Genomic DNA, 144,179 nt, shown 5'->3' on the forward strand with positions numbered 1-144,179 from the left:
GCTCTGAAAGACAAGGACATCCCATGTCAATTTTCACAGCCTTATGGTCCAAGTGGTATTGGCTTCAATAAACACAGAGGTGGACACGAGCACATCAGTTAGCTGGGGAAATCATGCATGGAATTACAAAGGAGAGATCATTCCCATAATGGGAAGTGTCAGTTCCAGTCAAATACAATAGCCAATATGCAAAGCTGCCCACCATTGTGATGAAGGATGCAAAACCAGCCGAGTTAGGAAGAAACTGGTTAACAGCGCAAGCTGCTTAGCGTGGAGGCAAAACGGTGTGACCAACAAGTACCCTCAGGTATTTAGTGAAACCAATTCAAAGATACAAGGCTAACGTGTAGGTTTGAGTGCAGTATGTTGCAGGGCTTGCAGTACACTATGCTCCAAGGGAAAAGTAAAGCGAGAGCTAAAAGACTCAAGTCCAAGTAGATTACTGCTAAGGTAGAACAGAGTAACTGGGTTAGTCCCATAGTGATTGTGGCAAAGTCAGATGGCAATAGAATATACATGGGAATAAATTAGATACTAGAATGTAATCCATCTGATAACATTGAGAAACGTGGAGGATCTGTTCGAAAGTTGTCAAGAGGCCAGATTTTGTCGGAAGTTAGATTTGACAAATGCTTATCTGCAACTTTGTTAAATAAGGATTCCAAGACATGTGTGACAATTAATACACACATGGATTTTATTAAATTTCACAGGCTGTCATTTGGTGTTTCTTCAATCTCTAGAATTTTTTGAAGGGTAAAGAACAAAATTTTTCAAGGAAATTAGGAGATATAGTTTGCTATTTAGATAACGTATCAATTCCAAAAAGGGCAGCACTATTATGACAGGCTGAAAAAGATGCTCCAATGTATTGGAAAGTATGGAGTTCAGGCAACAGCACACAAATGTGAAATGTTTCTGTCGCGTACTTAGGTTACAGGGTAGACAAAGATGGGTTACATCCTACCAAGAGTAAGACTCAAGCAATTAGAATGTGCCACACCCTCAGATTCCAAGCTCAAGATTTTTATTGGGTCTGGCGAATTATTATGGTAAATTCATAACAAATTTGGAAAATATATTGCATCCATTGAAAATCAACTCTTGAGATAAGGTGTTCAGAGGAATTGGACAAGGGAGCGTGACAAGACATTAAAGTTCGTGGCTTGGCCGCATAAAATTTGAGTATCACTATATGAAAAATTCTGCCTTACACTCTTCAGGACAGATTTGTAAGATTCCCAAATGGCAAATGTATAGTGGATAAAAAGAAGTTGATTTGTTCCACTTCAAAAGCAAATTTGAACACAAGATGAAACCCATGAAGGTGTGTATGGAAATTCTTACAAACAGATGCAGATTCAAATATAGCAAACGTTATCATTTATATGAAATATACAAGGGATAGGAGGTTAGAGGTCATTCCATCAAAGGCACATTTCTTGTGGAAACTGATAAAGGTGTGGTGAGAGCTGGGACTACAGGGGATCCCATCGTAGCACAAGCCTTTTGGACATATGTGGTGTCATCAGAACTGAACTCAACTGCACAAATTCCAAGTTTAATGAATATGGATTCAGACAGTAGCATTGCATCTAGTGACAAACTCCTATGGTTTCATTGAGCAATACATTAGTAAATAGACAAGCAATGTCAAACAAGCCTAAGTACATGGCATTGCTGTCAATATGCAAAGGGGGCAAAGCTAAAGGAATCTTTCACTTTGTAGAAGACTTGCACAGAACAGGTTCTGGCAACTCATTAACCATTTGACCATAGATAAGATAGATGCCAGATATTAAGGCTGCACATCCCAATAACTGATGGATCATATCATAGAATCCCTAGTGTAGAGGGAGGCCATTCGGCCCATCGGGTCTGCACTGACCACAATCCCACCAGCCCCCATCCCGTTAACCCCACATATTTACACTGCCAATCCGCCTGACACTAAGTGGCAATTTAACATGGACAATCAACCTGACCCCGCACATCTTTGGACTGTGGGAGAAAACTGGAGCACTCAGAGGAAACCCATGCAGACACAGAACATGCAAACTCCACATAGGCAGTGACCCAAGCTAGGAATTGAACCCAGGTCCCTGGTGCTGTGAGGCAGCAGTGCTGATCACTATGCCACCCGTGACAACCTCTTTGGCTGTTCGTAAAAGACAACTGTTGTCATACCCATCCAGACCATGCTTGCAAGACCCAGAATTGTGTTCAAATGGAGCAGCAGGTACTCCAACACAAGTTGTGCCTGAAACCAGTTCAGATCCAAGTCAGAGTCAGACAAATGTGTCTAATGAAGTGGAAAATTCAGTTGAAGGTCCAGGATAAAGTCAGTCTTCATTGCTGAAAACTTCTCCTCAGACACAGGCGGAGATCACATTTTGAAAGACTGGGTCAAGAAAGGCTATTTCCTCTTAGGAATATGAAACCAATCGTTGTTACATATGTAAATAAATGAAAAACACGAAATGCATAAGTTGCAGGGAATTTGAACATGGTGTAACTTCTCCAGAGGGAGGAAGGAGTGGAATGGCACACTGTGTGCATGTATATATGCAAACCAGAATAAACTCGTTCAGTTAGGTGCTTGAACTCTAATGCAGCTCACACCTCTTTGACATGCAACTGTATTACAATCATAGCTACTAAAGAGCAATTTGCAACTCACTTTCATGCTGAACGGAGGTGGACTTATCCATGCTCCTTGGTAAAGCATAAAATATTCATTACCACTCAGCAATTTTACTTTTGCCAAGTTCTACATGCAATGTCAGACGACATGTACAGATAGACCCACTACAATTGTTCTTCAATGCAGATGACAAGAGGTCAATTTTCAATTTTCAAGGAAAATTTGTCTGGAGCTCTGCACAGCAACATTCCAATGAGACAGGGGGGTTATGGTAGATTACAGGAACCATGGTGCATGAAAGCTGTGACGAATTTAGTCAAGAAGAAAAGAAAAGCCTACAAAAGGTTCAGGGAGCTAGGTAATGTTAGAAATCTAGAAGAGTATACGACGAGTAGGAAGGAACTTAAGAGGGAAATTAGAAGAGCAAGAAGGGGTCATGAGAAGGTCTTGGCAGACAGGATAAAGGAAAACCCCAAGGCATTCTACAAGTATGTTAAGAGCAAGAAGATAAGATGCGAAGGAGTAGGGCCTATCAAATGTGGGAAAGTCTGTATAGAACCGGTAGAAATAGCAGAGGTACTCAATGAATACTTTACTTCAGTATTCACAGTGGAAAAGGATCTTGGTAGTTGCAGTGCAGATTTGCAGTGGACTGAGAAGATTGAGCATGTGGACATTAGGAAAGAGGATGTGTTGGAGCTTTTGAAAAGCATCAAGTTAGAGAAATCGCTGGGACCGGATGGGATGTACCCCAGGTTACTGTGGGAGGCGAGGGAAGAGATTACTGAGCCTCTGGCAATGATCTTTGCGTCATTAATGGAGACGGGAGAGGTTCCGGAGGATTGCGGATGTGGTTCCGTTATTCAAGAAAGGGAGAAGAGATAGCCCGGGAAATTATAGACCAGCGAGTCTAACCTCAGTGGTTGCTAAGTTGATGGAGAAGATCCTGAGAGGCAGGATTTATGAACATCTGAAGAGGAATAGTATCAGAAATAGCCAGCACTGCTTTATCCAAGACAGATCATGCCTTACGAGCCTAATTGAATTTTTTGAAGATGTAACTAGACACAGACGAGGGAAGAGCAGTAGATGTAGTTTATATGGATTTCAGCAAGGCTTTTGATAAGGTGCCCCATGCAAGGCTTATTGAGAAAGTGAAGGGGCGTGAGATACAAGGGGACATTGCCTTGTGGATTCAGAATGGCTCGCCCACAGAAGGCAAAGAGTTGTTGTAGATGGGTCTTTTTCAGCATGGAGGTCGGTCACCAGTGGAGTGCCCCAGGGATCGGTCTGGGGCCCTTGCTCTTTGTGATTTTTATAAATGACCTGGATGAGGAAGTGGAAGGATGGGTTGGCAAGTTTGCTGATGACACACAGGTTGGTGGTGTTGTGGATAGTGTAGAGGGATGTCAGCAGTTGCAACGAGACATAGATAAGATGCAAGACTGGGCGGAGAAGTGGCAGATGGACTTCAACCCAGATAAGTGTGTGGTGGTTCATTCTGGCAGGTCGACTAGGATGAAAGAATATAATATTAAGGGCAAGACGCTTGGCAGTGTGGAAGATCAGAAGGATCTTGGGGTCCGGGTTCATACGATGCTCAAAGCAGCGTCGCAGGTAGAGGCTGTGGTTAAGGCATATGGAATACTGGCCTTCATCAATAGAGGAATTGAGTTTAGAAATCGGGAGATAATGCTGCAGCTGTATAGGACCCTGGTCAGACCCCACCTGGAGGACTGTGCCCAGTTCTGGTCGCCTCATTACAGAAAGGATGTGGAAGCCATAGAAAGGGTGCGGAAGCCATAGAAAGGGTGCGGAGGAGATTTACAAGGATGTTGCCTGGATTAGGTGGCATGCCTTATGAGGATAGGTTGAGAGAGCTAGGTCTTTTCTCCTGGAGAAGCGAAGGATGAGAGGTGACCTGATAGAGGTGTATAAGATGTTGAGAGGTATTGATAGAGTGGATTCTCAGAGGCTTTTACCCAGGGCTGAAGTGGTTGCCACAAGAGGTCACAGGTTTAGGGTGCTGGGGAGTAGGTACAGAGGAGATGTTAAGAGTAAGTTTTTCACTCAGAGGGTGGTGGGTGCGTGGAATCGGTTGCCGGTAGTGGTGGTGGAGGCAGATTCAATGGGGTCTTTTAAGAGACTTTTGGATAAGTTCATGGAAGTTAATAAGATAGGGTTATAGGCAAGCCTAGTAGGTAGGGACATATTCGGCGCAACTTGTGGGCCGAAGGGCCTGTTTGTGCTGTAGCTTTTCTATGTTCTATGTTCTATTACAAAGGAAGATGAAAGATCAACTAAGGGTGCATGACCAACACACAGTTAAAATATTTTCTCCCACATTTTGAATATATTTGCACAGACATTCCCTCCCTCTTTCTTACAAATCTAAATGGGCTAGCTGCCCTCAGTCTTTTACCTAACTAGTATTTTTTCCATGCAAACCCAACCTCGGGCAAGTTATTGCTAACAGGAAGCATAACTACTAAGCCAGATCTCCTGAACTGACATTCATAAATATACACCTCCAGTGAGGGGTTGTTGGAATGAGATCAGATGTGGGAACACTGGCCAATGTTTTTCTCCCTAAAGCAGGGATTCCAAAAAGAAAATGCGTAAAGTACATTCATGCTGCCTTAGCAGAGTTCAATTAACACAGCACAGTGGACCGCACTAGGGCCTTCTGATCTGTATGTCTAACGACAGAATGAAATTCTACCTCATTCACCTGCGCAAAAGATTAAAGCAACCCACAAACATTAACAAATGTTAATTGGTTCTAAAATTAGTATATTACGCAGCTAGTAATAAATCAAATCAAAATCAACTGTTCAAGTATAACCATGGTAAATGTTGTTACAAATCTGTTAGAGAAATTTTCTAATTAGATAAAATGAATAATCTTCAACATTTCCTTTTATAATTTAAACTGTAGTTTAAAGGCAAGTAAATTCAATCGCCAACTGCAAAATAGAAGCTGGTAATGCCTTGCACTGCTTACTAAAAGGCATCAAGAACATAATGAACTCAGTCAGCTGTCAGTGGTATAAAATACAATTTCATTTTTGTCCGGCGTTCAAGCACAAGCTCAAGGCTGTATCTAATCACGATTCAATTGCTATTTATAAACTGAAAGTTGACTATAGCATTATCTAACCCCAACTGGAATTTGGGTTTCAACCTTGTATATTTGTGGACATGGATCTACTTGTTCATTCCTTCGCCAGGGCTCTCCAAACTGTGGTTCATAAACTCCAATGGTGTCACAAGTTGAGGCGACAATGGATTCCGTGGAGCTCAATGCTAACAGCTGTAAGGTCCCTTTAAGTCCTCACTTTTAAAATGGAGGGCATGGCCAAACTGATGATAGTTGAGGCATGATTCCTGCTTCAAAAAAAAAAACCAGTGGAAGCCAGGCAAGTTAAAATACCCTGCAGTTTAAACAATTCACTCTCTCAAATCGCTCTGCACTTCACTTTCACGCACACCTGCCCACAACCACTTTCACAGCTGTACCCACCCCAACTCCCTCCCCGCCACCCAACCACTCACAGCTGTAACCTCCATCCCCTGCAACAAAAAAAAGGCTCACACCCAAGCCTCAAAATGGGTTCATAGTGGGAATCACTGCCTTGGCCTGTGAATACAGTCCTTCAATTTAGCTGAAAAGTAGTACGTCTTAAAGTGTCTTTCATGCCTCTCTGGTCAGCTCTTCATAACTTGATTTCAACAGCAGCAGCCATTACTCAGTCAGCACATTCAGGAAATAATTAGTCTCAGATGGGCAGACTGAACAGACATACCTCTGTCTGTCCATTTTTCCATTCCATTTTCACTGTGCATAGAAACAGCACACCCAGTTAGTATTACCTTTCATAGCCTATAGAGTTCTAAAACATTAAACACCATAATCACAAGCAATTCTTCACTTCCACCGGGTTCAATTCTGGCCTCGGGTCACTGTGTGTGGAGTTTGCACATTCGCCCCAGGTCTGCGTGGGTTTCCTCCGGGTGCTCCGGTTTCCTTCCACAGACCAGAGGTGCGCAGGTTAGGTTAATTGGTAAGGCTAAATTGACCCTAGTGTCAGGGAGATTAGCAGGGTAAATATGTGGGGTTACAGGAAGAGAGCCTGGGTGGGATTGTGGTTGGTGCAGATTCGATGGATTGAATGGCCTCCTTCTGTACTGTCGGGATTCTATGATTCACCAATTTTCCATTTTAATTGCATGCAATGGAGTAGTTGAACTGTAGCTGGTCATTTTGCAACAATGCAAGAGTTCATCAGCAAGAAAATAATGTTCTCCAGAACTCTTTCAGTTGCTGAAAATACAAGCTCACCTACAGCCAATTCTAATCTCCTGATCTTCACCACATTCAGCTTGCTGTGCATTTATTTTTGTTCTGTATTAAAACAAGAGACACCATTTGGCTCTTTCACACAAAGACTTATGATTCACCATACCTGTCACACTGTCTCGATGAGTCTTGGTCTTCACAACTTTATATGGGGTGTCGATCACACTTTGCATTAAAACATAAATGTGCCTACCATCTGTCCTGCACTTGTCAAACCGTTTTTACAATCTCAGATCTTTGGATTATAAAGCAATAACCTTGGGTTTTTAATGATGGTGAAATAGACTGATGATTCCTCCAGTTCCTGAATAACGAGCGTTACTCTTGAATTCAACTCTTTCGCTTTGGTAAGATAGAGTTAGGGGAACCTCCAGGACATGCTGGTTAGTGAAAGGTCCCATCAGAAACATGAAATTACTTTTTTCCCCCCCCCCATTTGGATGCAGAATTATTTAATGAACATTTTGGTTTTATAAATTTCCAAATGTATCTATTTTTAAAAGAACAAAGCAGACTAATGAATTTAGTGACATCTTAACAGCATTGTTTATAGAAAAGGGTACTGACCTCAAGATGTGTGCTTACATTAAAATGTTCTGTACAGTACTGGTAATTGTTACCAACTGTTTACAAGGAACACCATAACCTCAGAGCTTGCACCTTGTGCTTTCGTTATTCACTGGCAATTATTGATGTAACTGGCACTCTGCCATTATGGGTCAACAGCTTTGTCAACACACACCTTAGAGACTATGAAAATACTTGCAATAGCTAGACAACATCAATTATAAATACAATTTAGGAGGTAAGAGGGGGCAACTACATATAAACTAATTTCAAATATGGTTTAATTAATGGAGTCATATCACTACCATTTAACAAATGAGATGATTGCACCTCAAAGCAAGGATGTGACAATACTGTCGTTATTCTAATGTGTGGAACTAATTCCTGTTGCTGGTTTTAATCACAGAATAGCAAAACAGGGATCTTAGACTCTTGCCTCTCTCCTATAACTTAAAAATGCCAATCCTGTAAACCAGAAGGGAATAAAGAGCTCAACAAAAGTCAATACCTCAGAATAGCCTGAAATATAAACTTACGACATGTGGAAACTGTAATTACAACATACACAATTACAGTAGTGAGAAAAACGGAGAAGTTTTGCCGATAATGCATCAAGATGTTGGCTCAGGTGTCACGGTACACATCATACCATGGGCAACCACCCTTAACCTGAAATGTCGAGTGCTGATCCATTTCAACCTCCTTTAGAGGTCGCCACCATTAAAGATCCCAATCTTCAGCCAATTCGATTCACTCCACGCAACATCAATAAACTGCTAAGCACAATGGATACAGCAAACACCACAGTCCCCCGACAGCATCTCAACTGCAGTGAAAAATTGGTTTCAGAACTAACCCTGCCCCCAGACAAACTGCTCCAGTGCAACTACATCACCAGTAGCTACTTGATATTGTGACTGGTATATCCTGTCCACAAAAAGGAAATAGGCTAATCTGGATTACTGCCTCACCAGTCTACTTTCAATCAGCAAAAAGTGACAGAAGGTGCTATCAAGCAGTCCTTTTATCAATACTCAGTTTTCATTTTGCCAGCAACACTTGGCTCCAGACTTCATAGAAATCATTGAAACCCTACTGTCCAGGAGGCCATTCAGCCCATCGAGCCTGCACCAACAGCAATCGCACCCAGACCCTATCCCCGTAACCCCACATATTTACCCTGCTAATCCCTCTAACCTATGCATCTCAGGGACACTAAGGAACAATTTAGCATGGCCAATGCACCTAACCCACATATCTTCATTCAAGATTTGCTCCAAACATAGAGCTGAACTCAAGGCTCTTTCAAGCTTTCTTCTGATCAAATGTGGCATGAAGAACACCTAACAAAATTGAAATCAATGGGAATCTGTGGGGTTAGGAAAAGGGAGGAAATCTCTTCACTGGCCGGAGTAATACCCAACACAAGAAAGACGGTTGTGGTCGAAGGCCAATCCTCTCAGCCCCAGGATGCCATCCAAGAGATCTTCAGGGCAGTTCTCCAGTTCAAACCAGCATCAACTGCTTTAATAACCTCCCCTCAGTTCATACATGTCAGAAGTGGGGATGCTCATTGATCATCGTGTGGTGTTCAGTTCAGTTTGTAACTCATCAGATACTGAAGCAGTCCATATCCACATGCAGCAAGACCTGGACAACATTCAAGCTGGGGCTGATAAGTGGCAAACAACATTTGAGCCATAAGTACCAGACAGTGACAATCCCCAAGAGAGAATCAAACACCTCCCCTTAACATTCAGTTGCATTACCATTGCTGAATCCCCCATCATCAAGATCCTGGGTTTACCACTGATCAGACCATAAATACTGCGCCTCCAGGAGCAGGTCATGGGCTAAATATTTAAGTAACTCCTCTCCTCCTGACACTCCACCATCTACAAGCCGCAAGTCAGGAGTATAATGGGATGCTCTCCAATTTTCCAGCTGAGTGCAACTCTAGCACACAAGAAACTCAACACCATCCTGGATGAATAAACCACTCAATTGTCACTCCATCTATCTGCGGCCCACCTAGCAAAAGCAGCGCTTACCATCTACAGCAACTTGCCAAAATTCCATCAACGGCACTTTTCAAATCTACATCCAACACCTCGGAAAACAAGGGCTGCAGCTGCACAAGAACACCAACACCTGCAAGTTCCCCTCCAAGTCCTTCATTATTAGTGGTTCAACTTCTTGGAACTCTTCCTAATAGTACCATACCTGTTGTGTACCTTTATCATGTAGACCACAGCAATAGCTCATCATCTACTCAAGGGGAATTAATTATAGGCAATAAATGCTAGCCTTGCCCATGTCCCGTGAATAAACTCAAAATAATGGCACAGCTTGTTTCAGGAAAAACTATTCTGAATATGATCAGGAAGTCCAGGTTAATAAGGAGGAGGTGTTAGCAATTCTGGAAAGTGTGAAAATAGATAAGTCCCCTGGGCCGGATGGGATTTATCCCGGGATTCTCTGGGAGGCTAGGGAGGAGGTTGCAGAGCCTTTGGCTTTGATCTTTATGCCGTCATTGTCTACAGGAATAGTGCCAGAAGACTGGAGGATAGCAAATGTTGTCCCCTTGTTCAAGAAGGGGAGTAGAGACAACCCTGGTAATTATAGACCAGTGAACCTTACTTTTGTTGTGGGCAAAGATTTGGAAAGGATTATGAGAGATAGGATTTATAATCATCTAGAAAGGAATAATTTGATTAGGAATAATCAACACGGTTTTGTGAAGGGTAGGTCTTGCCTCACAAACCTTATTGAGTTCTTTGAGAAGGTGACCAAAGAGGTGGATGAGGGTTAAGCAGTTGATGTGGTGTATATGGATTTCAGTAAAGCGTTTGATAAGGTTCCCCACAGTAAGCTATTGCAGAAAATACGGACGCGTGGGATTGAGGGTGATTTAGCGGTTTGGATCAGGAATTGGCTAGCTGCAAGAAGACAGAGGGTGGTGGTTGATGGGAAATGTTCATCCTGGAGTTCAGTTACTAGTGGTGTACCGCAAGGATGTGTTTTGGGGCCACTGCTGTTTGTCATTTTTATAAATGACCTGGATGAGGGCGTAGAAGGATGGGTTAGTAAATTTGCAGATGACACTAAAGTTGGTGGAGTTGTGGACAGTGCAGAAGGTTGTTGCAGGTTATAGAGGGACATAGATAAGCTGCAGTGCAGGGCTGAGAGGTGGCAAATGGAGTTCAATGCGGAAAAGTGTGAGGTGATTCATTTTGGAAGGAGTAACAGGATTACAGAGTACTGGGCTAATGGTAAGATACTTGGTGGTGTGGATGAACAGAGAGATCTCGGTGTCCATGTGCATAGATCCCTGAAAGTTGGCACCCAGGTTGATAGGATTGTTAAGAAGGCGTACGGAGTGTTAGCTTTTATTGGTAGAGGGATTGAGTTTTGGAGCCAGGAGGTCATGTTGCAGCTGTACAAAACTCTGGTGCGGCTGCGCTTGGAGTATTGCGTACAGTTCTGGTTGCCGCATTATAGGAAGGATGTGGAAGCATTGGAAAGGGTGCAGAGGAGATTTACTAGGATGTAGCCTGGTATGGTGGGAAGGTCTTATGAGGAAAGGCTGAGGGACTGGAGGTTGTTCTCGTTAGAGAGAAGAAGGTTAAGAGGTGACTTAATAGAGGCACACAAGATGATCAGAGGATTAGATAGGGTGAATAGTGAGAGCCTTTTTCCTCGGATGGTGATGGCGAGCACGAGGGTACATAGCTTTAAATTGAGGGGTGATAGATATAGGACAGATGTCAGAGGTAGGTTCTTCACTCAGAGAGTAGTAAGGGCGTGGAATGCCCTGCCTGCAGCAGTAGTGGACTCACCAACATTAAGGGCATTTAAATGGTCATTGGATAAACATATGGATGATATTGGAAGTGTAGGTTAGATGGACTTTAGTTTGGTTTCACTGGTCGGCACAACGTTGAGGGCCGAAGGGCCTGTACTGCGCTGTTATGTTCTATGTCAAGACACTGAAATATCTGTGGGTTTTATTTATTCATCTTTGATGGGCAGAGTTGGAGTGATATTTGTATCTTGTTCATCTCAGTTTCTGCCAAACCTGTTCAAGTTCAACTGCCTGAAAACAGGAGGCCAGTGAGCAAACTACAAAACAAAAAAAAATGTTAACATGAAGAAACTTTACAATAGTCCAGCTTACAAACATTATTTTCGTATCTTCCAAGCAGGCATTCTTAGACCTGTAGCTACTTGTCTTTTTATTGGTTAATAAATCTTTTGGGCTGAGTATAGTCCAAACTCCAGTACAGTCAAGTGCTTACTCCATTACCTTCCAAAGTCAAATAAAAAAGGGCACCTGCAATAGCCAATACCATAATGTACTGTGTAGTTTTGTTTTTAAACTAACCCCACTGTTGTGAAAAATTGTGTAGATGCTGGACATGCAAAAGCATATAATAAGTGACAGTTTTCTATAGGATCTTATTAAGACAGTAAATCTGAGAATGTCTGACAATGGATTTTTAGAGGGATTGAGGCATTGAAGGTGTTTATATTCAGATGAGTAATAAGAGAAGAGAGTTAGCTCTGGCAGGATCTCCCCGATCATAAATGAGTCTTTGATACACCTTTTCACAATATCGACAATGGATCACTGATTACACTTCCTCTGCACGGAAGCGTCATCCAAATTCTCCTCAGCTGGCACTTTTTTCAGAATAAACTGAAATAAAAATTAAAGTCAACTTATCACAAAGTTTCTTTTTAAATTGCTAATCCAAAATAAAAGCATTTGGTATACATTTTATTACTCTTTCAAAATTAAAACCACAATGGTGAACTTTCACGGTTTGCTCTCCCAATGTCTTTGCAAATTTCTGTGTTTTGGTTTGCCAATCTTCCAAAAAAAGAGGAAATAAAATCAAAATGACATTATACTTGCCCATGACCCATACAGTGAAGGAAAAACCAGTTGCACACAAGTACTCAGATACAGTCCCAACTCTTCAAAAAGTAATCCCAAACCAAGAAATTAACTACAAATTGATAAAGAAACCGAAGTGAAACAAAAAAAAGGAAAATATGACTTTAGGAAACAAAAAACACCATGACATGAATGATTATGGTCCATCTAAGTCATTTACAACTTAGACATACTCAACTAATGAGCCTACTTACAGGGAATATACAAGTCAGGTGAAGGAGTCTAGAACCAATAGGCTCATGGAAAAGAATCCTGGAGAATTACAGAAGTTCCAATCCATGATGCATTTTGGCAACAGACACCAATATGCTGACACTGGGTTAGAATACAACATGCAAAACATGAATAGTTTGGAGTGATTAACATATTTTCAGAGTCCATGTTAGAGGTCACCTTACTAATGATTTGAAGATTTTTGTCCTTCCTTTATAGCTTAGGCATTCACAAGCCTTGATCCTTATCTTGGTTTTCCCCCAAGGAGTGTGTTACTGGCACGAGTCAAATTGGCCACGGGGATGAAACTCACTTCATTTGTTAATTCTGGAGTGCATCCAGTTAGGCTACACATTCTGACAGCTCCCACTTATCTTCAAAGGAAGTGAACACTATTGCATTCCAAGCAATTGTAACCCAAGTGAGCATTTAACGCCACAATTACAACAGCAACAAAAACCTACTCTACCAACCATCACCCTCTCCCAAGACAAAATAGAAGCTAAACAGTGCAGAGTTATAAATATAAAAGCAAAATGTTCAAACACTCTTAACATTTCAAACAATTTCCTCTCGCATCCTCTGACTGTTCCCTTATGACAAGCCACATCCATGTATCTATGATGAAATGCATATTTGATCTCATGTCAACAGCTGGATATATTAATTGGGCTTAAAGGATTAGTTGAATTTACCTAACTTTTTTCTGACCACAATATTTACCCCTTCTTTGCCTCCTCTCTGGACAACACCAACATCAATTCCATGCATGCTGGGCATACTTCCAGAAGCTTGCCAATATCTAACAGGTTTGCATGGTTGATTTTCTCTTTTTTGCCAATGAAGAACTGTCTCGCTCATGAGATCAACTAACTCAATATAGGTTATGGATTAAATAGTTTGTGCGCATTAATACCACACCTGCTGTGCGTTTAGTTAGCAGGTCACCCACAGAGTAATTGCCTTTTAAAACACAAATACAGTTCCAGCAATTTGAGCAATAAGTTCTCCAAATAAAGCAAGGAAGGGGAGAATCAAATCTGTGAAGATAAATAACACAAATAACAATATTCTGGGGGAAGCAAATAGTGTTGAAGTAGTTGCTATTTAATGACCTTGAAACTTAAGCCAACATTTTGCATCTGATGTTTAGGTTTCTCACTCGACCCACATTTGATAACAAGTGCATAACGCAATGCAACATTTGACCAAGTGTGGCATCAATGAGCCCAAATAAAATTGAAGCTAATGGGAATCTGGAAAATTTGCTTGGGGTCATACAGGAAAGAACGCCAATAATTCAGCCCCAGGACATCACTGCAGAGTTCCTCAAGATAGTCATGTTCTAGGTTCAACCATCTACAATTCCTCTGTCAATTAACTTCTTTTTATCATGATATCAGAAGGGGAGTACAATCAAGAAAGCAGGCCAGCATGCCAGGGCAAACATTAAGTATGCCTAAAAATAGGGTGCCAAATTGGTGAAACTGATAATAAGGACAATATGCATGCTAAACTTTGCAAGGAAAATGCTATAGATGGAACTAAGTGACCCATAACCAATCGATTAGATCACAGCCCTACAGTCCTGCCACATCCAGCTGTGAATAGTGGTATACAATTAAACAACTAACAGTCCACAAGCATTCCCATCCTCAATGATGGGGGAGCCCAGCACAGCAATGCAAAAGGCTGAAGTGCCAAGTGGCTGATCCATTTCTGTCTTCTCCTGAGATCACCAGCATCACAGATGGCAGTCTTCAAACAATTAATTTCAGCTGGTGTGATAAAGAGACAGCCGAAGACAACAGATGCCATTATGGATCCTGACAACACCCCAGCTGTAGTACCAAACACCTGAGCTCCAGAACTAGCTATGCCCCTAGCCAAGCTGTTCCAGTAAAACTGGAACACTGGCATCTACCCAATATTGGAAATTGCCTCACAGCATATAATCAAACATAGCACTAAAGAGCCCTAGCAAACTTGAAGTTGATGAGAATCAGACAGAAAACTGGGCTCTGGGTTGTGCCATATGTAGCATAGAGAAATATGGTTGTTGTTGTTGAATCATCTCAGTCCCAAGGCTTTGCTGCAGGAGTTCCTCAAGGTAGTGGCCCAGACCCAACATCTACGGCTACTTGAACGACCACCTTCCCTTCAGCACCAGATTGCATTGCTATGGGGGAGTTTTTCCAGCATTTTCTGTTTATATATTGGTTATATTCTCCCTTGTTGGAAATGGTCCTTGTGTGGCACAGATATTACTCGTCATGCATCAGGCCAGAGCTGAATGTTGTTCAGGTCTTGTCACCTGTGGGCACAGGTCGCTTTATTACATGAAGAGCAAGGTCAGAAATGGGACCTTTTGCTTTGATTGCAGTGTTGAGCACCATTCGTAACTCTTCATTCACAGTGCAAATCATCCTCCACCACCCCCACCCCCACAAAGTGAGGGAGGTGGATTATGATCAGGATCACACCGCCACTGCATTTCCTGCCAGAGATGACACTTGGTCTTTTTTTTGGATAATTGCACCCAACATTTTGAGGGCATCGAGCTCTTCTTTACAGCTAAAGAGTGAAATGTGGTGGATCTCCCCTTGATATTAAATGGCATTACCATTGCTGAATCCCCCACCATCAATATGCTGGGGGTACCATTGGCCTGGACCTTTGCTGGACCAATCTTATAAATATTGTGACTACAAGTCAGCAGCAAGAAATTCTGCAACTTGTAACTCACCTCCTGACTCCCCAAAGACTGTGCACTATCTACAAAGATCAGGTTTGGGATGGAATACTCTCCACTTGCCTGGATGAGTGCAGCTCCAAGAATGCTAAAAAAGAATGCTAACGAAGGGGCAGTATGGTGGCACAGTGGTTAGCACTGCTGTCTCAGTGCCAGGGACCCAGGTTCGATTCCCGGCTTAGATCACTGTCTGTGTGGAGCTTGCATGTTCTCCCAGTGTCTGCATTAGTTTCCTCCGGATGTTCTGGCTTCCTCCCACTGTCCAAAGGATGTGCAGGTTAGGTGCATTGGCCATGCTAAATTCTCCCTCAGTGTACCCGAACAGGCGCCGGAATGTGACAACTAGGGGATTTTCACAGTAACTTCATTACAGGGCAAATGTAAGCCTATCTGTGACTAATAAACAAACTTTACTTTAGAAGCTTGACCATTCAGGTTGAAGATTCTGCATGATCAATTCAGATAAACAAATGGCTAAGAACAGAAAAGAAGCACATCATGGTTTATGGTTGTTGTTTCATACCAGGGAATGGTGGATGAAAGTGTTCCTCACGGATCAGTGCTAGGACAACTGCTCTTTTGATATACATAACTGGCTTGGATATTGAATGGAGTAAAATTTCAAAATTTGCCAATGATATTAAATGTGTCTGTGAGGGTGATAGCAATTGACTACGACATGGGACAGATAGGTTAGCGGAACAGGCAGACAGTGTTTAAAGCAGAAGGCATGAGGTCATGCATTTTGTCTGAAGGCATAGGGAAAGACAATATTGACTTAATGACACTGTTGTAAAGAGTGAAGGGATAGAACTACCTGAGAGTTTGTGTGTATTGATCTTTGAAGCTGGCAAGATATATTGAAAGGGTGGGATTTTTAACTTCATAAATAGAGGCATTGAGTACAAAGCAGGGAAGTTATGCTCAACCTTTATAAAACTTTAGTTAGGTCACAATCAGGATGTTGCATTCAGTTCTGATCACCACACTTTAGGATGTGCAAGGTCCTCGAGAGGATGTAGAAGGGATTAACCAGAAGGTTCCAGGGATGGAAGATTTTAGCTACAAAAAATCATTTTCTTTCCATTGTTGCTAAGCTAGTTAAGGGTGGTATCAAATTGAAATAAAAGATGCACAATGCTGCAAAGACAGGTGATTGGGAAAATTAGAAACCATCAAAAGATAACTGAAAACAATTAGGGAGAAATTGGAATGAGTGTAAAGCAGCACAGAATGTACAAGCTCCTACTGTCTGTTCTTAAAAGTATAGAAAAACAAAGCAACTAAAGTAAATATTGGTCCTGAGGATGAGACTGTGGAATTAATTAGAAATAACAAAATGGTTGGGGTTTTGAACAAGTATTTTGTAACCATCTTCACAGAAGACGACACAAAGTATTCCAAGAATGGTAGAAAATCAAAAGGAAGCAAAAGAGTACCGGAAAACTAACAGGACTGAAGACTGAGAAGTCTACTGGCCCCAATATACTGCATCCTAGGATTTTAGAGAAAGTGACTGTAGAGATTGGAGATGTTGGTATCATCTGCCAATATTCTCGTGATTCTGGAAAGGTCCCAGTGCATTGGACATTTGCAAATTTAATGCCACTATTCAAGAATGGAGGGAGACAAGAAACCAGTTAGCCCAAGAGTCATCGAGAAAGTGTGGGTTCCATTAAGGGAGTAATAGAAAAATATATTTTTTAAAATTATAATACAGGTAGGGAAATTCAACACTGATGAAAGGGAATAAGCAAGGTGCATAAAGGGGAACCAGCAGGTGTAGCTAAGAGCTTATGGTGTTGGGGCAATAATATAAGCATGGATATGGAGGATTGGCTAACTCGCAGAACAGAGAACCGAATAAAAATGGGTCATTTTAAGGTTGGCAAACCGTAACTAGTCAATCAGTTCAGGGTTCTCAACTATTTACAGCCGATCTTAATGACTCAAATGAAGAGACAGACTGTTGTAGCCAATTTTTTTTGCAAAACAAAGATAGGTTTAAAAAAAAAGCAGGTTGTTAGGATAAAGAGAATCTGCAAAAGAGATTTAGATTGGTTAGGTGAGTGGGCAAAAAACTTTGCAGATGGAGTCTCATGTGAGAAAATGTGAGCTGGTCCATTTTGGCAGCCAGGAAGAATAGAAAAGCAGAATATTATTTAAATGGAGAGACACTGCAGAATGTCATGGTACAGAGGGAGCCCTTGTACATGAATCAAAAAAGTTAGCATGCTGGTACAACAAGTAACCTTTACTGCAGGGGGTTGGAGTCTAAGTATAGGACAGTCTCGCTACAATCATACAGGTCATTGGTGAGGTCACACAAGAGTATCATGTACAGTTTTGGTCTCCTTATTTAAAGGATTGATATACTTGCATTGGAAGCAATTCACAAACTTAGAAAACAGAAGCAGGAGTAGGGGGTCAAGCCTGCCCCACCATCCAACATGATCGTAGCTGATCCTCTATCTCAACACCAGACTCATGCTTTCCTCATATCCCTTGACACCCTTTCAGTCTAGAAATCTATTTCTTTCTTAAATTAATTCAGTGATTTGACCTTCACAGCCTTCTGTGGTACAGAATTCCAAAGGTTCACCACCCACCAAATGAAGACATTTCTCCTCATCTCAGTCCTAAATGGCCTGGCCCATATCCTGAAACTGTGACTCCTTGTTCTAGACCCTCCAGCCACAGAAACAAGATCCCTCAATCCAGCCTGTCTAACCCCGTCAGAATTTTCTATGTTCAATTAGAGTTTGAATCATTCTTCTGAACTCCAGTGAATACAAGCCCAGTTGACCCAACCTCTCCTCATACAATAAATCAGCCACCCCAGGAATCAGTCTGGTGAACCATTGCTGCATTTGCATTCCCTCTATGGCAAGTACATACTTTCATAGATAAGGAGAACAAAACTGCACACGACACTCCAGGTGTGGTCTTACTGAAGCCCTGTACAGCTGCAGCTAAAACATCCTTGCTCCTGTACTCAAGTCCTCTTGCAATGAAGGCCAACCATTTGCTTTATGAACTACTCATTATACCTGCATGCTTGCTTGCTTTGAGTGACTGCTGTACTGGGACACCCAGGGTACCTTTGTACGCCATCATCTTCCAATTTATCACAATTTAAATAATACTCTGCCATTTGGTTTCTCCATCTAAAGTGGATAACTTGACGTTTATCCACATTATACTGCATTTGACATATATTTGCCCAGCCACTCATTTCAGCTCACTAAATTGATTCCTGGGATGAAGGGGTGTCTTATGAGGAAAGGTTGAACCTATAGTTTAGAAAAATGAGGTAGGATCTTATTGAATCATAGAATATTCTGAAGGGGCTTGACAGGGTAGCTGCTGAGAGCATTTTTCCCTTCGTGAGGAATCAAGGACTTGGGGTATGGTTTAAAAAAGTTCTCATTTAAGATGGAAGAGGAGGAGGAATTTTTTCTCCGAGAGTCATTAATCTTTGAAATTCTCCACCCTGGAGACTTGGTCATTTAAAGTTGGGGTGGCAACAGTATTGTCCAGTAGTGAGTGGTCAATTGAACTAATTAGTGACCTCCCCCTTATGTAAATTTTGAATTTCAAAATGTTGATGATAGGATGGTTCCCCCCTCCTATTATCTTCATATAAGGTATCCTGCTGCTGTTTCTGACTGGAGGGTCTCCTACTGACCATCCACCATCATTAATGGAAGGTGAGACACTTCAACTGGCCTTATGGGAACAATCACAGATGAGTGACTGTCCCCCACATTGCGGGCTTCGGACTCCTATTTGAGCCTGACAGCAGGATCCTGAAACTCTTGGGGAAAAATCACTGCAGTAACAAAGCCAGGTAAAAAATGCATTTTGATCTCAAACTACTTGATTACTAGTTATAAAATAAATACTGCCATTTGTTCTGAACCCATCCAAAGTTTAATCCTAATTCAACAGCAGGGTAAAAAGCAATGTACCAAATATCATTTTTGGATCAGGTCCCTTTATGTTTCTCTGTGAATCGTGTTTCAAAATCGCGTCACGTATGTCATTGGATTGTCAAACAAAAAAAATTGTGCAATAATGTGGGAAAAAGAAAGGCATTCCAAATAAACATGCTCGGATCCAAGCATAAAATCCCAGTCATTGCAGAATTATGATGCAAAAACACTCCTAACCAAGTATAAAATCTCTCCCATCCCTCAACGTTTCTTACTTAGTCAGATTACATTCTCCACATTTTTAACTCAGTACAAATGCTCCCCTCGCTGGCAATGGATTCTATACAAACCTGGACCAATAAATTGGAGTATTAATCTTCAAAGTTTACCATTGTGCAGTTTGGAATCCTTAAGTAAAGTCTAATTTGTGAATATCATACTGCAAGAACTTGAGATTGGATTCAAATCAGTTTCTTGCTATTTAACATACATTCATGGAAACAAAATATATATTATGTGGCTCTGTTTTTCTTTAAACCTTTTCAAACATGCTTACCACAAAGAACAAACAGATAGCAATTACATTTTTTCAGTTTACCCATTCCTTGAGCTGAGAGAGATACAGCAACAAATACAAAGGGCTAATACTGCATAATACTTCAAGGAATCTGAAGGTGGTGCAGGGTGGTTGGGCAAAACAAGGTATGTGCAATGTCAATTTGCATTTACACAGTACCTCCCAAAGAATAAAACTTTCCAAACATTTCACAGAGAATCAGCTGACACATGGAAGGCAAAAGGTGAGGCAACCAAAAGGTATGGTTAAAAATAAATCACTTTGGAAAAGCTTCCATTGGGAAATAGCAACGTGAGGGAACTTGAGGGAATTCCAAGATGCAAGTACATGGTGGATTAGCCCACCACAACAAAAGCTGTAGTTACGGTGCAGAAAAGAGAAGATGGGCATTAAAGCATAATTAGAAGAGTATATAAATAGGATTGAGATAGACTGTGAAGACAAGTGGATCACGTATGGATTTGAGAAGATGAGGACAGAATACCAACATGACTCAACAATGAAGAGGTCATGAGAGCACGTGAAAAAAATAAGGACAGAACAGTTTTGATTATGGGATCTAGTTACTATTTTTAAAAAACATTTAAATTGAATACCTAATTTCAGTACTGATTTTAGAACACTAAAATACACCAGTTGGTTCATAAGCTGTCCCATTAATATTCCAAGATAACTTAATGGGTGGGTGGAACACAATAACCACCACTCATTGATTGTAAGTGCTTCCTGAAGCAAGGAATGCCTCTTCACATGGACTTGCTTAAGCTGGATATAATGCAGTTCAGTGCACTGGCCATGCTACATTCTCCATCAGTGTACCCACAGAACAGGGACTGCAATGGTTCAAGAAGGCAGCTCACCACCATCTTCTCAAGGGCAACTAGGGATGGGCAATAAACGCTGGCCAGCAGCAATGCCCATGTCCCACAAACATATTTAAAAAACCCCAACAGGCACCCGAGTGTGGCGACTGGGGATTTTCACAGCAATTTCATTGCAGCATTAATGTAAGCCTACCTGTGACAATATTAAATAAACTTTAATTTTAATTTGGAAATATCAGGAAAACAAGTTACTTTTCTGGAAAATATACCAAAGAATCTTATGCAAAACTAGTTTGACCAACATTAACCCAATTACAAGAACCAATGCTGTCCCTGAGGGAGAAAACAAAGTGGACTAATGGAGGGCATCAGGATATAAACACGTCCTGATCTCTATGTTGCAAAGTTTGGCACCTACTTGTGTGAAATGGTAACACACTTACAATCACTAACAATTCTACTGTTAAAAGACAACTATTTTATTTTCTAAACGAAAACAACACCGTAAATTCAATGATCAAAGGGGAATGGAAATAAATACACAAATTATATTTACATAACGATTTGTGCATTGTAAAGGGAGGACAAATTGATCCAGCATGGGGGACTTTGACAATAAATCAAATTTCCTAAATGCACTGCAAATTCAGAATAAAAAGCCCTACTTTTTCCCCTTCCTGATCATTGTGGTAGAACAGACCGGCTAAGCAAATGCCCATTCTTCAAATGTCAATAAGTTATTTGACCAGAAAAGCAATTACAGGCAAATCCCCAGAGTCCACAAGTAGGTACCAAGATACCTGCAAACCGTCCATCTGAGGCTGGGGAGAGGAGGCGGCAGCAGGTCACAGACGCTGCTCTGCCGCCACTGATATTGTTCTTTCTACATCCAGTGAAATTGAAGCAGCCCTGACTGAGATTAACTGGGATAAGACCATGAAACACATCGAGGATTGGGGCAAATCGGTTGAATCTTGTTTAAGAAAACAGTTTCGAAACTTCTAAAACAATTACCTCCCAAAAAAAGGAACAGAGGCCAGCAAATCATGTTTTATAATAATAGGTACTCTGAAGGCGACTCCTTTAAATTGGACAGCGCAAACTTTAATCGCCAGGCCATTTTCTCTGTATTTGCCAATACGACAGCACCAAGGAGATCAAATGATAACGCATCATTTCAAACGTCACTAGGATGAGAATCGCTTGGGCTGTCTGGCTCTTCCCCATTGCCACTCCACAAGAATTGTGACCTTTTGAGGTTTCATTGACCAAGATAACAACTGGGAAAATTCCGGTTATTTCAGAATCTAGAAAGGATTGAAATATTAAAAGACAAATATACCGTAGCTGCCAAGGTCACTGTCATTGCAAGTGAGATCTTAGAGAAAAAAAATGAGATTACAAACTCCTTGAAACAAATAGCAGGGAGATGCATTTTTCCTCACAAACATAAGTGACCGGCATCCAAAAGCTGAGTTTGGACAGGTCGCTAACAAAAAGTATTGGACGTAGGGAGATGTCTCGATTCCACACAGCACGATTTAAAATGCATGCAAAAATCAGTTGCAAGCTCCACGCCAGGCTGGGATTGAAATGGAAATTCAAGCAGCGCTCCGAATGCTTTATAGTAACCCCCCCCCTCCCTCCCCTTCTCAAACACAAGATTCCCACCCCACCTCAATATAATGCGATTCTCGCCACTTTCACAAGTCCAAGTCCTGATAATCCTGCCACCTTCCCCCCCTCCCCTCCTCTCCCCCAAAGAGCCATTGGAGCTGCCGGTCATTGTTACTCACTCAAAGCCGAAGAACAAGGCGCTGGTTCCCACGATGAGGAAGACGGTGAGATAAAAAACTCCTTTCTGCCGAGCCATCATGATCCTGCCATCGCAACAGAACGTGTTTCTCCCAGGCAGCTTCTGCCATTTCCGCGTTGGCTTTTTCTCGCTCTTCATCGCTTTGTATTCCTTTCGATAATTATTTACAAGGAAATGTGTGTGTATATTAAAACCTCATTGCGATCTATTCATGTATGTGCTTGAATGAGTCTCTGAGCTTGGTGACAGGGTGTAATGCAGCTGGTTCCTATCTCCCTCGCTGTGTCTTTGTCCCCCTCTCCAGTGCTGCCTGTGGCCGGGCTGCGAAGCTGGAGGAGACTCGGCGCTACCTCTCCTGGCTGCGCTGCTCCATCTCTCAGACTGAGCCACTCCCTTCCCAGCCCCACTTTGTCACACGGCCTGCTGCGCGTTCCCGCTCACCTGCTGGCTCCCGACGCTGCGAACGCGCGGGCGAGTGCGCGCACACGCACCTCACGCTGTTGGAAGCGAACCCATTCATTCACACCATCCGAGAGAGGTGGAATGGTCACCGTGAGGCAAGGGCAGAGGTGGGTGGGGGAATTCTTTCCAGGTATTCTTACTAGCCGGCGATCACTGCCACTGGGATGGCATTTTCACAGATGGTACTAGATTGTCATGTCTCTTTAATCCACTGTCCCTGCCCCCACCCCCTTTAGCCCATAATGGGCTGTGCAAAATAAAAATATCCTGTTTTATGCGCAAATGCTGCAACAACTTCAGGCAAAGATTGGTCTGTGATTAAACATGAAATCCAAAAGTTGCTATCCGAGAGGCATCAGGCAATTTATTATCTTCGTAAAAACAGAATCTTACTGCTTCATTATTCAGCTGCACTGAATGGGGTGAAGTTATGTTGGCGAGGTAGATTTTTGCTACAGAAAGTTAGAGCGCCAGTGACGCAAGGAGCCATTTAAAGTTTGCATATACTGTATTAATTAAGGCTAGATTAGCCGTCAGAGATTCTTTTAACGATATGCTCATTTTTACTGTCAATTAACCACACTGGCTTTGAAAATTAAATATTACTCGCGTGGAGGCTTATTTTTTTCAGTTTTTAATTGTTGGATGTTTTAAATGTGTGAAATCTATTTAAGTTACAATTTCCTCTTTTTTTTCGCAATCCTATCTTGCTTTCCCTCTCTGTTTCTTTTTTTGCATCTGATTTGCAATTTTATTCGCCCACTTAATTTACATTTCCTTCAGTCATGGAGCCATAGTTTTACAGTATGAAAGAAGCCATTTGGCCCATGTCCATCATGCACCTATTCTGAACCAGCCTCCCATCCATTGACACTGTCTACACTCCCGCTGCCTCAGAAAAGCAACTAGCATAATTAAGGACCCCATGCACCCCAGACATACTCTCTTCCACCTTCTTCCATTGGAAAAAAGATGCAAAAGTCTGAGATCATGTACCAACCAATTCAAAAATGGCTTCTTCCCTGCTGCCATCAGACTTTTGAATGGACCTACATCACATTAGGTTGGTCTTTCTCCACATCCTAGCTGTGACTGTAACACCACATTCTCCACTCATTTCCTTCTCTATGAATGGTATGCTTTGTCTGTATAATGCACAAGAAACAATAATTTTCACTGTATACCAATACATGTGATAATAAATCAAATTTTCCAGCAGTTGATCTGTAGCCTTGTATGTTATGGCATTTCAACTGCTCATCTAAATAATTATTAAATGTTGTGAAGGTTCTTGCCTCTGTCACCCTTTCAGGCAGTGAGTTCTAGAGTCCCACCAGCCTCTGGGTGTAAAAGTTTTTCCTCACATCTCCTATAAACCTCTTGCCCCTGAAGTTAACTCTATACTCCCTGGTTATTGACCCATCTGCTAAATCCTCACTATTTTTTTCCAATTTATTTTTTAATCCTTCAATCTGTCCATTTCATTTAATCAGTTACTTGCTTTGTTCACTCCAGTTTTCCTCACTGAGTTATTCAGCTTGCATTTACGTTAATTTGTGGTGCAAAAGATTGTTGAATTTAAGTAGACGAGGGAAAGTCTAATTAACAACAGCCCCAATTAGATTCACTGCTGTGGTAAATTATGGTCCAATATCTCAATGAAACACAATAATGAGTGGAAAATTTATATTTTTAAGAAACAGACTGTGGGACCTATTTTTATTTGCTATGCCTGCCATTACCAACACAGTAAAACATTCAAAATATGATAAATAACATTACCAACCTTTTAATTGATGTGGCAGGACCAATTTGAAAATGGTCTACTGTTGGGAGCCCAAAACAACTGCCTGTTTCAAACAGTTGGTCACATTTATAATACTACCCAGGGACCTGACTGACATTTAAGGATGAAAGTAGTTGGAGTATGTACCAAACATGCTCAGACCAGGTGCAATGGAGCTGAAGAAACCGAGCCAACATAAGTTTAAAGTTATGTTTGTGGGATCTGGAAAAGCAGGAATGCTCCATATGTAGGAGCATTTATCTGGTTGTCAATTAGATCAACCCAAGATTGGCCACCCTAATCCAGCAACACAATTCGCACCCCACAACCCATTGTCTTGATTTTAATGAAGCCCGTGGCTCAAAATTATTTTCAAATCTTCACTGCTGGGTTGGGCAAAACATTAACTCAGCTTTGTTTGCAATTTTCAATGCCAGGATCAACACACTTTCCAAAACTAATGAGGTTACAATTTTTTGAAACCTTGATGGAAAAAGCTTAGTGGCTGAGGTTGTAAGAATTGCAGAACACCACAGACTTGAATATAAGCCTACAATTCTCCAAGGACAAAGATCCAGATCTCTAGCATGCAATGCAAGAAAGGCAAATTATGAAATATTTTGTATCTCAGACCAGTTGCTTTCCTTGAAATGACATTTCCATAGCCACAACAGTTCGGGAATCATCAACCCAAGCAGCATTTGATTATCTCAGATTTTTATTCCTCAATGTGTTAATTAATATATCAGCTCTAGGAAAAAAAATCAAATCTGAATTCTATTTTAAGCCATATGGATTTTTAACATATATCGTCTAGCTGAATACTCAGTCCAATTTAAATAACTTGATCACATCTAAGTTACCCATTCATCTTCTTACCATTTTAAAGGTCATGATTATGTAAACAAAGAACAAAGAAAATTACAGCACAGGAACAGGCCCTTTGGCCCTCCAAGCCTGCACTGACCATGCTTCCCGACTTAACTAAAACCCCCTACCCTTCCAGGGACCATATCGCGCTATTCACATCCTGTTCATGTACTTGTCAAGACGCCCCTTAAAAGTCAGTACCATATCCACTTCCATTACCTCCCCTGGCAACGAGTTCCAGGCACCCACTACTCTGTGTGTAAAACATCTGCCTCGTACATCTCCTTTAAACCTTGCCCCTCGCACCTTAAACCTATGTCTCCTAGTAATTGACTCTTCCACCCTGGGAAAAAGCTTCTGACTATCCACTCTGTCCATGCCTCTCATAATCTCTATCAGGTCGCTCCTCAACCTCCGTCGCTCCAGTGAGAAAAAACCAAGTTTCTCCAACCTCTCCTCATAACTAATGCTCTCCATACCAGGTAACATCCTGGTAAATCTTTTTTGTACCTTCTCCAAAGCCTCCACATCCTTCTGGTAGTGTGGCGACCAGAATTGAACACTATATTCCAAACCTAACTAAGGTTCTATAAAGCTGCAACATGACTTGCCAATTTTTAAACTCAATACCTCGGCCAATGAAGGCAAGCATGCCGTATGCCTTCTTGACGACCTTCTCCACCTGCATTGCCACTTTCAGTGACTTGTGTACCTGTACACCCAGACTCCTTTGCCTATCAATACTCTTAAGGGTTCTGCCATTCACTGTATATTTCCTATCTGTATTAGACCTTCCAAAATGCATTACCTCATATGTTCTTTCAATGACAAAAACAAATTCAGTTGGTAGTCTAGTGTCATATGCAAATCATTAGTCGTCAGCACAAATTATAAGCAATGATTCCACACAGTGGTTATAATGTTCCTAACACTTTGCAAGGGTACAAAATACTGTTAAAGCAGTTTTAAAATAGAAAATTGGAGGATTGGGGGGAGCAACTGATTTCTTTCTCTGCTGGAACAAATATTTAATGTTCATTGCTATCCTCCCAAATCCCGCAAAGTAAATTTATATGACGAAAGGAGCAAATTAGCATGTTTGTCTACAAGAACATATGTTTCTCCAATTTCCATTTGCAAACAATTAGAAGCAGAAACCTTGAATAGAGCACAGGTCATTCTATTGTCCTCACATACTGTCTGTTTACAAACTCAAATGGACATTTGGGGACACTCTTATTTCTTATATTAGTATGTGTCCTTATTCTAGCTCCTTGCACAAGAATGTTGTACATAACAGAAGCCAGTCTACCAAGGTTTATGAGGATCATCTGGACTGTGTAAAATAAATACTCATCAGTCTAAATTAATATTATTTGTTTTAGAACATAAGAACATAAGAAATAGGAGCAGGAGTAGGCCATCTAGCCCCTCGAGCCTGCCCCGCCATTCAATAAGATCATGGCTGATCTGACGTGGATCAGTACCACTTACCCGCCTGATCCCCATAACCCTTAATTCCCTTACCGATCAGGAATCCATCCATCCGCGCTTTAAACATATTCAGCGAGGTAGCCTCCACCACCTCAGTGGGCAGAGAATTCCAGAGATTCACCACCCTCTGGGAGAAGAAGTTCCTCCTCAACTCTGTCTTAAACCGACCCCCCTTTATTTTGAGGCTGTGTCCTCTAGTTTTAACTTCCTTACTAAGTGGAAAGAATCTCTCCGCCTCCACCCTATCCAGCCCCCGCATTATCTTATAAGTCTCCATAAGATCCCCCCTCATCCTTCTAAACTCCAACGAGTACAAACCCAATCTCCTCAGCCTCTCCTCATAATCCAAACCCCTCATCTCCGGTATCAACCTGGTGAACCTTCTCTGCACTCCCTCCAATGCCAATATATCCTTCCTCAAAAAAGGGGACCAATACTGCACACAGTATTCCAGCTGCGGCCTCACCAATGCCCTGTACAGGTGCATCAAGACATCCCTGCTTTTATATTCTATCCCCTTCGCAATATAGGCCAACATCCCATTTGCCTTCTTGATCACCTGTTGTACCTGCAGACTGGGCTTTTGCGTCTCATGCACAAGGACCCCCAGGTCCCTTTGCACGGTAGCATGTTTTAATTTGTTTCCATTGAGATAGTAATCCCATTTGTTATTATTTCCTCCAAAGTGTATAACCTCGCATTTCTCAACGTTATACTCCATTTGCCATATCCTCGCCCACTCACTCAGCCTGTCCAAATCTCTCTGCAGATCTTCTCCGTCCTCCACACGATTCACTTTTCCACTTATCTTTGTGTCGTCTGCAAACTTCGTTACCCTACACTCCGTCCCCTCCTCCAGATCATCTATATAAATGGTAAATAGTTGCGGCCCGAGTACCGATCCCTGCGGCACGCCACTAGTTACCTTCCTCCAACCGGAAAAACACCCATTTATTCCGACTCTTTGCTTCCTGTCGGATAGCCAGTCCCCAATCCACTTTAACACACTACCCCCAACTCCGTGTGCCCTAATCTTCTTCAGTAGCCTTTTATGGGGCACCTTATCAAACGCCTTTTGGAAATCCAAAAACACCGCATCCACCGGTTCTCCTCCATCAACCGCCCTAGTCACATCTTCATAAAAATCCAACATGTTCGTCAAGCACGACTTTCCCCTCATGAATCCATGCTGCGTCTGATTGATCGAACCATTTCTATCCAGATGCCCTGCTATCTCCTCTTTAATAATGGATTCCAGCATTTTCCCTACTACAGACGTTAAGCTGACCGGCCTATAGTTACCCGCCTTTTGTCTCCTTCCTTTTTTAAACAGCGGCGTAACATTAGCCGTTTTCCAATCAACCGGCAAGTTGATTGGAAAATAATAAATTTATTTATTTATTAAAATTTCCCAAGTCATTGCTGAAGAAACCTCCTAAGAAATCCTCACCGTGCCAGGAACAGACAGTGGCATAGTGGTTAGCACTTCTGCCTCACAGTGCCAGGGACCCGGGCTCGATTCCCCGCTTGGGTCACATCTGTGTGGAGTTTGCACAATCTCCACATGTCTGCATGGGATTTCTTCTGGTTCTCGGTTTCTTCCCACAGTCCAAAGACATGCTGGTTAGGTACATTTGCTATTTTGAATTCTCCCTCAGTGTACCTGAACAGGTACCGGAGTGTGGCGACTAGGGGATTTTCACAGTAACTTCATTGCAGTGTTAATATAGTCTACTTGTGACAATAATAAAGAAACTTTAAAACTTAAACTCTGAATCCACTGTTATCACAACCACACCATCCTTTAGGCTTTGATAGTGTGCACAACCTATTTTTCCCCTTTCCTTCCTGACATCTTTTGTTTGCCATTCTTTAGGCGTTGCTGTGGATGTGAAAGAGACTCCAGGATGGTATGTTGCCTCCCTGGTGCCAGGGTCCAGGATATCTCTGAACGGACAGAAAGCATTCTGAAGGGAGAGGGTGAACAGCCAGAGGTCGTGGTACATATTGGTGCTAACGACATAGGCAGGAAGAGTGATGAGGTCCTGCAGCAGCAGTTTAGGGAGTTAGGTAGAAAGTTAAAAAGCAGGACTTCTAGGGTTGTAATCTCAGGATTACTCCCTGTGCCACGTGCTAGTGAGGCTAGGAATAGGCACGTGGCTAAACAGCTGGTGTAGGAGGGAGGGTTTCCGATATCTGGACCATTGGGGACTCCTCCGGGGCAGATGGGACCTGTACAAGAAGGACAGGTTGCATCTAAACTGGAGGGGCACAAATATTCTGGGCGGGAGGTTTGCTAGTGTCACACGGGAGGATTTAAACTAGTTTGGCAGGGGGGTGGGACCCAAAGCAAAGGTGAATTAGCTGAAGGGGAACGAGGGAGTAGGGCTGGTAAGACTCAGAGAAACAGCAGGCAGGGTGGGATTGCAAATCAGAGAGGGTCTGGTGGACTGAAGTGCATTTGTTTCAATGTGAGAAGTGTAACAGGTAAGGCAGATGAACTTAGAGCTTGGATTAGTACTAGAAACTATGATGTAGTTGCCATTACAGAGACTTGGTTAAGGGAAGAACAGGATTGGCAGCTTAACATTCCAGGATACAGATGTTACAGGCGTGATCGAGGGGAATGTAAAAGGGGTGGGGGAGTTGCACTACTGGTTAAGGAGAATATCACAGCTGTGCTGTTGGAGGACACCTCGGAGGGCTCATACAGCGAGGCAATATGGGTAGAGCTCAGGAATAGGAAAAGTGTAGTCACAATGTTGGGGGTTTACTTATAGGCCACCCAACTGCCAGCGGGAGATTGAGGAACAGATATATAGGCAGATTTTGGCAAGGTGTAAAAGTAACAGGGTTCTTGTGGTGGGAGATTTTAATTTCCCCTATATTGACTGGGACTCACTTGGTGCTAGGGGCATGGATGGGGCAGAGTTTGTAAGGAGCATCCAGGAGGGCTTCCTGAAACAGTATGTAGATAGTCCAACTAGGGAAGGGGCCATACTGGACCTGGTATTGGGGAATGAGCCGGCCAGGTGGTCGATGTTTCAGTAGGGGAGCAGCTCGTGAACAGTGACCACAATTCAGTAAGCTTTAAGGTACAGATGGATAAAGATAAGTGTAGTCCTCAAGTTAAGGTGCTAAATTGGGGGAAGGCTAATTACAACAATATAAGGCAGGAACTGAAGAATGTAGATTGGGGGCAGATGTTTGAGGGCAAATCAACATCTGGCATGTGAGAGGCTTTCAAGTGTAAATTGATAGGGATTCAGGATAGGCACATTCTTGTAAGGGTGAAGGATAAGTATGGCAAGTTTTGGGAACCTTGGATAACGAGATATATTGTGAGCCTAGTCAAAGAGAAAAAGGAAGCATTTGTCAAGCTAGGAGGCTGGGAACACACGAAGCAAGTGTGGAATACAAGGAAAGTAGAAAGAAACTTAAGCAAGGAGTAAGATCGAAAAGGGGTCATGAAAAAGCATTGGCCAGCAGGATTAAGGAAAATCCCAAGGCTTTTTACACATATATAAAGAGCAAGAGGGTAGCCAGGGAGAGGGTTGGCCCACTCAAGGACAAGGGAGGGAATCTATGTGTGGAGCCAGAGGAAATGGGCGAGGTATTAAATGAGTACTTTGCATCAGCATTCACCAAAGAGAAGGACTTGGTGGATGATGAGTCTGGGAAAGGATGTGTAGATAGTTTGAGTCATGTTGAGATCAAAAAGGAGGAGGTATTGGGGTTCTTGAGAAACATCAAGGTAGACAAGTCTCCAGGGCCAGATGGGATATACCCCAGAATACTGAGAGAGGCAAGAGAGGAAATTACTGGGGCCTTGAAAGAAATCTTTGTATCCTCACTGGCTACAGGGGAGGTCCCAGAGGATTGGAGAATAGCCAATGTTGTTCCTTTGTTTAAGAAGGGTAGCAAGAAAAGTCCAGGTAATTACAGATCGGTGAGCCTTACATCAGTGGTAGGGAAATTATTGGAGAGGATTCTTTGAGACAGGATTTATTCCCACTTGGAAATAAGTGGATGTAATTTTGTGAAGGGGAGGTCTCACAAACTTGATCTAGTTTTTCGAGGAAGTGACGAAGATGATTGATGAGGGTAGGGCAGTGGATGTTGTCTACATGGACTTCAGTAAGGCCTTTGACAAGGTCCCTCATGGCAGATTGCTGCAGAAGGTGAAGTCGCATGGGATCAGAGGTGAGCTGGCAAGGTGAATACAAAACTGGCTCGGTCAAAGAAGACAGAGGGTAGCAGTGGAAGGGTGCGTTTCTGAATGGAGGGCTGTGACAAGTGGTGTTCCTCAAGGATCAGTGCTGGGACCTTTGCTGTTTGTAATATATATAAATGATTTGGAGGAAAATGTTTAGTAAGTTTGCGAATGACACAAAGGTTGGTGGATTTGCGGATAGCGATGAGGACCATCAGAGGATACAGCAGGATATAGATCAGTTGGAGACTTGGGCGGAGAGATGGCAGATGGAGTTTAATCCAGACAAATGTGAGGTAATGCATTTTGGAAGGTCTAATACAGATAGGAAATATACAGTAAATGGCAGAACCCTTAGGAGTATTGATAGGCAAAGGGATCTGGGTGTACAGGTACACAGGTCACTGAAAGTGGCAATGCAGGTGGAGAAGGTAGTCAAGAAGGCATGCGGCATGCTTGCCTTCATTGGCCGAGGTATTGAGTTTAAAAATTGGCAAGTCATGTTGATGCTTTATAGAACCTTAGTGAGGCCGCACTTGGAATATAGTGTTCAATTCTGGTCGCCACACTACCAGGAGGATGTGGAGGCTTTGGAGAGGGTACAGAAAAGCTTTACCAGGATGTTGCCTGGTACGGAGGGCATTAGCTATGAGGAGACATTGGAGAAACTTGGTTTGTTCTCACCGGAGCGACGGAGGTTGAGGGGAGACCTGATAGAAGTCTACAAGATTATGAGAGGCATGGACAGAGTGGATAGTCAGAAGCTTTTTCCCAGGGTGGAAGAGTCAATTACTAGGGGGCATAGGTTTAAGGTGCGAGGGGCAAGTTTTAAAAGAGATGTATGAGGCAGACTTTTTACACAGAGAGTGGTGGGTGCCTGAAACTCGTTGCCGGGGGAGGTAGTGGAAGCGGATACGGTCGTGACTTTTAAGGGGCATCTTGACAAGTACATGAATGAGATGGGAATAGAGGGATATGGTTCCCGGAAGCGTAGGGGGTTTTAGTTAAGTCAGGCAGCATGGTCGGTACGGGCTTGGAGGGCCGAAGTGCCTGTTCCTGTGCTGTAATTTTCTTTGTTCTTTTATTTCCAAGCACCTTGTCTATCACCCATCGAGAACAGTCTATTACCAAGGTTCTTTTGGCACCTTGCAATTCTTCATGCAATTTCAGCAAAAAAAACTTTCCAGGTGCTTCCACACTTCATCTCAATACTGCTACATTCAAAGTCCACGGCTAGACACCACCTCCTTCTCTGTGGACCCACACTTCTGGGCCCCATAAATTCATGCCTTTACCATGACTAATCCACCTAACCTACACATCCTTGGACACTAAGGGGCAATTTATCATGGCCAATCCACCTAACCTTTGGACTGTCAGAGGAAACCCGAGCACCTGAAGGAAACCCACGCAGACACAGGAAAAACACGCAAACTCCACACAGACAGTGACCCAAGGCTGGAATTGAACCCAGGTCCCTGGCACTGTGAGGCGGCAATGCTAGCTATTGTGCCACCGTGCTGTCCTGAAGAAAAATAAACTGTGGAATTGATAGATACATACAGAGCAGTTATAATTAAAAAATGAAAGTAGAATGAGTCTACCCTGAGAGAGAAGGTGAGCACATTAATTCTCATGCATTATCCATTTTTTGAACACTGAGCCTGTTGAGCACTGTTCAGTTCTCTGACCACATTATGAGACTATGAGGCCTTGATGAAAATGGATGGATAATCACAGGCTACATATCTAGTTTTCCACAATGTATTTCAATAGACACCAGATTGTATTATGAAGCACACATGCAGTTGGTACTGAACTTGACCTCAGACCCAATTGCCTGATAAAGCAAGCACCATTACCCAGTGGTCCTATGTGTGCAAAACATTGCAATACTGACTTTTATATGACCACATCGAGCATAAATTTCTTGAAGGGACAGTATTCCCAGATGTTTCTTTTTCCCCTGTAGTCGACCATAACATCTTATTTGGATCTGGAGGCTGAACAAATAAAACATTATTTATTTTTTCTACCTTGCGGGTATATAGTCCCTGGTTATAACTGATGAACACTGTTTCATCAGTTCTCTGAGTTCAACAAAGTGAAACCCAGGTAAACCTTTAAAATCACTCAAATTTTGCTGCTGGCATCAGTTTTCTTTTACAGTCGCACAACGTTTCTGACTTTAGCCTGTGACGTCAATCATAGCTGATCGTCGATCAGTGTTGTACTCGTTATCATACATTCCGTGCATAATTATTAATTAAATATAATTAAATTTGATTTGACACAGCTTGCAGTACTGCGTACTTTTATTCTGACTCATGGTGCTGAGTATAAAGTAATGCAGTTATTGTTTAGAGTTGCCAGGCATCCTCTAATTTGTCATTTGCCTCGGGCTCCAGATAAGCAAAAGTCAGCATGACATAGACTATTTTTCAAAGCAGGTGTTTATCTTCAGGTCAAATGGTTATTTAAACTAAACATCAATGGTAACTCAGCAGCAACGGCATGGACCAAAGAGAGAAAAAATAGCCAGGGTCCTACATCTGATCACTAACAGTAAAGCCACTGTAACAGTGTTTGGATGCTGGTTGAGAACAGAATTTAGTGTGACAGTCAGAGAATCATAGGTAATTCAATGCAAGAAGAGGCCATATTGCTCATACTTTTTTATACATTAGTCATTCATGGGATGTGGACTTCTGGTTTCCATCCCTAATTACCTTTGAGAAGGTGGTTGTGATCTGTCTTCATGAACTGTTGCAGTCTATATAGTGTAGGCAAGCTCAGAGTACTGTTAGCAAGGGAATTCCATTATTTTGACCCAAGGACAGTGAAGGAGCAGTGATATACTCCCAAGTCAGGATGGTGTATCGCTTCAATTATATTAGATTTTGAGGGAGCTCAACAGGGTAGACAGCGAGAATATGTTTTTCCTTGTGGGAGACTTTAGAGCCAGTAAACACAAATTAAAAATAAGGCATCTCCCTCATTAAAATGGAAATGAAGAGGAATTTCTTCTCTTTTTGGGTCTTCTTCTTTGGAATTCTCTTTCTCAGAGAGCATTGAATATATTCAAAGCTCAGTTAGTTAGATATTTGATCTATGAAGGAGTCAATAGTTATTGGAAGGGGGTGACAGGCAGGAAAGTGGAGTTAAGACCACAATCAGATGAGCCATGGTATTATTGCATGGTGGAGCAGCCTTGATGTACTGAATGGCCTCTTACTGCTCTAATTTGTTATGTACTTATGAACTTTTAAGTGGTGGTATTCTAATGCCTCTGCTATCCTTGTTCTTTTGGATGGTAAAGGTAATGAGTTTGGAAGGTGTTGGCTAAGGAGGTTTGGTGAGTTTTGGTACTGCATCTTTTTCAATGATAAACATTGCTGCCACAATGTGCTAGTGGTGGAAGGAATTGGATGGGGTGCCGCTCAAGCTTTATTCTGTATGGTGTTGAACTTCCTCAGTATTATTGGAGCCACACTCATCTAGGCAAATTGAAAGTATTCCATAAAATTCTTCACTTGTGCCTTTTAGATAGTTGCAATCTTTGGGCTATCAAGTGTGAATTACCACTGCTGAACTGTCAGCCTCCGGTCTGCACTTGTATCTACAGTATTTATATTGTTGGTCCAGTTAAGTTCCTTGTCAGTGATTACCCCCATGATGTTGATAGTGAGGAATGCAACAATGGTAATGCCATTGAAAATCAAGCAAAAAAGATGGTCAGATTTTCTCCTGTTGGAGATGGTCATTGCCTGGCACAATTGTTACTTCCAACTTATCAGTTTAAGCCTACATGTTGTCCTGGTCCTGCTGCATGTGAGCACAAACAGATTCAGTTCCGTGGAGTTGTGAATGGAATTGAACAAAATGCAGTTTCAGTTTGCAATTATTGGCAAACATTTTCATTTCTGACTTTATGATGGAGGGAAGGTCATTGATGAAAGGGCTCAAGATGTTTAAATCTAGGACACGACTCAGAGGAATTCCTGTTTTGATGCTCTGGAGCTGAGATGATGGCTTCCATCAAACACAACAATCTTTCGTTGTGCTTGATATGACTGCCATTAGTGAGTTTTCCCCCTGGTTCTCATTGACTTTAATTTTGCCAAGGTTCTTCAATGCTAAACTTGATCAAATGCTGACTTGATGTTAAGGGCAGTTACTTTCAACTCGCCTCTGAAATTCAGCTCTTTTGTCCACAGTTGTACTAAACCTGTAATGACATCTGGAACAAGCCCTGACAGATCCAAACTGAGCATCGATGAGCACGTTATTGCTGATGAAGTACTGCTTAATAGAATTGTCAGTGACACCTTCCATCCCTTTGCTGATCAAAAGTAGACTTAATGGGGGATTAATTGGCCCTATTGGATTTCTCTTGCTTTTTGTGGACAGGACATAACTGGCAATTTCCCATATTGTCAGGTATGCACCAGTGTTGCAAATGTATTGGAAGAGCTTCGCTAGGGAAATGGCTAGTTATTGAGCACATGTCTTCAGTACTACATCTAGGATATTGTCAGGATCTGTAGCCTTTGTGGTGTCCAGTGCCATCAGCCATTTCTTAATATCACGTAAAGTGAATCGAATTAGTGGCATTCGTGATCCTGGGGGCCTCAGGAAGAGGCAAAGATGAATCATCCACTTGGCACTGCTGGTTGAAATTTGTTGGAAATGCTTCAGTCTTGTCTTTTGCACTGACATGCTGGGCTTCCCCATCATTAATGATTGGGGTGTTTGTTCAGCCTCCTCCTCCATTTAGTTGTTTAGTCACCACCATTCACAACTGGATGTAGCATGATTGCAGAGCTTTAATCTATTGGTTGTGGGATTGCTTTGTTCTATCACATGCTGCATCACCTTTTTAGCATCCATGTAATTCCTTGTTGTGGCTTCATTGAACCAGGGTTGATCACTTGAAGGTAATAGTAGAATGAGGGATATGCTGGGCAATGAGGTTACAGATTGTAGTTGAGTACAATTTTGTTGTTGCCAATGGCCCGCAGTGCCTTGTGAATGGCTAGTTTTGAGCTTTTAAAGTTTAAAGTTTATTTATTAGTGTCACAAGTAGGCTTACATTAACACTGCAATAAAGTTTCTGTGAAAATCCACTAGTTGCCACACTCTGGCGTCTGTTCGGGTACACTGAGGGAGAATTTAGCACAGCAAATGCACCTAACCAGCACATCTTTCGGACTGTGGGAGGAAACCTACGCCGACCCGGGGAGAACTCCGCATAGACAGTGACCCAAGCTGGGAATCGAACCCGGGTCCCTGGTGCTGTGAGGCAGCAGTGCTCACCATTGTGTGTCGCTCTGGAGGAATACTGATTCATCAGCTGAGGTGGTATTGGGGGGAGGGACGGCGGGGGCGGGGGGGTGGAAGTTGACGATTATCTGCAGGAGGTATCCTTGTCCATGTTTGACCTGCTGCCATGAGACTTCATGGGATCTGCAGTCAATGCTGAATATTTCCAGGGCAACTCACTGATTCTGTACATCATTGTGTGGCTCTGTCCATCTGGTGGAAAAGTGCATATTGGGGATGGCAGAGGAGTCTGGAACTTTGGCTATCAATATGATTTGGTCAGCATGACTATGTTGGTCTATTGCTTGGCTAGTCTGTGAAACAGCTTTCCCAATTTTGGCACAATCCTAGACGTTCGTGAGAAGAATTATTTTATTAATTAATTTAATTTAATTTCTGGGAATTAGTCTATGCCTCTGGCTTACTAGTCCAGGAACATTACCACTATGCTGCCATTCTATTCCTGCCTGGGCCACCTTCACATAGGAGTTATTGTTCTAATCCATTTTTTCTTTTCCCCTACTATCTAATATTATCCTCCTCAATTTCTTATCAATTTCCTTTTTAATTATCATTTGTGTTAACATTTCATATTCCAGTAACTCTGCATGAAACTATTTCTTTCAACTTTATCCTTTATGATCTTACTACTTGTAATGTAGTAATTTCTGCTTATTAATGATAACATCATGTCAGAGAGGGTGGAGCTGAAGCAGAAAACTCACAACACGAGAAAATCCTGCTTCCCCAGACCAACCTAAGACTGGAGTCCAAAACACTGAGTCAGATGAGATGCACCAATAGCTTTTTTAAAATAGGCACGGTGGTGCAGTGGTTAGCACTGCTGCCTCACAGTGCCAGGGACCTGACTTCAGTTCCGGCCTCAGGTCACTATCTGTGTAGAGTTTGCATGTTCTCCCCGTGTCTGCGTGGGTTTCCTCCGGGTGCTCTGGTTTCCTCCCACAGTCCAAAGATGTGTGGGTTAGGTTGATTGGCCATGCTAAATTGACCCTAGTGTCAGGGGAATAGCAGGGTAAATATGTGGGGTTACGGAAATGGAACCTGGATGGGATTGTGGTTGGTGCAGATTCGATGGGCCAAATGGCTTCCTTCTGCACTATAGGGATTCTATGATTCTATGGAGTCCAAAACACTGAATCAGATGAGATATACCAATCGCTTTTTTACTTATTAAAATCACCATTTAATTATATGTATAATTTACAAATTTTGATTTGGATAGGGTCTACTGTGACCATCTTCTTAAATGCAGAAAAACTATTGAGGTCGAAATCTTATCACCGTTCACACCAGCAGGATCTTTCCATCCCGCTGCAGTGAATGGAGGTTTGGCTGGCTGTCAAATTCTCCGACCTCACTGCAGCAGGAGCGTGGCATGAACCACCGGTAATATTGTGCCCACTGGCTGTAATTAACTGTTGTACAGAATTTGTAGTAATTCCCTAATGCCACTGGAGTGTGAGAAGATACTACATAAATGCAAGTTCATACTTTTACCCAGATTTTGCTGCTTCCTAGGTCCATTATTTCATTGGCTTTCTCTCATCACCATTCTTCATGTATGAGCTCGGATTGTGTGCTAACAGGCTACAAGCAGCATTGCAGTTGAGATTAGTCCTATTATCACCAGATAATCCTTACGTTCACTTCCTAGATCCTGTCCCCGAACAATAATCATGAGGAACAATGTAGACAATCCTTTTGTTCCATTCTGGGAACTTTGAGGCTGATAGTTCTTATCTTTGTGTGAAACATAAACTTCTGCAGAGTGCTAATCTCCATCAGATTGCCATTCTCGACAGACTTACCCTCGCTGAAATTTCATAGCTTCTGTATCGCCTAACATTCCACATTCAGGCTGGGAGAGACAGGCGCTGTGCAGCGCACTCCTGGCAGCATCAGCGTGGAATAACTGGGGCATAGTTAAGGGACAAGGGAGCAGGTGAGTTTAAATGGTAAGTGGTTTACCAGGTGGTGAAGGGATTGGTCAGTCCAGGAGGGGGGTAGGACTGAAGCCAGAGAGGGGGCTTTGGAAAGGGAGGGAGCAGACTGGAGCTGGAGGAGTTCAGACCAGAAAGGGGTCGGAGCCCAGGGGATGGGGGAGGTGTCAGTTCAGAGAGGGGAGGTCGAACTGGAGAGAGGCGGGCAGTGGTGTGGCAGGTCTGGGTGTTTAGATAGTCACTCTGGAGGTAGAAGTGTTTTTTCCCCTTTTAACTCTTTCAGAGTAACTAACAGGGTAAAATTGGCAAAAAAATCTGAAGTTAGCAATTTAGATCGCTTCTGTCAGATGGTTCCTAGCCCAGCGCAATTATCCAAAGGAAGTTAGCACTTCTGGTCAATTGCCAGGTGAACCTTACGAGAGAACTTCCTGGAGGGATTCTCCAGTGATTTGAGAGTTACCCCTCAAATTGGATGTTGGGGAACCCAGAAGTATATTAAATTGCATTTGGGTGTTGCATCAGTCCTAATTACAACAATCTTTGATTCTACCTTTCTTCAATTTCATACCTTAAGCACCAAGTTCAAAGCCTTTTTATTTGTTCTTACTAAGGTTCTGTTAATATTGTGTGCACAGAATTCAATGTTGCCACTTAATCAGAATAATTTAGTGGATTAAAAGTTAGAAGTGTCCCTTTCAAAAAAACAGAAACATTAAAATAAAGCTTAGGAGTAAATTATGTAAAGGATAACAGCTGGTGGTGAGGTACATATAAAGCACAGACATCTAGTAGTTAATTACATGTGACAAAAGATATCTGGCAGTAAGTTATACAAGAAGTAATTCTATCAAACAGCTTTGATAACATCATAAATGATGCTTAAGCAGTTTATGAAGATAAGCAAAATCCTGTCTTTGAATTATTGTCTTAAATTCAGTGCAGCCACTGAACTGTTACTTTTGAATAGTGTCCTTTGGCTTTCTTACCTTTTCTTATTATTATTCTGCAGGCATGGTGAGTGAGGCAAAGGTAATGTGATTTAGGTTAAAGTGTAACAGAGCTGTTACTTATGTAGGACATGAAGTTAAATGGCATCAAATTACTGCCTCACAAGTCATTTTTCATTAGCAGCAGATTACCAAAAAACAAACTGCACAGTTTATGTGATAATACTTAAAATATAATGTGTACAGTATAACTCTATAATCTATATCAAATGTTTAAACATCACATTGTAATATTTACTTTAGTATTATGAACCACTTCGCTCCTGATTTGATTGCCATTGTGAGATTTAGGATTCAGATCTCAAAGGCATGTGTTAGGATTTACAACTTTACCCAGTACAAATCAGTAGTTAATAATTATACCTTTAAAGTCATGATTTTACACGTATGATACTATGCAGGCAATTTTTAACCTAACCAACCCGCTGAGAACAAAGTGAGTTTCAAACTTCCTTTGTGTGTAGAAGTTCTTCCTAATTTTAAGCCGAAAAAGGTTTGGCTCTATTTTTTACACTATGCTCCCTATGACTTATTCCTGTTCCTATGTTCCCAAGGAGGTTTAAACTTAAAGTTAGGGCTAGGTCATCAAGGAGAAAAATCAGGAAGGTTTTTTTTATAAAAGGGTAGTAGAAATTTGGAATTTTCTCCTCCAAAAGGTTGTGGATGCTGGTTCATTTGAAATTTTCAAGACTGAGATGAGCAAATTTTTATTAGGTTAGGAGACAGGTTGAAGGCATGTAAATAGGTTTGAGGTACCAATCAGTCATAATTTATTTCACAATCTCAACAGGCACAAGGGGCTGAATAGCCCTATTCCTATGTCCCATCATTTTGCTATTGACTTGGAGTGAACCAATGAGGCATATATTTGTTTGGGTTTGTCCTGCTTTTCATGGGTAGCCATGATGTGGAGATGCCGGCGTTGGACTGGGGTAAGCACAGTAACAAGTCTCACAACACCAGGTTAGAGTCCAACAGGTTTATTTGGTAGCACAAGCCACAAGCTTTCGGTTTTCGGTATCTTGTCTGCTTTCTTGCATCTTTGTAGAAACTTGATGTCCGTGTCGATATGCGCGATCTTCTTGGAGGTCCTCTCCACTTGGAGCCGGCAGTTTGCGGTGTGCTACCAAATAAACCTGTTGGACTTTAACCTGGTGTTGTGAGACTTCTTTCATGGGTAGGACATACCTGGGCAATTTTCCATATTGTCAGATCGAGATGTTAGTGTTGGAGTTGCACTGGAACAGCTTAGGGGCACAACTAGACATAATATGAGTCATTATTCTCAACAGCTACCAGCTTCAAATGATTAGAATAATAGCTCCTTTGAGAACCATGGATTATTTTTTTCTTAGTTTCCTCTTACTCACATAGCTGCAATCTGAGTTTCATGATATGCTGATTCCTTGATAAATATGGTTCACTTGATGATTTAGAATTCATGCATATATCTAGCCCTATGGATCAGCTTAATTAACAAAACAATGATTTTGCATGGGGCAAGATACACATGCAAATTGAGAGCTGGTTTTGATGTCATTTCTATATAATTTCAGCAGGAAAGCGCATTATCATGGCAACCCAGAAGCTTAAAGTGATCTCAGATACTTTTTCTCCTGTAAATTATTATAGTATCACCGGGAAAGAAATGATTAGAACTGGAATTTAGTCATTGTTTAAATCCCAAAAGGAATCATTATAGTGAAGGATATATTTCTTGCACTGGTAGTAACCTTCAGATGGATCTCCAGACAGGAGGGATCCAGGACTGTGTAGCCTCAGGCATAGCAATGACAGCTCAGAAGCTCATAAGTTCGGTATTTGTATTATCTGTTAAATAATTCACAACCATGCACTGCATGAACTGACCTGCTAAATAATCCATCCAAGGCTAAGTCATTAATTGTTATTCTCTGCAAGCTGATTCGTGATCAGTAATGTGTCATGCCAGGTTTTGAGGTGAATTTTGGTGAAGCCTAAAAGAACTCACTATTACAGTCCATCCATTTGAACATATAAATATTGCGATCACTAAGATAGATTTTCAGCTTGTCATATGGACTTGCAGATCAGCCACCTGATGTAGAAATCACCCAATTTCCATTCCATTCTTTAGTTCAATTCAGTAACAAGACAAGATGACATTTGATAATTATCCTATTGAGAACATTTGGTATATCTTGCAATTCTACTGTAGACATCTAAATGGTACTCTTCTGAGCAGCGCGGTGGTACAGTGGTTAGCACTGCTGCCTCACAGCAACAGGGAACCATGTTCGATTCCCGGTTTGGGTGACTGTGCGGAGTCTGTACATTCTCCCTTTGTCTGCGTGGGTTTCCTCCCTATACTCTGGTTTCCTCCTACAGTCCAAAAAGATGCGCTGGTTAGGTGCATTGGCCATGCATAAATTCTCCCTCAGTGTACCCGAACAGGTGCCAGAGTGTAGTGACTAGGGGAATTTCACAGTAACCTCATTGCAGTGTTGATATAAGCCTACTTGTGACAATAATAAATAAACTTTAAACTGATACAATGCGAGTTTCTGATCAGAGCCAAGCAATTGGGGAGCCAATAACTGTGGGTAAAAGCACTGTCAAGTACAGTGCCAATTATACAGCACCTTAAGATAAATGTCCAATTCCCAGGTGGGGGCATGCTATGTGACAGAGAGGCTGAAAAGATGGGAAAAGTGAGAAAGCATTCACCTGGGACATGCTACATGAGGTAGCCATCCATCTTGAAGGATGATGGTCTAAGATCCAAAGTAGTTCAGTTATTTTGCCATTTTGCAAATAACTGAATGGATGAAGAGTCCAATTCTTGAGCAACAATTCTTGACACAATTTATTTTTATTCATTTATGCAGTGGAAGCATTGCTAGCTAGGCAACATTTGTTGCCCATCGCCAATAGCTCTTGAGAAGGTGTGATGAACCGCTTTCTTGGACCACAGCAATCAATGTGATATGGTATGTCCACAGCACTGTTAAGATGGCTCCAGATTTTTGATTCAAAGTTTGAAGTTTACTTATTAGTGTCACAAGTAAGCTTACATCAACACTGCATTGAAGTTACAGTGAAAATCCCCTAGTCACCACACTCCGGTGCCTGTTCGGGTATACTGAGGGAGAATTTAGCATGGCCAATGCACCCAATCTGCACGTTTTTTTGGACTGTGGGAGAAAACCGGAGCACCTGGAGGAAACCCAGGCAGAGACGGGGAGAACGTGCAGAATCCGGACAGACAGTCACCCAAGCCGAAAATAGAACCTGGGTCCCTGGCGCTGTGGGGCAACAGTGCTAACCACTGTGCCACATCAGCGGACATCCCCACTTCTGACCTTATGATGGAGGGAAGATCAATGATGAAGCAGCTGAAGATTGCTGGTCTAGGTCACTAACCTGAGGAACTCCTGCAGCGATTTCCCAAAAATGAGATAATTGACTTTTAATAACTATAACCACCTTCCTTTGCACTCCAGCCAGTGGAGAGATTTCCTCCAGTGACTTAAATTTTGCCAAGGATCCATGATGTCACGATCAAACGTTGCCTTGATGTTAAGGACAGTCATAATCACCTCACCTCTTATGTCCATGTTTGGATCAAAGATGCAATGAGCCCAGGAATCAAGTGACCTTGGTTGAACCCAAACTGAGGGTCAGTGAGCAATTACACTTTTCATCGCTTTTATGCTCAAGAGGATAATGATGGGGCAGTAATTGGCCAGATTGGATTTGTTTTGTATTTTGTGGATAGGACATACCCGGCCAATTTTTCACATTGTTGGATTGTTAGATATAAGTGTTGTGGCTATACTGGAACAACTTAGCAAGGAGATGTATGGTGACTGGTTCTGGAGCACAAGTCTTCTGTACTATTGCTGGAATATTGTCCGGGCCCATAGCTTTTGCAGTATCCAGTGCCCTCAGCCATTTCTTGATATCACGTGAAGTAAATTGAATTGGCTGAATCTGTGATGCTGGGAACTTCAGTCGGAGGGTAAGATGGATCATTAATTCAGTGCTTCTGGCTCAAAATGGTCGCAAATGTTTCAACCTTGGGTAGGATTCTCTGATCTCATCTATGGCCGTCCCGCTGCCAACAAGAATGGAGAATTTGATACTCAGCCATATTATCTTATATCCACAAGATATACTGCAGCAACACACCAAGATTTCTTTCACAGCAACCCCCATACCTGCAAACTCTATTTTCTAGAAGGACCAGGGTAACAGGTGTATGAGAACATCACTGCCTCTGTCTTTTCCTCCAGTCGCATAACATATTGACTTCAAATATATTGCTGTTCCTTCATTACATTGGACCAAAATCTGAGAACCCCCTCCTGAACAATACTATGGGAGTACCCATACTACAAGGACTGCAGCAGTTCAAGAAGGCAATTGCCTTCTGAAAGGCAATTAGGGATGGGCAATAAACATTGGCCTTGCTGGTGATACAAATATCCCATGAATGAATGAAAAAAGGGGAAGATAGTGCATGGAAAGAAAGTTTCTAGAGCAGCAGTCAGAATATCAATGGCCAAGACACCCCAAAGAATTCAGGACAAAGAAACATGTTCTTTTTCTTTCAGAATTTGGCTGAGCAGATCAATGCCAAAAGCATCATTTCTGTCACATGGCTACAGTGCAAAAAAAAAGAATGACCTTATCAGAATTGCCCAAGTTCTTAAATAAAAACAGAAAAAGCACTGGAGAAAGTCAGCCAGTCTGGCAGCATCTGTGCAGAGAGAAACAGATTTAGGGTGGAATTTTCTCATCCCACCCGCCACAAGAATTGTAGCGAGTGGGACAGGACCTTACAAATATGACTCTTTTTCAGAAATTGTCATAAAAGAGTCATATCAGACTCCAAACATTAACTCTCTTTCCGCAGATGCTGCCAGACCGACTGAATTTTTTCCAGCAGTTTCTTTTTTTATTTCATATCTCCAGCATCCACAGTATTTTGCCTTTATAATACCAATTTCCATATTTTGAATAGAGCCTAGTAACACAATACTTATTCCCTAGCACCACCAATCCTTTCGGCTCTTCCCAGGATCATTACACCAGCCTCTCATTCAGACAGAATGGTTTGCCACACCTCCTTAATCTTACACTCAAATACTGAATGCTTGCTACTGTCCACAAAACACTTCTGTCTTTACCAATATTTATCTTCCAATCAACATTGCTAAAACCAATTATCCAGTTATTTTTCTGACTATTGTTTGTGAGACCTCACATTGCACAAATTGGCTGTTATTTTTCATGCACTCCAAAAACATCTCATTCCGCGCCCGATGGGCACCGCAGGGGCTGGGGTGCATTATAGACCCCGATAATCACATTATGATTTGATGTTTTAAGTTTCCTTTGCACTTTGTTTCTGTTCGGGCTGTTCTCCCTCCTTTTGGGGAGCTGCCCCTTTTACTTTGTCCCTGAGTTCATTTGAGTTGTTTTATTTGATTTGTCCTAAAAGACAAAAAGAAACCATCTCATTGGCTGGAAAGCACTTTGGGAATTCCAGAGGTGGTGAAAGTCTTTATTCTATTGTTTGAACTGGAATGAATTTCACATTTCTGGGCTTTTATTCTTCACAATGTAGACTTTCTTTCATCCAGTGATTTCTCTTCCTGCACACACATGCTGCTACTTAAGCTCCACATGAATACTATACTGTTTTACTCTTCTTCAATTGCCTTTCAATGGGTGGACAAAGTCATTCCCCTTGTTGCAGGACAAGCTGGTGCATAATTTAGAAGGGAAACTGCAAGAACTGAAGGAAGTACAGCCACCTTAAACCCACATTCCAAATATGATTCTAATATTGACATTTAATTTTGGAGATTAAGAGGCTGGAGGCAATGCACAGCAGGGGATTTGGCTATTTTTTTATATTGGGGAGGGAAGACTTTGAATGTCGATGGAGGTTGCTGCAGGCGTTTACTGTGCAGGCCTTAGAGACAGTTGTTGGATATTATCATAGAATCATAGAAGAATCATAGAAACCCTACAGTGCAGAAGGAGGCCATTCGGCCCATCGAGTCTGCACCGACCACAATCCCACCCAGGCCCTACCCCCACATATTTACCCGCTAATCCCTCTAACCTACACATCCCAGGACTCTAAGGGGCAATTTTTAACCTGGCCAATCAACCTAACCTGCACATCTTTGGACTCTTCTCATCTTGGATAATCCTTCTAGTCCCAACACCATTGATAGTGGTTACTTCCCTAAAGCAGGGCTTTATAGTTAAGGGTGTATCTTCAAAATCTATGTATTGTTAAGTTTGATTTATTGTCACATGTATTTGGATACAGTGAAAAGTATTGTTTCTCGCAGGCTATACAGACAAAACATACTGTTCATAGAGTACAAAGGGAGAAGGAAAGAAGAAAGTGCAGAATATAGTGTTACAGTCACAGCTAGGGTGTAGAGAAAGATCAACTTGGTAGGTTCATTCAAAAGTTAGGTTAGGTGCATTGACCTGAACAGGTGCTGGAATGTAGCGACTGGGGGAATTTCACAGTAACTTCATTGCAATGTGAATGTAAGCCTTACTTGTGACAAATAAACTTTAAATCTGATGGCAGCAGGGAAGAAGCTGTTCTTTAGTCGGTTGGTATGAGTTCTCAGACCTTTACATCTTTTTCCCGACGGAAGAAGGTGGAAGAGAGTATGTCCATGGTGCGTAGGGTCCTTGATTATGCTGGCCACTTTCCCGATGTGGAGATGCCGGCGTTGGACTGGGGTAAACACAGTAAGAAGTTTAACAACACCAGGTTAAAGTCCAACAGGTTTATTTGGTAGCAAAAGCCACACAAGCTTTCGGAGCTCCAAGCCCCTTCTTCAGGTGAGTGGGAATTCTGATCTTCTTGGAGATCCTCTCCACTTGGAGCCGGCAGTTTGTGGTGTCGATGGTAGTCATGATGGAGATAGAGGCAGCAGGAATTGTAGATTAAGTCAATGGATGAGAGGCTGGTTTGTGTGATGGACTCAGCTATGTTCACAACCCTTTGTAGTTTCTTGCGGTCAGAACAGGAGCCACATCAAGCTGTGATACATCTGGAAAGGATGCTTTCTATGGTGCATCTGTAAAAATTAGAGAGAGTAATAGCAAACATGCCCAATTTCCTAAGCCTCCTGAGAATGTAGAGGCACTGGTGGGCTTTCTTAACTATAGCATCATTGTGGAGGGACCAGGACAGGTTGTTGGTGATCTGGACACCGAGGAACTTGAAGCTCTTGCCCATTTCCACTTTACCACTGTTGATGTAGACACGGGACATGTTCTCCACTACACTTTCTGAAGTCAGTCATTATCTTCTTCCTTTTACTGACATTGAGGGAAAGATTACAGTTGTCGCACCATTTCACCAGATTCTCTCTCTTTCCTGTACTCCGTCCACCTTGCCATTGTTTGACATCCGACCCACTACTGTGGAATCATCAGCAAACTTGAAAGTGGAGTTGGAGCGGAATTTGGCCACTCAGTCATGTGTATAAGGAGGAGTATAGTAATGGGCAATCAGGATGCAATCCAATGGAAGTTGATGGTTGCTAATGCCCTCTTAGGGTAAGTGCCTAAAGGACGGGGAGGTGCTACATTGCACCCAGCAGTTTAACGTTTGCAGCTATGAGTTGAAACAGCCACTGAGTCCGGTTAATAAAATGAAGCCTAATTTGACGCACGTTTTTATTTCAAAAGCTCCCTCCATTGAAACGGGGTGGTTTTTTTTGGTTACAAATTTCGCTTTGACTGTTGTTTACACCTGTTTAACATTCTAATCCACACTGATATGATGATTGTTGTTTGTGTCGCAGTTTATATACATGTTACATAAACCTGATCTTGCACAATGTCTCCGTGGCCAAGCCCTGTCGCCATGGTTACTGCTCCTCCAGACCCGCTTTGCGACACCCTGCCGACGCCGGGGTGACTTTGCGACAGTCTGCCGTTCACCGGAAGTGCCGCTTGACGGCAGTTGGCGTTGCCCGGGACCCATGTGGAGGAGCTGAGAGATGGCGGGGAGGATGGAGCAGCAGGGGCAGGAGAAGGGGCTGAGCAGGTGAGAAGGAGCATCTCCCTGTACCCGGGCTTGGTGTGCGCTGACAGCGGCAGGTCACAGCCATTAAACTGAAAAGCTCGGTGAAGCCACACCACCCGGTGACTCAGATGGACTGGGGAGGCCGAAGCGTGCTGCAAAAATGGTTCCACTTTCTGGGATGGAAGTCGGACGCTTCATTTAGTTAGTTTATTCATTAGTCACAAGTAGGCTTACATTAACACTGCAATGAAGTTATTGTGAAAATCCCCTAGTCGCCACACTCCGGTGCCTATTCGGGTAGGTACACTGAGGGAGAATTTAGCATGGCCAATTCCCCTAACATCTTTTGGATTGTGGGAAGAAACCGGAGCACCCGGAGGAAACCCACGGGAAGAACGTGCAAACCCTGCATAGACAGCGACCCAAGCCAGGAATCTGACCTGGGTCTCTGGTGCTGTGAGGTGGTAGTGCTAACCACTGCTGCCCTGTGCCACTGTGCTCCCCCGTGCCGCTGTGCTGACCTACTACTCCTTTATCATGAAATCACCGACTGTGATTATCTTCACAAAGAAAATTACACCTGCTGCAGCCTGGGAAGAGAATCTGATTCCCTGACCCCACAATCAAAAAGTTAATCTGCCTTTCCAACTCTTGACAGAGTCACTGTTTAGTTTAAAAGTGTCACCAGTAGGCTTACATTAATGCTGCAATGAAGTTACTGTGAAAATCCCCTAGTCGCCACACTCTGGTGCCTGTTCGGGTACACTAAGGGAGAATTTGGCACAAAAGCAAAATACTGCGGATGCTGGAATCTGAAACAAAAACAGCAAATGCTGGAAAATCGTAGCAGGTCTGACAGCATCTGTGGGGAGAGAATACAGTAAGAAGTCTAACAACACCAGGTTAAAGTCCAACAGGTTTATTTGGGAGCTCCCAAATAAACCTGTTGGACTTTAACCTGGTGTTGTAAGACTTCTTACTGTGTTTACCCCAGTCCAACACCAGCATCTCCACATCGGGAGAGAATAGAGCCAAAGTTTTGAGTCGAGATGACCCTTCATCAGAGTTGGAGAATTTAGCATAGCCATTGCACCTAACCGGCACAACTATTGGACTGTGGGGGGGGAAACCGGAACACCCGCAGGAAACCTATGCAGACATGGAGAATGTGCAGACTCTGCACAGTGATCCAAACCGGGAATCAAAACTGGGTCTCTGGCGCTGTGAGACAGCAGTGCCAGCCACTCTGCTGCCCCTTTATCTACAGCAGTTTCATTGTATTTTCCCCAGATTTTGAAATACCATACTTTTGAGAGAGTTAAGTGAATAAATAGGGTGGCGCAGTGGTTAGTACTGCTGCCTTACAGCACCGGGGACTTGGGTTCAATTCCAACCTTGGGTCAGTGTGTGTTCTCCCTTTGTCTATGTGGTTTTCCTCCCATAGTTCAAAGATGTGTAGGTTAGATTGATTGACCATGTTAAATTGCCCCTTTTTGTCAGGGGTGGGGGAGCTAGTGAGGGTAAATATTGGTGTTGCAGGAATAGGGATTGTGGTCAATGCAGGCTCAATGGGTTGAATGGCCTCATCTTCATTGTAGGGATTCTATGAATAAGTTGCCAGTCCAGGAATGGGGACAGGGCTGACAAGATACTCTATGAGATTGGTCCTGTGTTCACCTACTGCCTGCACACACGCGTTATATTCAAATAGTGAGATCCAACAGTGGTTGATACAGTCTCCTGTATTGTAAAATTCTGTGTTTAACTTCCATCTATCATTCATTTTACTTCAAAGAAAAGTAAGATATTGTGATTTCATTTAGGGTTGCCACCTGTCTGCTTTCAAATAGAGTAATATGGTTTTTGAATAGGTCATTCAGAACATTCTCGATGTTATATCTATACCAAAGGTCTGTTTGTGAAGTAGTAGTTTGGTATTTGCATTTATTTCTGTGGGCTTTCTGTTTTACAGAAAATAAATGGCAGTTGCAACAGATTTGGACCACTTAAATCTCTTGAACCCTAATTGTGAATTATGTTGTGGATCATTTGCTGTGTTTTTCTTTAAGATGCTAAGCATACATCTAAGCAATATCAAATGGACTTGTTGAGGGTGCTGTCCCTTTGATAAGCAAGCTAGTGTATCTTGACATCATATTGCACTGTTGGATGAAGTGCAGGTGTTTTTTAGTTGCTCTCATTAAGATTGTTCCTTCAATAATTACCACCAGAAAACAAGCCTTCAAGGTATTTGCCAGGGCGGAATTGCTGTATTGCTTGCCTTTATGGTACAAAGTAAGTCATTGTTTTGATATAAGGATACACTGCTTAAGAAATGCAAATATTTTCTGACAATCCGTTGTGCACTCTTAGTGATTGTGTTCAAAAGTCATTGGGTTTTTTTGTGCATGCTCTCACTCCAATTCCTAAATTGTTTGCAGCACATTTCCTGTACTAGCTACTGTTTATATTTTGATGATCAGGTAGCTCGTCCTACCTAATTCAAACATCAATTGCTCCTTATTTCTGTACTCAGTCTTGGGTTCGTTGAACTTCCTCCACTTTAGCATCAAGAAGCACACCATCTTCAGTCCAAACCCTCACGCCACTCTTTTGTCAAGAATTTCTTCCCCTTAGCACTGTCATAGGCTCAACCATTCTATTCACAACCTTTTGACGTTCTTTTCAACCCTGATACAAGTTTCAGACCCCATTTATTCATCACGGAGGCCCTGCCGTCCACCTCTGTGGCACGTTCTCCTTTCATATTTCATGTCCCTCCTCAAAGGATTGCTCAAGCCTTCACTTTCCCTTCCACCACTATCCAAAGCTCCAAGTTGTGAAAATATAGTTATTATTCTGTCCCAGTCACCAAATCTATGTTTTTGCTGACCTGTGTGGTCTAATTGCTGCCTGGCATATTACATGTTAAATCATCATTCTTATCTTTTATTCATCATGTGACCGCCCACCCTGTCTGCAACCTGCTCCAGTTCTATAACCACCCCTTTCAACTATCCACTCCTCTAACCCTGGTGTTCATTGGTTGCCCCCAAGTCCTGGCACTAATCAGCTCCTTAGTATAAATTATGGTGGACGTTTGAAATTTGGCATTCTTGCACTTGTCCTGTAAAATTAAAGATTAAAAGCTTTGACAACATGCCCCTCACTTTTCAGCAATATTCGATTCCTAAATCCTGGAATTCTTCTCCTGTATCTTACTGCTGCCTTTTTCAACAAACGTCATCTAAATTCAACTATGATTAGGATTTTGTATCAGCCATGGTGCTTCTAGTGTGGAAAATATTTTGTTAATGGCTTACTGAAGATTTCAAACTAAATTGATTACTAACGGCTGCTTATGGGATAAACTCATTGTGAGGTGTGTGTTAGTTACATGCTTATACTGCTGTATTTCTGCCCATTAGTTGAGTTCACCCATTCAAAAGTCTAGAACATTCCAGATGCACCCTATTAACTATTATATTTAATATATCACAATAGCAGGACTGAGTATATGAGAATGACAAGAAAGTATCACTGTCATTCATTCACTTGATCGCTTCATGAACTTCTGCATCTATAATGATTGCGTTCTTTTCATTATACATGTGTAATCAGATTAACAGTGAGCACTCTCAGATACCAGCAGAAGCAGTTTTGCTATATTGTCTAGTTCCCTTGCTGCATTGTTGGCTTGATTCGATGACCAGTTGCAGCACCTAAACTACTGTGCTGCAGGTGTAATTCTTTGATTACCGCCTGGATGGGGAAACAAAAGCTCACAGACTTTCCTGTGTTTCTTTCAATCTTCCTTCAGTAAAGATAGGAGAATAGATGTACAGCATTTGAGTATCCAGAGGTCAGGGCAAACGATTTCTTGCAAGTCATGTAGTTGTTTAACTAGGTATGGGGGAAATGGTGACATAGTGGTATTGTCACTAGAGATCCAGGATAATGCATGGGACCGGTTTGAATTTGATGGCTTTTGAAGTCATTAAAAGTCTATAGATTGCCGTGAAAGTGTTCTTGATTCTGGTGGGAATTCTGCTGGTCTGGCCTACATGTGACCCTCTGAAATGACCTAGCAAGCCAACCAAGGCGCAGGAAATGACAACAATCCCAGCCCTGTCAACCCTGCAAAGTCCTCCTTAACATCAATTGGAAGAGCTGTCACAAGGACCAGTCCAGCAACAACCTGACATATATTCTCACAGAATCATATCTTGCAAATAATGTCTCATCACCATGTCTGGGTATATCCTGTACGACTGGCAGGACAGATCCAGTAGAGGTGGCAGCACAATGGCACACAATTGGGAGGTATTTGTCCAGAGAGTACTTAATTTTGATTCCATGAAGTCACATCAAACATGGACAAGGAAATTTCCTGCTGCATGATGGCACAGTGGTTAGCACTATTGCCTCAAAGTTCCCAGGATCCGGGTTCAATTCTGGCCTTGGGTGACTGCATGGAGTTTGCACTTTTTCCCTGTGTTTGCATGGGTCTCCTTTGGGTGCTCTGGTTTCCTCCCACAGTCCAAAAATGTGCAGGTTAGGTGGATTGACCATGCTAAAATTTCCCCTTAGGTTAGATGGATTAACCGTGGGAAAGATGTGGTGTTATGGGACTAGGGCGGAGGAGAGTGCCTGGGTAAGATGCTCTGTCAGAGAGTCAGTGCAGCCCCGATGGGCCAGATGGCCTCTTCTGCATTGTAAAGATTCTATGATCTCTCTTTCTCTCTCTCTCTCTTCTCCTCCCCCCCCCCCCCCCCCCCCCCCCTCCGCTGCCCCCTTCAGCTGGTGATTCAGTACCATGTTGAACACCACTTGGAGGAAGCACTGAGGGTGGCAAGGGTACTTTGCATTGGGGCTCAGTGTTCATCGCCAAACGTGGCTTGGTTGTACCACCATAGCCTGAGCTGGCTGAGTCCTAAACGACTGCTACACTGGGCAGGTGATGAGGGAAAAACATACTTGCGCTCATCCTCATGCTTGCCGCATATGTATCTGTGACAGAGTTGGCAGTTCTTGTGGAGGCAAAGTCTCATCTTCACGTTGAGGACAATCTCCATTGTTGTGTGGCACTACTGCAGTGCTAAATGGGAATTATTTCAAACACATCTAGTAACTCAGGGCTGAGCATCCATGAGGCACAGTGGGGCAACAGCAGAATCCTCAACTCCCACGAAAGCAGGGGATCAACCCTGGTTCAATGAAAATTCAGGAGCGCGTGCCAGGAGCAACACCAGGCAAACAAAAAAAAGGTGTCAACGAGGTGAAGGTACAACACAGGACTACTTGCATGCCAAACAGCATAAGCAGCACATAATAAGTGCTAAGCAATTCCTCAACCAACAGATCAGATCTAAGGTCTACAGTCCTGCCACATCCAGTTGTGAATGGTGATGGACAATTAAACAACTCACTGGAGGAGGAGGCTCCACAAATATCTCCAAGTCCAACACAGTGTTTAAAAAATAAGGCTGAATTGTTTACAGCAATCTTTAGCCAGAAGTGCTGAGTGGATAGTCCATCTCGGCCTCCCCTGGAGGGACCCAGCATTCCAGATGCTAGTCTTCAGCCAATTTGATTCACTCCATGCGATATCAAGAAATGGCTAAAGGCACTGGATACTGCAACGGCTTTGGACCCTGACAATGTTCACATAATAGTACTGAAGACATGCTCCAGAGCCTGCTACATCCTTGGCCAAGCTGTTCCAGTGCAGCTACAACATTGGCATCCACCCGGCAATTTGTAAAATTGCCCAGGAATATCCCATACACAAGAAACAGAACAAATCTAACCTGGCCAATTACCGCTATTTAATCTACTCACAATCATCAGTAAAGTGATGGAAGAGGTCATCAACAGTGCTATCAAGCAGCACTTGCTTAGCAATAACCTGCTCAATGATGCTCAGTTATGAGTTCTGCCAGGGTCACTCAGCTTATGATCTCATTTGCTTTGGTTTAAACTTGGACGAAAGAGCTGAACACCAGAGTTGAGGGCAGCATTTGACCAAGTATGGCAAAACTGGAGTCGGTGGGACTCGGGGAAATTGGTTGAAGTCATACCTGGCACAAAGGAAGATGGTTGTGGTATTTGGAGGTCAATCACTATTCCACAACGTCACTGCAGAAATTGCTCAAAGTAATGCCCTCAGCCCAATCATCTTCAACTGCTGCTTCATAAAAGATATCATGGGGTCAGATGTGGAGATGTTCCCTGATGATTGCAAATTATTCACCATTCACAACTCTTCAGATGTTGATGGATACCATGTCGGAATGCAACAGGACCTGGATAAAATCCAGGCATGTGCATCCAAGCAATGACCACCTCCAATAAGAGAGAATGTAACCATCAGCCCTTAATATTCAATGGCATTACCATCACCGAATCCCTCACTTTCAACATCCTGGACATTACCATTGACCAGAAACTGAACTGAACTAGCCCTATATGTACTGCGGTTGCAAGAGGTCAGTGGCCAGGAATCCTGTGGTGACTAACTTGCCTCCTGACTTCCCAAAGCCTGTCCACAAGGCATAAGTCAGGAGTGTAATGGAATACTCTCCACTTGCCTGGATCAGTGCGGCTCCAAGAACACAGAAGCTTGACACTATCCAGGGCAAGCAGCCTGCTTGATTGCTGCCCCTCCCACAAACATTCACTTCCTCCACTTCTGGCAAACAGTGGCAGCTGTGTGTACCATCTACAGTACGCACTGCGGGAACTCCTTAGACAGCATCTGCTAAACCCACGACTGCTATCATCGAGGAGAAGGGCAGCAGATAGATGGGGAACATCATTACTTGGAAGTTCCCCTCCAAGTCACTCACCATCCTTACCATTCCATCGCTGTTGCCTGGTCAAAATCCTGGAACTGTAGCTATAGGGACTGCAGCACTTCAAGAAAGCAGCTCACCACCACGTTTTCTGGCAATTAGAAATGGGTAATAAATGCTGGCCTAGCCAGTGACACCCACATTCTGTAAAATGATTTTTAAAAGTTGGGCAATAAAAGGTGGATCATTGGTCTGTTTAGGAGAGTGACAGGTGGCTCTGTGCTCAGGAATATTTGCATTGCCATCCAGTGGTGTTCTTTATTAGATGTGGCAATTCTGTCAATTATGTCGGACTCTGCTGTCACCTGAACGTGTTTATGTGCAAGTTATATTTATTTTGCAGCCAACAGTGCAGGATTTGTCTCAGCCACACTTTTATAATGTAGGATATTTATTAGAGGTGGCCTGTTCAAGATAGCACGACTGTATGTTTTGCTGGTTTGTATGGGTTAGCCAAGAGCTGCACCTGTAGTACAACAAAATGACTGCCAACTTCCAATGTTTGTTCCTTAAAATGGTGTTCCCTGCCTCTGGAAATAGTACCATATAACAAAAACGGGGTCAGAAATGGAGTCCTCTTCTTGGCCTGCTTACATTCAAAAATTTTCAGTTGATTGGCATAAGTTCCATTGCCTTTTTCAAATAATTTAATTGAGGTAGGTCAGTGTTACCCAGCTTTTGTCCAAATAGTCTGTTCTTTTGCAAAATAATATAGCTTTGGATTATTTAAATCTGTGAATTGTGGCTGACCTTGTATATTTCTGATTTTCAGTGATTTACTTTGCTTTGGAATGGAAGAAGAGGATTTGTTTCAGACTGAACATATCTTGACTGCCAGTGAGGATGAGGTAACATCTTGTTTCTTGCAAGTTGTTCTTTTAAAACAATTGCTTTTGTTACTTCAAAGCAAACAAATTGTGCCCCAAAGGTCCAATGCATGCTAGGAAGTTCAGAAATCTGGACAGTAAAGCTCATGAAACTCATTTCTATTTATGTTCCTGTTTATTATTCATGAGTTTGCCTTGTTGAATTTTGTGAGCCTGGAGGTGTGGGAAGAGCTGTTCTTAATGCTGTTCCCTCACTGGTGGTAAACCATAAATCAAAACAAGATCTGTCAGCATCAGCAACTTGATAATACAGGTTGATGGGAGCCTTGTTGTAGAATATTTTGATGATTATTGAGAAAACAAGGTCTTCAGATCACCGAATTAGATAAATCAGGAATTAATGAACATGTGATACATTTTCTGATGGGAATCCCTACTCAGAAGACCTGCAAAATCGGCAAATATTAGTCCTATCTGTTATTAAATGTCTTTATTCTGCAGTTGTTGAACAACTTGATGTGCATATTTATCAAAAATTGAAAAAGAAATATCATGACTGCTGTTTCTGTTTCAGTAGTTGTTACTGGCTTTCGGCGAAGGGATATTTGGGTTTAGGTTCAGATTAGTATATTTTGACAAAGCTTTGATGAGCACAGAATTAGATGATGCAAAGCTTGGGTTCTAAAAGCTTGAACATTTTCAAAAGGCACTGAATCCATAGAAACAATCGAGTGATTATTTTAGGTGAGGCAAAAATAATTTGAAATGAATCTTCCGCAACACCTCTCATCTTGCTCAAGCTATTTATGTCTGAAAAAAATCAGAAATGGGATTGAGCTGTACTGAATGAGTCATAGATTATGTAATAGTGATGACGATTCCTGGTGGACAAAGATGCCTCAAATTAGAGCAGTTGAAATACTTGAATCTGCACCTGTAGTATTGGCAATTTAATCTATTATTAGAATCTTCTTTTTGTGGAGACATTGATTCAGTTTTAAAATTTTGCATTTTGCAGAACGACAGTGATGATGAGAGGAAGCACCAAAAATTGCTGGAGGCGATTGGTTCCCTCGGTGACAAGAAAAAGTAATGATATCCATGGTCTTAACAAGTCACAGTGAGAACTGACATGAATTTTTGTGTATATCACATGGAGCAGTGTTTTTAAATCGCTGAACAATTACTGGTCCCAACAGGCAACCAGCAATTATATTTATGGTTGGGAAGCATTTTGTGAGAAAATATAACATACAATTGTTAATTAATTGCACACAAATTAATCTTTTGCAATAGGATTGTAGCATTTTAAAAGTTTATTTTGAAATACCGAGCAAGGTATTTGCATAATTCCTTTTCATAATGTTTAGATAGGGAATAATTATCTTGTTCTGTGAATCTGCTTTTACATTATAATTAATATACAAACAATTATCCAAATTTATCCTTTCTCTGAGTAGTGCTTTCTGAATCCAGGTAAACAATTTCTTACTACAATGAACAATTACACTATGTTTCTCATTTTCAGGAAGAAATTGGCAGAGAGGACAGAGGCCAGCTTGCAGGTGTCAGAATTCACTGTCAGTTCAGAAGGTACAATACTTCAAACAATTTCTGTACAAATAACCCATAAAGTCAGGATGAATATATGTAACACCGGCCCCGTATGATGCACTCTAACTTCTATTTTTCTTTGTTGATCTCCTTTGTCTCTCTTTCAAACATTTTCCTTATCCGTACCTACTGATATGATTGCTCAACAGCTTTCCTTAGCTTCGAACAATAATAAAATATCGATACATTCTTCTATAATCCACTTTTTCCCTTAAGGCCTTGCTGTACATGAGCATTCTTTAGTACGGAGGCCATTACAAAAGCTGCTCCAGTTCCCTAGGATGTAGGTGAGACTGGCCTAGGTTTATTAACCTACCAATTTTGTGAAGTCAAGTTGAATAAGGGCGGCACAGTGGTTAACACTGCTGCCTCACAGCACCAGGCACCCGGGTTCGATTCCCGGCTTGGGTCACTGTGCGGGGTCTGTACGTTCTTCCTGTGTCTGTATGGGTTTCCTCCCGCAGTCGGAAAGATGTGTTAGGTGTATTGGCCATGCTAAATTCTTCCTCAGTGTACCTGAACAGGTGTCGGAATGTGGCAACGAGGGGATTTTCACAGTAACCTCATTGCAATGCTAATGTAAGCCTACCGTTGACTAACAAATAAACTTTACTTTTAAGAATATACACTTGCCTCTTTGTACACACGTGATGAGAACATCAGTGTCAACATACCATGATCAGATTTTTACTTCCTATGAGAAGGTTATGCATCTCAATCTACATTTGCCACAAGAAATCATTTATATATCAATTTATCGAGCAGCACTGTTGTTCGCACTGCTGCCTCACAGTGCCAAGGACACAGATTCAATTTCAGCCTTGGATGGCTGTCTGCGTGGAGTTTGCACATTTCCCCTGTGTCTGTATGGGTTTCCTCTGGGTGATCCGGTTTGCTCCCACAGTCCAAAGATTTGTGGGTTGGGTTGATTGGCCATGCTAAATTGCCCCTTAGTATCAGGGAGATTAGCAGAGTAAAAACGCAGTGTTATGGGGGTAAGGCCTAGGTGGGGTTGTTGTCAGTGCAAGCTCAATGGGCCGAATGACCTCTTTCTGCGCTATCCGGATTCTGTGATTCTAAATCATAACTTCAGGATATTATGCCCCATCAGTATTGGCAGCCCCACTTATTAGCTAGATCTAAAAGTCAGTGGCCTTCATTTTGCAGTCTGTGCTAAATGGACACTCCACCATTCATTACATTTCAACTTGACCACAAACAAGGGCAAGACTTTGAGATTTTGCTGTGGAACTTAATAAGCAATCCAAACAGTGTGGTGCCCTTTTCAGGGGGTCTGGAATTTGTGTGAACAGGACAAGCACCTGTGCAATTAGTTAACAAATCAGATTTAAGACTCCTTGCTGAGGCATGCAGAGTCAGAACTAAGTGTAGATTTGTTCATTCTCGGAGCTAATTCAATGGCAAACCATGTACAGGAAGCAAAACAAAAGGAAAGAAAGATAAGATTAAGAGGGAAAGATGAATGAATGAACATCCATATCTGTACAACTTAGTTTTAAGTGCCAAGGAGGTCGTTTAGGCCTGATTAAGGCTCAGCATGACTGAATTGACAAGCCGTAAGTTTTTTTGATGTGTTCAGTGGGTGTGTATCAGAAAAGTATCACATCATGCCATTGTTTGTTTTTGCATACCAAGTCTCTCGATAAGATACCAGTATTGTGCAGCTTCTGGAGAAACAAAGCAACTCTGACAGCAGCTGCTGATTTTCATATTTAACTGCGCAAGTGTAATAACCAGAGGTTACTGCTCAATTTGTTCTTTAATAACAGTGGGCATTGAGCCTTAATTTTACCTTAAACTCCAGGTTATTATTTCTGGATCATGCCATTATTAACATTCTAAAATTAGCTGTTTTTGATCTGAAGCCAAAATGCTCATCAAATTGATTGTTGTGATTTGTGATTTTGCTTTCTGTGGGACTGCTATTAAAACATTGTAAATTGCAGACCCCACAGTAGCTCAAGTTTATCATTGAGCCGCTGAGCTATAGGAAAATCTGCCGAGTTAGCTTAATTTGTGCAGCTTTAAGTGTTGCAGTTGGCCTCAATACCCTTGAGCTGAGGAGGAAAAAAAAAAGCTACATTTGTTTTACCATTTGTTATCCAGATGTGTACGATGTTGGCATGGCCCAATTTATTACCCATTTCTAGAAACCCAAGAAGGTAGTGATGTACCGCCTTTTTGAATAATTATAGTATTGTGGTGATGCTGCTCCCATTCAAGTGTTGGGTAGAGAACTTTGACCTAGCAATTATGACAGTATATGTTCCAAGATGGCATGCGACTTGAAGATGGCATCACTGCTCTTGTTTAGTAACCAGCATTGCCTGCTGGAGTGGAATACATTTTGATTTTGGGCGACTTTGCAATATCTCCCCACTTCTCTTAATGCTCAAGTAGCCTGCTGATGCTTGTCAAAGTGTGAAGCCAAAGAGCATCTGAAGTGCTATTGCAGCAAGGAGTGCATACTCACGTGAGGAGCAGGGTACAAAATTTACAACAGAAGTAGCCTGGAGGAGAAGTTTTCTGTCTTTTTAGAATAGAATATAAATCAATAAATAAAGCATAATGCGCTGCATCATTCCATTCTGGCTGGCTGATTGACAAGTTAGGTTAGTTAATTATTTACTGTTTAAATTTCTGTCACTGAAGATTTTTAATTGATTTAATCACCTCCCACACTTCATTCTAGGTGCTAATGAGAAGATTGAACTATCAGATCTGCTGGGAACCATTAAACCATCCGCTTCCTCACTGAAGTCTGTGAAAAAACAGCTGAAGATATTTGAGAAGACAAACCAAACCCTAGATTTACCTGTCAGTAAACAACAACATGAAAAGGTGAATTATGTTATGATATAATGTCTGGATAGAGCGCTAGCTCGCATTCTGAATTGAGAGTTTCGTGTTGCTGACCGCTTGGACCAGAAATAAATCAAACTACTAAATGGAAGCAAAAAATTAAAATATTTCACATAAACTGGTCTAATTGGTATATTAGTGATTCCTCTCAAACCTTTTGAAGCTGAAATCATTTGAATTCTGATTCATTAATTAAAATATAACAACAAAAGTATTGAATCATAGAATCCCTACAGTACAGAAAGGCTATGTCGTTCAATTCCCTTTTATGATATTTTTTTCAAATTGGCTACCAGCATATTCCATCTAAATTTTTAAATAATGCACAACTTATTCATTCCAATGTGTGGGCCCTTCATTTTTTTGTGTGGCCGTACAATGCATTAATTTGAAGGGATCGATTTGTGCTCAGCCTGTGGGGGAGCCACACAGTTTAGAAGGAACATTAGCTCATAGTTTGATGTGCTGGTCAGTTCTGCCGTTGTACAGGTAGCACATCAGATCTGTATGATGGACGTAATAAAAACTTAAAATGTTCTGAAATCGCAATCAATATCTGAAAGAACAAAAAAGGTTAAAATTTCAGATTGAAGCCATTTTTCAGATTTGATAGATGATGTATATAGAAATTCTGACCCACAGTTTTTCATATTGGCAATGAACGGTAATTATCAAATAAACTGTATCCTGATAAGACTGAAATAGATGCAGCTTCATGTCAATTTGTTAATAATAGTTGATTATTTGAACATTTTAAAACAGTTTGTTTCTATCAAAAGATTGAAAGAACATTGGCATACGAGAAAACGTCAAAGGAGGTTACAAAATGGAATCACACTGTGGCGCAGAACCGGAAAGCAGAGCAGCTCAAATTTCCTCTAAATGAGGAACCACTTACTGTCAAACCAATGGAAGAAAGAATGGCAGGCTGGAAGGTATGATGCAGCTCATGGTACTTGGAGGATACTTTTGGGAAGAGTTGCTTCGCTGTGTTTATTACCTCGTCAAGTAAAAAATGTAACTTCCCACAGTCAGCCCTTAATAATATTCTGGGCACAGGTGGAATGGTTATCTCCCTTTCCTAATTCCAAAGTCAGCATTGTACAATTCCTGTGGATGGGTACCAAGTTTTCATTCTTCTGTTGACTTCCTACTGATGCAGATCTTAAGTTAGTAGATGTAAAGTCTTTTTACACAATCCTGAGTGAAAAATCCATTAACCAAATGAGTCAACGTTGGTGATACAGTCTGTATTACCTAGAAGCACCAAAGGCTGAACTGAATTATACAGGTGTGTGTCAGAAAACATATCTCCTAGGAACTGTCTGGAAATGCTGGAGGAAAATTCACTGCCGCATAAGGCTGTGCTTTCCATGTCAGTATCTTCTGACACAGCATAGAATATAAAATATAGAGCCAAGTATTATTCAAACCAGGAGTTCAGCATGCAGGAAATCATTGCCATGAGCCAATGTCCAATCTTTCCATGAAACTTTCCCTTTTGTATATATCCTTTCTCTGCAATAAATGCATTACGGTTGAGTACAAATATGATTTGTGGGTCTAGTTAAGGCAGCAAATGGCTGAGCAGTACAGATCAAGAAGGCTCCGGTTTCAATGTTTGATGCTGACTTTAGTTGATCTCTCTCCAGAGCTAACGGAGAGAATGTTACAACTGATTTAAACGGCTCAGGCTGAAAAGAGGGAACTAGTGTTTAATTTGTAATGGGTTTCCTATGACCTCTCTGTCCTTGCTGCAAAGTGCATATGTAAATTTTGGGTGAGGACAGTATTGGTCTTCTCTCTGTTACCTTTTGTGCTGTGGAGCATGAGCAAGGCAGAGAATATCAGGATAGCACGTATAGAAAGAAAATGGGTGACCACCAGACAGAGCAAGAGGACTAAATAGGCAGTGTGGCTATTCCCCTTCAAAACAGATTTACCATTTTGGATACTGTTGAGGAGAATGGCTTCATGGTGGTGGTAAGTGCGGTAGCAATATATATATTTGGATGAGGGTACTAAACGCAATATCTCCAAATTTGCAGATATCTCAAAGCTAGGTGAGAGGGTGAGCTGTGAGGAGGATGCAGAGATGCTTCGAATGTGCTTTTGACAAGCTGAGTGAGTAAGCAATAGTAGATGCAATATAATGTGCATAGATGTGAGGTTATCCGCTTTGGTAGCAAAAACAGGAAGGTAGATTATTATCTGTGGATATAAATTGAGAGGGGAATGTGCAACGAGACCTGGGCGTCTTTGTACACCAGTCGCTGAAGGTATGCATGCAGGTGCAACAGGTGGTAAAGAAGGCAAATGGTGTGTTGGCTGTCACAATGAGAGAATTCGAATACAGGGGCAGCGATGTCTTGCTCCAATTATACAGGGCCTTGGTGAGACCACACTTGGAATATTGTGTGCAGTTTTGCTCGTCTTATCTAAGGAAGGATATTCTTGCTATGGAAGGACTGCAGCAAAGGTTTACCAGACTGATTCCTGTGATAGTGGGTCTGATGTATGAGGAGAGATTGAATCAGTTGGGATTATATTTGTTGGAATTCAGAAGAATGAAGGCGGGGGGATCTCATAGATACCTGTAAAATTCTAACAGGATTAGACAGGGTGGATACAGGAAGGATGTTCCCGATGGTGGGTGAGTCCAGAGCCAGGGGTCATCATCCAAGAAATGGGGTAAACCTTTTAGGACCGAGATGAGAAGAAATTTCTTCAGCCAGAGAGTGGTGAACCTGTGGAATTTGCTACCACAGAAAACAGTTGAGGTCAAAATATCGCCTGTTTTCAAGGAGTTTGATTTAGCTCTTGGGGCAAAAGGGATCAAAGGATATGGAGGGAAAGGCGGGATCAGGCTATTGAGTTGCATGATCAGCCATGATCATACTGAATGGTGGAGTAGGCTCGAAGGACCCAATGGCCTACTCCTGCTCTGATTTTCTATGGTTCTATTTCAAATAGCCTGCTGTCACTCACTTTTTGGACTTGTGCATAAATAGCAGTCATATGAAGAATTATAAACTGTTAGCACAATAATGAACCATTTGTCAGCATTGATATTTTACTCCTACCCTATTCTCGGGCACGATTCCCCGTTGACAGTCCTTTTTTAAGCCGCCTTCCAATTTCTTTCTTTTGTTTTTAATTTTTCAGCAGTCTATAGCAAGCAAATACACATTCTAACCATACTGACTATGGACATGTTTCTAGCTCCTCATTTTTTAAGATCTTGAATGATCCCCATTGCTGCTATCTATGGAAACAAGCTGTTATTGTTTACGTTATTGTAATAATTTTGAACAATCTTTGAGATTAAAAAATCCTATCCTGACAAGTCTCTCCATGATTAACTTTCATCCCTGTTAAAATCCTGGTGAATTTACTTCATCTTTTCAGTTGCTTTTACATAGTTATTCTAATTGGATATAAGAGCTATATGCAATTCTCCAACTGCAAACTACCCATACGAGATGTAAACACAAGGATTCCAACTGTCTGTTTTTTGATGATATTTACTTGCATGGTCACCTTTAAACACGGCACAGTGGTTAGCACTACTGTGCTGCCTCACAGTGCCGGGGACCCGGGTATCCGGGCCTTGGGTGACTGTCTGTGTGGAGTTTGCATGTTTTCCCCGTGTCTGTGTGGGTTTCCTCCAGGTGCTCCAGTTTCCTTCCATCGTCCAAAGATGTGCAGGATAGGGCGATTGGCCATAGTAAATTTTCCCTGTGTCCAGGAGGATTAGTAGTAGGGTATATGAAAGCTTCTCTTGCCTTATTTAAAATCTTGCTATCAGAGTTTATTTCCTTTCCTTATTCTTCTGTAATATTTTACTACTTATTTCTCTACATTTGAATAGTATTTATCAAGCTCGTTGCTAATCTTCGTCCTCCTGTAATGTTTTTCATAACCCTTAATACAATCGGATACAGCTGTATTGTGTGTCATCATTCCTTCAATTCCTATGCCTAAAATTCAATTTGTATCTTCACTGAATAAGATTAACCTCAACAATGATGCTCTGGAACATAACGTATATTTCCAATCTGGGAACTTGATCTAACAAACCTTTTTGCTCTCTCACCTCTCAATACATCCAACCAAATTTCTTAAAATGTCACTAACGAAGTGTCATATTTGCTAATACATGTGACATTACACCATCATGAGTCACTGCTTGCCGCAACACAGGAGAGAAATTGCTAAATAATCTCTGCAATGTGATTTGTCCATAATTTTGTTTGTTTATTCCAGGCACGGACACCCTTGGAACAGGAGATTTTTAACTTGCTTCACAAGAATAAGCAGCCCCTGATTTCACCTGTACTGACAGCTCGAGAACAGGCTTCCCTCCGAGCTATGAGTCTACAGGAGGTATGCTTCACATTTAAGCATGCACATGTTACTTTATAGAAGTCATATCAGTAACCTACATTTGTTGAGTAACTGAATGGTTCAATAGGCTACTTGGACACTGCTCTTTTGTCTTTGGAAGTTGAGTGCATATCCGTCTGATGGTGAGGACGCAAGTGTTCTCTGCTAGCTAGAAATTAATTGGGATGTTTTTAATCCAATGCCCAGTAGATTAGAACCACAGTATCATATTACGTTTGACATTATCACGAAGGAAGGATAGAAGGTATGAGTAAAAGGAAATGTTACTCTGGTGCAGTGGGAGGTGATCTTTAAGTTTTGAAAAGATTACAAGAAGTTATATTCTGTATTGATATATGATATAGAGATGCTAAACACAAGGTGCTTTACTGGAAAAATTCTCAGCACTAACGTCTCCCACCTTGAGAAGACTGAAGATTCACAAAACAGTCATTTACTTTAAATGGACCTGCCCAGATGATGTCAACCAACTCTTAACAGTACTGCGTATACTTGCACCACATGGACTGCAGTGATTCAAGAAGGCAGCTCACCACCACCTTCTCCAGGGCCATTCGGGATGAACAACAAATACTGGCTCAGCCAGCATTGCCCACATCCCACGAAAGAATAAATGAATGTATGTTTTCTTGTTTTATTTAAGGCACAAGAACGTCGAGCTGAGCTGCAGAAAGCAAGGGTCCTTCAGTCATATTATGAAGCCAGAGCAAAAAGAGCAAAGAGAATCAAGAGCAAAAAGTAAGACTTTCAGCATCGGAATTGACATTTTACTTGAGAAAATCTACTGTTCTGTTGACAGGGTAGTGGGCTGAATCTTGCGGCAGTCCTTTTCCTACATCCTTCAACTCGACGTTTTTGTGTCGTAACTTGGTGAAAGTGTGAGCTGTTAATGGTGCAGAAAAGGCAACAGGACATCTGGGTGGAGCTAGCTGTAAATTTGATTCCAAGATTAAGAAAGAAGCAGGAATCACTGGATTGTGAATGAAGTCAAATCAGGAACAAAAATGAGGAAGATAGGCAGAAAGATTGGATTGAAGGAAAGGAAGAGGGACAAGAAAAACTTAAATATTTGACATTGGACATTTTTAAAATCTCTCAGAACAATTCATTACCTAAAGGAATTAAACGCTACAGTTTGCTCAATTTCTGAACTGGAGAGGTTGATTGGCATTTATTCACAATTATCATGTCATTAAAGTGATACTTGTGCTGTTAATTACTAGACATGACTTTCTGTCTGTAACAAATTTAATGAGCAATTAATGTGTAATTAAGAGCCAAGTTCTTAAAAACAACAGGAGGCTAAGGGCAAGTTGATTCTTGTGTGGTGGAAACTGGATAGATTGACCTGAAAGTTCTGGAGATGCTAATCCCCTGAATTTGTCTATCTCTTGGGTACTGACATCATTCAGGGCAAAACACCCAGCTTGATTGGCATGCCACCATCTTAAACATTTACTCCAGCGCAGGGACACCATTTACAAGATGTACTCCAGCAACTTAGCAAAGTTCCTCTGACAGCACCTTCCAAATCCCTAACCTCTGTTGCCTAAAAGAGCAAGGCAACAGGCACAAGCAAGTTCCCCACCAAGTCACTCTCCATCGCTAGTTCAAAATAGTTAATAGCACTGTGGGTGTACCTACATCACATAGACTGCAGTGGTTCAAGAAAGAGAAGTTAAGGATGGGCAATGAATGTGAGTGGCCTTGTTAGCAATACTCATTTCCAAATATGGCTTAATTCAGTTAAAAAGTGTTGGTGGCATGAAAGAGTTTGGTTTAAAAATAAAGTAGAATCACTTATATATGGACCAATATGAAGTACATAATGGCCCTGGTATAGAGACTAATCGTGAATTTGTGTATAACGTAATCCTTTAATTGTTATGAGTGCCTGTAAGTAGTTTATTACTTGGTGAACATTGAAAATTGCAGATTCCACAAAGTGATGAGGAGGGTCTGGCAAAAGGAGATTTTGAAGCAGTTTGAAGACCTAAGGAAGACTAATCCTGAGGCAGCTCTTGAAGAACTGAATAAAATGGAGCAAACACGAATGGAGGTGAGAAATAACATCCTATTTATTGTACCGTTATTCTTCCAACTACTGGAACACCACAGTACGTGCATTATTGCCAATATTTAGTACATCCAAAAGCCAATGAACAGTTACAATACATAAAGTACTTAAAAATATGCGAAATCATTCTTATTTGGCATATGGAGGAGAAACAAATTGGTTAAAAGGTGGTCAAGTCTACTAATTTTTCTGTTGAATCCCAATTTGGCAAGTTCATGGAAAGCGTGCACTGTGATTTTTAGTTACAATTTGATTGTTATTATTCTAGAATTTTAGCTGTTGTTTTAAGCATGCACTGTAGTTTATAAAATCTTTCTGTCCTTTGTTGAAGATGGTAAAGTATTTAGCCACGACGCTATACTTGTCAGCATGATATTTTTAAAATGAATGTTTAATGTAATTTTCTTCCTCTTGCAACCTTGACGTTTACTTCGCAAAGGCAATGGTAATAATAGTGTCCCTATTTTATGATGATCTGCAGTACGGCCAGGCATATTCATCTTTTTCTTTTCTATCTTTAAATCCATAACTTTTTCTGACAGCAAAGAGGACATTAATCTGTTTGTTTTAATATTGCACAGTGAAATTACCTCAGTCAAAGCCATGACAGTCATGGTTCTGTTAATAGGGTTCTGAGTAAAAGGGTTGCAGTTCCAGAGACACGAGTACAGAAAATCAAGGCCGACTGCCTTGTGTTCCACGAGGCATGCTGCACGGTCAGAGATGTTATCTTTCGTATAAAATGTTAAACTCAGTGCTTTATTAGTTACATCAGGTGGTTGTAAAAGGTTCTATGGCATTACATCAAAGAAGAGCAAGGGTGTTTTTCCTAGTTTTTTGACCAATATTTGATCCCTCAGTCAACATCATAGAAAAGTAATTATTTTAACATCAGATGGCCCTTGCTGTGTGCAGATTGGCTGCTAGGTTTTCTACAATATAGAAGTGATTTCTTAAGTACCTAATTAACTGTAAAGTGCACTTGGACACCCTGAGATTGTGAAAGGGGCTACATAAATGCAAGTTTTTTAAAAAACAAATTTGATCCTCTGTTGGTGTAATGCATCTTTCATCCTTGACCATTCTGCAGCCATAGACAGAGTTACTTGCTTCAATTTCCTCCCAAAGAGCGTGTTATCTTGCTCAATGGAACAATCCTTGCTTAGTTTCATTCTTACCACAGCCATATCATATGCAACTACCATCTCACACTATCACCTATGAAGTTCTCCAATAATCCATACTTAATCGCCATCCTCTTGCTCATTCAATTTTTTTGGTGATAGTGTGGGATGGTATTGCGCAAAATAACTCGGGATCTTTGGATTTGATATTACTCCGTCTTCTCTAGTTCCCCATTTTTTCCCACTGTTACCATGACTTTGATAGAAGAACTTTTCCTGCATTTCTTTCTACGATTTTGGGCTTCTGTTTTATTTTTTATTATGCATATTTGCAGAAATGTTCTGGAAGTGGCAGCGTAACATAATTTAGGGGTCAAGCTAAAATTCTAAACTCATTGAGGGGTCTCCTGAAACCTACATATACAGCATCCTGTTTGAATAACTTCATGGGAGATAGAATAGAATCCCTACAGTACAGAAGGAGGCCATTCGGCCCATCGAGTCTGCACTGACCACAATTCCACCCAGTCCCTATTCCCGTAACCCCACATATTTACCCTGCTAATCCCCTGACACTAGGGTCAATTTAGCATGGCCAATCAACCGAGTCCACACACCATTGTTAAAACAGAGATCTATGAAGAACAGCTCTTGATTCAAATGTTTTATTTTTAATAAGGGAAAAAACGAATGCAGGGCCTAATTCTTAATGACAGGAAATAAAAATAGCCCCATTTCGTTTTTGAAAATAGGAGATATTCTTCCAAAAATGGTCAACCCATATCCATTCTCACTATAATTGGATTAACAGACTTGTTAGTTAGACACAGCTGTTGCTTTTTAACTACACCAAGTCAGAAAATTATGGGATGTTCCAATCATCCTGTTTTAATGGTAGCTGGTGACAAAGGGAATTTTGTTCGAGCATCATTCTCAAATGACATCTCCAAATGTTCTTGATGGTTGAAATGATTTGCCATGGAAGACTTTAAAAACTGATGTCCATAAATGGATTTAGCGCTTAGCAAGCAATGGCTTTGTAATTGATGTGTTAAATGATAAACTAATTTATCTGTTTGTTGTGTCTTTTAAATAATTTGTAACTTGTCTAACTTCAACCACCATATCCAGCAAAGAACTTGCCTTGTACATTCAGTTTGTAATCAATGGATCCAAAATCTTACAAAGGAGCAAATGATGCATGGGGATTCTTGTAACCACAAGCAATGCTGCCCATCCTGCAATAGAAAGAAGCCTGAAATAGTGGCATTTCTTGGTTTTACATATAAAAAGAGCAGTTGCCATTAACTGCAGGAGATGGCTAGAGAGATCAAATGAGGGAAATATATGAGAGGGAATGGGGCAAAAATGCAGAAAGAAAATGTGTGTCTGGGGTGAGAGATTTGAAGCAAGTGGCAGGATACAGGGTAAAATTGAGATTTAAATTAATTTCAAACTAAGCATGTCAAAAATCACATAGCTACGTGAGGATTCAAAATTGCTTGCATGATATATTTATATTGATGAGGTGAATATCAATAAACTAGCTGTCTCAATGATACAGCACCATCAACATGCGTTGTCAGTAAGGGTTAATCAGCCATAAAATGGCTCTGCTTCCTGTTCAACACTGCAGGTTTTTGACTGAACTAATACATACAGTATTGACATGGAACATGGATTGCAGACAATAAACATTATATTTCTGTAGTATTTAGCATAACATTAAAATGGTTTGTCGTTTCCACACTTCACAATGCATTTTACCTTGTGCAGGAAACAAATGATCATGGAGACAATCTCTCAAGAGAACCTATAATTGGCAAGCTAGTAGACTGCTTGTAGATAATGACACCAGTGGTATTTATGTGCCCATAATGTTTCACATTGACACATTCATGCTTTTGCTTGGCATTGGTATAGTGTTCGTTCAGTGATGCCTAAGGAAGCGTGTCATTGTTTTGTTATTGAAACCATGTCTGTTCTTTCACAAAACAAGATTTAAAAAACTGGATCAACAAGGTCTGTGGTAATATCCAATGACATAGTGAAAAGACTTTAGTTTGAGAAGCACAATTCATCAGTCCTTGACACAATTGAGGAACATTAGAATTTGTAGAATAAAACGAATAACTCGAATGCTTTTAGGGTAGAGATTTGTTGCATCATTATTGCACTATGTGGGTTAGAACTTACTTTGTATGTTATGGAGATCTTTGAATGGTTTGACTATTACAAAAGGTTTAATTCAGCACTATGGTTTCTGAGTTAATTATTTCAGGATATCGGCTGAGATCAATGGGAATTTACTCCTGAGCTAGAAAATCATAATTCTCTGTCTGTATTTTGCATGCAATTTATGTATGTTATAAAGCTGGATTGGTGACAGAGTATGGTAACTTTTTTTTCTCATTATTAGGAACGAATGACACTTCGGCATCAAAACAGTGGAAAATGGGCCAAATCTAAAGTTATTATGGCAAAATATGACACTGAGGTAAGGTATTCTTTTGGAATTGACAGCGAATTAACTTTTGCAATCCTGCCCATCAATGCATTCCTGAGTAACAGATCCACAAATGTTTATGCTGAAGTGTGGTCTTGTGAGCAAAAGCAGAATTTGCTACAAGTGCAAATTTGGTCAGTAGTGAGTATATTTGCAAACAGACCTTCCTAAGCCTACAGCCAATTCTACATGCCCTCAAGTATTGCTGCTGCAGTAAATATTTCTTGACTTTCGGTCTAGTATGATAAAGACTGATGTTTTGCAGATTTATGAGGTGTTTTTATGCACGCCTAATCCAATATTATGCAATTTATTTTGTGTGGTTCTAAACATAGAACATAGAACAGTGCAGCACAGAACAGGCCCTTCGGCCCACGATGTTGTGCCGAGCTTTATCTGAAACCAAGATCAAGCTATCCCACTCCCTATCATCCTGGTGTGCTCCATGTGCCTATCCAATAACCGCTTAAGTGTTCCTAAAGTGTCTGACTCCACTATCACTGCAGGCAGTCCATTCCACACCCCATCTAAACCATTCAGATTTTTCCCTTCCTCTGATCCTGCATTATGAAATATGAAAACAAAGAGCAGTCGATGAATGGGAAGGTACCAACTTGTCCATTAAACTTGTCCCATCATAGCCATATTCCGTTCAAGCATCATGATCCCTAATGGATCTTACAACAGCCATGTAGCCTTCTTTGAGAGACAAGAATCCAGAAAAAGAAATCAAGATTTCATTGAAGAAAGAATACACTCCAAAAATCCCACACCCAACTACCCATTGCGAGCAAAATGAGTTCCAGAAGAACTCATTTTGATCACAAGGCATGTTACTTAACATTCCCCCCCCCCCCCCCCCCCATCTTTTGTGCAGTGATACCAGCCTCAGGCCAAAATCTAAGAAATAGGAGCAGGAGTAGTCCATACAGGCCCTCATGCCTACTCTGCCATTCAATATGAAGATGACTGAACAATGACCTCAATTCCACATTCCCATGTTGTCTCCATATCCTTTGATTAGCTTCGAGTCCAAAAGCCCGCCTCTCTCAGCCTTCAATATACTCATTGAACAGCATTCAGGTGTAAATTCAGAAGTTTCACAAGCCTCTGAATGAAGACATTTTCCCCCATCTCATTCTTAAATGGCTGTGTTCCCTAGTTACACTCTACAGCAAGGGAAACAATGCAACAGTTTCCATCCTGTCTAGCCCCATTGGAATCGCCTCTGATTCTTGTAAACTCCAAAGAGTATAGGCCCAATCTACTCACCTGTCAACAGGGGCCAGCCCTCTCATCCCAGGAATCAATCTGGGTGAGCTCCACATCTCCCATTTCCAGCAAATTCACCATCCCTGTATAAGCGAGCAATTTGTTTCACAAGTAAATTGACTCTCTGCAAAAAAAAAGAAGTTTTTTCTGGCATTTAGCCTATATCTCAGAATTCATATCTTTTATGCATGTCCCTGATTCTTCCTGACCTATCTAATTCAAATCATCCATCCCCAGCGACATAATCTAGTCCCTTCATTAGTTTAAATATCTCCACTCTTCCCAAAGTCTGAGCTTTTCAATAGTACAGAGATGCAGGTATTGTGAGCCTGCCTTTCCCATTAAAGCCTTTTAAAATAGGTCGTCTTCTTGTGGTTTTCCTCTGAGCCTTTTCCAAAACTTCTACATCTCCCACTGTATTAGTGGACTAAAACAATTCCTATTCTAGATGAGGACTAATCAAACTCTTCTTCACGGAAATAATTTTACATTGTAGAGGCCAAACAATACAGGATTCGATTTGTTTATAGAGTCCTAGAGGTTTACAGCATGGAAACAGGCCCTTTGGCCCAACTTGTCCATGCCACCCTTTTTTTAAAACCCCGAAGCTAGTCCCAATTGCCCGCATTTGGCCCATATCCCTCTATACCCATCTTACCCATGTAACTGTCTAAGTGCTTTTTAAGAGACAAAATTGTACCCGCCTCTACTACTACCTCTTGTTCCAGACACTCACCAACTTCGTGAAAAAATTGCCCCTCTGGATCCTTGTGCATCTTTCCCCTCTCATCTTAAACCTATGCCCTCTGGTTTTAGACTCCCCTACCTTTGGGAAAAGATATTGACTAGTTGATCTATGCCACTCATTATTTTATAGACCTCTATAAGATCACCCCATAGCCTTCTATGCACCAGAGAAAAAAATCCCAGTCTATCCAGCCTCTCCTCATAACTCGAACCATCAAGTCCCGGAAGCATTCTTGTAAATCTCTTCTGCACCCTTTCTAGTTTAATAATATCCTTTCTATAATAGGGTGACCAGAACTGAACACAGTATTCCAAGTGTTTACTGTACCAGCCTGGCAAAACTCATGTTCTGTAACATCTGGGTCCCCTTTGCACTGAAAGACATTAGACATTGGTATTTGCAAGCCCAGAGTTAACCCTATTCATATGGATAACATGGATAAGGTTAATCTTTTAATGTCACCTGTCAGATGTGGATCTTTCTAAACTCAGCAAAATCTTTGTTATTTGTGAATTTAAATGGCAATTCTCTCAATGCATTCATCCAGATTATTAACATAGTTTATAAAGAGCAACAATCCTAAATGCCCAATTCCCCCAAGTAGCTTCACAGTAATCAGTATTTACACAGAACCAAGATCATTGATAACAGCCCTCTGCCTACAAGGATGGACCTTATTCAATTTTTAACCCAAGATTTTTTCTTTAATCCCACGCGGCCATGTCTTATATATCGGCCTATTGTATGGCAGTTTATAGAACTAAATGTTGATTCAAATAAGTATTTTTTAAAGAGGAAGGAAAGCCCAAATGGAGTATCAGTTATTCCAGTATTCCTCCTGTTAATAATCTGGAGCCATTTTACCCAGAACCATCTTACTAGCTGGATACCCAAAGTCACAAGCCTCCATTGCAATTATTGTAGCACCTTAGGGAAACATAGGGCTTCTCCCCATTGCTTACATGACTGATTTCCATTTGAGTACATAAGTGTAGCATTGTGTATGCTAAAATAAAAACAAAGTACTGTGGATGCTAGGAATCTGAAATAAAAACAGAAAATGCTAGATAAACTCAGCAGGTCTAGCAGCATCTATGGAGAGAGAAAAACAGAGTCCGAATCCAGAAAAAGAATCATAGGGACTCGAAGCATCAACTCTTCTTTCTCTTTCCATAGATGCTGCCAGACCTGCTGAGTTTGTCTAGCATTTTCTGTTTTTTTTATCTAAAATTGTATGTTTGTTTTTCAATAGACTTGTCTTCCCCTGTAAGTTAGTTTCCTTTTGACTATGTCCAAAACTGAAAGTTCAGTGTCTTTTGATGTATGATGATGAAAATAGAATGGTGCATGCATCCAGTGGTGAAATCATGTTGACCTTTATTGTGAATAATAACATTTTCACACCATATGAAAATTGATGGAAGTACAATACATGGATTAACATTGAAAATTGAATGCTAACTTACAGTTGCTTCTCACCAATGTGGTGGACATTTTTTTCTAAAACATCATTAAAACATTTCAGTGTGATTTTGTTAGTAAATATTCCTATTTTCTGAACTCTGGTGACAAATTAATTTATTTAATAGAATGCAAGTATATGAGTTAGCTATTTGGAGTACAGCAACACATCAACAGAAACAGATTTTATTTAATTCATTCCATCATTATTGTCTACTTTGTCTAGGCTCGCAATGCAATCCAGAAGCAGCTGGAGAAGAACAAAATGCTTACAACAAAAGTGTTAGTTCCATCAGAGGGTGAGGATGAAGTTGAAGCTGAGATGGACAGGGGTGATATTGTTCCAGATTTTGTGAATAACATTGAAACAAATAAGGTAGCTAACCCTTGGATGTTGGGAAGATTGAGTACTGATGCAAAGAGTTCTGAAGTACAAGAAGGGGAGATTGCTACTCCTGTCAAAGTTGATGTAAATGAAGAATCGGATGAAGGGGAGAAACTATCAGAAGACGAGGCGCTGCTGCAGGCATTTGAGGAACGGCGGAGAATTCGTAAAGAACGTGATGGTGAACTGGCTGGATCATCTATTATTGTAGATCAGAGCAAGGCTGAAGAAAATGTGAAAAGTTTTGATGGAGAAAAGAAAAGCACTGTCCCTGATAACCAAGGTGAGAAAGAGGAGCATCTTGAAGAAGACCTGAATGAGTTTAATCATCTTTTTCAGAAATTCATTCAGAGTAAATCAAAAAACCTTAAAAAAACTCGAAGGAAAAATAAGAAAGTGAGAACTGAGAAAAACAAGGAAGGTGCAACGGTATCAGAGGAGCGAGAAGAGCCGATACTAGATGAACAATTAGAGCGCAGAAGGACAATGGAAGAATATGAGACTTTGGGTCAGGATGAAGGCATTGACGTTGGTGCGGCCTCAACCTTAGATACACCACAGATCATTGGCAATGCAGTAGAATCAGCAAATAAATCTAATCCTAAAGCTGAAGTAAAAAAGAAGCAGCTCATCAATCCTAAGAATGTGTTGATGGTTACATCCAAAAGCATTGAATCGCCTTTGGTTCCAACAGCAATAAGAGAGGAGGTAAGATAATTAGTGATGGGTTTTATTGAGTTTAATTCACATGATCTAATTGATTTTTGGCAGGTGTAAGTAAGATTATTCAGCCACTCATTGGTCATTTGCCAGTTCTGTTTGGCATGTGATCTGATGAATATTATCAGAACAAGGCAATCAATAGTTTTAAGCTTACTCTATTCAATCAGTATTAACAACTTTAAAACCATTGTACACTAATTGGTCACCTTGCTGTGCCTTACCTATGTCCCTCATGCGTTAGAATGAACCTGAAAGCATCATTATTAAGAATTTTTCTACCTTTCTGAAAATTAAGATCTCCTTCAGTGTTTGAAGGTGTATGATTAATATTGCTGGATATGGCATTTCCTAGATACTGGGGCAGATCTATCCAGACATTCCTGTGTTTCCAGTAAGCTACAAGTAGTTAATAGAGAAATTCATTTGAATCATGTATTTGATAACAATATTAAAATAACACCCCAATGAATTTTAGTTTTGAAATGGTTGTATTTTACAATAACTCTTATCACCTGGATTATATTCTAGTTTTCATCTTATTTCTTAACTCCGTTAGTTTTGACTACATTGGTGAAAAGGCTGGAATACAGTGTGCAGTTCAAATTTGTCTTATCTTCCTATGCCAGCTAAATTCACTGGGGTTACTTTTCATTACGGAACTAGTTTAGCTTTTACCGCTCTCTTAATATTAAGAATTTGAGGTCTATTTATTATCTGGTATCAAGGACAGATGAATAATTTGGATTAGGCCTATGTTTGATCATTTTCACATGTATATGTGACTGACAAATCCCCAGGGCCTGATGGAATCTATCCAAGGCTGCTCAGGGAGACGAGAGGTGAAATCGTTGGGCCTCTGACGCAAATCTTTGTCTCGTCACTGGACACGGGTGAGGTCCCAGAGGATTGGAGGATAGCCAATGTGGTCCCGTTATTTAAGAAGGGTAGAAAGGATAACCCGGGTAATTATAGGCCGGTGAGCTTGACGTCCGTGGTGGGGAAGTTGTTGGAGAAGATTCTTAGAGATAGGATGTATGCGCATTTAGAAAGGAATAAACTCATTAACGATAGTCAACATGGTTTTGTGAGAGGGAGGTCATGCCTCACTAACCTGGTGGTGTTTTTTGAAGAAGTGACCAAAATGGTTGACGAAGGAAGGGCCGTGGATGTTGTCTATATGGACTTTAGTAAAGCGTTTGACAAAGTCCCTCATGGTAGGCTAGTGAAAAAGGTTGGATCCCATGGGATAAAGGGGGAGGTGGCTAGATGGGTGGAGAACTGGCTTGGTCATAGAAGACAGAGGGTGGTAGTGGAAGGGTCTTTTTCCGGCTGGAGGCCTGTGACTAGTGGTGTACCGCAGGGCTCTGTATTGGGACCTCTGCTGTTTGTGATTTATATAAATGATCTGGAAGAAGGAGTAACTGGGGTGATCAGTAAGTTTGCGGACGACACAAAACTGGCAGGACTTGCAGATAGTGAGGAACATTGTCAGAGGCTACAGAAGGATATAGATAGGCTGGAAATTTGGGCAAGGAAATGGCAGATGGAGTTCAATCCTGATAAATGCGAAGTGATGCATTTTGGTGGGAATAATGTAGGGAGGAGCTACACGATAAATGGAAGAACCATAAAGGGTGTAGAGACGCAGAGGGACCTGGGTGTGCAAGTCCACAGATCTTTGAAGGTGACGTCACAGGTGGAGAAGGTGGTGAAGAAGGCATATGGCATGCTTGCCTTTATAGGATGGGGCATAGAGTATAAGAGTTGGGGTCTGATGTTGCAGATGTATAGAACGTTGGTTCGGCCGCATTTGGAATACTGCGTCCAGTTCTGGTCGCCACACTACCAGAAGGACGTGGAGGCTTTGGAGAGAGTACAGAGGAGGTTTATCAGGATGTTGCCTGGTATGGAGGGGCTTGGTTATGAGGAGAGATTGGGGAAACTGGGGTTGTTCTCCTTGGAAAGACGGAGGATGAGGGGAGACTTAATAGAGGTGTATAAAATTATGAAAGGCATAGATAGGGTGAACGGTGGGAAGCTTTTCCCCGGGTCGGTGGTGACGTTCACGAGGGGTCATAGGTTCAAGGTGAAGGGGGGAGGTTTAACACAGATATCAGAAGGACATATTTCACACAGAGGGTCGTGGGGGCCTGGAATGTGTTGCCGGGCAAGGTGGTGGAGGCGGACACACTGGGAACGTTTAAGACTTATCTAGACAGCTATATGAACGGAGTGGGAATGGAGGGATACAAAAGAGTGGTCTAGTTTGGACCAGGGAGCGGCGCGGGCTAATTGTTCCTTGTTTCTCGTTTCAAGGCTTCATTCTATGATCATCTTGCTGGTGCCAGTACAGAGCGAGACTGCGGATAGTTGGGAACCTGTCTCGGGGGCAGGGAATTCATATGGTGTTCGTGGAAGTGGAAATGACTAGGGTTGGGAAGCATTTTCCGATCAGGGCCATTGTGATCTCCTGGACTCGTTTCGATCGCCTCAGGGGGTCGGAGAGGAATTTCCCAGATTTGTTTTCCCCATATTGGCCCTGGGGTTTTTCACTCTGGGTTTTCGCCTCTCCCTGGAGATCACATGGTCTGGAATGGGGGGGTGGGGGTGAGTTAATAGGTTGTAATGAACAAAGCATCGTAGCTGTGAGGGACAGCTCGGTGGATAGGATATTGGTATGTAGATAGGCTGGAAAATTGGGCGGGGATCCTGGATTCAGGATTCAATCCTGGACCGGGGAGCGGCGCGGGCTTGGAGGGCCGAAGGGCCTGTTCCTGTGCTGTATTGTTCTTTGTTCTATATAATATGTATAAAAAGGCAAATTAAATCTACAATTTGCTGTCAATTTGAATTTGATTGGAAGACTTTGTTCTATTCTAAAGAAGATTTCTGCTGTGTGTGTATTTCTGATTCTGTACTTTTACTTATATCTTACACGTTTTTACATAAATATTCAACTAATCAAGTTCAATTACTGCCCAATATCTTCTCATTTCTTAGAAATGTACATTTCTAGGGAACTGATGATTAATGTTGACTCAGTTCCATGAGGCAACTTTTAAGGCCAAACCTTTTTTGCAAATCAGGTTTCTCAGTAGAATAATATCCTAATGTTATAAGACCAGAAGACATAGGTGCAGAAGTAGGCTAATCAGCCCATTAAGTCTGCTCCACCATTGTGAGATCATGACTGATCTGATAATCCCCTCTCCGCTTTCCTGCTTTATCCCCATAATCCTTTATTGCAGTTTTCTGCAGTCTTTCTCTATATAAATAACATTCAGCTCCTTTATTCATCCTATCAAAGCACATAACTTTACATTTTCCTACAATGTATTACATCTGCTAAGTACTCACTTAACCTGTTTATATTCCTCTCTACACTCTGTCATCCCTGCCACTTGCCTTCCCTATTTTTGTGCCATCCACAAACTTGACAACAGTACATTTGCTTCCTTCGCCCAAGTCATTAATATATATAATAAATATTTGTGATCTCAGCATTGACCCTGTGGCATTCCGCTAGTTATAGGTTGCCATCCTGAAAATGCCCCTCTTATTCTAACTCTGTCCTCTTTTAGTTAGCCAAACCTCTATCCATGCTGATATACCACGTCCAACATCATGGGCTCTTATCTTAAGTAGCTTTTTGCATGGTATCGGATCGGAAACTTTTTGGAAATCTGAGTATATTATATCTACTGGTTCCCCTTAACTTATCCTGCTCATTAGAATCATGGAATAGAATCCCAACAGAATAAATTATGCAGCGCTTCATTTAAGAAGAAGGCCATTCAGCCCATCGAGTCTGTACCAACCACAATCTCACCCAGGTCCTATTCCCGTAACCCTACTCATTTACCTAATCCCCCTAACACTAGGTCAATGCTAATCCCCCTGACACTAGGGTCAATTTAGCATGGCCAATCAACCTAACCCGCACATCTTTGGACTGTAGGAGGAAACCGGAGCACCCAGAAGAATCCCACACACAAACGGGGAGAAAGTGCAAATTCCACACAGACAGTGACCAAGGACGGAATCGAATCTGGGTCCTAGGTTCATTGGCTAAACAGCAAGTGGGGAGCTGGAGTGAAACATTCCTAGTGGAGAGGTGCTAGAGATTTCAGTTCCGAGCTCACTAATAGCACTTAAATTAAGCGCTGCATAATTTATTCAGCTCCATGCAAATTCCCAGTATAATTTCCTGAACCAAATGGAGTTGTAGAATTGAGGATGAAATTTGGAGAATTATAATGACCAAACATTATCTAATCAGAAAAATGAATCCAGGAGCATTCTTAACTAACAAATACGGGACCAGGTTGCACAGAGACTCCCAATGTCCACATCAAAATAGAGGACAGAGTTCATGTCCTAAATAGTTGAACTCAAATGTTGATGGCAGAAAGCTGTAAAATGCCTTACCTGAAAATGAAGTGCTGTACAAGATGTTCTTGGATAAGACTCTTAATTCGTCACTTGAAACTATGCACAATTCAAATGAGCACATTTTGAACATTTCACTTACCATCATTGTACTTCATTAAAGAAACAGTGTAGAGAAATGATATGCAGATAACCAAGTAATGGAAGAAATGACCTGATCAAAAACAAATTGGAAAAATGGAATTTAATAATGGTATTCTAGAATTGCAATTGTAAATTGAATTGAAATTAATTGTTTTAATTAGAATTGGAGAAATTGGACAGAGTTTTCCTGTCCTACCTGCCGCAGGAATTGTAGTGGGCGGGGGCGGACCATGCAAAGGTCAGTTGACATTGGGCAGGATTTTCCGGTCTTGGAGTGAGCGTGGCCGGAATGTTCTGCCCATTGTGTCTGAACACACAGGCATATCAGTGTTCTGTAACAGTTGTGGTCACTGTACCTTTGCCTTAAACCAGAATAGTGATGTGTTTGAGCATAAATTTGACATGTTGATTAAGTTAAGGTACAAATAATATGGCCCGTGTGCTGTTTGAAGCTTGTCACACTTCCACATCTGAGCCCTTTGATAGACTTGATGCTTTTGAATCTGTGGGCCTCAATTGATGATCTGTCTGGTTGTGGAATACTGTATTGTCTAAACTAGAATTCAGTGTTTTTTTTCTTTCCCACCAAACATACTGGGGGGGGGCAGGGGGAATGCACTTACTGAGCAGAGTTGCTACAAAGCATTACTGCCTGTGAAGGGACCCTTAACACCAAAACTATCTAGTTAAACTCTCAAAGAAGAAAGTTCTTCCTTTGGAAAGGTGTTTTGCTTCCATGCAGTAATTGCTCATAGTGCACAATTGAAATTAGGAGCTTAGAACTATAAGTACTCACCAATGTTACACAGTTGTATGTTATGCTGCAGAAGTTTCCTTGAGAAAGATGACATTTGTGATTGTGGCCTTCAACAAGAAATCACTGAATAACACTGATAAAGAACAACAGGATATGTTGTTAAGATTATATTGTAAAATGCATTAAATGTACACAGCACATCAAATTAAGGTATAAAATGCACCAGGAAAATAAATATGGACTTCAATACATAGCATTTGACAGTGAGCCTCCGTCCTTTAGATAATTTTCAATTTATTCTTTCTTATTAGAATGAGGAACAGGAGGACCAACGCATGGTCATCCAGGAGGCCTTTGCATCAGATGATGTCATTGATGATTTCATAAAAGACAAGAAGAGGCAAATTGATGCTGCCAAACCGAAAGACATCGACTTAACTTTGCCAGGGTGGGGTGAGTGGGGTGGAAAAGGCCTCAAACCAAGTGCAAAGAAGAGAAGAAGGTAAGTCTTTTGGAAGAATGACCATGATGCGTACAGGTCACTGGTAAGTTAGGACTGTCGATCTGAGTCTTTTTCAGCTATGAAGAAGTATTTAATACTCCAGTTGGAACAGAGGCTAATTCTCAGTCGGCTGATAGCTTTAACTGGACATTGTATTTAATATCTGTCACGAAAATGGACTGAGGGCTACAGAGATTTAATAGATCATTTGGGTCATAACAGACTTGGGAGTAGTACACAGATCAATGGTATGGGCTGGAAGGCATGAAGGGACGGCTTAATTTTTTTTGGTTTGTATAGAACTGTTCGTGTAGGCAGTAAACTGGCCTATGCTTCTGGAAAAAACATCCAAGTATCTATTTTCTAGTTTTATACATGTTCAATTTCACAAATATTGTGATGAGTAGTTATAGTGAAATATTTTGCATATTCAACCACATACAGAAAGTTTAGAGATTGCAAACATCTTGTTGAAGATGTGACAGGAATATTGGTATGTGAATATTCTATTCTGGCAAGGTGTTCGATTCCTCTCTCTTCTCTCCCCCCCCCGCCCCCTTCCTCCACTGCCACTTGTTTACAATAATATTTAAATGATGCTGTGGCAGATACTCATTTGCAGCTGGAAGACTATTGACCATTCCAAATCTCTTGAAAACCAAACAGGGAAGATAATTTTTCAATTTATTCATTTTTAAGGGACGTGAACGTCACTGGCAGGGCCAGCATTTATTGTCCGTCCCTAACTGCCCTCCATTTCGGAGAGCACTGAGAGTCAACCACATTGCTGTAGTTCTGGAGTCACATGTAGGCCAGACCAGGTAAGGATGGCAAATTTCCTTCTCTAAAGGACATCAGTGAACCAGATAGGTTTTTACAATTGACAACGGTTCCATGGTCATCATTAGACTTTTAATTCCAGATTTGTATTGAATTCAAATTTCACTGTCTATCATGGGATTCGAACCTGAGACCCCAGAGGATTACCCCGAGTGTCTGGATTGCCAGTCCAGTGACAATACCATTACACCACTGCCTTCCAAAACACCACGGCCTCTCCAGTGAGTTAAATGGATGGGGATCACCACAGAATTTCTGATTGATTCTTCTCGATATGTAATCTTCTATTAAGCTTAACTGGCTGGAAAATCAGAAAGTGTCTCACTAAAACTGTATCAGTATCTGTTAACTCACTGGAATATTATTCATGTAGCAATGTACTAATTAAAATGTCTTCTCCAATTATTGCATGATTTCCTTTTGAGCAGCTTGCATAGTCTAACAGGAATTTATATAGGGATCTCCCTGTATTCAATATTTGCAGATTCTTTGCACAGAAAATCATAAACATGATGAAAATGTTCCTTAGATTGTACTAACATTGTTAAACCAAGTGATTGCAGCTTGTTAATTTGACACCTGTGGTAGAAGAAAATTGGCATTTTTCATGAAGGATGAATTTACTAACCATGCGGATGAAGAGAAAGTAATTAGAAGCAGCCAAGCTGGATTTCAAAGATGAAGATTGTGCTTTAAAAACTTGACCCAGTTGTTTGAGGAGCTGACAAGATATTTTTGATGCAGTGGCTGTGACAGATATGAACTTTCAGTCAAGCTTGATAAGATACTACACACAAGAAATAGAAGCAGGAGTAGGCCCCCAGGTCCTTGACACCTGGCCCGCCATTCAATACAATCATGACTGATCTATGCCGGCCTCAACTTCTTTTCTGTGCCATTTCCCCATAGCCCTCTGTTACTCGACCTATTAAATTCTTATCCACCTCAACTTTAAATACTTCCAGTGATCCTTCCTCCACCACCTTTTGGGGCAGAGAATTCCAGAGATTCACCACCCTTGGCAAGAAGAAATTTGTACACACCTCAGTTTTAAATGATCGGCCCTTTATCTTGTAGCTATGTCCCCTTGTTCGAGACTACCCCCCCCCCCCACTAATGAAAACATCTCACTATCTACCCTGTCAAGCCCCCTTCAGGGTCTTATATGTTTGAATAAGGTCACCCCCCATTCTTCTAAACTCTAAGGAATACAGACCCAGACTATTTCGTCTCTTGATAGGAAAGCCCTCTCATTGCAGGCATTACCCTGGACTGCCTTCTTTGGACTGCCTTCGATGTTACTATATTCTTTTTTAGGTAAGGCGGTCAAAGCTGTACGCAATATTCCAGGTGAGGCTTCACCAATGCCCTGTACAATTGCAACAAAACCTCCCTTTTCTAAACTCCAACCCTTTGCAATAAAGGCCAAAATGTTGTTTGCCCTTTTAACGACTTGTTGGATCTGCCTGCTAGCTTTTTTGATTCATGCACTAGGACACCTGGATCCCTCTGTACTTCACACACCTATTTAAAGTTGAGGTTTATTTATTAGTCACAAGTAAGGCTTACATTAACACTGCAATGAGGTTACTGTGAAAATCCCCTAGTCGCCACACTCTGGCGCCTGTTCGGGTACACGGAGGGAGAATTTAGCATGGTCAATTCACTTAACCTGCACATCTTTGGACTGTGGGAGGAAACCGGAGCACCTGGAGGAAACCCACGCAGTCACAGAGAGAATATGCAAACGCCACACAGACAGTGACGCAAGCCAGGAATCGAACCCAGGTCCCTGGCACAGGCAGCAGTGCTAACCGCTATGCCACCATGCTGTCCCCTATTTCACTCACCTAGGAAACTATTGGTTATAGGATTAAGGAGAGGGTGGAAAATTGGATTTAAAACTTGAGAAGGGAGGAGACCGAATAGGGGATAAATGGTGGTTAGAAGTGGATAGCTGTGTGCCAACTGTATTCTATGTACTTCAATGATTTGGAAAGGAGACTTAAGGAAATGTCTGCACTTGTAAAGGATGCTAAAGTGGAAGTCAAAGTAAATAATCTGATTAAAAGAAGCTGCTAGGGGATAATGATAACATGGTGGAGTGGGCTAAAATGACAAAGAAACCTAATGTCAAAAATTGTGAGCTGGTACATTTCTTGTTCCAAAAATAATAGATCTTATGTTTTGAAATGGGAAGAGCAGAGAGATTTTGAGAGTTCTGAAATTTACAAAACAAGACTTTTGAAAGCAATACCTCAAGTGTATAAGACCATAAATTTTGGGGAACACTGGGTTTTACAGCAAGCTGTATAGAATATAAAAGTTGAGATACAGGGTCATTTTACAACCATAATTGAAGTACTGGGGGCAGTTTTGGATGATGCACTGAAAAAAGGATATGAAGCAATAGGCTGCAGCACAGGTTCACTCGTATGCTGCTTGATATGAGGGAAAATAAATATGAAAACAATCCAGTTTCTTTTGTCTGTCTTCATTACAACAGAGTCGCTTAAAAAGTGATTTGACCAAGGCATTTAAAATTATGACGGATTGGACAGGGGAGATCAAAACCAACTGTTTTCAGTGTTGTAAGATCTAGAACGATGGGACGTTGCTCATAGATTTAGAGTAGTATTCGAACAAAACTGATACTACTTGCACAAATCTAAAAATTGAAAGAGAACATGGTGTTGTTAAACTTCATATTTTGGATGCACTTTTTACAGGCGCCTGTAGAAAGTATCATCTTGCCTAGGCCTAATTGTACTCTTGTTACTGATTCTTTCTAGGTTCCGCATTAAAGCTGCCCCACCTCTGCCTAGGAAGGATCAACATTTGCCTAATGTTATAATCAGTGAAAAACGAGACATTAGTGTTGCAGAACATCAGGTGAGAAGGCTACCACACTGCTGAACTTGAGACTTGATCAATATGTGGTACATTCCGTGGGAGTGAATACTAGATGTGTAACATGAATATAAATTCTTTAAGGGTGTTTGGTGACAGGGCAGATCAGGATGTTGCCATTTTACTTCAGACTTGGACTTGAATCCAGGCCTGACTTGATGTTTATATTGAGTTTGTCAAGTTAAACCCAGTTTTTAGGAAAGTTAGCTACATAGTCCTAACTTCCTGCAATTCAATATATGTTACACCCATAGAAGCCAAAATTATAGTTGCTATCAGAATATACCACTATATCTGTGTACCAGGTGATGCAGTTCAATGTTGAAAAAAAAATGCTGGAGCAAACTAGAGGGAGTTTACTTTGGATCTAATCCATGCTATACCTGAGCAGGAAATGATTTTTATAAATACTGGAGAAACATTCAATTTTCCAGCACCTTTATTCTTCACTAAGCACAATTCACCATGAATAAAGGAGGAAGATACTTTCTTGCTGGAGGGTGAAAGTTTTGATTTCAGGTGATGTCTTGAATGAATGTTTCAAAATGAAGTCCAAACTTTTTTGTATTTTGTTGTCTAAGAGGTTTTTAAAAAATGTTATTTACTGCCCCAGGCATATTCACAACCATTAGAAAAGGAACACTTTTTTTTTTTTAAAGTTCCAATGGGAATGACTACAGTTTTCAACATTTAAAATATGGCATGAGGGAATATTAAGCTAGTGGTTTCATAGAAATTTGTCTCTCCTTTAAGATTTTTCTTGGTGCCCACCCCTTTGACCTAATTTATCCTTCCTTGGCTCATTGTCAGGTTTTTTCCGAACACATCTGTGAGGCGCCTTAGGATATTTTTTTATGTTACAAATGCAGTATCATTGTTAATGAACACATGGTGTGAGAGTGACCTAAATTTCCAACAGACTAATTAGGAGCAGGCGTAGGACACCCGGCCTCTCAGGTTTGCTCTGCCATTCATTAAGATCATGGCTGATCTGTTTGCAACCGTAACTCCACATTCCCACCTACCCCAATAATCTTTCACCCCCCCCCCCCCCCCCCCTTTGTTTATCAAGAATCTATTTACCTCTGGTTTAAAAATATTCAAAGACATTGCTTCCACAACCTTTTGAGGAAGCAAATTCCAAAGACACTCAGTCCTCTGAGAGAAAAGAAATCTCCTTTTCTGTCTTAAATGGATGAGCTGTTATTTTTAGACAATGACCCCTTGTTCTTGATTCTCCCCCGCGTGGAAACATCCTTTCTACCCCCCCCCCCGGTCAAGATCCCTCAGGATCTTGTATGTTTCCATCAAGTCATCTCTTAATCTTCTAAACTCCAGCGGATACAAGTCTGGCCTGTCTAACCTTTCCTCATAAGGCCATTCCAGTATTAGTCTGGTAAGCCATTCCTGAACTGCTTCCAAAACATTTTCATCCTTCCTTGAATAAGGAGGCTAATACTGTACATAACACTTCAGATGTGGTCTCAGCAATGCTGTATACAACTGAAGCATGACCTGCCTACTTTTGTATTCGATTCTCCTTGCAATAAACAATAACATTCTATTAACTTCTCTAATTACTTGCTGTCCCTGCATACCCTTTGCAATTCATGCATTAGGACCCAGATCCCTCTGCCTCTCCGAGCTCTACAATCTCTCACCATATAGATGGTTTTTAAAAATTCTCCCTGCCTGCCAAAATTAACAATTTCATATTTTCCCACATTATATTTAGCCAGATCTTACTTAATCTATTTATATCCCCTGTAGCCTCCTTATGGTCTCTTCACAACTTGCTCTCCTACCTACCTTATCTTTCTGCCATCAGAAGAATTGGAAGCTAAACCTTTGGTCCCTTCATGCAAGTCATTTATATAAATTGTAAAAAGTTGAGGCCTCCATTTGTTGCATCTTGCCAACTAGAAATTTACCCATTTATGCCTACACTCTGTGTCCCTTTAGCTAGCCAATCTTCATTCCATGCCAATGTTTTACCCTCTACACCATGAGCTTTTATTTTCCTCAATTAACTTTGATGTGGTTCCTTATCAAATGCCTTCTGGAAATCTGTAATTACAGTAAAGCTCTTTTATCTACAGTACCCAGTACTACTTCAAAGAACTCCAATAAATTATTAAACCTTCTGATTTCTCCCTCACAAAACCATGTTGAGACTGCCTGATTACCTTGATTTTTTCCAAGTGCCCTGCTGTAGTGCTTTTAATAGTTTCTAACATTTTCCCAATGACAGATGTAACGTTAACTGGTCTGTAGTTTCCTATCTTCTGTCTCCCTTTTTGAATAAAGGAGTTACATCTGCTATTTTCCAATCAATGGAATCTTCCCCGAATCTCAGAAATTTAGGAAAATTGAAACCAACGCATCAACTATCTCTCTAGCCATTGCTTTTAAGACCCCGATGATTAAGTCCATCATGACCCAGGAACTTGTCAGCCCGCAGTACCAACAAATTGCTCTGTACCATTTCCCGGCGATTGTAATCTCCGGAGTTCCTCCCTTCCCATGTCTGAATTATTAATTACTGGGATGTTGCTTGTATCCTCAATAGTGAAGATTGATGCAAAATACCTGTTCAACCCATCTGCCAAATCCTTATTTTTCACTCCCCAGACTCATTTTCTTTGATACTAATGCTCACTTTGTTAACTCTTTAAAATATCTATAGAATCTTTCTATCTGTCCTTATTTTTCTAGCCAGCTTTCTCTCATACTCTCTTTTTCCCCTCCTTGTAATTTTTTAGTCATTCTTTGCTGTTTCTTATTTTCTGTTCAATCTTCTGACTTGCCACCCATCTTTGTGCAGTTATCTGCTTTTTCTTTAAGTTTGATGCTATCTTTAACTTTAAATTAACCATGGATGCTGGGTCCTTCCCTTGGATTTTTTTCTTGTTCTAATGTATCTATTACCTGTATTCTGAAATATTCCCATAAATGTCTGCCACTTCATCTCTGGTGACCTATCCCAAACATAAATTGCCAGTTCTCTTTAGTTAGCTCTGCTTTTATGCCCTCATAATGCTAGTCTTGGATGCACTTTTCTCTTCCTTAAACTGAATGTAAAATGCAATCATATTATGATTGCTAATAGAATCATAGAATCCCATTCGACCCATCGAGTCTGCACCGATTACAATCCCACCAAGGCCCTATTCCCGTAACCCCACATATTTACCCCTGCTAATCCCCCTGACGCTAGGGTCAATTTAGCATAGCCAATCAACCTAACCCCCATATCTTTGGACTGTAGGAGGAAACCGGAGCACCCAGAGGAAACCCACGCAGGGGAGAACATGCAGACTCTGCACAGACAGTGACCCAAGCCGGGAATCGAACCCTGAACCCTGGCACAGTGAGGCAGCAGTGCTAACCACTGTGCCACCGTGCCGCCCATTATGGGACAAAGTTGGACAGGCCGGGCCTGTATCAACTGGAGTTTAGAATGATGTGATCTTATTGAAATATGTAAGATCCTGAGGGGACTTGACAGGGTGGATGCTGGAAGTACGTTTCTCCTAATGGGAGAGACTAGAATTTGGCAGCGGGAGAGGTGTGACGCCGACACTGTTTAAAAATAAGGGATCTCCCATTGAAGACAAGCTGAGGACAATTTATTTTCTCTGAGGTTTGTTAGCCTGTGGAATTGTCTTCCCCGGTCACCAATAGAATCGGTGTCATTGAATATTTTTAAAGTTGGGTTAGATAGATTTTTTATTGACAAGGGTATAGGGTACAGGAAAATCGAGATTAAATCAAATCAGCTATGATCTTATTAAATAGATCTTATTAAAGGGATTAAATGGTCTACTCCTAATTTGCATGTTCGTATGCATCAATGGCCAAGCCTTCAGCAGCCAAGGTGCTAAGATCTGGAATTTCCCCTCAAGCTCTCCATCTCTCTACTTGGCTTTGTTCCTTTAAAACTTTGTTTCTTTTAAGCTCTCATCTGCCTCAATATCTCCCTGTTGCATTTTGCTTTACAATGCTCCTGTGAGGCACTGTAGGATTTTTTTAGCATATTAAAGGTGCTATCGAAATACAAATTTATATATTTCCCTATCAAAAGCGGCTGTAGAAGCAGAATCTGCAAAAGCTTTCAAAGCAGAAGCAAATGAATAATTGAAAAAGGAGAAAGTATGGGGAAGTAAGGGGAAAGGAGCAGATGTTTAGGGTTAAGGTTTTTTTATTCATTTGTGGGACATGGGTGTCGCTGTCCATCCCTAGTTGCCCGAGGGCAGTCGAGAGTCAACCACATTGTTGAGGCTCTGGAGTCACATGTAGGCCAGACCAGGCAAGGACATCAGATTTCCTTCCCTAAAGGACATTAGTGAATCAGATGGGTTTTTCCGACAAGCGACAATGGTTTTATGGTCATCAGTAGATTCTTAATTCCAGATTTTTTTTTATTGAATTCAAATCCACTATCTGCTATGGCAGGATTCAAACCCAGGTGCCCAGGACATTAGCTGAGTTTCTGGATCAATAGTCTAGTGATAATACCATTGGGCCATTGCCTCCCCTGAACAGATTAGTGAACCAACACATATGTGGCCCTGTGAATTTGCTGTAAAATTCTATAGCTCTGTGTTTTGAATCAATTTAACTTCAAGTTTTCTTTAGGAATCCATTCTTACACGGACTTTTAAAAATGGTTGTTTGTAGTCACATGTTCTACTGCAAAAATATTTTCCAATAAAATATAGCAAAGTAGGCTCAAGGGAAAACCCTCATGACTATTTATTTCACTTGAGTCGGTGTTCTGTTCTCAATCAAAGTGTGTTCTTTGTGCCACCTTCAAACTCTAAAATGGAATTTATGATGAGGGGTTGCAGGATTATTATCATTGTTAGGCTGTATGTGGCTTTCACCTTCACAAGAGTGTTGCCACTCATCCTTCACTACCACTTGAGAATAATAAATAAATAGAAATTGGACAAGGAATATCCAGATTTTTACAGCATTTTTTTAAACTAAATGTGTTGAGCATTTTATTTTTCTCTCTCTCTCCTTCTCAATGCGTTCCTACTGTTCTGAAATATCAGTGAATGACCCCAAAATAACTGTTGGTGACTCTCCTGTCGCAATCTCTCCTTGGCTACCTCATCCGAACGAACATTCTTCATGTTTTTGTCTTGTTTGTGAATGCTGGCAGGTTGTTCAAGTTTGGAAGGCATTATGCAGCTCCTGATGCCAACACTGCACACTTTCCAGCAAAGGTTCATGAAGTAGCAATTTTCCCATCCTATGCATGCAGAGTTCAAATGTAGCTCTCCTATCACCACTCTGACTTGCTTAATTGTTCATTATTAATTGCTATTTAATGGAGGTTGCACTTGAAACATTTCAGATCTGTACAGATTCATTCTTTACTGGGCAGCAAAACTAGTACTTTGTTAACAGACAGGAAGCAAAGAGTAGGCATAAATGGGGCATTCTCAAGTTGGCAGGCTGTGACTAAGGAGCCTCAGCTATTTACAATCTATTGTCATGACTTAGACAAAGACACGGTAATGTATCTAAGTTACTGATACAAAGCTAGATGGGAGTGCAAGTTGTGATGAGGACACAGGCTGCAAAGAGATATAGACATTTAACGGAGTGAGCAACAAGATGGCAGATGCAGTATATTGTGGGGAAGTGTGAGATTGTTCACTTTGATCATAAAAATAGAAAAGCAGAGTATTTTTTAAAAGGCACGAAACTTAAATGTTGATGTTCAGAAAGACTTGGGTGTATTAAGACAAGGAACACTAAGTTAACATGCAGGTACAGTAAGCAATTAAGAAGGTGAATGACATGTTGATCTTTATTGAAAGGAGATTGAAGTACGAGAATAAGGAAGTCTTGCAACAAGGCCTTGATGAGGCCTGAAGTACTGTATATAGTTTTGGTTGCCATATGTAAAGATGAATATCCTTGCATTGGAGGCAGTACAGTGCAGGTTCACAAGATTGGTCCCTGAGATGAGAGGGTTGTCCTTTGCTGAGAGACCTAACACTCTGACATTTAGAACAATGAGGCATTCAATATTCTAAAGGAGCTTGAAAGGGTAGATGTTGGGAGTTTGTTTCCGCTGACTGGGGAATACAATCTCGGTTAAGGAAGAGATCGATCACTTGGGACCGAGATGGAGAAGTTTCTTCACTTAACGATTTGTGAATCATTGGAATTTTCCACCTCAGGCGATTGTGTTGATACTCTGGTGACTGGGATAGACAAATGTTTGGTGTCTCAGGGAATCCAGAGATATGGGGAGAGGGCAGGAAAGGGGAGTTGAAGCCCTAGATTTGTCATGATCGTATTGAATTGCAGAGCAGGCTCAATGTTAGTATGGTCTATTGCTCCTATCCCGTGTGTTCTAGTTTCTGAGCTGCCGGGCGCTAAGACAGCCATTTTAACAAAAATGTAATATTTTCATGCTCAATTCTATTTGGTTAAATGCCTCGGGTTCCAACTATTTACTTCACAGAAATGGGCTCTGCTACCTTGCTATTAGTGTGTGAACAATAAATAATCCTGCCTGGACACCAAACACTGATTTTTTTTTTGTTTTGATGCAGGTGAATCAACTACCATTCCCATTTTCTCATCAGAGTCAGTTTGAGAAGAGTATCTGTGCTCCCATTGGGAAAACATGGAATACTGAGAGAGCAACGCATAAATTGACCATGCCGAAAATTGTGACAAAAATGGGAACAATCATTGAGCCAATCTCCGAGGAGGATTTGCTTCAAAATGAGAAAAGTATGATGGCAAAAGTGAGACGGAATCCTCATAAACACAGAAAAGTGCAGCAGAAGAAACCATTTCATTAATGTCAAAAAACATTGTTGCTTACAGCAAAAAGCTCCTAACTTCTGGATTGTACGGCAGACTCTTGACCTGTAATGTAATAATGGGTATGTCATTTCCTTGCAGAATGTATATTAATGAAATCTACTGACCAGACCAGCGGTTTGTCCCATCTAGGCTGTAGCACAATGTGCTGAGGTGCCCTCGGCCGATCACATTTTGTGGAATAATGAAAGTAGAGATCAAAACTGTTGTCACACATCACAGTAAGAGTGGTTTTACAAATAGCATTTGCACGGTTCACATCTTATAAATCCATGAGGGAGAACTGCAGCTCATTAGTCATGGCCCTTACAATTTCAGGTGAACCTCTTGACTGCACTAATCCAGGGAAAACAAGGCCTTCCTGTATAGATTGGATGAGTGTAAAGCATAAGATTTGGATACTGAAAGGAGCAGTATTACTTAGCAAAAACTGCAGTGATGTGTGGTTCCTACCATACTAGAGATAGAGAGGAACGGTTTTTAATGTCAATATCCTTTCCATCTTTAAAATCATTCATTTCTTACCAGGATTTTGCAGGTGATGCATTTCATTCAAGCGACCTTCAGTAATGTGAGGTCTTCTAACAGTGACTGCTGGCAGGTTTTTAAGAGGTGAGCCCAATCCTGGTAACATACTTGCATTGCCCCTGTGGGAATTAGGGAGGGCTATTTGGGCTTGCGTGCAAAGCATTGGATTTAGAACATAAAGATAGCTGGGTTCTGTGAAACTATATACCTTGATATAAATATCTTCACGAGGGAGAATAGAGAAATCATTGGTACAGTATTAGAGTTCAAATATACTGAATTGAGTAAATGAGACTTTAAGCAATTAAAATGGTCGATTTTTAATTAAAATATATTACAGAATGGCAATCTGTCTGTTTTTATAACTGGATATTGCAAGGTAAACATGAATAAAATACTGCTACTGATGAAAGCCAGTCATGTGAAAGACATTTGTTAAAAATAGCTTTGATGTGAGCATTTATGGAGCTCTCGTTAATTCAAACCCTTATTTCTGTTTTCTGTCTGTGCCAACAGCACCCTCGACAGGACCAGATATATCATTGCATCACACATGTTCATCTTAAATAATTAGTCTAACTTTTCTTTTCTGACTGAAGAGTCCTAGGAAATGCAGCTGTAATATAGAAAATTTGCAGTCAGATCCAAAGCTAAAACTGATCAATTTACTGCTCTGCAAATTGCATAGTTTTTTTGGGGGTGGTTTATAGTTCAATGGGGAATCAGCAGTCCATTAGTCTACCAAGTTGCCACAGTGCAACAGGAACTAGCAACTGTCTGGCTTCTCACCAAAGGGATGTTCTTTGTGTGTGAGTGATTGTGGTTGGGTCAGTGAATAGCACCTCCAGTGCCTCAATTTGAACATTTTGATCCTTTAAAATTTTCTGTGGCTCCTTTCTCATTTGTGTTATCCCCTCAGCATTGCAGCCTGTCTTGAGCTCTTTCCCTCTGACTCCAGTCTCTTGATCATCCTTTTCTCCTTCATCCTACAGTCAGCAAATGTGGCTTCAGGCAGCTAGGCCCCAAACTCTGAAAGTCCCCTATCCACTTCCCTGTCATTCTTTAAGACTTTGCTTAAACCCTACCTCAAATGTTCAAATGAGACTTAATCTGCTTGAAAATTGAGGTTTACTGCATCCATTTTAAGATGCTCATATTTTAAATTTCAGACCTTAAAAAACGTAGCAAGTTGTTTTGATAAGTAGCTTAACCCTACAGACAAAAAAAATCAAATTCAATTCTTGATAGATGAAGTAAACTGTGCCACAACAGAACTCAGTATCCCTTGATTATGCTTGGCAGTTATGTCCCCACGTGATTAACAATAGCAACAGCAGCTTCTATTTATATGGTGCTTTTAACATAAAATGTTGCCAGAAGCTTAACAGGAGCATTAGTAAAGATGATTTATCATAAAATTACATAGAGATACTAGAGTAGATGAAGGTCAAAAGATAGATTTTAAGAAGAACCTTCAAGACAGAAAGGGTGATTGAGAGGTGGGAAAGTTTGGAGCGGGAATTCCAGAGTTTAGGGTCTTGGCAGCTGCAGGCATGTCACAGATGGTGGAGTGACTTAAAAATTGGGCTGCTCAGAAGGCAAATTGGAGGAGAGCAGAAACCTTGGGATTGTCGGACTGGAAGAGATTGTAGATATAAGGAAGGGAGAATCCATTGAGGGGTTTGAAAACAATGGTGAGAATTTTAATATCAAGGTATTACTTAATCAGGAGCCAATGTACAGGGATGGTGGGTCAATGGGACATGGTGCAAGTTGGGACATGAGCAGCAGAGTTTTAGATGACCTCCAATTCATGGCGAGCCATAAAATGGAAGGCTGATCAGAAATACATTGGAGTGATTAAATCTAGAAAGAACATGGATCAGGATTTCTTCAGCATTTGAGATGAGGCAAGGTTGGATTTGGATGAATTACAGAAGTGGAAGTAAGTATTCTGAGAGTGCAAGTATCCGGACAAATGTGAGGTAATGTATTTTGGAAGGTCTAATACAGATAGGAAATATACAGTAAATGGCAGAACCCTTAAGAGTATTGATAGGCAAAGGGATCTGGGTGTACAGGTACATCGATCACTCAAAGTGGCAATGCAGGTGGAGAAGGTAGTCAAGAAGGCATATGGCATGCTTGCCTTCATCGGCTGGGGTATTGAGTTTAAAAATTGGCAAGTCATGTTGCAGCTTTATAGAACCTTAGGCCGCACTTGGAATATAGTGTTCAATTCTGGTCGCCACACTACCAGAAGGATGTGGAGGCTTTGGAGAGGGTACAGAAAAGATTTACTAGGATGTTGCCTGGTATGGAGGGCATTAGCTATGAGGAGAGGTTGGAGAAATTTGGTTTGTTTTCACTGGAGCCACGGAGATTGAGGGGCATGGACAGAGTGGATAGTCAGAAACTTTTTCCCAGAGTGGAAGAGTCAATTACTAGGGGGGCATAGGTTTAAGGTGCGAGGGGCAAGGGTTAAAGGAGATGTACAAGGCAGATTTTTTACACAGAGTAGTGGGTGCCTGGAACTCGTTACCGGGGGAGGTAGTGGAAGCGGATATGGTAGTGACTTTAAGGGGTGTCTTGACAAGTACACGAATAGGATGGGAATAGAGGTCCCCAGAAGGATGGGGGTTTTTAGGTAAGTAGTGCAGCATGGTCGGTTCAGGTTTGGAGGGCTGAAGGGCCTGTTCCTGTGCTGTAATTTTCTTTGTGCTTTCTTTTATATGGTCAGAAGCTCATCTTAGAAATGTTTGTGAACAATTTGGTTCAGACAGTTACCCAGGAGAGGGTCGGAGTCATGAGGGAATGGAGTGTAGTCTGCCAGCCCTCATTGTTCAGGTTCATACATACAAAAACAATGAATTATGAAACCTGTGAACTTAAACCTCAACAAAGAGAATGACATGGGAGAAAAATAAAATGAATTCAGCTCATTTTACCTCTGAATATGGTACAATGTTTTTTGACATAAATGGCTGAATTTCTATCGCCTGTTACATTACTTGTGGTCAAAAGTCATAAAAATAAATGTGGAATGAGAATGACTCAGCAATTTGTACATCTGAGTGGACTTGCTCTTAAGTCCTGACTTTCCAATGTTGCTGTGCGAAGTCTGATCCAGAATGGATAGTAAATCATTGTCTTCTGGTGCGTGCACACATTTCTGTTTTGTTAACATGACATTAGTACCTATTGCCAATACGGGCGGCACGGTAGCACAGTGGTTAGCACTGCTGCTTCACAGCTCCAGGGTCCCGGGTTCGATTCCCGGCTCGGGTCACTGTCTGTGTGGAGTTTGCACATTCTCCTCGTGTTTGCGTGGGTTTCCTCCAGGTGCTCCGGTTTCCTCCCACAGTCCAAAGATGTGCGGGTTAGGTTGATTGGCCAGGTTAAAATTGCCCCTGAGATGCGTAGGTTAGAGGGATTAGCGAGTAAATATGTGGGGGTAGGGCCTGGGTGGGATTGTGGTCGGTGCAGACTCAATGGGCCGAATGGCCTCCTTCTGCACTGTAGGGCTTCTATGATTCTATGACTACCTGCCCTGGTATGCTCAACAATGGATGACCTAGTGTTGCAGGGCCATTGATGATAAAACCCTTTATCTTGTTCAAACTTTGTTCCCTTCAAGTAGCCAGACCAAGTTTCAGAGTTTTAAATCAGCTGTTTATTATGCAAGCTATAGCAACAACCCTGGTATGCCAGCTAGTGGTGAGCCAGAACCCTGAATACAGGTTTGCACATACAGATATGCTTCCATATTTAATTATATGGATTTAACATATACCAATCAAAAGGTTGCAGTTATCTATATCCGCTCACAACTATTGAATATGGTTACATCATGCCCAAGATACAAATATTAAAGACCAATCGCAATACATACATGCATTAATTATAATATCCAATCAGTGTAAAGTTTTGAACATGCTAGCTTGTGCCTGGGTTTGTCAATCAGTTATCTCTCCCATGTCCAGATGACGGACTTAATTAATTCTCTGACTATGGGTGTTTATTAGAGAAACAAACCTATATTCTGGGGTTGCCTCCATTGTAATTAGGCCCTGATGCTTATCTGGGTCTGCTTCAATAAAGATCTGTGGTTTTTCTCATAACAGCTTATGTGATTTTTAAATTTGCAGTTATTAACCCTTTCACCTAACTTGCACTTGAAGTGAACAGTTCATTTCTTGCCTGACTAAATATTTAACCTTATCTACACACCAGTTTTAGCCTTTAACTGTGAGTCACCAAACGATGAAGTTAATTCCTGAAATGTATAAGATACTGAGGGGTCTTGACATGATATATGTGGAGAGGGTGTTTCCTCTTGTGGGCAAATTTTGAACAAGGAGTCACTGTTTAAAAACAAAACATTGCCAATTTAGAAAAAAAAGGTGAAGCAAAATGTTTCCACTCATGAGTCTTTGGAACAGTCTTCCTGAAAAGCTTATGGAGGCAAAAACTTTGAATATTTTAAGGCAGAAGTGGATAGATAGTAAACAAGGAAGCTGATAGGTTATTGAGGGTGGGAGGGATGCAGATTTGAGATTACTATCAGATCAGCTATGATACCAAATGGAAGAGCAGGCTTGAGGGGGTGAATGGTCTACTCTGGTTCCTTGTTTGTATATAAAACACTTAGATATAGCTAAGATGTGATTAAATGCTATTTAAACACAAGTTTTCATTTATCTTTAATAGAACCGGTTTTTCCAGAACTGATTTTATTCAGGGTGGCTTTGTGACATTAGTAACAGTAGTACTTGAGATGATTTGGTATGAATTTTTAATAGCTTTATAATAAAACTGTAACAAGGGGCTATGTTTGGTCCAATTAATTCTTTCCTCGTCGCACAGTTGTTGGGTAACCAACATGTTTCCATCACCTCCAGGAGTTAATTAACTTGCAAGGCAAGAGAAATTTCTGGAGAGTGAGTGTGAAACAAAAAACTGGAAATGCATAGATCTGTTGGTATCTCGACTTAGATTGGGTTGCTTAAATTCTACAACAGCTATGATATTTTTGTTTAATTTGAACTAATGTTCTGAGTTCAACTTTTCTGCACCACTTAATGTTTTATATCCCTCAGTGAGTTTTTTTATTTTTGTCACAGATAAGCTTGCGTTAACACTGCAACGAAGTTGCTGTGAAAATCCCCTGGTTGTCACACTCTGGTGCCTATTCAGGTACACTGAGGGAGAATTTAGCATAGACAATGCACCTAACCAGCACATTTTTCGGACTGAGAGGAAACCGGAGCACCCAAAGGAAACCCACGCAGACACCGCACAGATGGCGACCCGAGGCTGGAATCTAACCTGGTCCTTAGCACTGAGAGGCAGTAGTGCTAACCGCTCCTAAACCAACATCATCCCAGACAATAAAGTATTTTTCTCAACTCTCCCCTCTACATGCCCTTTGGGGCATGGACAGAGTGGATTGTCAGAAGCTTTTTCCCAGGGTAGAAGAGTCAATTCCTAGGGGGCATAGGTTTAAGATGCAAGGGGCAAGGTTTAAAGGAGATGTATGAGGCGAGTTTTTTACACAGGTGCCTGGAACTCACTGCTGGGGGAGGTAGTGGAAGCACATACGATAGTGACTTATAAGGAGCGTCTTGACAAATACATGAATAGGATGGGAATGGAGGGGTACGGTCCCCGGAAGGGTAGGGGGTTTTAGTTCAGTCGGGCAACATGGTCGATGCAGGTTTGGACGGCCGAAGAACCTGTTGCTATGCTGTAATTTTCTTTATACACTTGATCGCTCCTATTGCTTTTCTTTGTACTCTATTCTGTATTCATGTATATTTGTGGTCTGGTGGCCAGAATTAAACCGTATTCTCTATTTTATTTCACCTCAGTAAGAAGTCTCACAACACCAGGTTAAAGTCCAACAGGTTTATTTGGAAGCACGAACTTTCGGAGCGCTGCCCCTTCATCAGGTGAATGATCATCACCTTCACCTGATGAAGGAGCAACACTCCGACAGCTTGTGCTACCAAATAAACCTGTTGGACTTTAGCCTGATGTGGTGAAACTTCTTCCTGTGCCTACCCCAGTCCAACGCCGACATCTCCACATCATTATTTCACCTCTTGTGGTGTTCCTTTTATCTCGAATCTTTGTGTTTGGTTACAGCAAGTTCATGGTGTCACTCCAAATTGTTCAAATTCTATCCTATTTAAATAATTTCATAAGCCAGAAATATTAATTAAGTTGCAGGTGAGTGATGTTCCATATCCTTGCGGAATATCTGCATCAAATTAATCAACATAATACCAGCTAGACAGATACCAGCCATGAATCACACACAAGTCAATGGTTATCCAGTAGGGCTGCAGCATGCCATTCTTAGTTTTGTGGTCATCTGAAATAAAACAAGTAAACAAACTTCTATTATTGTGCACACAAGATAGGGCGCAACCCATCTAATAAGTCTCATCTAATTAGTTTCCAGAGTTATGGATCATTATGTGCCGCTTCAATTTCTGAAACATGCTGCAAGTTAATTCCTTGTTTTGGAGGTGCATTTGAATTGTTACTAATTAAATGGCCATGGGATATTTAATTCATTAAATGTTAATTTACTCTGTGGGATACTGCATTGTACAGACCAGGAGGTCCAGATTCAATTTCCAGTTTATCTAGAGTAACATAATTGTATTTGGTACCCTTTGATTAGGGAGAAAAATTCAATGGGACATCCGTCAACAAGAAGATAAGATCATAAGCAAGGAAAAGTCCCAGTGCTTCATAAAGGGGAAGACCCAAATAAAGAATGGATTTTCAATCATGGAAGGATAATTATCTAAAAGCTTGGTCAAAATATAAGCATTTGATGGAAGGGCAAAATCAGGGAAGGAATCCTTGAATGGGCTCTCTGATCAATGGCAGGGAAAAGGGGACAAGGATGGGATGCAGCAAAGGTCAGAATTGGGGGGCTGAAGGGTGCAAATGGGATATAAGAAGGTTGCAGAAGTAGGTGGGCTAAGGCAGTGGAAGAATTTGGAGTTGAGGATATTAATTTTAATGTACTGGGTAATAGTGAGCTACCATAGGTCAGAGAGGATGAGATATTGTGCAGGTGGGACTTGAAGTGGAAGAGGATATAACTAGCTACGTTTGAGATGTTGGAGTTTATAGTGCATAGTAGGCTAGCAAGGACAATCTTGGAAAAATGTTACTGCTGGGAATGCACATATAGGCAATTGATAAAAGAATTAATTGTGATGTCTTTCATAGTCAAATAACCTTTGGATGCACTGTTTTGGGCGAGCTGAGTGCAGGAGATTGTGACCATATAGAAACCCTACAGTGCAGAAGGAGGCCATTCGGCCCATCGAGTCTGCACCAACCACAATCCCACCCAGGCCCTACCCCCACATATTTTACCCACTAATCCCTCTAACCTACACATCCCAGGACTCTAAGGGACAATTTTTAACCTGGCCAATCACCCTAACCCACACATCTTTGGACTGTGGGAGGAAACCGGAGCAAACCCACGCAGACACGAGGAGAATGTGCAAACTCTACACAGACAGTGACCCGAGCTGGGAATCGAACCCAGGACCCTGGAGCTGTGAAGCAGCAGTGCTAACCACTGTGCTACCGTGCCGCCCTATGTACCCCAGCAAGAAGAAATGAGAAGAGCAAAAAGAAGAAAATTTTCTTAGAACATTTCTCCTTTACCAGAAAGAAAAAAATTGAAAGTAGCCACCTCCAATTGGGTAATGTGTCTTTTTGCTTTCCATGTAACATAAGAAGACACTGCATCACATATTTTAGCAGACTAATGGCTGGAGCATGGGGGCCAGTCATGTGATGAAACCTCCAAGAATACATTTAATCTCAGTAGGTAACGCTAATCGTTCTTACTTAACCCATGGCATTAAATCAGAGTGTAATAACCATATTATGTCAACAATTATTGACTCATTTAGAGGTAGGCAATGGCCTAGTGGTATTATCACGACTATTGATCAAGAAACTCAGCTAATGTTCTGGGGACCCGGGTTCGAATCCTGCCGCAGCAAATAGTGGCATTTGAATTCCATTTTAAAAAATCTGGAATTAAGAATCTACTGATGATCATGAAACCATTGTTGATTGTCGGAAAAACCCATCTGGTTCACTAATGTCCTTTAGGGCAATCCTTACCTGGTCTGACCTACGTGTGACTCCAGAGCCACAGCAATGTGGTTGTCTCTCAGCTGCTCTCTGAACAAGGGCAACTAGAGATGGGCAATAAAAGCTGGCCAGCCAGTGACACCCATGTCCCATGAATGAATAAAAAAAGGTCAACCTATTTGTAAGTGGGTGTTATTTTGCTGCACCAAATACACTGGCTGCCAAGGTTGATCTTCCATTTTGGGTGAGTATAATCTGGTAACTTGTACTATTCTTGGCCTTTTTGGTGTTTATGAATTTTGATTTTTTTAAGTGAGGGGTGATATTGCTGGGACAAGGCTTTCCATCTTTTAGTTTGAACCTCCTCATTACTTCAGGGTATATATCAAATGGCACTCTGTTTCAGAGCTGAATAACCCAAGGCAGATGCAGCACGATTAGGTCCAAATTAAAGTTTTCCACTGTGTCTCAGCACCGACATCAAGAGACCATCCTCCACTGATCAGAATAACATTTTTAAATCTAGACATTAAAATCTAGACATTTTTAAAACTGTCTAGTCTCTGCAAGACAGTTAGATTCTTGGCCTTCATGTGGCACCATCCCATGACAGCATAACTTCAGAAATTTATCATGTCAGAAATTGGAGGTATGGTCATGTGTCACAAACATAGAATCATAGAAAATCACCAATGCAGTGCTGTACAAAGCAATTAAGTCTAATTTAAAATTGCTTATTTTTTTCATTCCAGTCCCCAGTCACAATATATATAGAGGGTAAAATCTGAATTTGTCAGTAGTGCAAGGTGAATTGGCAAAGAAAATCTAGCTCGGTGTAAAATGGGCAGCCAATTGAATTTCATTCCCATAATCTCCGCTCCTTGAATGATTGAAAGAAATTGTGAATGCAAAACTACTGCTGATTACAATCTTATGGTTCACTGAATAACTGCTATAAACCAAGAAATGTTTCTTAAGTGTACAGGGATTATCCCTGCAGATGGTAAGAAACACAATTGGCATCTTTTGGCCTTTCACATCCCTGCTCACAGCTGTACATGTTATGAGCACCATGCCTAAATCCTTTCTCGCCCAGTAGATTGGCTCCAAATTCAGAGCTTCCTGCAGTTAGAAAGACAGTATGCAAACTGTGAGTTTATGTAATACCGACATTTAGTTCATGTATTCCCAAGCTTAACAATTCGACTCTCCCAAACCAGAATGCAAATAGATAAGGGCAACGCAATGCAAACTGGAGGAACAACACCTCATCTTCTGAATGGGCACTTTACAGCCTTCTGGACTGAACGTTGAATTCAACAATAATAAAAGCAAATTACTGTGGATGCTGGAATCTGAAACGAAAAGAGAAAATGCTGGAAAATCTCAGCAGGCCTGGCAGCATCTGTAAGGAGAGAAAAGAACTGACGTTTCAAGTCCAGGTGACCCTTTGTCAAAGTTAAAAGACATAGAAAGTGGGAGATATTTATACTGTAGGGTGAGGGAATGAAAGATGAGTCTAGGGGCCAGTCTATGCTGAGACAGTACTAGATTCTCTCACAAGATGAAACATCAAAGAGAATTACAGCACAGGAACAGGCTCTTCGGCCCTCCAAGCCTGCACCGACCATGCTGCCCGACTGAACTAAAACCCCCTACCCTTCCGGGGGCCATATCTCTCTATTCTCATCCTATTCATGCATTTGTCAAGACCCCCTTAAAATTCACTAACGTATCTGCTTCCACTACCTCCCCCGGCAGCGAGTTCCAGGCACTCACCACCCTCTGTGTAAAAAACTTGCCTCGTACATCTCCTTTAAACATTGCCCCTTGCACCTTAAACCTATTCCCCCTGGTAACTGACTCTTTCACCCTAGGAAAAAGCTTCTGACTATCCACTCTGTCCATGCTCCTCATAATCTTGTAGACTTCTATCAGGTCGCCTTTCAACCTCCATCATTCCAGTGAGAACAAACCAAGTTTCTCCAACCTCTCCTCATAGCTAATGTCCTCCATACCAGGCGACATCCTGGTAAATCTTTTCTGTACCCTCTCCAAAGCCTCCACGTCCTTCTGGTAGTGTGGCAACCAGAATTGAACACTATTCCAAGTGCGGCCTAACTAAGGTTCTAATAAAGCTGCAACATGACTTGCCAATTTTTAAACTCAATGCCCCAGCCGATGAAGGCAAGCATGCCATATGCCTTCTTGATTATCTTCTCCACTTGTGTTGCCACTTTCAGTGACCTGTGTACCTGTACACCCAGATCCCTCTACCTATTAATACCCTTAAATATATATTACATATTATAAATGTAATATACAGTTACTGTATATTTTCCATTTGTATTAGACCTTCCAAATGCATTCCCTCACATTTGTCCAGATTAAGCCCCATCTGCCGTCTCTCCGCCCAAGTCTCCAAACGATCTATATCCTGCTGTATCCTCTGACGGTCCTCATTGCTATCCGCTATTCCACTAACTTTTGTGTCATCTGCAAACCTACTAATCAAACCAGTTACATTTTCCACCAAATCATTTATATATATTACAAACAGCAAAGCTCCCAGCACTGATCATTGAGTAACGCCACTAGTCACAGCCCTCCATTCAGAAATGTACCCTTCCACCGCTACCCTCTGCCTTCTATGACGAAGCCAATTCTGTATCCATCTTGTCAGTTCACCTCTGATCCCATGCAACTTCACCTTCTGCACCAGTCTGCATGAGGGACCTTGTCAAAGGCCTTATTGAAGTCCATATAGACAACATCCACTGCCCTACCCTCATCAACCATCTTCGTCACTTCTTCGAAAAACTCGATCAGGTTAGTGAGGCACGACCTACCATTCACAAAACCATGTTGCTTCTCGCTAATACGTCCACTTATTTCCAAGTGAGAGTAAATCCTGTCTCGAAGAATCCTCTCCAATAATTTCCCTACCATGACGTAAGGCTCACCGGCCTGTAATTACCTGGATTATCCTTGTTACCCTTCTTAAACAAAGGAACAACATTGGCTTTACTCCAATCCTCTGGGACCTCCCCTGTAAGAAGTCTCACAACACCAGGTTAAAGTCCAACAGGTTTATTTGTAGCTAACGCCACTAGCTTTCGGAACTGGTTCCGAAAGCTAGTGGCGTTTGCTACAAATAAATTTGTTGGACTTTAACCTGGTGTTGTGAGACTTCTTGCTGTGTTCACCCCAGTCCAACGCCGGCATCTCCACATCATGACCTCCCCTGTAGCCAGTGAGAATACAAAGATTTCTCTCAAGGCCCCAGCAATTTCCTTCCTTGCCTCTCTCAGTATTCTGGGGTATATCCTACCAGGCCCTGGGGACTTGTCTATCTTAATGTTTCTCAAGATCCCCAACACCTCCTCCTTTTTGATCTCAACATGACCCAAACTATCTACACACCCCTCCCCAGACCCATCATCCACTAAGTCCTTCTCTTTGGTGAATACTGATGCAAAATGTTCATTTAATACCTCACCCATTTCCTCTGGCTCCACGCATAGATTCCATCCCCTGTCCTTGAGTGGGCCAACCCTCTCCCTGGCGACCTTCTTGCTCTTTATATATGTATAAAAAGCCTTGGGACTTTCCTTAATCCTGCTGGCCAATGACTTTTTGTGACCCCTTTTAGCCCTCCTGACTCCTTACTTAAGTTTCTTTCTACTTTCCTTGTATTCCACACTTGCTTCGTGTGTTCCCAGCCGCCTTGACAAATGCTTCCTTTTCCTTTTTGACTAGGCTCACAATATCTCTCGTTATCCAAGGTTCTCAAAACATGCCATACTTATCCTTCATCCTTACAGGAATGTGCCGGTCCTGAATTCCTATCAACTTACACTTGAAAGCCTCTCACATGCCAGATGGTGATTTGCCCTCAAACATCTGTCCCCTATCTACATTCTTTAGTTCATGCCTAATATTGTTGTAATTAGCCTTCCCCCAATTTAGCACCTTCACCTGAGGACTACACTTATCTTTATCCGTCAGTACCTTAAAGCTTACTGAATTGTGGTCACTGTTCCCGAACTTTTCCCCTATGTCGACCACCTGACCGGGCTTATTCCCTAATACCAGGTCCAGTACGGCCCCTTCCCTCGTTGGACTATCTACATACTGTTTCAAGAAGCCCATCCATTCCACATCTACCCTGTCAAGACCTCTCAAGATCTTTTATGTTTCAATCAAGTCATCTCTTGCTTTTCTAAACTCCAGTTGATACAAGCCTCGTCTGTCCAACCTTTCCTCATAAGACAACCCACTCATTCCATGTATTAGTCTGGTAAACCTTCTCTGAACTGCCTCCAATGCATTTATCTCCTTCCTTGAATAAGCTGACCAATACTGTACAAATACTATAAATGTGGTCTCACTGGTGCTCTGTATAACTGAAGCATAATCTCCCTACTTTTGTATTCAATTCCACTCCACAATAAATGATAACATTTTATTAACTCTCCTAATTGCTGTACCTGCATTCTAGCCTTTTGTGATTCATTCACTCGGAATGTGCTCTGCAATCTCTCACCATTTAGATAAGATGCTTTTTTTTCCTAGACAATTTCATATTTTCCCACATATTTCCTTTGCCCAATCTTTAAACCCATATATACATAGTAACTTCTTTATGTCCTTCTCACAATTTACTTTCCTACCCATCTTTGTGTCATCAGCAAATTTGGAAACTGTCCCTTCAATCCCTTCATCCAAATCATTTGCATAAATTGTAAAGTTTGAGATCCTAGCACTGATCGCTGTGGCACACCACTCGTTGCATCTTGCCAACCTGCAAAAGACCCATTTATGCCTACTTTCTGATTCTTGTTAGCTAGCCAATCTTCTATCCATGCCAATATGTCACCCCCTACATCGTGAGCTTTTATTTTCCGCAATAACCTTTGATGTGCCACTTTATCAAATGCCTTCTAGAAATCTAATTCCAGTACATCCACAGTTTCCCTTTATCCACAATACATGTTACTTACCCTAAGAACTCCTATAAGTTGGTTAAACATGATTTGCCTTTCACAACATCATGTTGACTCTGCCTGATTAGCTTAAACCAATCCAAGAGACCTGCGATAACTTCTTTAATAATAGCTTCTAAAATTGTCCCTATGACAGAGGTTAAGCTAACTGGCCTGTAGTTTCCCACTTTCTGTCTCCTTCGCTTTTTGAATAATGGAGTTATATTTGCTGTTTTCATATCTAATGGAACCTTCTCTGAATCTAGGGAGTTTTGAAAAATTTAAATGAATGCATCGATTATCTCACTGGACACTTCTTTTGAGACTCTTGGATGAAGCCCATCAGAATCTGAACACTTGTCAGCCCACATCTCCAACAATTTACTCAGTATCACTTCTCTGGTGACTGTAATTTTCCTGGATTTCTCCCTCCTTTCCAGTTCCTGATTTATAGCTACTTCTAGAATGTTACTTGTATCCTCAATAGTGAAGATTGATACAAAATACCTGTTCAATTCATCTGCCACCTCCTTGTTTCCCATTATTAACTCACCAAATTCACTTTCTATAGGACCAATATTCACTTTGTTAACTTTTCTTTTCTAAATATTTACAAAAACTCTTACTATCTGTTACTATATTTCTGGCTATCTTTCTCTTGTACTCTAATTTTACCCTCCTTATTAATCTTTTACTCATCCTTTGCTCTTCCTTATTTTCTGTCCAATATTCCGACCTGCCACCTGACTTTGCACAATTCCATGCTTTACCTTTAAGTTTGATACTATCTTTAATCTTTCTAGTTAACCACGGATGGCAGGTCCGTCCCTTGGACTTTCTTACTCGTTGGAATGTATCTATTCTGTGCATTCTGAAATATCCTCTTCAATGTTTGCCACTGCATCTCTATTGACCTATCCCTAAATCAAATTTGCCAATTTGTTTTAGCCAGCTTTGCTTTCATGCCCTTAGAATTGCCCTTATTAAAGTTTAAAAACATGATATCAGGCCCACTACTCACGTCCTCAAACTGAATGTAAAATTCAATGCGATCTAGGGGTCTCTTCAATGAGATCATTAATTACTCCCCTCTTGTTGCACAGTATCAAGTCTAGTATAGCCTGCTCCCTGTTTGACGCTAGTACATGCTGTTCCAGCAAACTATTCTGAAAACATTCAGTGAACCCATCATCTAGGCTACCTTTGCTAAACTTACTTTTCCACTCTATATACAGATTAAATTCCCCATGATTATTACCGCGCCTTTCTGGCGAGCCCCAAGTGTTTCTTTCTTTAGGATTGTAGGGAGCAACTCTCTTCACATCAATGATGCCCACTGCTTAAAGTGTCTTCACAAAAAAGGTTCAGAGTGAAATCTGCCAACTACAATCTCAAGGCTAGGCATGGATCATAACTTCTTTAGCTACAAGATGATCAGGGCTTTATGCTCTTTTGTGTCTGGCTCCTTCCTGGCTGCTGCTCGAGGTGTAAGCAGCATGTTATAGATCAGTACATTTCTCTATTGATGAGATTTTGGAGACAGTATATTGTCATGAACATGTAATTGTGATATTATAGATGTTGAAAAAAGCTAATCTTCCTTACAGATGAAAAGAGGACCAGAGACAGTAACCAGCACCTCGCTGAGTGAGTGGAAAGAGGACCCAGAGACAGTACCCACCATCTCACAGAGTGAGTGAAATGAGGACCCAGAGGCAGTAACCATCACCTCGCAGAGTTACCCAATCCAGTCCGGTCTGTGGCTCCAGAGTGGAGTGGCTGCATTCTGAGAGAAGTCAGTGTGACATCAAAGGAAAGAAGTGATTGGTTGATAAACATTTTGCTCATATATCTGAGTAATTGTAAGGTGTTTAATAACAGTGATAAAACCTATTTGGAGTAGCAGTGTTAATTTATTTTTCTTCTCTAATAAACATAATAAAGATATCTATCAGGACAGAGGATGTGTTCCAACTACAGAATGTAGGAGGCTTCTGGACACTTGTGTGATCCAGGGCACAAACATCTGTACTGCAGATCACAGAATCATAGGATGCCTAAAGTGCAGAAGGAGGCCATTCGGCCCATCGAGTCTGCACTGACCCTCTGACAGAGCAGCTTATCCAAGTCCTCTCCCCCACCATATCCCCATAACTCCACACTTTAACAATGCCTGTTTTTATCTCCTGCGGCTTGAGGAGCTTCAGCTGAGTCATTGAGCTGGAGCCTGAGTTGCAGACACTGCACTGCATCAGGGAAGGGGGAAAGTTACTCTGTACCAGGAGGCAATCACACCTCTTAGGACCGGCTCTTCTGATATGATGAGTGGTCAGGGACAGGAGGGTGCCTGTGAGTGAGGCAGGCATGGGGACCCAGAAGGTAGCAGTAGGGGAGCCTCAACCTGTGCAATTGTCCAACAGATTCAAGGTTCCTGCGCATTTCTCCTGCTCTTCCAGAATATTCAGGGTGAACAATGTAGATATAGAATCATAGAATCAGAATCCTACAGTGCAGAAAGGAGGCCATTCGGCCCATTGAGTCTGCACTGACTACAATCCCACCCAGGCCCTATCCCCATAACCCCATACATTTACACTAGCTGGTCCCTCTGACACTAAGGGGCAATCCACTTAACCTGCACATCTTTGGAGTGTGGGAGGAAACCTGAGCACCCGGAGGAAACCCGCATAGACAGGGCAGAATGTGCAAACTCTGCACAGACAGTGATCCAAGCTGGGAATCGAACCCGGGTCCCTGGCCTTATGAGACGGATGCCATCATCTCACGTGAGAACACCATCCACCAGGTACACGGTACATTCACTTGCAACTCGGCCAACATTGTCTACCTGATACGCTGCAGGAAAGGATGTCCCGAGGCATGGTACATTGGGGAGACCATGCAGACGCTACAACAACGGATGAATGAACACCGCTCGATAATCACCAGGCAAGAGTGTTCTCTTCCTGTTGGGGGGAACACTTCAGCGGTCACGGGCATTCGGCCTCTGATCTTCGGGTAAGCGTTCTCCAAGGCGGCCTTCACGACACAGAGCAGCGCAGAGTCGCTGAGCAGAGACTGATAGCCAAGTTCCGCACACATAAGGATGGCCTCAACCGGGATCTTGGGTTCATGTCACACTATCTGTAACCCCCACAACTTGCCTGGGCTTGCAAAATCTCACTAACTGTCCCAGCTGGAGACAATACACATCTCTTTAACCTGTGCTTAACCCTCTCTCCACTCACATTGTCTGTACCTTTAAGACTTGATTACCTGTAAAGACTCGCATTCCAACCATTATTTTGTAAATTGAGTTTGTGTCTTTATATGCCCGTGAACTGAAATCCCACTCACCTGATGAAGGAGCAGCGAGTGCTCTGAAAGCTAGTGGCTTGTCCTACCAAATAAACCTGTTGGACTTTAACCGGGTGTTGTGAGACTTCTTACTTATGAGACAGCAGCGCTAACCACTGTGCCACTGTGATCTATAATATCACAATATATATAAACTATATATTTTAAAGAGGTGATATTGTTTAACACAACCTGCAAATTATTTTTAATTCCCAATTGTTTAGGCTTCTCTTGTGCCACATGTGGAGAATATATGCAAGAATCTGATTCCTGCTGTCAGCCAATAGCTAGCAGCTAGTTGGTGCATTGATTGAATCACACCTTCACTTGCTTTTCTCTTTCCTGATCGTCTGGCTGACAGTGGGAGCTTGGTTGGTAGGGGGTCACAGAGGTGAATATACATCCTGCCACTCTGGCGCAGCACACTGGTACCCAGAATCTTGATGAGGCAGGGGATGAATTTGGATATTATTTACTTCTGATCATTAACAATTGACTGTAACGTTTGTGTATGCACAGCTGATGAGTCTGTCTCCAGCCACCGTTTGTACAGTTCTACACATAAAGAATGATCTTTCAGTCAAGTTCCAGAGGACAATTAGGGTTTATGAAACTGAACCTCAGCAACAGATTGCATCTTGAGAAGAAAGGGCACAAAATTGGGAGGGAAAGTAGATGGAAGCTTGAATGTGCCCCTTTAAGAAAAAGGTTATTACAGGGCCTGATCAAGCTGTTAATTTCATAAAATCAGGCAATGGTAACACTATATTTAAGCTTGAAAGAAAAGTAAATTGCTGATCAGAATTACTATATATACCAGACTCTCAATTTTTGACAGATCTGATCCATCATTTGTAACATCAGTAGGTGACCAGCTCTACACATACTATATGATAAAACAGCAGGTGGCAAACTGACGCTTGTTATTTGAAATGGCAGCAGATGCCAGACCTGCCTCACGGTATGTAACAGCATCAAGTGGAACACAACCGAGCATCGATTTTTAATAAGATCAGCAAATAACAGATGCAATGTTAGTTCATGACAGACCCAGCACAGCATTATTTAATAATATCAATGGATGATGAATCTTCTTACCCATAATATTTAATGATACCAGTAGATGATAAACTCATGGTATACAACAATATTGAAGGTTACAGTACCAACTCGCCATATACATCAGTGAGAGACTGGACTGGCCCGCGGTACATAATAAAATCATGAATTAAGCTGTTTTATTTTGAAAGCAGGCAACAGATCTGGTGTTAATGAAAAATGCCCCAGTGATCTTAAAACAAGTCAAAGGTTGATATTCCCAGTGAGCATGATTTATTAAAACAAACCATCTATTTTCTTTGTTTAATGACATGATCCCTTAAGGAAAGTTTAAAAAGATGGATTTTTTGATTTGATTTAATTTATTGTCACAATGAAAAGCTTTGTTTCTTGCCTGCTATACAGACAAAGCATACTGTTCATTGAGTACATGGGGAGAAGGAAAGGAGAGGGTGCATAATATAGGGTGAAGAGAAAGATTAATAAAACATCATAGGTCTGTTCAAAAGCCTGATAGCGGCAGGGAAGAAGCTATTCTTGTGTTGGTTGGTACGTGATCTCAGACTTTTGTATCTTTTTCCTGATGGGAGAAGGTGGAAGAGAGAATGTCCGGTGCGTGGGGTCCTTAATTATGCTGACTGCTTTTCCAAGGCAGCGGGAAGTGTAGACAGAGTCAATGGATAGGAGGCTGAAAGTGTGCCTCCACAGAAATATCACTTCTATATCATTAAAGGGCTGGTGTGTGTGAGATGCTGAAATGGTAATGTATTTGTTTTTCTTGTTTTGAGTTACTTATATCCCAATGATCGGGATTTTGTATTTTCTTAGATTCAGTCTGGAGTAAATTTCATGAACTCCTTTTCGGTACTCTCAAAATCTATCCCACTAAAATGTCCAGTGGATTAGAGTTCTAATGTTCCACTTTACCACTTTGTCAAACTGTGGTACTTTAAAAAGATGTCCTACCGATGGTCAAGTGAGTAATGGCAGCATTTGGTCTTGTAAGGGGCCTTTCAGACAGGAAGGTCTATGGTCCACTTGTCATTTTACTGTCAGGCCTTTCTGTCATGTCTGCCTGCCTGAAAGAGGTACTGTCCCTTGCCGAGTGAATATGGCCTCTTGGTGAGAGACACTCTCCCTCCTACTCTTCTCTCTTTAAGCCTCCTCTGTGTTGCCTTTGCTCACTTTCCTACTATACCCATGTGAGAGAATGTGGCCTAACTAAAACCCATAAAGTCAGAACTAATGCCTTCACATGTGGCGCCACTCCCTATCAATTTGACTTATTTAAATAGCAGCAGAAAATGCAGAGCATTTCTGCAAACTCAGGCAGAGCTGGTAGAACTTAAAGAATAGATGATGACTTGAATAGCTCTGGTTAGGGTGGAGGAAGTGGTGCTGCCTGCCGCTGAATGCATGTTCCAATTGTAGGTTTAAGTCAGGGCATTAGTTGGAGCAGTGAGGTTAGAAATGGCAGCGCTGGTGTCAAATCCACATTGAATGCAGACTGACATCCTGTCTACTCTGCTAGCACCCCGACCAAAATAAAACTGCAACTGAAGCACGGAAACTAAATGTGCAATGAACTTAAATTTTGTAGCCCAGATGAACAGAAGAAAACATGCTCATCAAACCTGATATACTGAGTCATTCTTGTGCATTTTCTAGTCCATGGATGGCATTGACAAAAACCAGTACACTTGTACATCTTTCTAATATCTTAATCTGAGAAGCTGGGCTACACAACTTGGCTTCCAAGCCGTATTCTTGTGAGTTATCCTCATGGCAACACTGCTGTGTTGCTTGTGACAGAATCACAGAATTGTTACAGGGCTGAAGGAGGCCATTCGGCCCACCAGATCTGCAGCGGCTCTCCAAATGAGCATTATTACTTAGTGCCATTCTCCTGCCTTTTCCCCATAGCCTTGAGCACTGTTTATATTCAAATAATCACCTAATGCCCTCTTGAATGACTCAATTGAGTTTGGCAGCAAGGAGCCCTAGCGAAACTGGAGTCAATGGTAATCTGGGAGAAAGTCCCACTGGTTGGAGTCATACTTGGCGCAAAGGAAGATGTTTGTGGTGGTTAGAGGTCAATCATCTCAGTTCCAGGACATCACTGCAGGAGTTCCTCAGGATAGTGTCCTAGGCCCAATCATCTTTGAAGTGGGGCTCTCCGCTGCTGACTGCGTATTAATGTTCAGCAACATTCACAACTCCTCAGATATTGAAACAGTCTATATCCGAATGCAACAAGACCTGGACAATATCCAGACTAGGGCTGACAAGTAGTAAGTAACATTTGCATCACACAAGTGCAAGGCAGTGATCATCTCCAACAAGAGAAAATCTAACCTTGACACTCTATGGCATTACCATCGCTGAATCACCCACTATCAACATCCTGGGGGTTACCATTGACCAGAAACTAAACTGGACTGTTCATATAAATACTATGGCTATAAGAGCAGGTCAGAGACTAGGAATCCTGCAGTGGGTAGGTCACCACCTAATGCACCAAAGCCAGTCCACCATCTAAAATGCTCAAATCAGGAGTGTGATGGAATACTCTTCACTTGCCTGGATGCAGCTCCAACAGCATGCAAGACAGCGGCACAGTGGTTAGCACTGATAGCTCACAGTGCCAGAGACCTGGGTTCGATTCCCAGCTTGGGTCACTGACTGTGTGGAGTCTGCACGTTCTTCCCGTGTCTGTGTGGGTTTCCTCCGGATGCTCTGGTTTTTCTCCCACAGTCCAAAAGCCATGCTAAATTTTCCCTTAGTGTACCCAAATAGGCGTCGGAGTGTGGCAACCAGGGGATTTTCACAGTAACTACATTGTAGTGTTAATATAAGCCTTTGAATAGCTCTGGTTAGGGTGAAGGAAGTGGTGCTGCCTGCCACTGAATGTATGTTCCAATTGTAGGTTTAAGTGAGGGCACTAATAAATGTGACACTAATAAATACATTTTAAAGAAGCTTGACACCATCTAGTAAAAAGCAACAGCTTGATTGCTACCCCTTCCAAAACCGTTCACTCCCTCCACCACTGACACCCAGTGGCAACCGTGTGTACTACCTGCAAGATGTGCTGTAGGAACTCATCAAACCTCCTTAGACAGTACCCATGACTATTGCCATCTAGAAGAATAAGCGCAGCAGACACATGAGAACACCACCATCTGGAGGTTCCCCTCCAAGCCACTTTCCATTGTAACTTGGGAATATATCACCGATCCTTCACTGTTGTTGTAAATAACGTCCTGGAAGTCCCTCCCAAACAGCACGCTGGGAGTACCTACACCACATGGACTGTGGGGGTTTAAGAAGACGGCTCACCACCACCTTCTTGAGGGCAATTAGGGATGGATAGTAAATGCTGGCCTAGCCTCGCCCATAACCAATGAATGAATTGAAAAAGTGAGACAGGAGATCCTGGAGACGGATATCAGGAGAGAAGGGAATATGGTGACTGCGGGATGGTGACACAGTGGTTAGCACTGTTGCCTCATAGTGCCAGAGACTGGATTCAATTCTGGCCTTGGGTGACTGACTGTGTGGAGTTTGCATGTTCTCCCCGTGTCTGCATGGGTGTCCTCTGTGCGCTCCAGTTTCCTCCCACTGTCCAAAGATATGCAAGTTGGATGGATTAACCATGCTAAATTGCCCCTTAGTGTCCCAAAGTATAGGTTAGATGGATGGTGGGTCTGGGTAAGATGCTCTGTTGCAGAGTCAGTGAAGACTTAATGGGCCTAATTGCCTCCTTCTGCATTATAGGGATTCTCTGATTCTATGACTGACATCAGTGTCTAAAAGAGCTGGGGAGAGCGGGATCCAGGCTTGGATATCAGTGTCTAAAAGAGCGAGAGAGAGGAGGATCTGGAGACAGATATCAGTGTCTAAAAGAGCAGGGGAGAGGAGGATCGGAGATAGACATCAATATCTATAACAGTTATACCATACAACCCTGGCCGCAGAGGCGACCTGTCATGTTCTGAGAAAAATCAAAGTGTGATTTCACAGAAAAAGTTACTTGATTAGTTGATGAATATTTTTCTCATTTATCTTTCAAAACTCGAGTAATATTATTGCAATTATTTATTAGTCATAGTCAGGTTTATTAATATAACTAAAGCACATTAAATCAGCTGATGAGTATCTGAACTATTAGCATAAGCATAACATCTGTTGAAATAGTATAAGCACAGGCAGGTCTAGAGTCACTAATTAATATTTAATCAGGAAAATAAATAATTAAACACTTTAAGGATGGTAACACAGGATGTGAGCACCTCTGGCTGGGCCAGCATTTAGGTTGTGGTGAGCTGCTTTCTTGAGCCACTGCAGTCTATGTGGTGTAGGTACACTCAGAGTGCTGTTAGGATGTGGAGTTCCAGTATTTTGACCTAGCAATAGTGAAAGAATGATGATATAGTTCCAAGTCAGAGTCCAAAACTGAGCAGCTTTGGGATGGGATGGCAGGGCACAGAATTCATGGCTTGAGGTCCGAAATTTAACTTGCTGATGAAGAAAATGCTCCAAAAAAATAATAACAATAGTTAATGCCTCAGATCACGAGGCACAGAGTTAAGTGAAAAAATTGGCTTTTATTTTGAAATACCTCAGGGCTTGGTTGAGACCATTAATGTTTCTAATGAATGCTGGATTTAAAACTTCAGTGCAAACTGGTCAAATTTGCAATGATACCGAAATAGAAGGAGCAATGGAATTATAGGAAATTTAAGAACAAGTTAGGTTTCTGCCCCACTTGCCTTCTGGCAGCTTGTCTGATTGTGGGTTTTCCCCTTGTTTCTCAGCAGCTGTTTGGGGAAACTGTATCTCGGACCTACATTGGGAGTTCAACCCAGCATGTTGTTTGTGTTAAATTCAGGCCTGCGGAGCTACCTTCTCAGGTTCAGTGACATCAATCGCCCTCATAAGCAGTTTGAGAATGTTATTTTCTGAAGATGGACACATACTTTCCTATATCTACTTGCACAATAGCATAATGCAGAAATAAAACCTCTTAGTGATCTAAATCAGATATTTGCGTCTTCTGCGCTGAGCAGTGAGGAGGACACAAAGAGGCCATATAGGCAGGTTAAGTAAGTGGAGTAAAAAGTGAGAAAATGTGAGGTTATTCAGCTTGGTGATTAGAGTAGAAAAGCAGATTATTTTGTAGAATATGTGAAATGTCTTAATGTTGATGTTCAGAGGGACTGGATGTACTCGTACATGGAACACAAAGTTAGCATGCAGGTACAGTGAGCAATTAGGAAGGCAAAGGCACATTGGCTTTTATTGCAAAAGGATTCATAGAAGAAATCATAGAAACCCTACAGTGCAGAAGGAGGCCATTCGGCCCATTGAGTCTGCACCGACCACAATCCCACCCAGGCTCTACCCCCACATATTTACCCACTAATCCCTCTAACCTACACATCCCAGGACTCTAAGGGGCAATTTTTAACCTGGCCAATCAACCTAACCCACACATCTTTGGACTGTGGGAGGAAACCAGAGCACCCAGAGGAAACCCACACAGACACGAGGAGAATGTGCAAACTCCACACAGACAGTGACCCAAGCCGGGAATCGAACCTGGGACCCTGGAGCTGTGAAGCATCAGTGCTAACCACTGTGCTACCGTGCCGCCCTTTGGAATACAAGAGTAAGTAAGTCTCTCTATATTTTATAATGCTTTATTGAAGCCACACCTATATCCAGGTATGGCCTGTATGTTTAAGGAAGGATATACTTTCATTGGAGGCAGTACAGTAGAGGTTCACTAGATTGGTCCCTGAAATGAAAGGTTTGTCCTATAATAAGAAGCTGAGTAAATTGGCTCTGTATTCTCTGGACGAGATGAGAGGTGATCTATTGAAACATATAAGATTCTAAGGGGGCTTGAAAGGCTAGAAACTCAGATGTTGTTTCCTCTAGCTAGGGAATCTAGAATATTGGGGCATAATCTCAGAATAAGTGGTCAATCATTTAAGACTGAGATGAGGATAAATTTCTTCTCAAAATGTTGTGCATCTTTGGACTTGTCTACTCCAGAGAGATCTGGATGCTTCATCGTTGAGCATATTCAAGATAGACAGAGTTTTTATCTCTCAAGGAATCAAGGTATAAGACGCGATCTTGCCTCTGTTCACGCCACACTCCCGCTCAGCGAGGTCAGAGAATTTGGCGGTCATTCAAATCTCCGTTCACTGCAGCGGGATGGGAAAATCCCATCGGTGTGAACGGTGGTAAGATTTCGGCCATAAGGGAACAGGCGGGAATGTGAGGTTGAGTCTGCAGATCAGCCATGATCATCTTGGATAGCAAAGCAGGCTGAAGGGGCTGTATGATCTACTCCTGCTTCTATTTTTAATGGTTTTATGTACTTATGTATGCTTTTTCAATCTCCCTGAAGGTGGACTAAGCAAACCACTTGATGAGATGAGGCCTGATCTGAATTGAAAAGCAACTTTATTTCACCATTGCTGAGCACATAGAACAGCAATAGTTCACCTAAATCTATCCATAAAATTTACCTATGTCTAATAATATAAAATATAGAATCCTTCATGCTACCCATCATCTTACTTTACTTAAAGTACATTGTTTCTTACTATTTGCCAACATTTCTAACCTCTTCACCTTCATGAAAGCTCTCTCACATTTCTGTTTTCAAACATGATTGTCTTTGAAGTCTGATTGTTTTAGAAAAAACCCTCTGGCACTCTGGCAGCCTATCTTAACTTCCTTTGTTCACATCCCAAAGTGTGCATCTACAAGATGCATTGCAGCAACTGGCCAAGGCTCCTTTAACAGCACCTTGCAAACCTACAACCTCTACTACCGAGAAGGATAAGGACAACAGATGCTTGGGAACACAGCTACAAGTTCCCCTCCACTCACCATTCTGACTTGGAACTACATTTAGAATCATAGAGATGTACAGCACAGAAACAGGCCCTTCGGCCCAACTCATCTATGCCGACCATGGTTTCCTAAACTGAACTAGTCCCATTTCCCTGCATTTGGCCCATATCCCTCTAAACCTTTCCCATCCATGTACCTGTCCAAATGTCTTTTAAATATTATAATTGTAGCTGCCTCTACCACCTCCTCTGTCAGCTCATTCCATATATGCACCACCCTCTGTGAAAATGTTTCCCTTCAGGTCCCTTTTAGATCTCTCCCCTCTCACCTTAAACCTGTACCCTCTCGTTTTGGACTCCCCTACCCTGGAGAAAAGATCTTGGCTATTCATGTGTACATAGACCACATGGACTGTATTGATTCAAGAAGTAAGAAGTTTAACAACACCAGGTTAAAGTCCAACAGGTTTATTTGGTAGCAAAAGCCACACAAGCTTTCGGAGCTGCAAGCCCCTTCTTCAGGTGAGTGGGAATTCTGTTCAAAAACAGAGCATATAAAGACACAACCTCAATTTACATGAATAATGGTTGGAATGCGAATACTTACAACTAATCAAGTCTTTAAGAAACATAACAATGTGAGTGGAGAGAGCATCAAGACAGGCTAAAAAGATGTGTATTGTCTCCAGACAAGACAGCCAGTGAAACTCTGTGGGGGTTACAAATAGTGTGCCATGAACCCAATATCCCGGTTGAGGCCGTCCTCGTGTGTGCGGAACTTGGCTATCAGTTTCTGCTCAGCGACTCTGCGCCGTCGTGTGTCGCGAAGGCCGCCTTGGAGAACGCTTACCCGAATATCAGAGGCCGAATGCCCGTGACCGCTGAAGTGCTCCCCAACAGAAAGAGAACAGTCTTGCCTGGTGATTGTCGAGCGGTGTTCATTCATCCGTTGTCGCAGCGTCTGCATAGTTTCCCCAATGTACCATGCCTCGGGACATCCTTTCTTGCAGCGTATCAGGTAGACAACGTTGGCTGAGTTGCAAGAGTATGTACCGTGTACCTGGTGGATGGTGTTCTCACGTGAGATGATGGCATCTGTGTCGATGATCCGGCACGTCTTGCAGAGGTTGCTGTGGCAGGGTTGTGTGGTGTCATGGTCACTGTTCTCCTGAAGGCTGGGTAGTTTGCTGCGGACAATGGTCTGTTTGAGGTTGTGCTGTTGTTTGAAGGCAAGAAGTGGGGGTGTGGGGATGGCCTTGGCGAGATGTTCATCTTCATCAATGACATGTTGAAGGCTCCGGAGGAGATGCCGTAGCTTCTCCGCTCCGGGGAAGTACTGGACAACGAAGGGTACTCTGTCCACTGTGTCCCGTGTTTGTCTTCTGAGGAGGTCGGTGCGGTCACGGGCATTCGGCCTCTGATATTCGGGTAAGCGTTCTCCAAGGCGGCCTTCGCGACACACGACGGCGCAGAGTCGCTGAGCAGAAACTGATAGCCAAGTTCCGCACACACGAGGATGGCCTCAACCGGGATATTGGGTTCATGGCACACTATTTGTAACCCCCACAGAGTTTCACTGGCCACAGAGTTTCACTGGCTGTCTTGTCTGGAGACAATACACATCTTTTTAGCCTGTCTTGATGCTCTCTCCACTCACATTGTTTTGTTTCTTAAAGACTTGATTAGTTGTAAGTATTCGCATTCCAACCAATATTCATGTAAATTGAGGTTGTGTCTTTATATGCTCTGTTTGTGAACAGAATTCCCACTCACCTGAAGAAGGGGCTTGCAGCTCCGAAAGCTTGTGTGGCTTTTGCTACCAAATAAACCTGTTGGACTTTAACCTGGTGTTGTTAAACTTCTTACTGTGTTTACCCCAGTCCAACACCGGCATCTCCACATCTTGATTCAAGAAGGCAGCTCATCACCACATTCTCAAGGACAATTAAAGGTGGGTAATAAATGCTGGCCTTGCTCGCGACACTTGCATCCTAAGAAGAAATAAAAAATGACTTTCTAATACAGAAGGTGTGAAATGATTCCTGATTGCTCAGATAGTCTAAGAAAAATTGCTTATTATTTATAATCAATGGGAACAAAAGCACACTAACACCAGCTTCACTAACTTTTGTCCCAGCCTTTTTGTTTTAACTTGACTCAATACACTATTCTTTCCAGAATCCATCATTCGAATGAGCTCTTTTTCAAACTCCTTTCTGTCAAAAGATGTTTTAAAGAGCTCCAGACACAACTCCGCTATTCTGACAGACTCCTGGCTGCTCTCATTCTACACTCTGTGAACTTGAGGTCATCCAAAACTACCAAGTCTTAATTTGCAGCAAGTTCCATTCCTTTATCTCCCCTGTGCTCGCTGACTTACATTGACTCCCGTTCAAGCAGTGTCCCGATTTTAAAATTCTCATCCTTTTTTTCAAATCCCTCCATGGCTTTGCCCCTCCCTATCTCTGCAACCTCTTCAAGACTCACCTCCTCCAAGATATCTACACTCCTCTAATTCTGGTCTCTTGAAAATCCCCAATTTTAATTGTTCCACCATTGGTGGGCCATGTTTTCAGTTGCCCAGGTCCTAAGCTCGAGAATACCCTCTCTACATTTCTCCGCTTTCTACCTCACTTCCCTCCTTAAAACCTATTCATATTTAATAATCACCAAAAAAAAATCCAATAAGGAATTCAGAAAAAAAACTTCTTTACCCAAAGAATGGTAGGAATGTGCAACATGCTGCCATAAGGAGTGGCTGAAGAGAATAATATAGATGCATTTAAGGGGAAGCGAAATAAGGGAGATAGGAACAAGGAACCATGATGATAGATTTAGGTGAGGAAAGACAGAAGGAGTCTTGAGCGGAGCATAAAAACTGTCACGGACAGGTTGCGCCGAAGAGCTTATTTCTGTGCTGTTTATTATATTTAATCCTGGGTATCTCACTGTACAATATTTTGGTCATCAAACCTAATGCCACCTTATGCCAGAATGTTTTGGTCATTCATGCCGGTGGGATCTTCTGGTCCTGCTGACCTTCCCCTCCCCACTCCCCCACTGCGTGTTTCCTGGTGGCAAGGGGTGAATTCGATGGGAAACCCCATTGACAGCAGCAGAACCAGAAGATCCTGCCGCCGGCCAACGATGGGCCACCTCTCACCACTTCGAAACACATGGCAGCTTACAATAGAACCATAGAATCCCTACACTTCAGAAGGTGGCCATTCAGCCCATCAAGTCTGCACCGACTCTCAAAGAGCTTCCCACCCAGGCCCACCCCCAGCCCTATCACTGTTACCCCACTCATTTACCATGGCTAATCCACCTCGCTTACACATCTTGGGACACTGAGGGGCAATTTAGCATGGCCAATCTTCCTAACCTGCACATCTTTGGACTGTGGGAGGAAACCGGAGCACCCAGAGGAAACCCACGCAGACACGGGGAGAACATGCAAACTCTACACAGACAGTCACGCAAAACTGGAATCGAACCTGGTTCCCTGGCTCTGTGAGGCAGCAGTGCTAACCACTGTGCCGCCCAGTAAGTGCTTGCACTGTAAGTCCCACCCTTGCTGTCATATTTTGTTTTATAATGTTCGTGGAAAGTACTCTGGGATGTTTTATTATCCTAAAGACACTATAAACATGAGGTATTGTTTTGGTGGAAATGGTGGCAGTCACAGTGATGACAATGGTCCTGACTTAGGACATTTTGGAAAGACGGGAGCTTTTCAATTGAAAGGAACTGTGCAGTATAAAAGACAATATATAAGAATTGCCGGATTTCTTGCATCGTGTAATGTGTAGTATTTGATTTAGAGCTGGATTTCATGAATAAAACACTCATTTGATCTTAGGCTAACAATATTGAAATATTCTCTTTATTAGAATACAAAATATAGATGGTGCATGTGTACACATGCACACATTGTATTTACATCCATCTGGTTATATTTCTGTCTGTATTAGTGCTCGAAGCAGACCAGTCTGGTGATGTAAATTAGTCCACTTCCAATCATAATTTTAAAGATGACAAGATCTCAGCAAGGCTCACAGGAGAAGTATTACAAATGACCTCGAGAAAGGGAAAATAATCCAGAATTCTTGCTCTTCATTTCTATTTAGTGAATTAAACAGAAAAAAAGGAATATATTTTGACGTCTGTTGAGGACAGGATTTAGGTTTAACTGTGATGCCTCCCAGGTCAGATAACATGTCAACGTTCACTGCTGCAGTCACATGTGATGAACATTCACTTGGGAGAAATGTTGGAGGTTGGGTACAGATTGTTGAGTTAGCAGCTTCAGAAGACGAGGAGAGAAAGTTGAAAAGAAAAAAAGACCCAGGAGATTTTAGAGTGATTGATACAGGAAGAACTAATCAGAAAATCCCATTAATAGTTGTCTCCTGTACTCTAACTGCATTGTGGTGGTAACAAACTCTGTTGAGTGACTGATGAGCATTCAATACACTGCACTAATAGCTTTGCCAAGAATATAATTGATAGCATGGTCATCACACAGGCTAAGAACAAGCCTCTATTCATGTGGTCTGGTTATTATGGCATTTTTCCTTTGCTTTGAGGGTAGACCTCTTTACTAAAGTACTAATTTTGTAGGTAAAGCTGTCTCAACATTGTTATACAGTCTGTTTTGAAAGTTTGGTTTTTATTCAATCTATTGGAAATATCTAAAATGTAGATCTAGCTCCCAAAATCCATCCTTTTGGAAAAAAAACTGCAGTCCATTTTTCCACTTTATTTGCTAATTAACATGGAGGAGTGATCTATAAAGTTTTTACTAGTACAGCAAGCATCAGATCTCAAACCATCAACATACTCCCTATGAAATATTTATCTGGCCGGTAATAATCTCGCCGAGCTCAGTCTTCCGTCAGCATCACCCTCTATTTGCAACGTGCTCAAAGTGCCGCTCGGTGGTGACACGGTGAAGGTCAGTCCCAAAATCTTTCGATTGCCAGCCTGGGTGGGGCCAGCTGGTTTTAAACCCCCTCCTGCGCCTTCCTTATTGGGTGAGCCACCACTTACCTAGTAGGGGAGCTCGTATTCTACAAGGCCCATGGAGAGATTTACTGACAATCTCACATGGCCATCATGCCCATGGCCCTCATTTTACATCTGGTAAAAGGTAGCAATTCTGAGTTGTTTGCATTCACAGATAATCATTGGTTGTAACCAAGTTACAATATGTGCTATCTAACTATGTTCCGGTGAAACACATTTTAAAGAGTACAGGGTTCTGAATATAATTCAGGGCAGCACGGAGGCACAGTGGTTAGCATTGCTGCCTCACAGCACCAGGGACCCGGGTTCGATTCCCGAATTGGGCCACTGTCTGTGTGGAGTTTGCATGTTCTCCCCGTGTCTGTGTGGGTTTCCTCCGGGTGCTCCGGTTTCCTCCCACAGTCTGAAAGATGTGCTGGTTAGGTGCATTGACCCGAACAGGCGCCAGAGTGTGGCGACTAGGGGAATTTCACAGTAACTTCATTGCAGTGTTAATGTAAACCTTATTTGAGACAAATAAATAAACTTAAAAAAATTTATTGACTCCTTAAAGATCTCTGATTTACTTCAAGTATCTCCACCATTAGTTCATCAATACAAGTCCTAACTTACTGATTACCCACATCTCATTCAATCACTTACTAAATTAGTGGTGCTTTCAAGGAAATGCGGTAAACTTTATGGTGTAATGTACCTGGGATTCCAGATTGCCTTCAACTCGGGCCCTCAAGCTGCTTCATTAACTTAACTTGTCAATTTGAGGTAATATCTGAAAATGGATCAGAAGCTGGATTAATGAAAGAAAACATTTGTGTATGTTGGGGGAGTAATGTTGATATGAGGGGCATAACTGCGTCACTTGCAGCACAGACTGTTGCTTGGGCACCTACCATTGCATTAATATGGACCTCAGAATGGTTAATTATCTGAGTAATCCTTGGTGGGCAGTGGATCTCGCCCACCAGGAGCGCTCATCGGGAAATCAAGGGCGGTGTGTGCATGCTGGCTAAGGTGAACTTTGCCAAGATGAGGGATTTTTTGTAAAAAGTACCCCCAGAAACTGAATGCAAACTTGTGATATCAAATTGTAGGGTAAGTTAGGTCAGAAGGTCACAGCTGGGACTTGTGTAAAATGGGAAAAACAGTAATAGAGTTATGTTTAAGAATATGAAAATTAGAAGAAGAAATGTATGATAAATACTTTTGCAGGATCTTTCGGTTAAGAGTGTCGCTATTCCCCACTCCCCAATTTGGTTCTCTTCCAAGTCAGACAAATCTCAAAGTTGTCCCACTTCCTGTTGGCCAAACCAAGCTCTGTCACAGGGCATGCCGATACAAAACAGATCATTTGATCATTATCATTTTAAACATGTGTGTAGATTGTGTGTTCATATGTCTATTGCGTTAATCTGTGGATAGGAAGTGACGTGTTGGTAGCGTGGGAGTTTTTCCTGGCATGGCCACACAGTGTGGAGATGCCGGCATTGGACTGGGGTAAACACAGTAAGACGTTTAACAACACCAGGTTAAAGTCCAACAGGTTTATTTGGTACCAAATAACCAAATAAACCTGTTGGACTTTAACCTGGTGTTGTTAAACGTCTTACTGTGTTTACCCCAGTCCAACGCCGGCATCGCCACATCATGACTACCATCGACACCACAAACTGCCGGCTCCAAGTGGAGAGGATCTCCAAGAAGATCGTGCATATCGACACAGACATCAAGTTTCTACAAAGATGCAAGAAAGCAGACAAGATACCGAAAGAACTACGGATCACGAACCCACTCAGGTCAACCTATAACTCAGACTACGCTGAGAGACTTTGCCGTCGCACCTCTCTCACCCTCCTCAACCACCTCATACACCAGCTCTACAGCAAACACCGCAACCTGGAAACCAAGATAGAGTCCATATTCTCAACTTGCGCTCAGGATGCAGACCAGCTGTGAAACTCTGCCAAGCAGACGAGACAAAGGAACTACGCCATCTACATGCACACCATACCAAATAAACCTGTTGGACTTTAACCTGGTGTTGTTAAACTTCTTACTATGGCCACACACTCAGAATGCAAGAGCTGCTAAAGAACTCAAAGTAAGCTGCTTATCATCATTTCCATACAATCTAGCAACTTTACATGATGTCAGGAGCTGGCCAACATGGCACAAGGACATCCGCTCATCTTCAATGAAAAAACTGATGATAACTGGAAGAAGTTTTAAAAAGAATGACACATATACCATTGTGCTGGTCTCTCTGATCAATCAAAGAAGGTACATATACACAGGCTCAAGGACTCTTTACTGACTGAGTGTATATATGGGCTGTTTCTTTTTAAAAGTGGGGGGGTGGTGTTGAGGCACATTGGGCTTTGCACCAGGATTGGTGACCCAAGTCTGTGCTCTGTATATTGTAAGTAATTCATGTTGTGTTACAGCCACCAACTAACATTGTCATATGTTTGCGAGTACGAGTCGTCCCATCTAAAATGAAATAAACTGTGTTCATTTGTGTATTGTGATGATCTGTACATAGGAAGTGACATGTCGGTAGTTTGGGAGTTTTCCCTGCATGGCCAAACACTCAGCATGCAAGAGCTGCTAAGGACTCTAATAAACTATTTAAGTTGTTAGTCCTTTGTCATCTTTTCCATACAACTCATCAACTTTGCAATGTGCATGTTTGCTATCATGTTATTTATATTTGTCAGCTGTGGTTCAGTTGGTAATACTTTGACCTCTGAGTCACCAGATTCTGAGCTTAAACCCCACTTTAGAACTGAGCAGAAAAATCAAGGCTGACACTCCAGTGCAGTATTGAGGGAGTGCTGCACTGTCAGAGATGCCACCTTTTGGATGAGATGTTAAACCAAATTCCCATTGCCTGCTCAGATGGATGTAAAAGAACACGTGATACTATTTCAAAGAAGAGTAGGCAAAATCCCTGATGTCCTGGCAAATATCCCTCAATCAATATCTCAAGAAACACTTTATCTGGTCATTGTCACATGACTGTCTGTGGGAGTTTGCTGAGTGTAAATGGCTACATTACAATCGGGACATTTGAAAAATACTTCACAGACTGTAAAGCACTTTGAGATGCCCAGCAGTCATGAAAAGTGCTAAGTAAACACAAGTCCTTCTTTCCTTCTTTTTATTACAATAAATATACTCCAAAGGTTGTTCCCATGAAAGAATAAATATATAAATTTAATTGGCTGTAGAGTTTGCAACCTTCATGTCATAGTTCAGTTTCTGACTTCATGCCACCATTAAGATTGCCTATTTCCACCTTGGTAGCATTGCCCAACTTCACCCTGCCTCAGCTCGTCTGCTGCTGAAACACCCATTCATGCCTTTATTACCTTGGGATTTGACTACGTCAACAGACTGCTGGCAAGTCTCCCTCATTCTACTATCTGTAAATTTAAAGTCATCCAAACTCTGGTGCCTTAACTTGCAGCAAATGAATCACCATCTGCAAAATAGCCAGCTCTGATGTATTTCTTATAGCCACAATATTTATGTGATTGGTCTGAAGGAGGAAAAATGTACAGATGGGTACACATAAGATGGTTGCCTGGCACACAAACAGTCATCTGGGAAAGAGACATTAAACGGACACTGACTTTCAGTACAGACAGCCACCTGAGATTAAAACATAAAGGACAGACAGCTATCCAAAGTTAAACATGCAGGAATCAACTCCTACAGGAAGCCAGCCAGGGCTTAAAGATAAGGACAATAGGGATAGATAATGAGATTAACTACAGGTGGGATCGGGAATACATAACTGCAGGAAAACCAATTACTGTAAACTTCTGTATGAATAGACCAAAACTAAAGTCATTGATGGTTACTGATGTAGGAAATGTATCCATTCATAGAACAATGCAATGTTAACATGCTTATGTCTGTATCTGTCTGGATTTGTCTATAATGATGTGTTTAACGATCGATCACCTACTTGATTACAATGATGTGATAATGGCTAGATGTGCGGTCCATCTATTGTGTAAAGGGTATAAAGATGGACCGCTCCTATTGTCTCATTGAGAGATTTAGACAGTTTAGGAGAGTGGTCCAAGAAGTGGCTGATGAAATTCAACGTGGGCAAGTGCGAGGTCGTACACTTTGGAAAAAAGAATAGAGGCATGGACTATTTTCTAAACGGTGACAAAATTCATAATGCTAAAGTGCAAAGGGACTTGGGAGTCCTAGTCCAGGATTCTCTAAAGGTAAACTTGCAGGTTGAGTCCGTAATTAAGAAAGCAAATGTAATGTTGTCATTTATCTCAAGAGGCTTGGAATACAAAAGCAGGGATGTACTTCTGAGGCTTTATAAAGCACTGGTTAGGCCCCATTTGGAGTACTGTGAGCAATTTTGGGCCCCACACCTCAGGAAGGACATACTGGCACTGGAGCGGGTCCAGCGGAGATTCACACGGATGATCCCAGGAATGGTAGGCCTGACATACGATGAACGTCTGAGGATCGTGGGATTATATTCATTGGAGTTTAGGAGGTTGAGGGGAGATCTGATAGAAACTTACAAGATAATGAACGGCTTAGATAGGATGGACGTAGGGAAGTTGTTTCCATTAACAGGGGAGACTAGGACGCGGGGGCACAGCCTTAGAATAAAAGGGAGTCACTTTAGAACAGAGATGAGGAGAAATTTCTTCAGCCAGAGAGTGGTGGGTCTGTGGAATTCATTGCCACAGAGGGCTGTGGAGGCCGAGACGTTGAGCGTCTTCAAGACAGAAATTGATAAATTCTTGATTTCTCGAGGAATTAAGGGCTATGGGGAGAGAGCGGGTAAATGGAGTTGAAATCAACCATGATTGAATGGTGGAGTGGACTCGATGGGCCGAATGGCCTTACTTCCGCTCCTATGTCTTATGGTCTAAGGTAGCTGTCTAGAAGCACTGCGGAGTGCCAGTGCCTTTTCTCCACGAAGCTTCGTTAAATAAAACTGTATTGTTGAAACCTTCAAGCCTGACCTAGTGGTAATTTTCCCACAACAGGTCCAACTAAGTTTCTGGTCAATATTGATGTGGGTGGATTCGGCAATGGTATGACCACTGAATGTCAAGGGTGTTTTGTTGGAATTGTGAGTTTTGTGCGACTTGTTTCAATGTGTGGTCAGGATCTAGACGGGGGTTTTAGAGATTGTCTGTTCTCCCAAAGTATGCTGCTCGAGTCTGTAATTTCGCAGAAATATTACTTTATTTGCATGGGTGGCATGGTGGTACAGTGATTAGCACTGCTGCCTCCCAGCGCCAGGGACCCAGGTTCAATTCCGGCCTTGGGTCACTGCCTGTGTGGAGTTTGCACGTTCTCCCCGTGTCTGCGTGGGTTTCCTCCGGGTGCTCCGGTTTCCTCCACAGTCCAAAGATGTGTGGGTTAGGTTGATTGACCATGCTAAATTGACCCTAGTGTCAGGGCGATTTGCAGGGTAAATATGTGGAGTACAGAAATAGAGCCTGCGTGTGCTTGTGGTTGGTGCAGACTCGATGGGCCAAATGGCCTCCTTCTGCACTGTCGGGATTCTATGATTCATATATGAGTATTTACACATTTGAATGTCTACATGAGGTTGGAGCTTCTCTTCCTTTCACATCTCTCTTACTTCTCAGTCATGTGGTCTAACATCATAATACATCAGCATCATGTGTGTTTCTGATGTTCACCCTTTACTCTATACTTGTCATTTATCAACCAAGCCTGAATGTTGTTCAGGTCTTGCGGCATGCGGACATAGATGTTTCATTATCTGAATGGAACTGAACATTGTACAATCATCAGCGAACATCCGCACTTCTGAACTTATGTTAGAGGGAAGGCCATCAATGGAGCAAAGACATTGCCCTGAAGAAGTATCGTAAGGTTAAAAGAACTGGTTTTAGTTAATTTAATGCAGGAGCTAGTCTCCTTGGTTACACTCTAATAAACAACTAGGTGTCCATATCTGTGTGGAAAGCAAATTGACTGGCATCTGTCTATAAAATTAAGAAGGGAGAGAATGGTAAATGGATGCACATACTGCAGCAAATGGACATGCCTAAGACTCTGCTTTATCTGATAATGTAGTATTGTCATGTCCCTGGTAACCTGCAAATGGATATTTTATTATCCCACTGAGATTTAGATTCAACTGGCATGCTGAAAGCTCAAACACTGTCAGATACTTCCTGCCAGCTTATTTTCCCAATTATATTATCAGACTCTTTTGCTATTGAGAAAAGAAAAATCAACTGTGAAACCCTTTATAGTTAATCTTCATGTCATCTGCTGTTTAAAGGCATTATTGCCAGAAGTCATACGTTGCATTACTGAGTAATCGCTTTAAACCCGATAGTAAGATGAATTTATTTACGAGAGTGATATTTGTTTGAATAAATTTGCAACATGAGTAGTAGCAGAAATGTTAAGGACATTCTAAATTTAGAGTGAAAGTTATCGCGAGGGAAGTAGGCTACTGGTGGATGAACTTTGATGGTTGAATGGCGTTTTCCTCTATTCCTATGTTTGTGCCTTATGAAGATTTTGGGAAAGCTTCCAGTTCTATTTATAAACACCCAAGAAGGTCATGCAATTTGCATTATGAAAATGTAATCCATGTGTTATTTCACTGCTAAAATGTTACCGTGGTGTAAATGTCATTGCAGTGTTTCCGTGTGACGTCGTAATGAAAATAACGCTGACTAATTTGTTCTTCATGTGAACAACAGTTCTGTTAATGTGATTGTATGACGTGTTTCTTCATGGTTCAGTAGGTTCATGCATTTTGTAGCATAGTACCAGGCCACACAGAACAGGAAGGCCTCAGATTTGATCTCTGATCTGTACACAATTAGGTGATTTTAATGGTGGCTGAGGAACCAGGTCTACCATTGGCCTTCAGCACTTCTGCGCCAGAGAAAGGAATGCAAGCCAAGTTTCCACTCCTGATTACTTTCCTCTGACTGCTTTTTGAAAGTGTGTGTGTATAGAAGTTGTGTGATTCGTGTTGTGATGGTTAAATAGCCTACTGGTCTTTTTAGTTTATAGGTGAAGACTCAGTTAAGGCACCAGAAGGTGGTCAATGCCGAGGAAGCTTTACCCCAGCATCAGGCAATGCTGTCAGGAGAGCAAGGCAGAAAATGTCACACATGTTGACTATCAGTGTTCTAAACTCTCAGCTTTCAAAGCCAGGGGATAATTTGCGACTTTGACACAAGGCAGTCACCTTGTAAAGAGGATTGCCTGCTTGTTACAGAATCTGCCTATTATTTGTGAAATAACTATCCAGTGCATTCTACAACTGACAAGCAACTTGCAGGGATGCAGACAGCGAGAGTAGAAATAATCCCCTGTGTGTCAGCTTTTTAGCATTTCACTGAAACTATTAAATTTTATACAGGAAGGAAGGAAAGTGGAGTTGATGTCAAAGACCAGGCATATCTTACTGCATGGCAGGCAATACTTGATGGGCTACACAGCATACCCCTGTTCCTATTTCTTATATTATGTTCTTGTAATTAAAGTTATCAGTATCAACCAATTCTTACCAGATGAAGGTAGTAATGCAGGAACCAAAAAGATTGGCTGGAGGTCGTGGAACCAAAACTCTTTGAAATGATCTGGTTTTTTTTGAGAATGCATTGTATTGGCTTTCAAAGAGGTTTAGACAACAAATATGAACTTGTAAATGCACTTGAGGACAATGACCAGTTATTGTCCCGTATGAATGCTTAATGCTCCCAGACTGGTTGCAGATAGCTTTTGAGATAAGGGAGATGCTCGCTGGTGTGAATGCATTAAGTGGTTTTACTTGTACGTTTCTGTCACTCTCATGAATAACATGGCTTGCAATTACAAAAAGGAGCAGAATTCAAGTTGTGATGAATTTTTCTGAATGTAAAAATTACAGTCCCATGTCTGGGGTTTTACCACAGTATATTATTGTGGTGCTTGAGCCAGCATGTGTCCACTTTATCACTGTGGTGCTTAGTTATGTTGTATAACTTTGCAAGCTGCTTACAGTTTGTATTCTCAGAGGGCCATTTCCTTTGTTACTGTGCAGCAATTCAGGTGAAACTCTCTGTGGTCACGGTGAAAGGTGAAAATTGATGTTAATAATCAAAACGTAATTGCAAACAGTATGACGCCTAATCAGGTCTGCCTAGGAACACAACATTTCTGCAAACCGTAGCTGGTTGCTTCCTCTGAGGTGAATCTCCATTGTGTATGTGCAGCGAGTTTCAGCTGGATTTATAGGATTAGACCAAGAGCAATTGTAAAGAAATGCATCCTTCGTACTTACTGCATTCACTTACAAAAAAAAACGGAAGTGCACTTGGAGTATAAGGGACTGGCATGGAAAGAATTAATGTGGAACTGGGCACAATACCACTGACAGTGTGATGTAAAGGAACACATGACTCGAGACTGGAGGCCAGTCTGGGATTGGATAGAGACATGTGTAGAGTCAAGCATGGAGACAGCTCCTAGTTTAGAATCTATACTATATAAAAAAGTAAAGTCACCATAGTCTGGTGGTGATTTAACCTGAGGGTCACCACACCTTGGGTGAGGTTGAGGAGGTGGGACCGTCATGAATAACCTCAGCTGTTATGGGAATTGAACTCACGCTGTTGGCGTCACTCTGCATCCTGAACCAGCTATCCAGCCAACTGAGCTAAACCAACCCTTGTATGTGCACAGTTATTAGTAGTTAATAAATACTCACTGTTAAACTATACAAGACCTCTTCAGGAGGCTACCAAACCACACAACATCTTACAACGGCAACTACTGGGACAATCCAGAACTTCACAGAAGCTGGAGAAGAAATTTAAAACCTGGAACATTGAAAAGAGCAGCATTCTGATCTGACTAAAGCAAAGGTGTAGAAGGATATTGCCAGAGAAAAGTTCCGGATTGGGACTAGAAGCAGAAGGTAGACATGAAACTCCACACTTCAGCAGAAAACTCCACTGAATCCTGGGGAAGTCCAGCTTCAATACACAAAGAGTGCAGAGTCAGAAGACCTGGCAGGGGTGAGCAACAAGAAAACCTGAAGTTCTTGGCCAGAACAAGTTTTAAAAAGCTTCTCAAAGAATCACAGAATCCCTCCAGTGCAGTCAGAGCAGTCTGAATTGCCATTTTAACATGCACCCTGAGTCATTGCCTGACCATGTGATGGCCCAGCTCACTCTGAACAAAAAAATAACTAAACTAAATCACAAATAATCAGTGGTTAAAAGATTTTGCAAAAACCAGGAATTGACTGCTTCACAACCCTAAAATATTTTGTGCAGGGAAGACTCAAAAAGATTCACACAGGATAAATCTGGGGAATCACTGCTAAAAATGTAAAACACTACTGCCGGTGCTCACCAAATTGACAAGCATGGGACACATCATCAAGAGGAAGCATACATAGCGTTATCTTGGATTTCCTTTTGGCATTTAAAGCTATGCACACTTCTAATTTCAAATGACCAGGGTTCAAAATTCTACCTTAACAGATCAGTTTGGACTCGTCAAGGTCCAGACCAGTCACAAAATTGAGGACATTGGTGAAAGAGATTCCTTAGGTACATGATTGCTTCAGGTCTAGACAAAAAGATAAAAGCTGTAAAGGTCAACACACTACTTTATTTGGTAAGTCCAATAGCTAACAAGATAATAGCTATACAAGGAATCAATGAATCCTCATCAAGATTTGATGAAGTTTTAAATCATTTGACATGTATTTTAATTTGAGCAGTAAAAAGACCCTTGAACGGGCAAAGTTTAACAAATGTGTCCAATAGCTAGGAGAACCTAAAACAAAAACAGAAAATGCTGGAAAATCTCAGCAGGTCTGATAGCATTTGTGGAGAGAGAATAGAGCCAACTTTTCGAGTCTGGATGACCCTTCGTCAGAGCCCAGAGCCAGGAGAACCTGAAGTAATCATGTATCTAAGGAGTCTCTTTCATTAATGAGCTATACACAATGGCTGAAGGCTGTGACTATGGTGAATCCGAGCTAATCAGGGACAGAATTGTTGGAGTGGTGGACAATATGCTCTCAGAAATGCTTCAAGCTAGGGAAGATTTGACCCTTGAAAATGCCATTCAAATTGCCAATTAATCCAACATGCATTTACAACACAGATCCATTGAAAAGAAAGAAAGCAAGCCATGGTACAGAGTGGCACCCACTATCCAGCTAGTAAAACAACAGAGGATCAGGCACACTCCAGGCCAAGGGGAGCAATGTCCTAACCACTCAGGCGACCACGCCAGCGCTGCAGAGCCAAGTGACCACAACAGGAGTGATCAAAGTCCAGAAATCTCAGCACAGAGTTTTCATTGCAACTGCAAAGGAGACTTCGGAAAGCAAACACAATCGGATGCACAGTCGATTCCAAGATGATTCACGAGGTTGAGGTACTACACCAAGAGGAAACATAACCATGCTTCCTGGGTAAAGTCAAATATCAGGGATTTTTGTTCTAGAATGCTAGCTTCTCAGTTTATGGTTATCTCATGAATTTTAAATTGGACTTGGGAGCGAGTGTTAGAGAAGGGGTACCAGCAGTAATGCAAATAAATAAACAGGAATACATTGTAAATACATTAGATAAGGACTTGGGGGAGGTATAGTATAGGAGTCTGACATAGAAAGGGTTAACATGGGATTGGATACCGTACCTCCCACAGTCTGATGTAAAGGAACACATGAACCCAAAGGGCATTCTGGGACTAGACAGAGATGTGTGCAGAGGCAAGCATGGAAACAGTTCTGAGCTTAGACCTTATACTGTGAATATGTATATAGTTACAAGTAGTTACTAACATTTATTGTTAAACTATACAAATCATCATCATAGAAACAGACAAGACTCCGAATCTCTTCATGAGACCTACTGAAATGCATTCAACATCTTACAACCGCACTGTGAAATAAATAGAACAACATAAACCTTATTAGTGCAGTCAAAGAACAACATGGATTAAAAATTACTGTTGGCATACCTCTTGCCCAATAATTGATGACCATAAAATTATTACCCACTTAATTTAAACAGGCTAACACTTCTCTTAAAACAGCAGACAGCTGACTGCCCTGTGAACAGATAAAGAATTTGTCTGTGGTTATCACCAATGGTAGTTTGTAGGTTTGAAACACAGAGAGCAAAAAATTAATCTGCTGCCCTTTTCAGGCACAGGTCATGATTCACGATCTACTCACACATAATCCTGTTGAAGCAGGCAGCAGACACACGTCACGCTGCCTCCTCATTTCCAAGCTTATAGTGTTTGGCCAAGCACAGCACATACTGCTGGCTGGCTGAGGGCCCAGCACTACGTGAGGCTAGCATTTGTTGCAGCTAACCTCCAATTCTTAAAGGTAACTGGTCCCTCTTAAAGGGGAACTGCATTCATTACAAGAAGGCTGCTGCTGCTAAGTGGCTGATTGGCTGCAAATGAACACAAAAAAGAAACAGGGCAGGAGGAATGAGAGAGAGATCCCAGGTTTGTGACTGTGGTGCTGGAGGTTGTAGAATAAAGGGTTAACAGAATGGATATGCTAATCTGTGATGCTGTGGCACTGACATCAGGCAGTCTTGTGCTCAGTAATGCAGCGTACTACACTGTAAATAAACAAGATTTGGAATTAATATCCCAATACGTTTGCAGCTCTTCCTTTCTAGGATCCTAGCTTAGCACATTCTACAACATTAGTGATGGAGGTCAATCCCCCAGAGGGGAGATGCCATGCTTTCACAGGGTACTAGGAGGCCCTCAAAAAACTCCCTCCAAAGGGAATAAGAGCAGCTGGCTGGGGAGGTCAACTCCGTAGTCTGCCCCAAGACTAGGCAGCAGTGCCACAAAAGCATAGGGATGGGCAAATTCAGTGCATGCATTCGCAAAGGAGACCTCCTATCCATGGCACCACAACCTCACATGCTGCTTAATGCACCATCACACACTCATCACTCACTCAGCAGTACTCCCAGGCACTCAGGACTCAGGCCTACTATCCAGATACCCCACCACATCCTCACACAATGATGCCGGCCTCACACTCACTTCTGTCTACCTCCATTTATGTCCAGCTATGCAGCTACTGCATTTTCTTTTGTGTTCACTTGCACAAAAATCATCCAAATAGAGCTGGGATCTGCAATCGGTGTGGGATCTGCAATTGCTGCAGGATCTGCAATCACTGTGTCACTGAGCAAGTGCCATGCAGCAAAGTCAAGGCCATACACAGCTTGGTAAAGCAAGGTCATTCAGGAGTTCTATCAAGGGGAATCAGATGAGGACATTGAAGAGGAGACATACAATAGACGGTTCATAAGCATGGACACTGAGATATATGAAATATTGGCCACCCCTGTCAGACAGCATGATGTCATCCTCAAGGAACATGAAAGAGTCTGGCTCCTAAATGGCACCGTGTATGTATCATGCAGAACAACCTTCCAGCAGCTATGCTTGAGCCACAGGGTAGCAAGGTGTAAGAATCACTCAGCGAGACAAAGGCACCCACAAAATAGACGTTAAGGGAAAGGGCAATGTTGGATAGGTCATTAAAGTTTGTTTCATTGAATGGGTTCTTTGAGTGTTTTTGTTGATACCTTTCATTGCGGGCTTTGGATTATGCGATGACAGAGTGTTACAGATGGAAGGGAAGATAAGGAATAGTGGAGACATTATGGTGGTGAAGGGACAATCTCCTTAGGGAATCAGAGTCCGAGATGTTCCCAGATAGACCGTGCAAAACAAATAGATCCCTGATGCCTCCTAGTTGCTTCATCTTCTTCTTTCTCCTCCTCTCCCAAAGGTGCATCTGGATTCTCAGTGGCAATGGCTGCACCCATGATATGATATTGAGGGTACAGCAGACCATCATGAACTTTAATACACGCTCCAGAAATTACTGTAGGGATCCTATTGCACAGTTCAGACATCACAACCATTGCTCAGGCACAGGGACAGTCTGCTCCATAATGTTTCTGGTGGCAGCATGGCCATCATTTCATGCTCATTATCCTTACATTGTTAGGTGGGCCTTAGACACCATGGGACAGCACAGTGCATTGGAACATAATTCTAGGAGCAGGGATAGGTAATTCAGCCCCTTGAGCCAGCTCCACCAATCAATACAGTCATGGCGGATCTCATTTCAGACTCATCTCCATCTTCCTGCCCGCTCCCCATAACCCTTCATCCCGTGACGAATTAAAAACCTACCTATCTCCTCCTTTAATTTATTTAGTGTTCCGGAGTCTACTAAATTCTGGGGTAGAGAATTCCACAGATTCATGACCCTTTGAGTGAAGTGATTCCTCCTCATTTCTGTTTTAAATCTACCACCCCTTAGCCCAAAACTATGGCCTCTCATTCTAGAATGTTCAGCAAGGGGAAACATCCGCTGTACATCTACCCTGTCAACCCCCTTTAGCATCTTATATACCTCAATTAGATCTCCTCTCATTCTTCTAAACTCCAGAGCGTATAGGCTTAAACTACATAATCTCTCAGCCCTTCATCCCTGGAATCAATCGAGTGAACCACCTTTGAACCGCCTCTAATTTAATGATGAAGGATTGTGGTTTCTGTCATGATTGCAGACATTCACTGACATAATAGTTTGTGGATGGTTGGGCACCAACTGCACATTAATGTGTGGTTCCTGTACCTCCCCCTGTTGACCTGCGTGTAGTCAATAGCTTCCTGCATCATTGGGAATCCCACTATCTTGACAAATTCACCTACCTACTCATCCTGCTTTGCTCTGCTTAGAAAGAATGCACTAAAGTCACCTAATGGGTGCTGCCTTGGACTGAAATGTTCACAAGTGCTCTTGTGTGAACCAGTCACAAAGATGTTTAAAGCCATGCTGGCTTTGACAGCCATTGGCAACACCGTCATGCCCAGGCCTGAGAATGCAGGTCTACTTGAAGGAGGTGGCAAAGATCTGTGACCACCTCCATTTTTAATCTGAGATGTCTCAGGCATTGCTCCTGGGGAAGGTGGAGGTAGAAGAAGTGTTCTCTGAAAACCTGTGATGTGTAGGGCCTTGTGTGGAGGATCTCACCTTCCCTCCAAACTGGAGCCTGTGCTTCATCTCCCTGTCACCTTGCAGACCCCTGATCTAGAAACATAAAGATAGGAGCAGGAGGAGGCCATTTGGCCCTTCGAGCCTGCTCCGCCATCCATCACAATCATGGCTGATCATCCAACTCAATAGCCTAATCCTGCTTTCTCCCCATAACCTTTGATCCCATTTGCCCCAAGTGCTATATCCAGCCGCCTCTTGAATACATTCAATGTTTTGGCATCAACCACTTCCTGTGTTAATGAATTCCACAGGCTCACCACTCTGATTAAAGAAATGTCTCCTCACCTCTGTCTAAATGTTGGCAGTTATCGCGAGGGGGATAGAATATAAAAGCAGAGAAGTCTTGCTGCATCTGTACAAGGCATTGGTGAGGCCGCAGCTGGAATACTGTGTGCAGTTTTGGTCCCCTTACTTGCGAAAGGATATATTGGCCTTGGAGGGAGTGCAGAGAAGGTTCACCAGGTTGATACCGGAGATGAGGGGTGTAGATTATGAGGAGAGATTGAACAGATTAGGTTTGTACTCGTTGGAGTTTAGAAGGCTGAGGGGTGATCTTATAGAGGTATGTATAAGATAATGAAGGGGCTGGATAGGGTAGAAGTGGAGAGATTCTTTCCACTTAGAAAGGAACCAGAACTAGAGGGCACAGCCTCAAAATAAAGGGGGGTCAGTTTAGGACAGAGTTGAGGAGGAACTTCTTCTCTCAGAGGGTGGTGAATCTCTGGAATTCTCTGCCCACTGAAGTGGTGGAGGCTACCTCGTTAAATATGTTTAAATCACGGGTAGATGGATTTCTGATCGGTAAGGGAATTAAGGGTTATGGGGAGCAGGCGGGTAAGTGGAACTGATTCACTTCAGATCAGCCATGATCTTATTGAATGGCGGGGCAGGCTCGAGGGGCTAGATGGCCTACTCCTGCTCCTATTTCTTATGTTCTTATGTAAATGGTCTACCCCGAATCTTCAGACTGTGACCCCTGGTTCTGGATTCCCCCACCATCGAGAATATCCTCCCTGCATCTACCCTATCTAGTCCTTTTAGAATTTTATAAGTCTCAATGAGATCCCCCCTCATTCGTCTGAACTCCAGTGAAAACAATCCTAACCTAGTCAATCTCTCCTCAAACATCAGTCCCGCCATCCCCGGAATCAGCCTGGTAAACTTTCTCTGCACTCCCTCCAGAGCAAGAACATCTTTCCTCAGAAAGGGAGACCAATACTGCACACAATACTCTAGGTGACATTGACATGGCTGCAACTATATCGTAAGAAGTTTAACAACACCAGGTTAAAGTCCAACAGGTTTATTTGGTAGCAAAAGCCACACAAGCTTTCGAGGCTCTAAGCCCCTTCTTCAGGTGAGTGGGAATTCCACTATATCCCCCATATCTTGGACCGGTGAATAAATCCTCTGCCCTCCAAGGACGCCTGCATCAACTCATCTCCAAAAACAGCTCACAGCACTTCCACAAACATTCCAAAAGCGGAGGTAAGTCAAAATCACCTCACCTGTAAGTTGGGTGCCGTCCCTTTAAGTAGCCATGATGTGGAGATGCCGGCGTTGGACTGGGATAAACACAGTAAGAAGTCTCACAACACCAGGTTAAAGTCCAACAGGTTTATTTGGTAGCACAAGCCACTAGCTTTCGGAGCGCTGCCTCCTTCATCAGGTAAGTGGGAGTTCTGTTCACAAACACCCTTCGTCGTCCAGTACTTCCCCGGAGCAGAGAAGCTACAACATCTTCTCTGGAGCTTTCAACATGTCATTGATGGAGACGAACATCTCGCCAAGGCCATCCCCACACTCCCACTTCTTGCCTTCAAACAGCTGCATAACCTCAAACAGGCCATTGTCCGCAGCAAACTAGCCAGCCTTCAGGAGAACAGTGACCACGACACCACACAACCCTGCCACAGCAATCTCTGCAAGACGTGCCGGATCATCGACACAGTTGCCATCATCTCACATGAGAACACTATCCAGCAGGTACACGGTACATACTCTTGCAACTCGGCCAATGTTGCCTACCTGATACGCTGCAGGAAAGGATGTCCCGAGGCATGGTACATTGGGGAGACCATGCAGACGCTACAACAACGGATGAATGAACACCGCTCGACAATCACCAGGCAAGAATGTTCTCTTCCTGTTGGGGAACACTTCAGCAGTCACGGGCATTCGGCCTCTGATCTTTGGGTAAGTGTTCTCCAAGGCGGCCTTCACGACACACGACAAGGCAGAGTCGCTGAGCAGAGGTGTTTGGGTTATTCGGGGAGAGGACATGTTAATTAACCTGTTTTAAATAATTATTTGTAAGTAGCCTCAAGGGGAATGAATAATGGCGAGTCAATAATATTGATATAAAAGCTTGGGACGGAGTATTGATTAAAAATTGCACATGAGCCTTAACTTCTCTTTCCTTTCAACGCTGGTCAGGAGCTGCACATTTCAAATGTATTCTGGCGCAAGAGATTTCACAAAATGGTGTGCCCAGCGCTCTCAGATGTTCCCAGTTCAGTGTGTGCAGCACTCCCAGTGTTGGCAATGGTGCTAGCTTCAGGAGTTGCTCCCATTGGCATTTCAATCATCAGAGCACACGGGTTTGGCAGCCAAGTTCTGCACACATGAGGACGGCCTCAACCGGGATCTTGGGTTCATGTCACACTATCTGTAACCCCCACGACTTGCCTGGGCTTGCAAAATCTCACTAACTGTCCTGGCTGGAGACAATACACATCTCTTTAACCTGCGCTTAACCCTCTCTCCACTCACATTGTCTGTACTGTGGTGAACCATTGTTGGTTACCACCAGGAGTGCTGAGCCATGGTCTGGCCAGTACTATGAGTCTGTAGATATGTTACTGTTGGGGTTAGGGTTGGGCTGTTCTACCTGTTAATATAGTCCTATGGTACACCCCAGTTGGCTCCGCCTCCTGGGAGAGGTATAAAGGTCACTGCTCTGCCTGGTGACCCTTTAGTCTGGGATTGTATATTGTATATAGTAGCTCCGTTATTGTTGGCAATAAAAGCCTTTATTTCCCGGGTACATCCTGCCTCCCATGTGATTTATCGCGCATCATGTACCTTTAACACTTGATTACCTGTAAAGACTCGCATTCCAACCATTATTTTGTAAATTGAGTTTGTGTCTTTATATGCCCTGTTTGTGAACAGAACTCCCACTCACCTGATGAAGGCGCAGCGCTCCGAAAGTTAGTGGCTTTTGCTACCAAATAAACCTGTTGGACTTTAACCTGGTGTTGTGAGACTTCTTACTGCCTTTAAGTAGCGCCAGTGTAGGAGTTCCTCGGGCAGTTGAGCATGTTCCGCTGGTCAGGGATTGACTCAGGCACTCGGTGCATTCCAAGCTGCCAAACCCGTGTGCTCTGATGATTGAAATGCCAATGGGAGCAACTCCTGAAGCTAGCACCATTGCCAACACTGGGAGTGCTGCACACACTGAACTGGGAACATCTGAGAGCGCTGGGCACACCATTTTGTGAAATCTCTTGCGCCAGAATACATTTGAAATGTGCAGCTCCTGACCAGCGTTGAAAGGAAAGAGAGGTTAAGGCTCGTGTGCAATTTTTAATCAATACTCCGTCCCAAGCTTTTATATCAATATTATTGACTCGCCATTATTCATTCCCCTTGAGGCTACTTACAAATAATTATTTAAAACAGTTTAATTAACATGTCCTCTCCCCGAATAACCCAAACACCTAACGCCAGGCTGTCATAGGGACAAGAGGCAGACACAGTGGCGGAGCCAGTTTTGAATAGATACTGTTGTCGGAGCATGCTGCAAAAATCACCGAGGAACATGATATAATCGAGGTAGATGTTCAATGAAAGGAATTGGACTTTGTGGAACCGAAGCCCCTACAGTGACTTATATTTTCATATTTTAAATATCTGTAACCATGCATGTGAAGTTATTTGTAAATCGATTACATTTTGGGAAGCGGCTGACACGCAAACCGATTAGAAATTAACCTCAGAGTTTTAGCACTCACATCGTCCCTCAGTCATTTCTAAATCTGCCGCTGCTGCAGACCGCAAGTTTGTGTATTTGGTTGTCTCCTTGCAACGATGGGGTGTCCCCTTGGTTAAGCTGTGGAAAATCTCAATTCTGTTTCCTTTATACTCCAGTTTCTTGCCTTCTTTTGTCAGGAGACAAATGTGAATTCGGCGCTGTTTGAAGCTATAATAATTTTTGGGGAGGGAGGATGGGTGTAGGGGGGAACCTGTCAGCTCTTTTTGAAACAGTTGTTCAACATTCCCTAGTTTTCCAGGTTGCAACATACAAAGTTAAAAGTTAGAACACCATCACTTTTTCCTTCCCCACACATTGGCACAATGTATTCATGTTTTAACTGAATGCAGGCCATACTTAATCCATTTATAAAGGAAATTCTGGAGCTGGGACAAGGGAATCTCCTGTTTGGGAAGTGTAATGAAGGACAGCGCTAACAATAACTGATTTTAATGTATTTTTAGTGTCCTATTCTATTGATAGGAACATCAATATTGGAGTCCTGCAGTTTTAATAACAGTATATTCTCTTGTAGTTTCTCTATTAGTTTAAGTCAAAAAATGCTAAACCACAGTCATAATCCACGTGACAATTCCCCTCCATGTCACCCTTAATGATGTTGTGCAAAAATAACCATCATACCAGGGTTAGGGAGCTAACGTTTACCCAGGCATGGTGAGATAAGGAGAGGAATTTGATTTAATTTGAATTATTGTTGTCACATGTATTAGTATACAGTGAAAGGTATTGTTTCTTGCGCGCTATACAGACAAAGCATACTGTTGATAGAGAAGGAAAGGAGAGTGCAGAATGTAGTGTAACAGTCATAGCTAAGGTGTAGAGAAAGATCAACTTAATGCGAGGTAGGTCTATTCAAAAGTCTTGATGGCAGCAGGGAAGAAGCTGTTCTTGAGTCGGTTTCTTATATGTCCTCAGACTTTTGTATCTTTTTCCTGACAGAAGAAGGTGGAAGAGAGAATGTCCGAGGTATGTGGGGTCCTTAATTATGCTGGCTGCTTTTCCGAGACAGTGGGATGTAGACAGCATCAATGGATGGGAGGCTGGTTTGAGTGATGGACTGGGCTTCGTTCACGACCCTTTGTAGTTTATTGCAGTCTTTGACAGAGCAGGAGCCATACCAAGCTGTGAAACAATTGGAAAGAATGTTTTCTATGATGCAACTGTAGAAGTTGGTGAGAGTTGTGATTTGATAAGTGGAATAATTAAATGAAAGCATCTAGCCAGTCTAGAGCTCTGTTACTTTTCAGCCAAATGTATGCTGCAGTATCGATGCTCTACAGCCTTCAACAAGAGGAAACCACAGCCCCAAACTTGAGTGTGGGAGCTGTGTATGTTGCTGACCATGTGTCCACCCCTACCTTATCCCACCACTACCACGTTCCTCAGGAAACGTCCATGTAAGCACTCTGCAGACTCCCAGCAGAAGCAGAAGACTGCCCAACTGCAAGATAAACAGCTGTCAAGCGATTCAGTTGGCACCAAACACACAACAGAATCTCTCATGGACAGCATCAGTCTATTATACTCACTTAGGTGCCAGCTGTATACATAAATACCCATTTTAAGGAATTGGCACAAATATGGCATCATGATTTCATGATTAATACGCAAAGACTCAAACATCTTTCACTTTTTTTTCATATTCCAGGCTTGACATATCCTTTACAAACCAAAAAAACAGACATTGAGATAAAATCAAAGCAAATTCAAAAAATACAAACAGTTTATAGTCAAGTTGGGAAAGGATCCTCCTCCCGTTGTCATTTTTAGCAATATATGTTTATTTTACATATCTGATAGTTTAATATATAAGTTTGAGATTTATTGGATGAGACCTTATCGAAGTGTGTAAGGCATTTAGTAGGACAATATGGACAGTGAGCATTACTTTCTGATACATTGTGGCAGTGAGTCCTGTTTTAGAAACATTAAGTATTTTTTCAAACACAGAATAATCAACATGGGAACGGATGGCCAGGAAGGCTGGTTCAGGTCAAGATAATGGAATTCAGAAACATTTAGATGATGTACTGGGAAGAAAGTATGGATTGCATTCTGGAAGATAGGGAAATAGACTGAAAAGAAATTCTTCATCCAAACCAATCTAATGACTTTCTAATGATGATGATAACTCTTGCTGAGGTACAATAGCCACCAGCAGCCTTCTGGTATCTCACACCAATGGGCAAGTTTGGCATGTGACCATAAGCAATACAGGGTTGAAATTGTGCCACTCTTCTGGTGCATTTCTATATCAAATCTGGCAAAGGGAGGCAGAATGGCCTGGAATTTGATGATCTAAACATGCCAGATCCTGGCCTTGATTGGACATTTCTACTGGATCTTTTAGGGGCCAGAAATACCTCACAACTTGTGAAAGGCTGGTGTTGCAAAGGAGATGGAACAGGGAATGATGTCAGGGACTTCGGGCAAGGAATTGCCTTTTCCTAGATCTATCAGAGGTCTAGCCTGAGAAAGAAGGTGAAGCCTCCAGAAGGTGCAGTTGGGGCAGTGGGAGGCAGGCAGGTGAAACCTGATCTACAGGACTGCCATGGTGCCATTTGTTTTGTTATTGACCCTTTACATGGTGAGTCCTCAGAATGTCCCAAAGAGTTTCACAATCAATGAATTACTTTGACAATGTAGTTACTGTTTTGTTGACAGGTTGCCAATGTACACAAAGGAAGATTCCACATACAGTAACTGGGTTAAATGGCTATATAATTTGTTATTGCTAATGTTGTTTGGGGAATGAATATTGATCAGGAAACCGAAATAAATCTCTGTTGTTCTTTAAATAGTATTGTGAGATCTGAGCACACGAACGGGGCTTCAATTTATATCTCATCTAAAAGTTGACACTTCCAACAAAGTAGTACTTTCTCTGTACTGCTATGAGGGCAGTTCAGATTATGTATTCAAGTATCTGGAGTGGGACTTGAACCCTCTGATTTTGAGCCAATGATATACAATACAGCAACAGGAGACAATTTTGGTACAATGTACTTATGTGGTATATTTTATGGAATTATTTACTTCTCCCTGTAATTCACATTTCACTTAGTTTGTTGGTAGGATTCAGGTTAAAATTCATTGAGTGAAACCAAAAGAGAAAATGCTGGGAAAACTCAGCAGGTCTGGCCTTTCTTTATTGTCTTTATTTTTCTTCAACCCCCCTCCACTCTTTCCCCCCTTTTTTATCCCCCCTTTTCTTACCTTTTCTCCCCCTTTGCTTCCCTTTTCCCCCCTTTTCTCACTTTTACTTCTCTCCCACCCATCTCTTCCCTCCCTCCACATCTTCATCTGTCACAGTTTACCCTCTTCAGCTTTCAGCTTCTCTGCCGTTTAGCCACCTTCTATTCTCTCTAAGGACTGCCATCAGCACCTCTAATCCTTTTCCCTTGTTTTTGTGGTTAAGACTCATCTTTCATTCCCTCACCCTACAGAATAGGTATCTCCAATTTTCTATGCCTTTTAGCTTTGGCAAAAGGTCATCTGGACTCAAAACGTCAGCTCTTTTCTCTCCTTACAGATGCTGACAGACTGCTGAGATTTTCCAGCATTTTCTCTTTTGGTTTCAGATGCCAGCATCCACAGTAATTTGCTTTTATTCATTGTGTGAAGCTCTTTGATATGTTTTGTGTGATTGTGTATAAAATATATTATGAATTGCAATCAGAAATTAAGCTAAAGAAATGTTGTTGATTAATCTAGGTGAAGGATCAAGCATTTAGAGATTTGTGGATGATAGGAAGAAGAGAAAACTGCATCCACCTTACTGCAACCAGACCACACAGGGGTTAAAATTGAATATCTCTTTCTCACTGTCGGATGAGTCTTCCAGGCCTCGCGAGAAAAGTCTGGGCACTCACCCCCGACTTGTATCTGTGAAATCTGACTGATCTCCCTTCCACTCAACCATCAATTTACCCAACTGCCAAGTGGATGGATGGCATCTGAGTTGCTTCACCTGCTGATAGCCCCTTTTCTATGCCTGTTTCAGGAAGACAAAATATTAATGACGCACTAGATCGTAAAATTGGTTGGTCTATATTAACATTCAAGGCTATGGACCAAGTGCTGGTGATTGGGATTAGGAACATAAGAACTTAGAGTAGGCCCCTCAAGCCTGCTCTGCCATTCAATAAGAACATGGCTAATCTTTTTGTGGATTCAGCTCCACTTACCCCTCCCCCGCTCACCATAACCCTTAACTCCTTGACTGCTCAAAAATCTGTCTATCTTTGCCTTAAAAACATTTAATGAGGTAGCCTCAACTGCTTCACTGGGCAGGGAACTCCACAGATTCACAACCTTTTGCGTGAAGAAGTTCCTCCTCAACTCAGTCCTAAATCTGCTTCCCCTTATTTTGAGGCTATGCCCCCTAGTTCTGGATTAGGTGGGAGGTCAGGTATTTCCCACATGTCGATGCAGACTCGATGGGCCGAAGGGCCTCTTCTGCACTGTATGATATTATGGTTCTCTCATGGAGATGGCCATGTAGAAGGCTCAATGGTCCCCATTATCTGGATACTCAGGAGTTAAATCCATGTTTGAGAGAGAAAAGGGCTGCATAGTTTTGATGTCCAAGAATTGAATAGAGTTGGTGACAGTGTCGTTAGCCTTGATTATTATTATTAATAAGGTATGCATAAAGAGTCCTATGAACCCTTTTCTTGGCAGGAGCTCTCTGAGGCAAGACTTCCACTTGAATGAGGAGAGAAAGTCCTGTCTCGAGCCAATTAATGCACTGGAGTACTAAAAGACTGTGGGACAGCTAGTATTAGCAGGGATACTTTCCCATTTGGTTTCAATTTGAAACCAAATTTCAATTGGTGGAATTTGAATTCAATAATAAATATCTGGAATTAAGAATCTACTGATGACCATGAAACTATTGTTGATTGTCAGAAAAACCCATCCGATTTGTTGAAGTGGAAACTTTCT

At 41.8% G+C, this 144,179-nt stretch overlaps 2 protein-coding genes across 3 annotated transcripts in view; one reads left to right on the top strand and one right to left on the bottom strand.

The window, feature by feature from the left end:
- Positions 1-23,031, bottom strand: part of zdhhc9 (zDHHC palmitoyltransferase 9) — a 110,950-nt gene extending 87,919 nt beyond the window's left edge. For both annotated transcript variants that reach the window (XM_078211536.1, XM_078211535.1), the window contains exon 1: positions 22,629-23,031. In XM_078211536.1, the coding sequence (XP_078067662.1) occupies positions 22,629-22,786 (158 nt within the window). In that variant the 5' untranslated portion in view covers positions 22,787-23,031. The remainder of the gene's footprint in view (positions 1-22,628) is intronic.
- A 24,697-nt stretch (positions 23,032-47,728) lies between these two features.
- On the top strand, positions 47,729-91,959 carry LOC144492915 (U3 small nucleolar RNA-associated protein 14 homolog A). Its single transcript, XM_078211537.1, has 14 exons — positions 47,729-47,840; positions 55,446-55,521; positions 56,519-56,589; positions 57,029-57,093; positions 59,828-59,976; positions 60,777-60,932; positions 64,264-64,383; positions 65,048-65,142; positions 66,340-66,463; positions 70,025-70,102; positions 73,819-74,685; positions 80,302-80,492; positions 84,125-84,224; positions 90,821-91,959. The coding sequence occupies exons 1-14, from the start codon at positions 47,794-47,796 to the stop codon at positions 91,073-91,075; spliced, it is 2,394 nt and encodes a 797-aa protein (XP_078067663.1). The 5' UTR covers positions 47,729-47,793; the 3' UTR covers positions 91,076-91,959.
- Positions 91,960-144,179: the final 52,220 nt, after the last annotated feature.

This window comes from Mustelus asterias, chromosome 4 (genome assembly GCF_964213995.1).
Source record: "Mustelus asterias chromosome 4, sMusAst1.hap1.1, whole genome shotgun sequence".
In the NCBI taxonomy this organism is placed as follows: domain Eukaryota; kingdom Metazoa; phylum Chordata; class Chondrichthyes; order Carcharhiniformes; family Triakidae; genus Mustelus; species Mustelus asterias.

Coding starts and splice junctions, on each gene's coding strand:
- LOC144492915 (XM_078211537.1), top strand. CDS start 47,794: ATGGCGGGGAGGATGGAGCAGCAGGGGCAGGAGAAGGGGCTGAGCAG. Junction 59,977..60,776: donor GTAAACAACAACATGAAAAG/GTGAATTATGTT, acceptor TTCTATCAAAAG/ATTGAAAGAACATTGGCATA. Junction 70,103..73,818: donor TGGCAAAATATGACACTGAG/GTAAGGTATTCT, acceptor TACTTTGTCTAG/GCTCGCAATGCAATCCAGAA.